The 116568-nt window shown below is 33.2% G+C and overlaps 8 protein-coding genes and 2 pseudogenes across 19 annotated transcripts; 5 read left to right on the top strand and 5 right to left on the bottom strand.

Moving 5' to 3' along the window:
* Positions 1 to 360: 360 nt before the first annotated feature.
* LOC124825629 (RNA-binding (RRM/RBD/RNP motifs) family protein) lies at positions 361 to 2392 on the bottom strand. 3 transcript variants are annotated; one of them, XM_047298287.2, is made up of 2 exons: positions 2144 to 2392; positions 361 to 1300 (listed from the first exon to the last, which is right to left on the bottom strand). In XM_047298287.2, exons 1-2 carry the CDS (start codon positions 2158 to 2160, stop codon positions 523 to 525), a joined length of 795 nt encoding a protein of 264 aa, XP_047154243.1. In that variant the 5' UTR covers positions 2161 to 2392; the 3' UTR covers positions 361 to 522. The 3 variants fall into 3 exon arrangements, with proteins under 3 accessions (XP_047154243.1, XP_047154244.1, XP_047154245.1); XM_047298288.2 differs by having other exon boundaries at positions 361 to 1211; positions 2144 to 2391; XM_047298289.2 differs by having other exon boundaries at positions 361 to 1172; positions 2144 to 2391.
* A 2335-nt stretch (positions 2393 to 4727) lies between these two features.
* Positions 4728 to 35608, bottom strand: LOC124825628 (protein GET1-like). 6 transcript variants are annotated; one of them, XM_088104560.1, is made up of 9 exons: positions 35421 to 35608; positions 33026 to 33062; positions 32326 to 32544; positions 25611 to 25690; positions 24721 to 24791; positions 10098 to 10156; positions 9930 to 10011; positions 7488 to 7537; positions 4728 to 5181 (listed from the first exon to the last, which is right to left on the bottom strand). In XM_088104560.1, exons 3-9 carry the CDS (start codon positions 32434 to 32436, stop codon positions 5107 to 5109), a joined length of 528 nt encoding a protein of 175 aa, XP_087960686.1. In that variant the 5' UTR covers positions 32437 to 32544; positions 33026 to 33062; positions 35421 to 35608; the 3' UTR covers positions 4728 to 5106. The 6 variants fall into 6 exon arrangements, with proteins under 6 accessions (XP_087960686.1, XP_087960687.1, XP_087960689.1 ...); XM_088104561.1 differs by having other exon boundaries at positions 35436 to 35608; XM_088104563.1 differs by lacking the exon at positions 33026 to 33062 and adding an exon at positions 8324 to 8378 and having other exon boundaries at positions 35436 to 35608.
* LOC148206666 (uncharacterized) lies at positions 17007 to 18129 on the bottom strand (annotated as a pseudogene).
* A 5175-nt stretch (positions 35609 to 40783) lies between the features above and the next one.
* Positions 40784 to 42205, top strand: LOC124845115 (HMG1/2-like protein). Of its 2 annotated transcripts, none has more exons than XM_088104557.1 (7): positions 40784 to 40990; positions 41092 to 41193; positions 41304 to 41361; positions 41457 to 41501; positions 41618 to 41661; positions 41770 to 41841; positions 41917 to 42205. In XM_088104557.1, exons 1-7 carry the CDS (start codon positions 40950 to 40952, stop codon positions 41954 to 41956), a joined length of 402 nt encoding a protein of 133 aa, XP_087960683.1. In that variant the 5' UTR covers positions 40784 to 40949; the 3' UTR covers positions 41957 to 42205. The 2 variants fall into 2 exon arrangements, with proteins under 2 accessions (XP_087960683.1, XP_047178117.1); XM_047322161.2 differs by having other exon boundaries at positions 40789 to 40990; positions 41618 to 41698.
* Positions 42206 to 42485: 280 nt separating this feature from the next.
* On the bottom strand, positions 42486 to 52699 carry LOC124845114 (exocytosis protein SRO77). Of its 3 annotated transcripts, none has more exons than XM_088104554.1 (24): positions 52469 to 52699; positions 50726 to 50859; positions 50399 to 50483; positions 50209 to 50262; positions 49945 to 50036; positions 49755 to 49861; positions 49268 to 49337; positions 48760 to 49147; positions 48060 to 48386; positions 47749 to 47952; positions 47147 to 47242; positions 47000 to 47060; positions 46765 to 46892; positions 45941 to 46187; positions 45623 to 45777; positions 45415 to 45539; positions 44789 to 44912; positions 44655 to 44725; positions 44384 to 44480; positions 44086 to 44275; positions 43801 to 43902; positions 43033 to 43148; positions 42892 to 42951; positions 42486 to 42783 (listed from the first exon to the last, which is right to left on the bottom strand). In XM_088104554.1, exons 1-24 carry the CDS (start codon positions 52508 to 52510, stop codon positions 42682 to 42684), a joined length of 3177 nt encoding a protein of 1058 aa, XP_087960680.1. In that variant the 5' UTR covers positions 52511 to 52699; the 3' UTR covers positions 42486 to 42681. The 3 variants fall into 3 exon arrangements, with proteins under 3 accessions (XP_087960680.1, XP_087960682.1, XP_047178116.1); XM_088104556.1 differs by having other exon boundaries at positions 49268 to 49325; XM_047322160.2 differs by having other exon boundaries at positions 44655 to 44713; positions 52469 to 52698.
* An 11067-nt stretch (positions 52700 to 63766) lies between these two features.
* On the top strand, positions 63767 to 69093 carry LOC124836474 (uncharacterized). Its single transcript, XM_088104553.1, has 6 exons — positions 63767 to 64325; positions 65094 to 65304; positions 65639 to 65715; positions 65853 to 67424; positions 67523 to 67691; positions 68189 to 69093. Exons 2-6 carry the CDS (start codon positions 65223 to 65225, stop codon positions 68791 to 68793), a joined length of 2505 nt encoding a protein of 834 aa, XP_087960679.1. The 5' UTR covers positions 63767 to 64325; positions 65094 to 65222; the 3' UTR covers positions 68794 to 69093.
* Positions 69094 to 71124: 2031 nt separating this feature from the next.
* Positions 71125 to 76663, bottom strand: LOC124823102 (uncharacterized). The gene is made up of 6 exons (XM_088108448.1): positions 76600 to 76663; positions 73148 to 73836; positions 72701 to 73067; positions 72519 to 72598; positions 72202 to 72413; positions 71125 to 71404 (listed from the first exon to the last, which is right to left on the bottom strand). The coding sequence occupies exons 1-6, from the start codon at positions 76661 to 76663 to the stop codon at positions 71125 to 71127; spliced, it is 1692 nt and encodes a 563-aa protein (XP_087964574.1).
* An 18411-nt stretch (positions 76664 to 95074) lies between these two features.
* Positions 95075 to 97230, top strand: LOC124836477 (uncharacterized). 2 transcript variants are annotated; one of them, XM_047311639.2, is made up of 3 exons: positions 95075 to 95197; positions 95622 to 95657; positions 95753 to 97230. In XM_047311639.2, the coding sequence occupies exon 3, from the start codon at positions 95927 to 95929 to the stop codon at positions 97055 to 97057; it is 1131 nt and encodes a 376-aa protein (XP_047167595.1). In that variant the 5' UTR covers positions 95075 to 95197; positions 95622 to 95657; positions 95753 to 95926; the 3' UTR covers positions 97058 to 97230. The 2 variants fall into 2 exon arrangements, with proteins under 2 accessions (XP_047167595.1, XP_047167596.1); XM_047311640.2 differs by lacking the exon at positions 95622 to 95657 and having other exon boundaries at positions 95109 to 95197.
* Positions 97231 to 99351: 2121 nt separating this feature from the next.
* LOC124836480 (uncharacterized) lies at positions 99352 to 100442 on the top strand. Its single transcript, XM_088108442.1, has 4 exons — positions 99352 to 99369; positions 99461 to 99684; positions 99761 to 100018; positions 100199 to 100442. The coding sequence occupies exons 1-4, from the start codon at positions 99352 to 99354 to the stop codon at positions 100440 to 100442; spliced, it is 744 nt and encodes a 247-aa protein (XP_087964568.1).
* Positions 100443 to 108888: 8446 nt separating this feature from the next.
* On the top strand, positions 108889 to 110392 carry LOC124836481 (amino acid transporter AVT3B pseudogene; annotated as a pseudogene).
* The last annotated feature ends 6176 nt before the right edge of the window (positions 110393 to 116568 follow it).

Here is a 116568-nt window from a genome sequence, read left to right as displayed (position 1 = left end):
AATTTGCTCAATCACCAAAAACACCATCTACTACAATTAATGGCAACCATCTACTCCAATTAATGGCAAGACAATTATACACAATGATGTCCAAAATGATTAAACCAAAAATATTTAAAGTCTAAGAAAAAAATAGCTTCCACATTGCACAAAAGTGCCTTTTGACTTTAAGATTGCACAATCCCAAAGGCGGAAAAACAATTTTTTATTTTATTTTTGGGTGAGGAGAAAATTCATGGACGTGCAGGAAGAAACTGCCCCTGATGTAATAACTATACGAATTTATTGAACTTTGGAAATGACACTTTTTCATTCAAGCCCAACCCAGTATTAATTACCTTCACATCCCAGAGCCATATATTATTCCAAGGCCCTTTCTATTAATCAATTAATGCATCCATTTAAGACAGGCAAATATAACAGGTTTAACTACTAATAATAAAGTACATCTAAAATTTAAAACATTATAGTAGCATAAGAAGGAACAGGTTAGAAGTCCTAAAACAAGATAAAATACCACGATCACTGCCTTGATCTTGACTCTGCCCGTCTAGCTTCGTCTGGAGTAGAAGGGAACAGCTCCACATACCTTGATCCTATGGTCATTTTATCCTTGGACATTGCCCTCTTGGCCTCCTCAGCTGAAACAAACTCCACATATGCCTCTCCAGTAGCTTTCCCATCAGGGCGACATGCAATGTGTACCCTGTCTTCTATCAGGTTGAAATCTTTAAAGAATTCAACAATTTGAGATTTTGTCACTTGGAAGGGAAGGCCACGCATCTTCAATATCTCAGTGTACTCCATTTGATCTTTATCACTGAACCTCTTTGATCGGGAGGGTGGAGGACTACTACCATGGTAATCGTTATCATATATTCCTTCGTAATTGATCTCAGCAGCAACAGCATTATAATAATCCTGTTTCTTACACCTGAACACTTCTACATACCGGCGACCCATGTTCTGGCGATCTCTCTGTAAAGCAAACTCAACCTGCATTGCTCCTGCAAATACCACGAAGGCCTCTCCTGAGAAGCGTCCACTCTTATTGACCAGCAACACATCGACAATGGTCAGTCCAGCAAAAAACTTCAAGATGTCAATGTCAGTACAGTTGAATGGAAGCCCCCTGAGACGAACCACAGGAAAGGGAGGGGGCTGAAAGCCACCTGCATATCCATAAGGTAAGTTGCCTGTCCCGCTGCTCACTGCGAAGTATGGATTTGATTCCATCATTCTTTGTCTCTTTGAGCCAACCTCGTACCCGTCCGAAACCCCCCCGCTTCCCAACATTGCCCTTCAAATTTCCATACCCAAAAAAAAACAATCCCCCACTCAACATGTTAATAAAGCCAAACCCAACCCTCTTTTCCCTGACACTTAATTTTAATTCCTATTACTCATAATATTCATCACAACACCCACAGCCAAACATCATAGAAAAAAAAAATAACAACAGATCAATCAGACCACCTATGGAAATAGAGAGAACCACACAAAGACCATAGAAATATATTTCTATCCAACACACTCATTATGCAGGACATATATAAAAGAAAAATCAAAGATAGATAAGTTTGCACAAATTACAATCATAAGGTCTGCAAGATTAATACTTAATAGTGAAGTAATATACCAAATGTTACAGTAACACGGCTTAAAAGGCTAATTAATTTAAAAAATCATGTAAACACAAAATAAGCACAATGTGATTGATTGCAACAACACATTATTGATCCTGATCAGGTTGAAAGAAAATTAGACATGCTCACAGAGACTCCATATCATATCAGGCATATTATAGGATATTAAATTATTAAAAATAAAAACACAAAAATTTGAGAGAAAAGAAAGCAAATACGTGGCCTGAGACCTGATAGATATGTTGTTTGGCGAAGCTAACCCAGCAAAGCCCACACATAAGAAGTCAATACAATTACATGCAACAAACAACCTCAATCACCCTATAACCAAAGCACATAGCTATATAAACAATAAAATCAAAGAAAATTAAATGCAAACACGATTTCTAATCATAAGCAACACCACACAGAAATAAAACCCCAGCAATTACAAAAGAACAAAGAAATTGGAAGGAAATGGCACGCAGAATAAAAAAGATGAAGTTAGGTTGACATACCCTCGAGGACCGTACATGTTACCAAGATCGCCGAAAGATCGAGCGAAAGGCGCTTCTGTGGACGGAGGAAGACGATACGGATCCAGCGCTACAATCGCACGAGAGAGGAATCCCAAATTGAACTGCAAACCCTAACTAGGGTTACACGCTTCTACTTCTTCCCCCAACACACTGCGCACCCCGTTCAAGGTTTTCGCTTTTAGTGTTTTTCCCCCTTTACCTTGTGTCTAATTTATTCAAGTTTTTTTAACCCTGTGCTGCTACACAATATATTATATATTGCCGAATTCGACTTCAATGACAAATTTGTTCTCCTATGTGGATCCTGACCGTTCGATGAAAGGGTAATATATAGGAAATGTGTATAAATAAATTATATTTTGGTTAACCAGTAATAGCTAAATTTCCGAAAGAATAAACTATTTTATTAGTGAAAGCATGATTTTCTGGTTTAATCACCACTTTATTTTTTTTAACATGTCTCTTAAACTAGATATTTAATATCAATTTATTCACTTCTGTTTATCATAAATATTGCAACAAAGTGTTTAAATTTAACTTAAATGGTCTGACAATTGAGTGTACATCTTTAAAATCATATACAAAACTTTTTAATCATACACATGTTCGGTAGCCTCAAAATAAAATACAAACTCAACTAGCAATTAAGATTTCCTTTTTACTGCTAAAATATACAAATCCGCAAGTTAGCATAAAAATATAACTAAATGTATATTTCATGATATTGATGTAACCAATAAAGTTTTAAACTAGAATAATCTATCACCTCTAAATTACCAGTTGTTTCTATATGAGCATAAAATTATTCATTCCTTAAAATATCTCATTATCATCTTTTTTTTCAACTTTTCAATTATAACCACCTAAATTACTTTATTATCTTCCAAAACTCTAATTGCACACGAAGATGTTAGATATGATTCAAACTTAAGTATACATAAGACTTTTAACAAATTAAGCACTAGTTTTCATGTGCTCTCACTTAAGATCATGTTTTTTTACACTAACTTAATTCAAATTTATCGTTTTCCAAAATTAGACTCATGTTGGATGAATAATATTTAACGTTTATAGCTCTCAAAAATTTTGTCAATATAAATCTATTGAGATAAATCAAAAATATCTTGAGATATTTATGGAAGGATTTTAGTATATATAACATAAGATACATTTTTCATATTTTTTATACCAAAGTTATTTGAGACAAATTATTTCACCTCATATAACACACATTTATTATTTGCTACAAGGAAAATATTACCCACACCTTAGACAAAAAAAAACAAGATTTACTCCCACTAACTTTTATGTTTCTTTCAAAACTAAATGAAATAATATTTCCTTGAAAATTTTAAATACTATTGTTGTAAAAAAAAAATTTAATCCATATATGAATTTAATAATCCTCCAAAATAAATATTCATCATTACTAGAAAAGTATCCTTCAACATGGTTTATACAAACCTCTTATTCTAAATCAGCAATACGGATGTTCTTTTCACTTCCATGTAATATAACAAAATTATAATGAATTATTAATGTCATAATTACTTAAATAGAATCTTTCATTAACAACAATGTCTTTCAACCTTATCTTGTAAATATTTATTAATTACATTCAATGAATTGTGCACCATTGTGAACAGGAATGACAAAAAAATCTGCACCTGCGGATATCCGTGGATAAAATTCGCGACAGATAGTTGATACCCACAGATATTTACTACCCACAACCCGTGGGTAGCAGATATTTTAATATCCACTTATAAACGGGTCGGATGCGGGTACTATACTATTCGTATCCACGGATACCTGCTACCCGCAAAAAATAAAAATAAAAATTTAATTTATATTTTATTAAGTTAAATTTAATTAAAATTAACATTAATTTATATTTTACAAGATTAAATTTAATTAAAATTGAATTTAAATTTAAATTTATATTATATTTTATATATTTTTTGTAATTTTATTTTAATAATTTATTAAAAAATATTTTTTTAATATTTGCAGGAATCCGCGAATATCCACGGGTATCCGCGGATTTTAAAATATTTGCGGATATTTTTTAAGCGGGTATCCATAAGGTAGTGGATCGGGTAGCAAGTGGATTTTTTTTTTGTCGGATCGGATTGCGGATAGACATTATCCGTGCCCGACCCGTTGTCATCCCTAATTGTGAAACTCAATAAGATTCAAGACTTAATCAGATGCCACAAAGCCCATCTCATCCTTTATACCATCATACCACAAATTCAATTGCTTATGAGTTGTGAAACTATTTAACTTAATTCTTCAATAGGTTGTCCAGCATTTACTTATTATTCCTTATAAACAATTTGATATACCTCATCATGCTTAGGAACTTATGGAACTCAAAGTATAGTGTACTTTTAATTTCTCATTAATGTTTATGGGCATAAAAGTACATAATTCTACATCTGTTAACAACTAAAAGCGAATAAAATTTAAAAACGAAAATTGCAATGGACTTATTAGTCAACTGAAAATTGCACCAAACTTTCATCTTTCAGTTGCAATGGAAGCAGATCACAAAAAGCTCTAATCCAAACTGCAAATAACAGTTCTTCAAATTTACAAACCCATTAATTCAACACTAAATACTATTGAACAAATGAATATAATTAATCCAGAAGAATTTGAAGACAAAATTCCTTAAAAGAGACCAAACTAGGGGTAGTGTGGGGGCTGCAACTCTATCATATTACAGGCATATGAAAATTTTGCTTGCATATGCAGAATGAAGTTTACACGTCGTCTGTACTAAAATAAACTGGTTATGAACCGGACAAGGTTCGAAGGAACAAATTTCAAGTTGTACAAATCTAGAAAAGCATTGTTCATTCCATTTTAAATGCAGGACACAAACCAGTCCAAGCAGCTAGCAATGTTATGTCATTCTAGATGAAGAACATAACGATCTATTTGCCATAGGTGAGTCTACAAATGAATCTGCTAACCCTTGTAGACACTATCAACCAAGGTATTATCCCAACCTGAAATAGCATAAAACAGTTGGAACGCCACTCAAACTATTAAAAGCTTCACATGAATGTCTTCTTTTATCTGCACTACATTATTTAATAGGTAAAAAACAGTGGATTGCAATGTATATAGTATGATGCATAATAGTACGAAAAATTTTCCAACTTCCGTAAAGATGAAAAGTAAACAGTACATAGTTCATCTTTAGGACAAGAAGAAAAAGCTTATAATCTTGGTAAAAAAACTTTAATTTTGTTTTAGTTCAGTTAATGGTTAAGCTAATTGAACAAATGTTTAGTCTCTAGTAATTGCCACCTGATTTTATTAAATAAAAAAATTAATATTAATATGTAATTAACATCGAAGAAGACTTTGCTTTTAACTTTGTAAATTATAAATCCTTAATGCTACTTCAAAGTTAATTGCATCTTAACAATAATTTTCATTTTAATAAACACGTGACAAATACTAAAGACCAAATACATTTTCAATTATCTTAATCATTAACATAATTCAAACAAAATTAATGAAATTAAAATTTCTATACTAAGACTATAATTTTTTGTCTAGTATTAAAAGTTAAATATGTCAATATGTAAATATTTATTGTACTAATCTGACTATTTACTGAAAAGTATAACTAAGGGGTGGAGGAGCTAAACTTACTGTAGTCTGATTACAAGCTAAACTCACTTCCAGTGCTTTGGATAGGCACATTTCATCCACAAGTTGTTTAAATACTCAAGTGAAAACACCAACTCAAGTGAAAACACCAACTCATGATTACATTTCAATATCGGGAGATTGAGTTCTTTTGAGGAGTTCACATTTTCTAAACATAATCCTTCTAGCATACTCTACTAGTGAAAATTTATTGAATACAACAGTCTCGAGTTGGAATACATCAAGGGTATGTTTGGATAACCGTATGGGTTCCTCCAACATACTTTTGGACTGCTAAACTCTATTTTCCATTATGCTTGTTGCCTCTCAAAGTCACATTTCCATCATCGGTTCACCCAAAACAAAGTTAGAATAAGAAGCAACAAAATGGTTGCTTATGAAAATTATTTTCCATTGTCAGTACTTATTCAAACAACAAAGTTTAGTAAAATGCTTTATTCATATTATACAATAAATTTCATTTTATCAACATACTTTGAACCAAAAATATTAAAACAATAATTGCACTGCAGTAAACTCATTTCAAGACATTCTTTTGATTCAAATTTATGTCTGCAAACTTTAATCCAAATATGAACTAAATGGAACCAGGTCTATGCACTTTTGTTATTCCGTATAAATTTCAGCTAAGAATGAAGTGTATATTAGATACTGAGACACTAGCATCCTTTTCTAATTCCGGCTTGTTTTCTTATTTCATTTTCCACAGTAGTTCACCCCCCGCTGCACACTTTTCCGACAACAAGTTGTCGCTGGTGATTTTTTAGTAGTCATTGTTCACCAATAATGACTTTTTTGGTAATTTTCAGTAACTAATTAGTAGTGATTTCATTCCAACCTATGATTATTCCAGTGGTGACTCTTTTATCGTGTATTTGGCGGTGGCTTCTTTCCCATCGAAGGTTTTAGCTACCAAAATAATTAGTTTAAAAATTGGTAACCAATTAATGAGATATCAATTTAGAAACTTATTACTTTGATAACCAAAACCTCGATAGCTAATCTTAGAGAGAACTTACAAACCAATTATAACTTTTATTCGTAATAATAACTATTTTAGTAACTAATAATTTTTAGTTTGTAAATTGATATCTAAATTGATCAGTGTAGTGACTAATTACTTTTTGTGACTAAAATTAGTTTTCATAGAGATTTTCTTGTAGTGATTGACGAAGGTCATATTTTGTTTGTTTCGTTGGGAAATGAATATTTTCTTGTAATAAGCTTTGGCTTAAGGAGTCTTAGAAATATGAGAAATATCTAATGATATCATAAAATAGTTCAGAGCATCTCTCAGTATTTATTCTTCTTTTATATTTTGTGATTGATTTCCTTATTTAATTAGAATTTTAATAATTATAAGAATACTTAATTAGAAACATATATATATATATATATATATATATATATATATATATATATATCACGTCATGTATATGCACATACAATTTCCTATAACTATTTATATAATAAACTTATATAAATGATCTTCACTGTGTATCCCAGACACAATTTTCAGCAGTTCTTGCATCAAAAATTTTCTCTTAAATCAAAACCTAAATAGGACTTCTTTGGATATGTCTTTTTATTCAAAGTTCAAATATAAGAAGGAAAGATACTAGAAATTGCTTACCATAATATTGTTATTTTCAATACCTTCAGTCCTCCAAGATAATAATCTCCCTGCAAAAATATGTAAAATAATTTTCAAATCATAACTATTATAAAAAGGCAACGAGAAATGCAGCGTCTTCTATGCCACATTTTCCGTGCAGCAAATGGCTTTAACTTTAAACAAATTTAACTTAAATAAAATTACATTCTCGAAAATTAAAATTTATGTTAAAATGGCATCAAATTTAGATTAAAATAATCGTTATATAAAAAAACAAGGGGTTTTCATTAAGAGTGTTCTCATGGCATTCAATTCAGACTTTAAATGATTGAAAAAAGTTATGGCACTCAATTAGAATTAACAAAGATTTTTTACGGATGGCAACGAAATTCAATAGTATTCAGTTAATATTTTTTATAACTTAGAAAAGTTCGTTGATATTCAAAAGTATATAAACTTTAATGGACTTTTCCAACTCTTTCTTTTTCTACCGGTTGCTAGATTTTTCTTTCTTCCTATACACATTATGAATTCTCTCTTTTGTGCAAGACAATATAAATGTTTATGTGCAAAACTTGATAGTTTTTCTTCACAAAAGAATGTTGATACGATGAATTTATAATATAACCGATTAAGAAATGAACTTTAAGTTTTACTCAATCTTATAAAACCGGTTTGTAAGATAAGGTTTGTACCCACTTATATACTCTAAATTGGCCTCATTACTAATCGATGTGAAACTTTTAACACATCCCCTCACGCCAAGGTATATACATCACATGCATGAGACTAGACAGTAATGAATAATCCGAAGATGGATAATCCGAAGACAATGTATGCAAACTTCAACTAACATGTGGAAGCATGTTTGGACTTCGACGGTGACAATCTCGACGATGTTGGGATCACCTGGTCGAGACAAGCAGAATCGTGTGGTTGTTGGTCAAAATGAAACTCTGGCAATGACAGCAGAATGACAGTAGCGACAAAATTTTTCCAAAAGAACTTTAAACTCTAAATACCATGTTAAGAAGTGAATTCTAAACCTAACTCAACCTAAAATGAGGTTTGCATCCAGTTCTTTACTCTAAACTAGCCTTATCACTAATTGAAGTGGGACTTCTAATATAATAAATAGACATCTTCATCTATAGTATTTTCAGATAACAAAGATCATAGTTTGGAACAATTGGTTCAAATCCAAGAACATAGATGCATAAAGGACCATAATCTGGAACGTATTGTTCAAATCCAAGAACATGGATGTAAAAAATGTCAATGCATAGTGTAGGACAAAAATTTAGAACACATTAACTAAAGAAAGATTGAAAAATTGTACTGAGTTTACTTTTTTATCCAAAACTTATTATTTTATTATTACTTTTTTCACTGACTTTGGTAGTTTTGAATGCTTTCTAAATATGGATAAAATTCTTTCAAATTTTATAAATTCATTCAATCTTTTAGATTGTTAAAATATAAATTAGTTAGAATCCAAAAAGACTTCTAAATAATACTAAAGTCATAAGGCTCCTACATTGGCTTGTAAAATCCACAAGATATTTTGTCAAAATAGTTTTAAAATTTCAATCCAATACACCCCTAAATACATACATCTATTCTCTTGAATAATTACTCAGTTAGAAAAATGTTTACAGTATGCGTAACTTTTCTTCTTATTCATATTTCCAAAATTATAAGATAATAATGCGTCCAAAAATTAGATATGACAACCAAATATAGTAAGGCTCTTGAAAATTTTGACTCACTTCTTCATAGACATTTTTAGAAATAAAAATAAGAAGAAAAATTGAAATTAACTTGTCCATAAACTAAAAGTTAGCTTATACACAAGCTAATTTGCAGAAACTGATACAATTTCTCTAAATTTTTGTTTTAAACTTGTGTATATGCTAGATTTAACTTATAAGAAAGCTAATTTCATTTTTTCTTCTTATTGTTCTCCCCTACAAATGTTTATGAAGAAGTTCATCCAATCCAAACAAACCCTAATACTTCAATTATATCAATTACTATACCTATAAATGTCACAATCTTAGCACTACGAAGCGTTTTGTAGTAAATGGAAAAGAGTTTGCAACTAAACTTGTTTTATTGGAAAAACCTTAAAAAAATTAATACAAGTATTTTTTTTATTCAACCAAGAGTTCAATAAATATTTTATAACTACAATTCATTTTTCGCCTATATCAAAACCAAAAGTTAAACTAATATCCATAATCATAGCCAACAAATATACATATAACTATAGCCTATACCTAATATGAAATGTAACTAAATAGTACAAGTAAATATTTTCAATCAGCAAGTCCACAGATATCAGAATCCAAAAAAGAAACACATTTTCTTATTTTAAGCAACCCAACAGTTTAATACAAATGAGTGAGAGTTTGCAGCATAATCTAGTAAAACTTTATGTATTAATCATAATTGCATTACCAAAAGGTTGGACAAGTTGTTGAGATATGCTAGCCACAGGAACACTCCAAAACCACATGAGGAAAATGAGATATGTTAAAACCTGCATCACTCAACCATGTTAGTATCATATCGGCCTTTGCAAAGAAAATAAGTAAACCTGAAAACAATTTCTAGATTAGGAAATACCTTTGAGATAAGCAGAAATTTTGAGTACAAAGCAGTATCCTTGTCGTGTAAATTTCGAACTGCATGTTAGTTTAAAGCATAACTTTTCCGGTAATGCTACTTTCACCATGATCTCAGCACAAATAGCATATAAATTCTGACGTGGCTACATCTAGTTCCACCTACTTAAGGATCCAACTTAAAAAAGTAGCTAACTCAGTAGCAATCTCATCTAATCTGTTCTGAAATGGGTTAAGTGGAATATTTTGATAAACAATCATTCAGTCTTGTAATTGTATAGATGAGATTTATATTCATAAAAATCTTTTATAAACACTTTTGTTATCTAATTTTTATATGCATAAAATTTAGGCAACAAAATTATTTATCTACAAGTGGTTGCCTCAACCTATTCATTCCATGATCCTTTAGTGAGCGTAAAAGTGTGTTACTCTAACCAATACTTCGTTTGATGCCAAGCACAATAATTTTGCAAATTCCATGCATAAGATAATGCCTAATACTTTGAATTTGATATAGGAAATTAAATCCTAAATCAACATTTAGAAAGCTGACACGTGTTTAAACTTAGCGAGCATAAAATATGGAAACTTAATTGTTCTAAAAGACATATTTCATATTTAAAACCTCTTTTTGATGTCTTTTACAAGTACTCTTCATATGTTTTAACTAAGCAAAGGAGGGTCCTCTATGGTCACTTTTTCTTTCCAGCAACCACCAAGTCCTCTTGGCATTTTTTGCTATTTAGGCACACTATTAAATAGAAAATTTCAGCTGAAACTCTCTCATAGTTGTAACAACTCTCACAGAGAATACTCTGTTCAAAGAACTTCAAAATACGCTCGTCTGCCCACTTTTATTTTCTATACGAACTTTACATAACTGTTCCAAAAAAAAAAAAACTAAATAGCTGTCTATCATCAGACCTTATACAAAATAACTGCTCCGGAACTACATAACTGAACCCACTTAAACAGTATACACAATTGATATTAAGTAACCACTCCTATTTTCTGTCAATAACTGTCATATCTGCCCCTAATCCCATTAATTGATAATTAAGTTAATATGTACATGATTAGTAAACATTTTCATATAGGAGAGATTAATTGACAAACATAAGAAGAATTTATAGGAAAGATGGATTGGAAATACAAAGTGATGGTGACCAGGATAAGAATACTTGAAGAAGTGATATTTAAGGATAAAGATTACAGGAGAAGTATATCTAATCAGCAGCAAAATTATTATTAACTGGAATTTTAGTGTTTCATCGTTCTCACCTTTATTAAATATCTTAAAAATTCTAGAAATGTAAGTTGTTTGGTTACCTAGTTGGCTTGGTCTATATAAGAATTGTTACTGTTATTTTCGTACAATTGTAGCTTCTTCAGAATTTTGATTTGCCCTAGCTTGAGTTCAGTTTAAAAAACCCTCTATTCTCCTTTCTATAACTTGAATAAATGTAATGAAGTAAAACAGTGTATATTTCTTACACTGTTATAGTTTTACTACTGTATTTATAGAATACAAAGGGCAGAATACAAGGAGGCAAGGCGCTTGCCTTAAACCCTAACCCTAAGTTGGGTTCCCATACATGAATAATAAAACAAAATAAAATATTACATTTCAACACTCCCCTCAAGCTAGATCATATGCACCACGCTTGGAACATATAAATTGAATTCGAGACCCCTTTAGAGATTTAGTCAGAATGTATGCAAGTTGTTCCTTAGAGTTGACAAGCTCAATAATAAGATCCTCGGACAGTAGCTTCTCTCTAACAAAATGACAATCGACTATATTTTGTTCTCTTATGAAACATTGGATTAGAGGCAATATGAAGAGCTGTCTGGTTGTCACAATACAACTTCATTTGCTCATTTTCACAAAATTTCAACTCTTGAAGGAGTTGTTTAATCCACACAAGTTCACATGTAGCTAGAGTCATAGCTCTATATTCAACTTCTGTACTAGATCGAGCAATGGCACTTTTTTTCTTAATTTTCCAAGATACAAGGTTCTCTCCAAGGAATACAGAATATCTTGTGATAGATCTTGTCAATTGGACAACCAGCTCAATCTACACCACAATCCCCTTCGATTTAAGTATTTCCCTTGTTCTCATACAATAATCCTTGTCCAAGTTCCCTTTTACTGAGAATGCAAATCACAACATTCCAATGATCAATGTGGGGATTTTGCATAAATTGACTCACAATTCCCAATGGATAAGAAAGATCATGTCTTGTTATAGTAAGATAAATGAGTTTTCCAACCAACCTTTTGTGTTTCTCAAGGTCTGAAAAAAATTCACCTAGGTCTTTCGTTAACTTTTGATTGAAGTCCATAGGAATATCAATGGGCTTGCAATTTGTCATATCTATTTCCTCCAAAATATCAAGAGCATATTTTCTTTGTGAAATGATGACACCTTCTTTTGATTGTGCCACTTCAATACCAAGAAAATATTTTTGAAGACCCAGATCTTTGGTCTAAAAGTGGCTGAAAAAAGGGTTCTTTAATTAAGCAATTCCATTGACATCATTTTCTGTAATAACAATATCAACATAAACCATAACATAAACACAGGAGAAGTATGACCATAAAACATTGAACGATCTGTCTCACATCGTTTCAATCCAAAATTTTGTACAACACGACTAAATTTACCAAACCAAGCTCGAGGTGATTGCTCAAGCCATAGAGTGAACGATGTAGTTTACAAACTAACTTAGACTCCCCCTGTGCAACAAACCCAGGAGGTTGCTCGATGAATATCTCCTCTTCTAGATCATCGTGAAGAAAGACATTTTTAATGTCCAATAAGTAAAAAGGCCATTTGCAAATGGCAGCCATAGCAAGGAAAAGACAAACAATATAGGTTTTAGCCACAAGAGAAAAAGCATCACAATAGTCAAGGCCATAAACCTGAGTATATTCCTTAGCTAGACAAGCTTTGAGACGATCCACCTCACCAATAGGACCAACCTTAATAGCATAGACCCATCGAAAACCCACAAGCTTCTTATCAAGAGGAAGAGGGACAAGTTCCCAAGTACTATTGTGTTCAAGTGCCTATATTTTATCATTAATGGCTTGTTGCCATATAGGATGACCAAGTGCCTCATGAACTGTTGTAATTAGAGAAGATATCTTTAGAATCTTCTTAATAATTAGAGAAAATAGATGTATAATCTTTTATTTTGTTTCCCTAGTTTCCTTATTTCCCTTTTTAGGAGAATTAGATTGTTACAAATAGAGGATATGAGAATGTATTTTTTAATAATTCAGAATAATAAAATCAGTTCTATTTTCTACTTGGTGTCAGAGCTCCTGATCTTGGGGCTTCGTTCCGCTGCACAGTTGCGCCGCCGCTGCTGTTCGACCACCACCGTTGCCGGTTGAGGTCGTTGATAGGGCAGAAAGGTGCGCCCAACACTGGCGACCACAACGCCAGAAGACGCTCCGGGAGAGAAGCTGCCACGTGCCGCCACTGTCGTCGGCGCGTGTAGTCCACACACCCACTCACCGCGCCGCCGCAGACAGAGTCGTTGAAGCTTCCTGAGTCTGTTCTTGGAGTCGGTGACGACCCGTTTGGCCTATATTTGAGTAGATCTGAGTTTTAAGTTCTGCTCATTTTCTCGGTGTGACCCACACGCCGTCATCGTCGTCTAGGAAAAGGTCATCGGAGACTCCTGATTGCGTTCTACAGGATGTCTGAAGTAAAAATTATTCCTTTGGGTCCTAATGACCTACCAATGAGTAAGTCCTCTGGATCATGTACTCAGTCCATAAAAGGTAAGATTTGTCTGAATATTGTTGGTCATGTGTCTCAAGGTATTTGGATCCTTGATTCGGGTGCAACTGATCATATGACACCTTTTAGTGTGTCCTTCGACTCATGGTAAAATAAAGAACAACTTATTACAGTTGCGAATGGTCAGGGTATACTTATATGCGGCTTTGGGAATATAATTCTGGACTCATCTATTGTATTAAAGGATGTTTTACATGTTCCTCAATTAGCTAATAGTCTTATCTTTGTGCAAAAACTCACAAAAGATTTAAATTGTTCAATAACATTTTTTCCAACTTATTGTGTTTTTCAAGGCCTTGCCATGGGGAAGACGATTTTAACTGCTAAGGAGCAGAGTGGGTTGTATTTTTTAGAGTTTGATGACCAAAGCAACACAAAAATCATGAGTCAACAAGCTACATCTAAGACGTGGGCAAATTCCCAAATATGGTTACATCATCAAAGGCTTCGGCATCCTTCATTTAGTCTTATCAAGTCTTTGTTTCCCCATTTGTTTACCAAAGAGTCTGTTGAGTCTTTTAATTGTGATATTTGTCAATTGTCAAAACACCATTGTGCATCTTATCCTATTAGTAATAAAAAGAGTATTTCTCCATTTGATTTAATTCACTCTGATGTTTGGGGTCCTGTCATAGATTCTATTTCTAGAGCCAAATGGTTCGTTACCTTTATTGACGATTGTACTCGTGTCACGTGGACATACCTTTAAAAAATAAATCCGAAGTTTTTCAAATATTTGTTAATTTTTTCCATCTTGTCAAAAATCAATTTGGAAAAAATATCAAGAGAATCAGGTTTGATAATGGTACTGAATATGTGAATCATGAATAACTAACCTGTGTTAACACCCCTCAACAAAATGGGGTTGCAGAAAGAAAGAATCGTCATCTTCTTGAAGTAACTAGAGCTCTTCTTTTTCAAATATCTGTTCCAAAAAATTACTGGGGAAAAGTTGTGTTAACTGCCACATATCTCATCCACAAGTTACTCACTCGTATCTTAAATGGCATTAGTCCTATAGAGTCTCTATCGTCCTTTGTTCCTTCTTCTCCCCTAATAACGAGTCTACCTAGTCGAGTCTTTGGATGTGTTGTTCTTGTTCACTCTCATCATCCTAACTGTGGTAAATTAGATCCAAGAGCTCTTAAATGTGTCTTTATTGGGTATCCTTGGGTACAAATGTTACCATCCTCAAAGTCATCGCATCTTTATCACCATGGATGTTACCTTTCATGAAACACAATCCTTTTATGTCAATCCACCACTTCAGGGGGAGAAAGCACTTGAAGTGGATGAACTCTCCTTCTTGTCTTTACCATGTTTGTCTTTGCAGGATGCCCAAGATCTGAGCAATGAAGCTACCATAGTCCACAGTGAGGAAGAAGACAATTTTTTTGGCAAAAAATATGAAAGAAGAAAACAACCCACTTTGACTCTCGAGCAAGAAAAATTGTCTAATCCGGAGGTGAGGATCCCTAAAGATATCAATGAGGAGGAGGTAAGTATTACTGAGGATTTACCCATTGCATTGAGAAAGGAAAGAAGCTCATGTGCTAAATATCCTATTTCTCAGTATCTTTGCACTAACAATCTCTCTGATAAGCACAAGTTTTATTGCTGCCATTGATGTCGCATAAATTCCTACCTCAATCCAGGAGACCATGAAATTTGAACATTGGAATCCAGCCATGAAAGAAGAGATGAATGCATTAGAAAGAAATTCAGCTTGGGAGATTGTTGATAAGCCAAGAGACAAGAAGGCAGTAGGGTGTAGATGGATATTCACAGTGAAACATAAGGCAAATGGAACAATGGAAAGATATAAAGCTAGATTGGTGGCAAAAGGATATACCCAAACATATGGGATTGACTATGAGGAGACATTTGCCCCAGTGGCAAAGATGAATACAGTTCGAGTTATTCTCGCTTTGGCAATCCCCTGGAGCATGGTTTGGAAGATTTACAAAAGCAATGGTTTCCTTGGGATACTGTTAGGTTCCTGGGTTGAAAACCTAACTATCAACGCTCACAGTAAGCAAAAGAACAAAGAAAGAATGGATTTCTGTATTGAAATTGAGAACGATGTACACTGATAGCACTAATGGAGGCCTAATCCCCCTCTTCTGGTCAAAGTCCAAATCTACAAAATAATACTCAATGATCCCCTTGACAACATCACAGGGTCTTATTTACACAATTTCTCCCTTTAATAGGCTAACAAACTTTCCCGCTCTTTACTTCTATCCTAAACACATTACCCATTATACCCTTACCACCCTATATCCTAACATTTTACACCCCGCTGCAGAACAACCTTGTCCTCAAGGTTGGAACCGAAAAGCTTGGTCTCTTGGCTCCTCTTCATCTTGTTATCTCTCGCTCCCCCTAGCAACCTAACAAACTTCCCCGTCCTTTTAATTCATCATCTACTGTTCGGTATTAGCAACCTTATACCGTTTGGCCCTTCACTCCATCCCCCCTTGTAGCTACCGTTCGGTATTAGTAAAGACACCGTTCGGTGCTTCACTCTTATTCCCCTACCGTTCGGACTCCATTCCCTTTGGTACTCTTCTTCCCATTTCTTTACCGTTCGGTACTCTTCGGGGTCAGGAGACTTGGGTGGTGGTCGAATGAGAGATCGAATTTATGGGACCATTTTCGTGTCTTCATTATTTCCTTGAAGCTGAGGAGCATCTTTTTTTTCCCTAGAAAATAACTTCTTTTACTGTTCGGTTCTCTTCTCCCTATCTTTATACCACTCGGCTTGCTTTCCAATGCTTTTCTACCGTTCGGTTCCTTCCTCCTGCCTTCAACCGTTCGGTTCGTGTTGGTTTTCTTCCTCTGCTCATCCCCCAATCTCACCTGGTACGGTTGGGTATCCTCCATGGGTAAGCCCAGTTCCTCTACCAGACCCTTGCCTATGAAATTAATCAAACCCGTTCGGCCCTCTATCAAATCGTGCGGCTTCATCGTTTTTGGTTGAATGAGGTCTTCTGCCGAGAAAGCGGACAACTCCATCTGCTTCCGGTCTAATTCTGTCTCAACTCCCTCAGTCTCCACCTCTTCATCCTCCCCCAAAATAACCATCCCTAGACTCCTTTCTGGGCATTGGCCTTGAACGAACGGTCCCCCAAACCTGACACACCTTCCCTCCTCTCTCTCCGTTTTTGGAATTCTGAGTATGGCAGATTCAGGGTGTTCCATATTGACCCCACCTTCTCGACGGCTTCCGCTTGACCTGGGTGATTGGCAGATGTTATTGCTCGTCTTCTCCTGTTGATACCGTTCAGTTGAACCCTGTTACCGTGGTGATTGTCCTCGGACCGCTCGACCACTCCCAATCGGCCTGGACTATATCGATCGGCCTCGGACCGTGTCACCTCACCGCTTGTTAGTCCCCAAGACAACTAGTCTTCTATCGCCTCAGACTGATCGGCAACTACCGATCGGCATGGGCTATAGCACTTGTCCTCGGACCGTTCGGCGACTCTCGGAACTCCTCAACATCCCTTGTGATCCGCATGGCCACCATCCATTCCTGCGGCTCATGCTGTCGGACTTGATTCTGGATGTCCTCTTTCAATCCCGCAAAAAAATATCCTCACAGTTGCTCATCCGACACCCTCTTCGTTCGACCCGCCAATATCTTGAAGTATTAAACATACTCGTCCACCGTCGCCGTCTGTTTCAATGCCGTCAACCGCTCAACAATGGTTCCAAACCTTATCACCAGGGCTTCCTTCAAACGATCCCATGAATGATTCTTGGCTTTCTCCTTCCAAGCTCTGACCCAGTAGCCAACACTCCCCTCCATGCTCACATACGCCAATTGTACCTTCTCCTCTTTCGTTACTCCATATAATTCGAAGAATCGCTCTGCCCACTTGATCCAGTTCAATGGATCTAATCCTTCGAACACAGGCAACTCCACCCTCTTCCGCCCATTGAATCGCTCACCTTCTTCGCCCCCAATTTCGTCCTCGCGCTCGTACTCCTATTGGCGGTCACAGGCGCCTGACTGTCGTCGGATTGTTCCCCTTGAGTGCGGTGTCGTCCCCCCAATAGTCGCATCACTTCTTGAAGATCTTGGCGGATGGCCGCCCGATCTTGTCTCAATGTCGCAGTTTCGACCTTCAATTAGTCTATTGCAACCTCCACCGCGTCTAGCCGGCTCTCCACCACGTTCAGGCGTCCCTCATTTCTCCCCTCCATCTCACCGTTCTCTATCAAAAGGATCCGACAGCTTCTCGATCCAGCAATTCTCTTGTTGATACGGCAGCGCTCTGCTTCTCGATCTGGCAGCGCTCCCTTGATGATCCGGCAGGTCGGACCAATTTGTAGGTTCCTGGGTTGAAAACCTAACTATCAACGCTCACGGTAAGCAAAAGAACAAAGAAAGAATGGATTTATGTATTGAAATTAAGAACGATGTACACCGATAACACTAATGGAGGCCTAATCCCCCTCTTAGCCCTAACGGAGGCCTAATCCCCCTCTTCTGGTCAAAGTCCAGATCTACAAAATAATACTCAATGATCCCCTTGACAACATCACAGGGTCTTATTTATACAATTTCTCCCTCTAATAGCCTAACAAACTTTCCCGCTCTTTACTTCTATCCTAAACACATTACCCATTATACCCTTACCACCCTATATCCTAACATTCTAACAGATACAAACAAAGCCAAGCAGATCACATTATTCACAAAGCACTCTTCTACAAGTAAACTCACTCTATTGCTTGTCTATGTGGATGATATGATTATTGCAGGAGATGATGAAATAGAAAAATTGGCATTAAAAGATAAATTGGCTGCCCAATTTGAAATGAAAGACCTAGGAAAACTCAAGTATTTTCTTAGAATAGAGGTTGCTTACTCCAAGAACGGAGTTTTCATCTCCCAAAGGAAATATGTACTAGATCTTCTCAAAGAAACATGAAAGTTGGGATGTAGAACCTCAACAGTTCCTATTGAACAGAATCACAAAATTGGAAGTGAGGAAAGTGCTCTTGTAAAGAAGGCCCAATATCAGAGATTGGTGGGAAAATTGATCTATCTATCACACACAAGACTAGACATTGCTTATGCAGTAAGTGTAGTGAGCCAATTTATGCATGATCCAAGAGAGAGACACATGCAAGCAGTTGACAAAATTCTCCGATACTTGAAGTCAAGTCCAGGAAAGGGGCTATTATTCAAAAGGGAAGACACATTGACTATGAAGATTGTTAGATGTTAAGTTGTGTGTTTCTGTTAATTGGGCTTAGCCCATTCTGTATTTAGGGTTTAACCCTTATCTTACATTATAAATAAACTACCCTATGTGTATGCTAAACATATAAGGGAGATTTCTCCTAATCTTCTTCACTATATTTAACATGGTATCAGAGCCATGGTTAGAGCCTATCGTAGCGAGTTCTAAGTGGGCATTCTATTCTTCTATTCCACCCGCTATCGGGCCATTATCGGACCACCCAATTTCTACTATCACGCACGAGATGTCTATACCTCGGCGTGAAGGGGGTGTGTTGGAAGTTCCACATCGACTAGAGATAAGGCCAAATTATAATATATAAATGAGGTGCAAACCTCACCTTACAAGCCGGTTTTGTGGGGTTGAGTTAGGCTTAAAAACCCACTTTCTAATATGGTATCAAAGCACAGGAATAGTTCCAGTCAACTCCACGGTCTCCGGCACCCATCACTGCCGCTGTTGTCGCAATCGCCGCCGCTGCCGTCGCCACCGTCGCCGCCGTCGCCGGAGTTCCAGAATCGACCGGCGACCACACCATCGGAAGCGTCTCGGCCGGGCGACCACCGTCGTACGAAGATCGCGGCGAACGGACCTCTCACGCGCCTCAACGCGCCGCCGCAAGAGTCGCCGCTGTCGCCGCGCGTGCCGGCGCGTCGCCGGAGCTTTCCGCCGGCGATCAGCACCGCCGTGATCGCCTCCTCGCCCTCTTTCTGGATCTGTGGTCGTTGCGTCAATCGGAGCATTTTGAATTTTTAGGGTTTCTCCCTCTCCATGGCTGTCCAACTTGATGATCGGAGTCGGTCTCGCCAACCAGGTAAAGGACGTCCAAAATGTGACCACTGTGGCAAGCTAAGCCACAAAATTGATAGATGTTATGCACTTCATGGACGTCCTCTTCGAACTATAGCAATGGCTAATTCTGATCCACCTCCCCAATCACCGTCTGCAGACCATCCTACGTCATCAAATACCATGAATAACCCTTTACTCTTTCAGGAATTTCTCAGATGGTATGAGGATCGTCAGCACTCTAGTTCCACTACATCTGCTTCTGTTACACGCACAGGTACTCCTTTTGTCGGTCTGACTCACTCTCTCGGATCTTGGGTCCTTGACTCAGGTGCCACCGATCATATCACTGGTAACAAGTCCTTGTTTTCTTCCTTGTCATGTCCGGTTAATCTACCCTCGGTAACGATGGCTGATGGGTCTCGAGTCTCATCTCATGGTATTGGTACTGTTCATATTTTTCCGTCCATATCCATTGATAATGTACTTTATCTCCCTGGGTCTCCTTTTAACTTATTGTCCGTGTTAGATATATTATATCTTTTATCTTTTAGTTAGTTTGTTATTATTTCTCATTTGTATTTTGGGCTTAGCCCATATTTCTTTTATTATAAATAGAGAACCCTATGTGTGTATTTTACACAAGGGAGATTAATCTAAATATAGTTTTTCACTATATTCAACATGGTATCAGAGCAAGTTCTCTGATCCTCTTCGGGTGGTCTCTGCTGTCTGCCGGCGACCGGCCGCCATGGTCGCCGGCAGCCCCTAAAATTTCAGTGGGCAACCCTTCTCTCTTTCTTTTTCTCTTAAATCTGTGCCACAGTCAGCACCGTGCAGTCAGATCTCTCCACCGTCGCCGCCGCTTCTTTCCGGCCAGTCCGTCGCCGCCTCCGGCCACCGCCGCCGCCGCCGGAGTTCCAGAATCGACCGGCGACCACACCATCGGAATCGTCTCGACCGGGCGACCACCGTGGTATGAAGATCGCGGCGAACGGACCTCTCACGCGCCTTCACGCGCCGCCGCAAGAGTCACCGTTGCCGCCGCTGCCGGCGCGCGTGCCGGCGCGTCGCCGGAGCTTTCCGCCGCCGATCAGCACTGCCGTGATCGCCTCTTCGCCCTCTTTCTGGATCTGTGGTCGTTGCATCAATCGGAGTACTTTGAATTTTTAGGGTCAGTCCGTAAGTCGTCTAACTCGTTCCCTTAATTGTGTTATTTCATTTACCAAAGATTCTGTTTGGTTGCAGGACCAGAGTTCGAAACACATGATTGGCACAGGATGTGAGTCTCATGGCCTATATCATCTCAGCCCTTCTCCACATGCTGGCGTAATCATGGAGTCACCATCCCTTCTTCATGCTCAGTTAGGTCATCCCAGTCTTGCCAAACTGCAGCAACTTGTTCCGAGTCTGTCCAAATTATCAAGTTTGTCGTGTGAGTCTTGTCAATTAGGTAAACATACTTGTAGTTCCTTTCCTCGTAGTGTTTCACAACGAGCGTCATCCCCCTTTTCATTGGTTCATTCTGATATTTGGGGACCTAGTCGTGTTAAGTCAACTTTAGGATTTCAGTATTTTGTTACCTTCATTGATGACTATTCCAGATGTACTTGGTTGTTTCTCATGAAGAATCGTTCTGCGTTGTTTTCTATTTTTCAAACTTTTTTCAACGAAATAAAAACTCAGTTTGGGGTTTCTATTCGCACTTTACTTAGTGATAATGGCCGTGAATACCTTTCTCAACAGTTTAAACATTTTATGGCTTCTCATGGCATTCTTCACCAAACCTCATGTGCTTATACCCCTCAACAAAATGGGGTGGCTGAGCGCAAGAATAGACACCTTATTGAAACAACTCGTACCCTTCTCATTCATGGTCAAGTACCCTCACGTTTTTGGGGTGATGCTGTTCTCACGGCATGTTATCTTATCAACCGCATGCCATCTTCCGTCCTAGCAAACAAAATCCCTCATTCTATATTATTTCCTCAAGACCCTCTACATCCATTACCTCTTAGAGTTTTTGGGTCTACATGTTTTGTTCATGATTTTAGTCCTGGTCTTGATAAGTTATCTCCTAGGTCTCACAAATGTGTCTTCTTAGGATTTCCACGGTCACAAAAGGGCTATAAGTGTTTTTCCCCTTCCCTCAATCGTCATTTTATCTCTGCTGATGTCACTTTTGATGAATCTTCTTTTTACTTTACACATTTATCTTCTAGTTCTGTACCTCTCCCTATTACTGTTGATATTCCTCTTATCTGTGATCCTCCTGGTGATGCTCCACCCATTTTGTCTCCTTCTTTAGACTCTCCTTCACCACAGGATCATCCTTCACCACCACCCCTTCAGGTTTATAGTCGCCGCAATTGTCTCCCTCATGACTCACTTCCAGTGCCACCTCCTGTGTCTCCTCCGGCTCCAGCAAATGAGTCTGACTTGCCTATTGCCCTCCGTAAAGGTATACGCTCTACCCGTAACCCTTCCCCCCATTATACTGTTCTTAGTTACCACAGATTATCTCCATCTTTTTACACTTGTCTCTCATCCATTTCTTCTGTGTCAATTCCTAAATCTGTGGGTGATGCCTTAAGTCATCCTGGCTGGCGTCAAGCTATGCTGGATGAATTAAGTGCTTTACAGAAAAGTGGAACTTGGGAGCTTGTCCAATTACCATCTGGAAAGTCTGTTGTTGGTTGCAGGTGGGTGTATGCTATCAAGGTTGGCCCTGATGGCACAATTGATCGTCTGAAAGCTCGACTGGTTGCCAAAGGCTACACACAGATTTTTGGTTTGGATTATGGTGATACTTTTTCTCCAGTGGCAAAAATGACCTCTGTTCGCCTATTCATTGCCATGGCCGCTCTTCGACAATGGCCTCTTTACCAACTTGATGTCAAAAATGCTTTCCTAAATGGTGATTTGCATGAAGAAATTTATATGGAGCAACCGCCTGGCTTTGTTGCTCAGGGGGAGTCATCTGGATTGGTATGTCGTCTTCGCAAATCCTTATATGGCCTAAAACAATCTCCTCGGGCCTGGTTTGGTAAATTCAGCTGTGTTGTTCAACAATTTGGTATGTCTCGCAGTGAAGCGGATCATTCAGTGTTCTATCGCCACTCAAGTGCGGGATGTATTTACTTAATAGTGTATGTTGATGATATTGTTCTCACAGGAAGTGACTATCTCGGCATCTCTCAGATGAAACACACCTTTGTCATCATTTTCAAACCAAAGATCTTGGCAAACTCCGGTATTTTTTGGGTATTGAAGTAGCACAATCCAATGATGGTATTGTCATATCTCAGAGGAAGTATGCGTTAGACATCTTGGAGGAAACAGGGTTAATGAACTGTAAATCTGTTGAGACACCTATGGACCCTAACATCAAACTCTTACCAAATCAGGGGGAGCCTTTCTCAGATCCTGAACGGTACAGAAGATTAGTTGGTAAATTAAACTATCTTACTATTACGCGTCCTGACATTTCCTTCGCAGTTAGTGTGGTGAGTCAATTTCTAAACTCCCCATGTGAAGACCATTGGGATGCAGTTGTTCGCATACTGAAGTATATTAAAAGATCACCTGGAAAAGGTTTGCTATATGGTCCTAACAACGATACAAAAATCGTTTGCTATTCAGATGCTGATTGGGCTGGTTCCCCTTCTGATAGGAGGTCTACTTCTGGATATTGTGTCTCTATTGGTGGCAACCTGATATCTTGGAAAAGTAAGAAGCAAAGTGTTGTCGCAAGGTCCAGCGCAGAAGCAGAATATAGAGCTATGGCATCTGCTACTTGCGAGCTTGTGTGGCTTAAACAATTACTTAATGAATTGAAATTTGGAGATGCCACTCACATGACACTTATATGTGATAATCAAGCTGCTCTTCATATTAGCTCTAACCCTGTCTTCCATGAGAGAACCAAGCACATTGAAGTTGATTGTCATTTTATTAGAGAAAAAATCATATCCGGAGATATCAAGACTGAGTTCGTTAACTCAAGCAACCAGTTGGCAGACATATTCACCAAGTCCTTACGAGGACCTAGAATTGACTATCTTTGTAACAAGCTTGGAACATATGATTTATATGCTCCAGCTTGAGGGGGAGTGTTAGATGTTAAGTTGTGTGTTTCTGTTAATTGGGCTTAGCCCATTCTGTATTTAGGGTTTAACCCTTATCTTACATTATAAATAAACTACCCTATGTGTATGCTAAACACATAAGGGAGATTTCTCCTAATCTTCTTCACTATATTTAACAAAGATATATATTGATGTTGACTATGCAGGTTCTATTACTGACAAAAAATCTACTTCTGGGTATTGTGTGTTTCTTGGAGATAGTATGGTAACATGGAGAAGCAAAAAGCAAGATAGAGTATCCGTTCTAGTGCAGAAGCTAAATTTCGAGCTCTTGCTCAAGGAATGTGTGAAGGACTCTGGATGAAACATTCCAGACAATTCCAGGAAGAATATCAGCTTGAAAGAGCTTCTATTCCCTAGGATTTTCAATATTACTTACTCTGGCACAAAATTATGTAATACTGGGAAAAACACAGATGTGTATAAAATCAGTTTTCTGTTCAAAATACAGTTGAAAAGAGCATATGTACCACCTACCTACACTTTCAAATGTAGCCAGGCAAAAAAATTATACTCGAAGCAAACTAAAAAATGTAGATTTGAAATGTCCCACTAAATTTATATAGAATGCAATAAGCAACAAGAAACGACTCCCGTAAATAGCTTACACTTTGCAAGTTCCTTCTCCTTTGCAGCAGCCTTCCTCTTGAGTTTTGCACCTTGTGCAAAGGTTGATGGCCTGAGAGAATGATGAAGTCACTAATGTACACTCTCACAAACATAAGCATATAACATTCAAAGTTTATATTATATTTAAATGTAAGATATTTCCATGTCATTTTAAAATTTCCTTAAAGCTTCACATTTACTCTGAAACTTTAGTTAGAAAATACAAACGGGAAGTAAACACAAAATCATAGAAAAAACAAACAAATAGCCTTTCGGGTTATTTTGATTTAAGATAAAATAAATGAGAAGGCAGAGGAACCCACAGTTGGCTCGAACATGAAAATTTACATGTTTTCTTTGTTGTGTCAATTGAAAACATACTGTCCATTCAAGTTATGGGATTTCAGATATAGAACAAGAAAGAGAGATAAAAGAGAATAAAATACTAAATTGGTATTAACTGAGGTGGATTATTACAATGTATTGATGTGTTGGTATGTTCAAAAACCTAGAGTATAAACCATTGTCAGGGAAACCAATCATGATAATAAAATATAATAACTAATCCTAAGATAGGATATAAGAATACTAATCCAAGAGGATAAACTTAGACATAACAAGATATTTCATAAATTCTAACAATTACCTATGTAATATATCTATAATCTTTTTATCATAAATCTAACCAAGAGTACAGAAAAAAAAATTGATAGAAGGGGTGTGGCTACTATCTTTCGTGCTCATGTAGAGTGTAGGCGCACCCCGGTAAATAGTAATAGAGATGAAAATAGGAAAGACAAAGATGATTCTGATCATTAACAGTTGGAATCCTATATAAGACCCATTTGTTTCCATGGGAGGAAATATGGCCAAAGCATGAGTAGCTTACTGTGACAATGAGCTTGCCTCCTTCAAAAGTTCTTTTATTTCTCTATGTAACTTAGCTTTTTCTTCTTTATCAGATCCACCCTGAAGCAAAAACATAAAACTAAACGAAATTAATATCATAATATAATAGTCAATATGTTAGATATGTTTCTTGTAAATCAAAAGAAAGCTAATAAACATAAAATTTATGGTAGAAACAAATTGCAAGATCACCGGAGCACCATGCAAAGGGTCTCTCTTGCACATGAAAAGTTCACAATCTTTTAACAGAAATATTAGTGGGCACTTGGCTCAAGTGTGCTTGTCCCTACTATCTTAAGATTTGGTAACAGAACAAAATGATGAAACTGTAAACGGTAGATAGATAGATATATATATATATATATATATATATATATATATATATATATATATGGATGAAAACTAGCAATTCAAATCGGAGCCTTTACAAACTTACCATTAAATGCCTTAGTCTATAAGCACAACAACCAATCCCTTGGATATAGCATTTTTTTCAAATAAGACAACAATCCTACAACAGCATAAAAATTGTCTTACTGGAGTTTCATGACAGCTTCCTTCGTTCTCAACCATGGGAAATCAAGAAGAAAATTCAAATTGAAAATTTCCTATGCTTGATAAAAAAAGTCAAAAAACTACACGGTCTTCCTGATCCACTACAGGTTTCATTAGCAAATGCTGGACCAAAATCTGTTAGGCCTTGGAGGGTTTATGAGAGGAGAAGGGTGAGGAATAATACCTAACTGTTATCTAACAGAATAACAGTTAAGAGGGCGGGAACAGGGTCTATATAAGGACCCTGTATTTGTTTCTGAAAGTTAGTTAGTGACTTGTTTGTAGTTGACCGGTCTAAGGACCAGGTGAAGGAGGTTAAGCTCCTGTGAACATTGTATTCTTGATTTGTTGGTGTGAATGCAATTCCATTCTTTCTCATTCTATTTTGCTCCGTGTTGGTGTAAGTAAGTGAGAGTTAGAGAGCTCGTTAGGGATTTCATCTTGAATACCTAACAAAGTGGTCCGACCTGCCGGATCAGATCGGAGGAAAGCGCGAGTGATGGAGGGAAGAATGGTCAAGGTTGAGGGGAAGATGGAGCACCTGGAGTTGGCGGTCGACGGTTTGAAGGCAGAGACGGCAGCGAATCGCCAAGAATCGATCGCGATGCGCAAAGACATTCAAGAATTGTTACGGTTGATGGGGAAACGTAACAGCCAAGGGGAATCAGGCTCGGATGAAAGTCAGGATTCAGTGAACCATAATGGAGGGAACCGGCGCGAGAACGAAGGAGGGGGAAGAGAGGGAGAGCGATCAGACAACGGCTTTAATTGGAGACGACGGGTGGAGTTACCCATATTCGAAGGACCTGATCCTCTGTATTGGATTAACAGAGCGGAGAAGTTCTTTGAGATTCAGAAGGTAGCGGAAGCGGAGAAAGTCGAATTGGCTCATATCAGCATGGAGGGAAGCGCGGCTTACTGGTTCAAGTTCTGGAAAGACAAGGCAACTGATCGAACCTGGGAGGGGTTGAAGGAAGCATTGCTGATCCGATTCGAGAGTCGCCACCGTGGGGGAATTTACGAAAGAATAGCGGCGATTAGGCAGACCACTACCGTGGAGGAGTACGTGAAAGAATTCGAAGCATTGGCGGGGCAGACAAAGGAATTTTCCGATAACCAATTGTTAGGTTATTTCATTGCGGGGTTACGTGAGGAGCTGCGGTGTCAGATGAGACCACATGATCCCCGCGATTTGATGACGGCGATGAAGATTGCGCGGGACGTAGAGGAAGCTCTTCGCGGCCTAGGGTTGATGGGATGGACGGCAGCGAAGACTACCCCCGCGTGGGGACGATCGTCAGGAGGAGGAGCGGTGGTGACGAGGACGGAGCAACCAAGGGGTAGCATGGTTCGAGCGACACCGATAGAGAGTGTGGGATCGGTGAAGCGCGACACGGCGCCAGGGAGTGAACCCGTGAGGAGCGGAGGTTACGGCGGCGGGGACAGTCGGAATCGGAGCTCAAGAAATTTGCCGTATCCTGAGTACTTGAAGCGCCGGGAGGAGGGTAGATGTTTTCGCTGTGGGGGGCCCTTTAGTCCCGGGCACCAATGTCCTGAGAAGAACTTGAGGGTGGTGCTGTTGGCCGAGGACGAAGAAGGAGATGAAGGAGAGACAGGGGCGGAGACAGAACCGCCATGCATGGAGTTGTCGGCTTTCTCAGCCGGAGGGCTGACTCAACCAAAAACCTTGAAGCTGCAGGGGAGAGTGGGAGAGAGAAAGGTGCTGATACTAGTGGACAGTGGCGCGAGCCACAACTTCGTTAGTCAAGAATTGGTAAGGGAGTTGAAACTCGAGCAGGAAGACACATCCCCATATCACGTCAGTTTGGGGGATGGTCAACGAAAGAAGACGCGGGGGTGTTGTCCGAGAGTGGTGGTTTGCATGGGGGACGTCGAGATCAGGGAGAGATTTTATTTGTTCGAACTGGGGGGCGTAGACATGATTCTCGGAGTGGAGTGGTTGGCTAAGTTGGGTGAGATCACGGTAGACTGGGGAAAATCCACCATGTCGTTCTGGCAAGGGGAGCAGAAACGCACCATAACCGGAGACCCGAGGTTGGAGAGGAGGGTGATAGAACCCGAACAACTGCTGAAACTTAGCGAGGTAGAGTCGTGTGCGTTGGTTTGGAGTCTGGAGGGCAAAGAGGCAAGTTGGGAGACTGAGGAAGAAAGTGAGTTGACGAGAGAACAAAAGGAGGATATGAAGAAACTTTTGGAACAGTATGCGGGGGTATTCCAGGAATTTCCAGGACTGCCACCTAATAAAATGGCGAAACATCAGATTGTTTTAAAAGAAGGGGCCGATCCTGTAAATGTGCACCCTTATCGTTACCCACATGTCATGAAATCGGAGATCGAGCGACAGGTGGCGGAGATGTTACATGCAGGGGTTATCCAACCCAGTATAAGTCCATTTTCCAGTCCGGTGATCCTCGTTAAGAAGAAGGACGGAAGTTGGAGATTTTGCATCGACTACCGGGCTCTCAACAGGGTGACTGTTCCAAACAAGTTTCCCATCCCGGTGATTGAAGAGCTTCTGGATGAACTAGGGGGAGCGACGTATTTTTCGAAAATGGACCTCAAATCCGGGTACCATCAAATAAGGATGGAAGAAGAGGATGTTCCGAAAACAGCGTTCAGAACGCACTTGGGCCACTACGAATTCCTGGTGATGCCCTTCGGCCTCACAAATGCTCCGGCCACCTTCCAAAGTGCCATGAACGAGCTGTTCCGACCCTACCTGCGGAAGTTCGTTCTCGTCTTTTTTGACGATATACTCGTGTACAGTCCGACTTGGACTGAGCATATGCAGCAGGTGAATCTCGTGATGGGGCGACTACAGGAACAGCAATGGGTTGTCAACCGAAAGAAGAGTGAGTTTGGAAGAACATCGATAAGATATTTGGGCCATGTAATAACAGGGGGAGGTGTCGAAATGGACAAGGAGAAAGTGGAGGCGGTTCTAGCCTGGGAAGAACCGAGAACGATAAAAGCGCTGAGGGGATTTTTGGGACTCACCGGGTATTACCGGAGATTCGTCCGAGATTACGGCAAGATAGCGCGACCATTAACGGAGATGCTAAAAAGGGGGAGCTTTGTCTGGACTGAAGCTGCTAGAGGAGCAATGGGTCGATTAAAGGAGGCGGTGACGACGGCCCCAGTGCTTGCGCTACCAGATTTCACACGACAGTTTCAAGTGGAGTGTGACGCCTCGGGGGTGGGTATCGGGGCTGTATTGACACAGAGAAAAAGACCCATAGCTTACTTTAGTAAGGCGTTGTCGGCGGGGACGTTGGGGAAGTCGATCTACGAGAAGGAGCTCATGGCGGTGGCGTTGGCGGTTCAGCACTGGCGGCCCTATCTGATGGGTCAGAAATTCGTAGTGCACACTGATCAGAAAAGCTTGCGGTTTTTGCTGGAACAGAGAATAACCACCCCAGCTCAACAACACTGGATAGCCAAGCTACTGGGCTACGATTTCGAAATCGTTTACAAGACGGGGCAAACTAATAAGGTGGCTGACGCTTTATCGAGAAAGGAAAGAGATGAATCGGAGGAGGAAACCGAGGAGGGTATTCCAGGAAGGGAGAAGGAGCTGAATATGGTAGTAAGACCATACTGGAAAGACTTCCAGGAAGTGGTAAAGGAAGTTGATGAGGACGAAGAGCTTAGAAAAATTATAACCGCCCTAAACCAAGATCCTGACAAACATCCAGCACTCACGATGGAGAATGGGAGGTTGCATTACAAGGGGAGACTGGTTCTCTCAGCCAAGTCAAGTTGGATTCCGAAGCTGCTGGTTGAGCATCATACTACACCGACGGGAGGTCATTCGGGAGTATACCGCACCTACCGCCGGATCGCACAGTCCTTGTACTGGATCGGAATGAAGAAGGCTGTAACAGAATTTGTAACTCAGTGCCTGGTATGTCAGCAACACAAATATTTAGCAGCCTCTCCCCAAGGATTGTTGCAACCCCTACCAATACCCCAGGCTGTGTGGGAAGATATCAGCATGGATTTCATAGTAAGGTTGCCGAAATCCAAGGGGTACGACGCGATACTTGTAGTTGTGGATCGTCTGAGCAAGTACGCACATTTCATTCCTCTCAAACATCCTTATACCGCAAAGACAGTGGCTGAAGCGTTTGTAAAGGAGATTGTGAAGTTGCACGGGATACCCAAAACTATAGTCAGTGACCGAGACCCACTCTTTCTCAGTTTGTTTTGGAGGGAATTATTCAAGTTACAGGGTACTCAGCTTCAGATGAGCACCTCCTACCATCCAGAGACTGATGGACAAACGGAAGTGCTCAACAGAATTTTAGAAGGGTATCTCAGATGTTTTTGCTCTGAACAGCCTAAAAGCTGGAACATGATTCTCCCTTGGGCCGAATACTGGTATAATACCAGCTATCAGGGAGCAGCGAAGAGTACCCCTTTTGAAGTTGTCTATGGAAGATCACCCCCTACTTTGACCAGGTTTGTACCGGGAGAAACGATGGTAGAAGCTGTAGCCCAGGAATTGCAGACGCGTGATGAGGCACTGCAGCAACTTCGTTTCCATTTGGCAAGGGCTCAGGATGCGATGGTCAAACAAGCTAACCGAGGGAGGAAGCCAGTTACGATTAAGGTGGATGACTGGGTATTTCTCAAAATCAGACCGCACCGACAAGTTACGATGCCTGTGAGGTTGCACCCGAAATTAGCAGCTAGGTATTATGGACCGTTTAAGGTGATTCAGCAGATAGGGGAAGTAGCATTCAAGTTGCAGTTACCTGAGAACGCAAGGATTCATCCAGTTTTCCATGCGTCCCAGTTGAAGTTAGCTATTGGAACGAAGCAGGTAGAGAAGGAGCTGCCAAAAGATCTGCAGGAAAGTGGCCCAACCTGTTTGCCTAGCAGAGTGTTAGATAGAAGGGTCCAGCAGCAAGGAGGGGACCAAAGAGAGCAATTACTCATTGAATGGCAAAACAGTGGGGAGGAAAGCGCCACTTGGGAAGATCGGGTGATGATGCAAGAACAGTTCCCAGAATTCAACCTTGGGGACAAGGTTGATTTTCAAGGGGGGAGTAATGTTAGGCCTTGGAGGGTTTATGAGAGGAGAAGGGTGAGGAATAATACCTAACTGTTATCTAACAGAATAACAGTTAAGAGGGCGGGAACAGGGTCTATATAAGGACCCTGTATTTGTTTCTGAAAGTTAGTTAGTGACTTGTTTGTAGTTGACCGGTCTAAGGACCAGGTGAAGGAGGTTAAGCTCCTGTGAACATTGTATTCTTGATTTGTTGGTGTGAATGCAATTCCATTCTTTCTCATTCTATTTTGCTCCGTGTTGGTGTAAGTAAGTGAGAGTTAGAGAGCTCGTTAGGGATTTCATCTTGAATACCTAACAAAATCACAATGGCCCAACCCAGAGAGTTTGGTGTGTTTCCTCTAAAAGAGGGTAGGGGATGTGACAGCAAGTCAATGGAGAAGACAGTTAAATACACTGCGGCATTTGTTAATAGGAAGTAAATCAATGATTAATGGGAGCATGAGATAGACAAGGTTAGCAGAGGCAACTGTGTATATTACATCACTAAACTTGGGACCAAGAGCTCTGGGGGCTGAAGGTATTTCTGTTCACTGTTTCTGACACCGTCTTATTCATCTTCTGCATCCATTGTGTGAGTATTCTGGCTTTGTGCCTTGTGCCATTATTTTGAGTTATTTTGGTTTCGTAACATACTATTCATTTTCACTAAACAAGATAAATCAGTAACCAAACATGAAAATTCAGAACCTAGTTACCTATCCTATACATTTTTTTCAAGGAAACAACTGCATAAAAGCATGGAATTAAACAAGTTTTGAAATGTGAAACTATTCTTCTTAAAATGTTAAATTTAAACATAATGCGTGCATATAAACAAACTGTTTCCCAGAATCCTATTATAAGTGGGAAAAGGATATCAATTACCATATCATGAAATAGCATAAAAATAAAATAACCAAAGCTCCAATCAAGCAAATGTAAGCCAAATCAGATATATCCCAAACCAAACGTCCAAAAGCAAACAATATTACCATCACTAACTGAATCCCTTTAAATTGTTAGAATAATGAAAAAAAAAAAAGAGATGAAAGAGGGAGATAACCTTCTTGAATTGATCAATCCGCTGAGAAGCAAAGTGAAAAGCTAGAACAACAAAAAATATGAAAGGAGCTGCTAGTGACCTCTGATATTCTTCACTAGCTTGGTCTCCCATCCTCACTTCAATTTAATGGCTCAGAAAACTCTATTCTACAGGTAACTTTTGTTTCGTTTCTTCCCTCTGGTCCGGAATGCTTGGAAAACAGACCAAACCAACACAAACCTGTAAAGTTTCAGATCAAGGTTCAACCAATTAATCCAAGTGGTCGAACCAGATGGGGCCTGAATATATACACACACACATAAAAACTTAGACAAAAGAAATCAAATTAAGTACCTATCAATCACAAATTTTCGTCAAAAAGTCACAAGACTCATAAGGAATGACTAAAACTACATTGAAGGGGAGGGCATAAAAGGGAATTTACAAAATGATATAGTAACACGGTGAATGTAAATACAGCAAAAATATGTAACAATCAAATCAAAACCAAGAATCAAGCACTGACGAAAATAATAAGCATCCGATTCACACCAAAAAGATGCAGAAAAAAAAATGCAAGACAATAAATCTAAAATAAAAAAAATTGCCGCTAGTGAACAAAAATTCCAAATATGAGTTACAAATACAAAACTGAAAATAAAAATTTAAGGGAGAAAATAGTACTTGAGAGAATTGGAGAAATAAAACGGATAGATCATACCTAGGAACAGCAGTACCAAAGAGCATTGGGATTAGGGCTGTAGTAAATGCAAGTGTTTATGTTAGAATGAAGAAAAAGTCATTAAAAATGACAAATGTTAGTTGCAGACCAATTTCATAGAACAATTTGCTCAATAATTTGTGTTTATCACCCTTGGACATTATTTATACATGTCATAACGGTAGAAGAAGATAAACAGAAAAAATATTATATAAATTAGTATATGTGTATGACATATCATATAAGACCCTAATTTAATAGTTAACAAAAATTTATATCATATTATAAAACCACGAAATTATCGTTCTTAAAAGTTGCATAAACAATAGCTTGAATAAATTTTAATCAATAAAATAGGAACAATAACATTTTATTATTAATTTTAATAGAAAATGTGTTATTAATATCATTGTCAATGAAAATGGAGCCATGGATAAACTTAGTATTCTTTTTGGCAAACTAACAAAATTAGTTCTTCTCACTGCATCTAAGGATATAAACTTTATAGTTTAAATTAATTTACATTGGCATCCCAATCATATCTAATGGCTTCAAATTAAATTTATCAAAATTAATTTAAATAAATTTTAAAATAAACTCTTAACTTTTGACTGATTAGTATGGTGAAACCATGGAAATGGTTTTACTTTCTTAGATATGAAGGAAAATTAAAAAATAAAATAAATAAATAAACTGGTGGAGCATGAACAATCTGTCTTTAATTGAAGAGGAAGGAAGTTCAATGAGTAGAAAGAGGAGGTCAACAAAGTAACTTATTTTGCTTGTGGGAGATAGGGTGAGATTGTACATATCAAGACTCAGAGAAATTTTGGGTGCAAGTTCCTAAAGTGTCTTAGCTGTAGGGTATTGCGGTTCCTATTTGAAGAATTATATTTCAAGTGCATTTTGATTTTGGTTAATAGTTCAATTTGAGGTGTTATATTAGAAGCGTCTCTTAAGTACATTGCTCTCCACAAAGATTCCAAATGACTCGTTTGTGAACCATCCCTTCTTTGACCAACAACACATTGACAATGGTGAGTCCAGCAAAAAAAATTAATGATGTCAATGCTGATGCAGTTGAGTCAAAGTCCCCTAGACAAACCGCCAGAAAGGGAGGGGCCTAGAAGCCACTAGCATAAATCCATAAGGGCTATCTGTCCCACTGCTCAATATGAAGAATGATTGGATTCCATCGTCCTTTATCTATTTGAGCCAACCTCACCCATCTAAAACTACGCTCTTCTAAACAGAGATTGTGATTTAGACATCTACCTTAATTAGTGTTTTAGTTTTAGTCTGGTTTATTTATTTAGTTAAAGTAATAGCCTATAACCTACTGCTTCCAAATGTTATATTATCTTCAATTATTGTTTAATCTTGTATATTGTATTGATCTCTAAATTTGGTTGTGTTGAGAATAAATAAGTAATCTAAAGTCTTCTGCATTTCATTTTAGAAAATATAATTCACTGGTAGTAGCCATGAGCTTGACTATAGCCTTTTTCAAGTATAATTGAATCGCAATAATAACACAGCTAATTAAAAACAGTAGCAATGGGATGTCTTTCCTTTTCTTTCTTCTTCGTTCATAGATGAAATAAACTGTGACAGTAGCATTGGCAACAATATTAACTAAAAAGCCCCAAAGGTAAGCAGGCTCTATGCCTTTAAAGAATATCTTCAACACCAACACGAATTATAGGAAAGTTATCATTATGAGTTTAATCTCGAGTATTTGGAACTTTAAATTTAGTGGGTGGAATTATTTTTTGGAGTCTTTTTGGCAAAATACTTGGATAATTTTCCTATAGAAACACCATATATTCTTATCCAGCACCAACTCAATTAAGTTGGGCATGTATAAACAACATCAAAGCTATAAAAGTCATACAAATTACAATCGAAAGTACTTCAAGGGTAACAGGTAATACTAGTGGATCAATATACCTAATGCTACACTAAGAAACTAACAACTGAAAAAAGAATCATGTAACCGAAATATAATAAAAAGGCTTCAGGGGTGTAACAATACATAATTGACCATAGCCACGAGGTTGAAAGAAAATCAGGCATGCTATACACCCAAAGAAGAGAGAGAAATCAGAAAGCATTTTGGTGGCTGGCCGACCTGGTAATATGTTGTTTGGCAAACCCAACCTAGCCAAGCGCACACGTTGAAATCAAATATAACTCCATACAGTGATCAACCCCAACCACCATATAATCATGGCAAATATCTCCAATAAACTCTAAAATAAAATAAAAACACACCAGCACACACGAATTTATAATCATAAGCACACCCCCACAAAAATAAGACCCCAGAAATTAACAAAAGGGGAAAGAAATTGGAAGAACAAGTATTGAGAAAGATGAAGGCAGGTTCAAATACCCTAAAGGACTATACATGTTTTCGAGATCGCTGAATGTGCTTCAATGGCGAGAGGAAGACTACGGTTTCCTTCGTAGTAGTCACCCAAAATCTGAATACTATATCAGCCTGCAAATCTTCTCGAACAATGGGTACCTCTTTCAAGATTTAACTTTGGTTTTTTCTTTTTCTTTCCTTACTTGGATGAGAAATAAATAGATAGAGAACAATAAAAGTTTTTACATACTTATATTTAAAAAAAAAATGGTTTGTGAGAAGAGAAGGCCGTACATGAAATACTTTTTTACAATAAAAATACATATAGGTTTTTTCTAAATACAATATTTTCAAAATAATTATTATAAAAAAGTATTTTAGAATTTAAACAGTAGTTTATAGAACACGAAAACTAATATTTAAAAGAATTTCAAGGAATTAAAAAAAACATACCCTTTAGTTATCTCACATATTAAATGATGAGATGATTCTTACTATATTCTTCATAATCAGAAGTATGAGTAGAGTGTTTATTTTAAACAAATTTTCTCACTTTCTTATTTGATACTTGATTGGATATTACTATACTTAAATTAGTTTAGTATTTAATGGATTCAATAATTAGCGTTATAATAAATGTATTAGTTTAAGTAAATAACTAGCTAAATTTAATTGACATCGATTTTCTCTAACTTAGACAATTAGTTTAGGATAATTCGGTAAGTACATATAAATACATAGTTCCTAAGCCTTGAGTTTGGACTTAAGTCAATAAAGGGTTTGTTTGTATAAACACTAGTGATGAAATATTGTGTCACTATGTAAATTGTGCTTAAGCCTTGTTTATTGTTGTATCCATTCGATTTATCTTTTAAAAAATATGACTCTTGGGTTAGAAGTATGATAATTGGTGATGAAAGCTACAAGCGTCACTTTATCATTTATCCTCGAGTGATGCTAGATACATTGGTTACAAGAGCATAATGTGTCCTTGAGAATTTCTATAAATCTAGGTGATCCATATTTTCACCATTTCTACTTTTATGCTCATATTTGCACAGTTAAACATCTAATTCTTTCCACTTAAGATAATAAAATGTCTATCATTGACATCTTTTTAAAAAGTTATTTTGGTAAGGAGTATAAAGGGTATACTAATCCTATGTTTGCATCTTTGTCGTCGTTCAAATCATCAAGTGATCAAAGATTGTATTAGAAAAGTTTGGCGTTTGTCATTAGTGTTACCACACTAATTCAACCAGTTAATAAAAGGATTGATTGGGAAAGAGTATTCGTTGAAGAAGATGATCTAGTCAAAGAACAAGGTCCGCACGAGAAGGTTGTGAGGAAGGGGAGTGGTGACACTATTCCAAAGATCCAAGTAGACACAACTGTTAAGGGAGACAAATAGAATATGCTTTAAGTCCTCAGATATGCGTGGGTCACACGCATGAGTATGCTACTATATGGAGCAATGACTTGGTGGAGTTTTGCGGTCAAGACTACTTTTTATAGAAGGATGCGATAGACAACTCTTTACATTTCCGCGTCTATCAGAGAACAATCGAGTATGTCATGATAAGGGAAATTCAAAGCTATACTAATTCAAAGCTATACTTATTCTTTGTCTATTCTTATTTCTTTATTGACTTGTTCGTGTATAAGGTCCTATAGGAGTTGATCCATGCTCCTGTGTAACTCCATTGAGCAACTATACATGTGTTTGATGTCTTATGTAAATCATTAGGTATTAATCCTAGTTCTGTTTTGTTCCTTCACTTCATCCAAATGCTTAGAAAAAATGAATGTTATTAATAAGTGAGACGGTCGAAACCTACAGTTATTTCAAGAATTAGGTTTTCAACATTACCATTACTATTAAAAGGCGCAAGTTATTCTTTGATGAGACAATTGACATACAATTTTCCTATATTCGATGCAAAATTCCGCTCATATTGGCTTGTAAGAGTACTCCATGATAACTCCCAAGAAATTTGCTACTCAGAGTCTTGAAGCAATTATCCCTATAATCTCCCTAGCCTAAGAAAATTTCTCAAGTATCATGATCCTGACATCTCAATCGGATGTTTATAGTAATCTATCTTCCTTTTTTATTTTCTTTTTGATCGGTTTTTAACAGTTAATTTTTTTTTCTGCTTCAGATATCATGATCTGCATCAACCTGGACAACTTCATTTACATCAATAAATTATTCCATAAACTTCTGATAGTACTGTGCTGGAACTATTTAAATTCGAACATGACTAAAAAAAAGACTTGGGACAACCTTATTGATGCAAAGCAGGTTTCTCTTGACCAAATCTTTAATTTCCTAAATTAAAAAGAGACATAACATTTGTTAGTAAATATTTTGCTGAATACAGGGTTTGATAGTTGTTTGGGGTGAAACAGCGTGCTTGAAGAATCTCTTACTTAGACTTTCATCCTACTCCTTTTGCTTCAATTTCATGTGATACTCATTCATATTGTTTCAAATCCTATTTATCACGAGATAATTAAACTTATAATGACTTGCACTTCATTATAGATGAAGTTACTAAAAGAATTTTGAAACTCATTCATGTAAATAATTTTCATGAGTTTGTAGATGTTTTCGTCCTGTAAACATATTTTCAAGATAGTTGTTGATAATATGTTTTTGCCATATTGCAGTCTATTGTACTGTGTTCGTGTTAGTTCAATTTAATTTAATCTTCAACAACATGTTGTCTATAAAGATAATATAAGTTATTATACTTTTACCTAGAAGGAATTAAATATAAAGTTAGTTAGAATTTAAAAAAAAAAATATATTTTAGCATGATAATAGGAAGTTGACAAACATGATTAAATCTAAAAAGAAGATTAGAGATTTTCTTTTTCTGAAAAACTACAATTTAGTACTTTGTAATCTTACATTTGTATGATATTAGATTATATTAGATTTATAGATAACTTGCAACCAATAATATAATTGCATTTTTATCATGCGAGTTTTATACACTTTTGAAAAAAACATATGTATTATACTTTTTCTATAAATAAAATATATTATAACTATTATTAATTTTATTTATGTAATTTTATTTATGATATAAAATAAGACAATTAGATATATTATTTGCTACATACTGTATTGAAATTATCTCGCACTAACAAGTTTTAATTATATAAAATAAAATATAAAATATTTTAAACATTTATAAGTTTTTTTTACAAAATGTGGCTAGTTACTTTTTTAATGTTGATATTAGTTTGTTTTTCCCCTTTTTGTTATATTTTTTTTCATAATTATTAAATTTTCATTAAAATAAAAATAAAATAATTTGTTGATGACATATTGATTTTAAATTCTTCAATTTTTTTTATTAATTTTAAATATATGACAAGTTATTTATTATTTTTAATATCTTATAAAAACATTAATATGCAATATTTTAGTATATGATATTTTTGTAAATTTATTAATGCTCAGATCCGTTATAATATGAAGTTATTAATAAAAATATTTGTTGCATCTTATATACTAAATTAATTATTTGTGTGATTGGTATTTAATAAAAATATAGTTGCAACTTTAAATATATCAAGATCATATCAAAATATATAACGTTTCCATAATTAAAAACTAACTAAGAAAATTAAATTTATCATTGTTATCTCTATTTGTTGGATATACTCATATTGTTTTCATTTGATCTTATCTAAAATAATAAATATGATTCTGAGAGAAAAAATAATAATTTTTTAATGGTATATAAAATATTTTAGACCGGTAAAAAATAATAAGACATTTTAAAAAAAATTAAATAAGAAAATTTGCTGTTCTCATGACATTGTTAAGATTTTATATGGTTAAGATTTAACTTACAAAATATTTCAAAGAAACTTTCTCCACAAGTTTTTTGAAAAGTATTTTAAACTTTAAATTAATCAAAATAAAAAAATATCATTAGAAAAACAACTCATTCTGTATAAAAGAATATAATATAACTTATTTATCCCCGGCACAAAAAAAACTGTGTACAGTTAATTATATATATACATTAACTTTCCTAAAAATAAAACTTACCAAGAATATTTTTATAACTAATTATCGTTTAAAGAAATTCTTTAAAACAAATTGCACATTTTTTTAAATATTCCATGAATCCAAACAGACATATTTATATAAGTCACACATATTATGGATTGTATTTTAATATACTTTTTTTTTGCAGTTTTCTTAATTCATGACTTATTTTGCACTAATACTTCTTCAAGAAAATATTTTCAGATATTTTGTCATGTTTATTTAATCTAATCTATCATTTTAATATATTTAATTTTAAAACTTAATTTTATTTTTTTTAAGAAATGAATGATCAGTAATTAACCTTAAATGAGAGTATAAATTATTCATCATAAAATTAAAAAATATAATTAAAAATTTATAATTGAAAATATTTATTTATAATTTATTACAATAAACTAATAAAATATAATTAAATTTCAGTGCTCATGTTCGTTCATCAATTTACCTTATCTAAAGATAAAAGATCATTAAAATATAATGCTTCCCTCACACACAAATGGATAAGCTACATCTACCTATAACTATTCCCTCTTCCAATAATTATTTTATTATATATTAAAGAGGTGAATATACATGCATTGTGCATGTATTTCTATTAATTTGTTATGAATTTAATTTTTATAAAATAAATAAATTTATTTTTGTAAAAGTTTCATTTTAAGACCCTGATTAGTGTAAAGAATAATAACATAATAATTCATACATTAAATTAAATAAATATATATATATATATTATTTTATGTGATTATTTTCTTTAAATAATTCAAAAGTTCTGACACCAAATCATTAATTTAAAATAATAACGATGGATTTTGAATTTAATCATTACTTATTTTAAATATTTTGATATATATTTTTTCATTTAAAAGTGCGAAAATTTATTCAGAACATGCAAATCATTAGCCATTAACCACCAAATAATTAATTATCAAGTATTTCTTATTTAAATAAGAAACACGATTTTACCAACATACCCCTATGAAGCTCAAAATATCTCATCCAAAACTTCACGTGGCCTGATACTTGTATTCCCGTGGCATCTTGGTAATATTGCAGACCCATAAAAGGATAAAACAGTCATCGTAATAATCAGTGACGCGTGCCAATAAATTCTCAAAACACAGTGCACAGTGCTAAAACTACAAAGCAACCCTTCTCATCTCCAAATTACACACACAAAGGAAACACATTGATTTGAAGGTGTTGCTAAGAGCGAATGAATTTGTAGCACACGGATCGTTGACGTGGCAAAAGATCGTCGAAATCCCGCGTAAAACCCCAACTTCAATTTTTTCGCGATTCGATTTTCACTTGCGTTTTCTCTACACTGCCCTTCCCCACAACCCTTCTTATCCCCTCCCATCGCGCCCAAACCTCACAGCACAACGTGCACTCTCACTTTTTCCTTTCTCTCTTGGAAACCCTTACTCTCCCCGCTAATTCCACACAGAGTCTATCTGTTTTCATCTATTCTTGTCATGCCGAAGGTTAAAGCTGATGCTAAAGCTGCCGATAACAGGTATCGCGTTGTTGATTATTCCTTGTTTTGCTTGAGATCTGGTTTTTTTGGTCTCGTTTTGGTTTTTGTCCATGGTTTAATGTTTGTTGCTATGCAATTAGGTTGAAGCGCAAGGGCGCTGGTGCTGGTAGGAAGCAATCAAAGAAAGCTGCTAAGGATCCTAATAAGCCGAAAAGACCTCCAAGTGCTTTCTTCGTTTTCATGTGAGGATCTCTTTGAATCTTCTTTTATAGATAATTTTTTATCCGGTTTTGATTTGTGGTGTGTTGGATTTTTTTGGTGACGCTAAACTGAGGTTTTCTGATTGTTTTAGGTCTGAGTTCAGAGAGCAGTTCAAGAAGGAACATCCAACCAACAAATCTGTTGCTGTTGTGAGTTTCCTTGTTTTTTGTTTTTTAACTAGAAGCTGGCTGATTTTTCCTTGATTTCTAAATTCTTATATGCATCTTATTTAATAACTGTTTAGGTTGGCAAAGCTGGTGGTGACAAATGGAAATCTCTGTCTGAGGCGGTGAGTATTAATTTCTGAAAAGAATTTTGTTGATTGTTTGCCTGCAATTTTTGGGACCGCCGTGTAACAATTACGGGAAGTTGTATCTGACATATTGTGGTGGTTTAATTTTTAAGGAAAAAGCACCCTTCATTGCTAGGGCTGAGAAGAAAAAAGAAGAGTATGAGAAGAGTATCTTGGCTTATAATAAGAAATTGGTAAATGCGTTATCTTGGATTTATTGTTGTTTTTATTGTACTCTAATTGATATTTGATTTTTGATGTTTAGGAAGGAAAAAATTCAGAGGAAGAAGAGTCTGACAAGTCGAAATCTGAAGTTAACGACGAGGAGGAAGACGAGGTAAAATAATTTAATCATTGGATGTAATTTGTGCTATGATTAGTTAATTACTTATTTGTTTGTTTTCTTTTGTAGGAGGATGATGAAGATGATGAGTGAAATTTGCTACATGTGATGGAGCCTGGGAAGATGTGGGGAAAAATATTTTGAATAGATGTTGGGTTTAGTATTTGATAGGACGGTTCCCAGCCCATATCACTTTGATAATTAGTTTCGGAATTTTTATTTGTTATCTTTAGTTTTAGGTTAGTGCAAAATTGATATTAGGGTCCAGTATCAAGATTATGTACTTAAAGTCAATGCTATGATATGATACGTTTCCAGTTAATTTTCGAAGAAATTCCATTCTGCCTTTTATTTTGTCTTTTTGTTGTCTTTGTTGCGTGACCTTTCTGTGTTGATGCTACTATTTTATTTTTGGTTAATATAGAAGAATTTATTCTTCATTTGACTTTAAGAAATCACACTTGTGTAAGTTAATGCCAGTAACCTTCCTCCGGTGGGATTCATCCTGAGCTCCAAATTAATAGTCGATTCCTTTAACGTTACTTTATGAGTGATTGTGGTGAAAAAATTGTTGCTTAATGTTCATTTTTTAACTTGAGCTCTCATGTTATGCTTTTAGTTCATTCTTGGCCGAGTCATATAACAAATCGTTTCATTATTTAAGAGGAAAAATTGTAGGTATTGTTCTTTACATACATCACTCAATATATAAATCTAAAACTTCAATAATTTGATCTTCCCTCGTTAGACAAAATATAAATACAAGACTAAGCTAAACAAATTACAAATGCATAACGCTTAGAAATTTCTGGTTCAATCGGTGAGTAGACGCTCTTAATTCTTTTTTTCCCGTTCAGCAGTCTGCAGTACATTGTTTGCCAATAATGAAAAAGATTTTGCTTCATCTTGCATTTCTGTTGTTCGGAGGTTGATTCCCTGCCAAATACAAAAAATAACATATACCAACCAAATTTGACTAGTGTACTGAATAGCTGTTTATGCTTAAAATGTTACACAAATGATATTATTTATCAACAACGATACCTGTAACTTTTTCATGTTCTCCTGCAACTTGCTTTGTGCCAATTTAGCTGCGCTTGTTTCCTGTAGTGTCAGATTGAAAGATTGAAGCATGGTTCAAATGAATAAATAAAGTTTCTGCAATGCAAGATTAAATGTGCTTACATTGGAGTAGGAAAACCCATATTTCTTCTTAATTTGATCGACTGCACCAGCTTGCTCATCTTGTTCTTCTTTACCCGATGTTTTCTGGATTTTGCCCTTCATCTCTTTTAACCTTCCTGTATATTCAACTTCAACTAATTTAACTAGCAGCATATAAGGTAGCACTTTGATAATCTTTAGCCTATAAAAAACTAAAATGCAGTCTTTGCTTGCCCGAGTTAATTGGTTGTAAAAAGGAAATCTAGAAAAGACTGGAACAGAAGCAGTATCTAACATAAGATAACTACTTTGTCCGGTTAGTTAGAAGCTTGTTACTAGAATAGTTAATATGTTCCTATGTAAAGGCCATATGTAATCCTTTCATAATATACTCTTCTCATCATTAATACACATCTTATTTTGAGTTTTACCCTACGCAAAGATTTTATTATGAAGTTTTCTGTCATGATTTTAGGTATGCCACCTACTTCCAACTTTGAAGTTCAGCCACTGTTATGTTATTCGTTTATGCAGGTCAATAGGTTTGGGTGGTTGGCAGAAAGTTATAAGTTCAAGTCTCAGCACTGACATTTGTACTAAGCAGATCATTTTTCCTTTTATGCAGGAAAATGCAGTGTCCTATGCTTAAAAAGGGCTAGAACAGCCTAGAAGACAAACTATACGGTAAATTATTGCAGTTTTTTCACTGTTGTCCCAAATCAAATGACAAAACGAGTGATCATATGAGCAAATATTTCATCCCAATCCCTGTAGTTCAAGTTCACTAACCTTTTAGAGCCTGAAACTTTGCAGGCAATTTCTTCTTGTTAAAACCTCCCAATATACCTTGATCTTTGCGTTTTTCTTCATGATCATCTAGGTCAATGTCATCTGTACAGAAGGACACCAAAACGAGATCTTCCTTAGGGATCAGTCGATTTATATACCATTTGTATTTTCTGATCAGCAGAGTCAATGGAAAGGCCATATATTCATTAATATAAATAGACAATTCTGTTTCGTCGTTGTAGGCTATATAATATTCAGTAGATCATATCTAAGGGACTTCCCTACCTATATTTAATTCAAGGTTATCTTCATCAACAGTCAGATTATCATTATTATCAGCATCGCATGGAAAATTTTCCGTTGAAAAGATAGCTGAGAGTTTCTGGATACTTTCTTTAGAATCTTCAGTTTCCAAGATGGGAGCATGTTTTTCTTTACTGCCAGTAAAATCTTTGATGACAGAGCTGAATATACCCTGAGAAGACCAAAATGAAGATTAAACACCTTTTATCACAAAAATTACGAATATCTCTGTCTATATATCTATATATTTTAAAATATACTGTTTATTTATACTATTTACCCTTTTCTTTTCCTTATTCATGACTAGACTAGGGACCAGCTCTTCTTGTGAAAGCATCATTCCTTTTCTGTAGATGCAGCTAACAGAGTCCAAAAGCCTAGAAGTCAACAAAATGTAAAAATGAGGGTACTAATATTACACTTTTCATCTTCTGTGAGGAATATTATTCCAATATCCATAACCACGTATTTCTCTGTACTATGTATAGGAGCAAGAGATAGATAAGAAGATTTACTATGCCGTTGAGCCATATATTGTATATAGTTATTACCTGAAAATATTCCTTTGGACCATCAATGTGACAACAAATATTTCCTGGTCACCATTCACCTGTAAAGGGACCTAATACTTATTTAATATAAAACTTCTAAAGAAAATTGTACTGGTAAAAAACAATGCTCATACCAAAACAAGATCTCCTTTGGATGAAGAACATATCTGGCTCTCAGAAAATGACTTTGATTTTGGAGGAGAGTAACTGAAACCTCTAATTGAAGTCTCCATAACCAGGGATAACTCTGGCAAAGACCTATCATATAAAATATGTCTATGAATTAAATTCTTTTTAGCGAAAGAGAGAAAAGAGAGAGTACGTTACAGCAGTTAAAACTTGGAATAACTGAAGTTCTTTATATCTCCCGGAAAAAAATACAGAAATAGTCCAAATTCCAACCAATACAATATAAAGCCCTTGAATATTGAAATAATTGGCCTCATGCTGGTTTTTGGACTACTAGAAAACCAATTGCCGTTTTAATCATTATCGAAAGAAAAATAGCAGTAATTAAAAATTTCAAATAAAATTATGCAATTTTGCTTGTCTGACTTGAAAAGCACACTGGGGTTATACCAGAAAATGATGGGAGATCAACGATACATTACAAACAATGATATATTTTTCTTAACTTTGTCTGTGAAAAACTATCCTCAAAATCGGTGGAGTTGTTACTTTAACAAATGATGTCTTTTCTTATGTTCTATACCATCAAAATATGTTCTCATAAAGTTCAGACTGAGAAAAAGCACACCACCTTAATTCTACTTTTCCAGTAGTGAAAATAAGTACAAGGCCAACATCAGAATGGCTGTCAAATGTTGATGCCCAGCAACATGAAGAGGAATTGAACTTTTTCTTGTATAGCACCTTTTTAACTCCCTGGAATACATCATGGCAAACATTAGCTTATATTTTTGTTCTTCATGACTCCTGATTATGGATGTATAGAATTCATGCATCACCTGAATCGCATGCACCAATGAATAGACATACAAAGCTTTCTCAGAACAAAGCAGAATATACTTCTGTTTCGTTGTTGCATCATCAATATGGTTCCTTTCGCTCAAGTCTAATCCATCTTTTGTAATTGATCCTGTGACCTGTTCACCTTGTCCATCTATGTATCACAACAACATTTCTTTTACCATTTTCAGTAATTTCTTTCAGATCAATCAAGAACAGTGTTGAAATTTGATCCTTAACAGAACGAGCATCTGTACACCTATATTATATCAATGAGTTTTTGATAATTGATAATTATGCTAACCACACACTCTTACCCAAAACTTTCATAAATAGAGCTTTCGAGGGCTTCTTGGGACAAATAGTTCCTGTGCCTAGTGTGTTTCCATTTTCTTTATCTAGTGCCATAACAGATGAATCTTTTGTTCCAACGGCCAAAATGTTTTTTTCAAAACCATGTAAACTGCAGGTTAAGAACTGCAGAGAGATGATACCAGCAGAAATTTCACTTGCAATATGTTTCTGGTATAACAAAGTTGGCCCATCTATGTTAAAAACTGAAACCTGCAGCAAATTGGACCAATAAACGTTACTGCATAAAAGTTATTTCGCAAAGTTATAAACAACTATAATGTCAAAACACAAGGAACACAAAAATATGTAGTCCTATGCAATATCTGTTGACCATTTGTCAAAGTTCAAGCAACAAAACATTTAGCAATTACCACCCAAACATATGATCAAGGAACAGAAATCTACTAGAAACTTGCACAAAGGAGAGACACAATATGCTCCTTTTTGGTGCTGCTAAATGGTCCTCAGTATTTGTATATTTGTTTAATGAGGTTGTTTATGCAGTCCTATGATCCTTGGTATGTGTAGTGGCCCTTATAGTTGCATTAATGCTGGAGTGGTTAATCTGGCAATTATGCTTGTGGGAATATCGTTGCTGAAGACCAATATGTTCATCTACTGACCTATAAATTGAGGATTTCTATTTCTTTTCATATAATTGGAAAAGCCTTTTCTTTTAAAATATGCTTTTGGAATTTGTACCTTAAATTAATTTCTTTGAATACTTGGACTAGCAAACTGAGACCACATTTCCAAAACCCAAAAGAAAAGTAGAAAATTATCTCACATGTCCTTGATCAGAACCAACAGCAAGATGCATTGAACTGGGGTCTATGTTCATTGAAATAATGGCACCAGTACTCTTTACATGTTTCACACTTTGGATTATATGATCAGTCCCTTTCTTTGTACCCCCTGTAAAAAAAAGAATGAAAAAGGGAACTAAGTATTGATTAATATATGAATCATGCAAGCCTTCTGAGAAATCAAAAGCAAGCAAAAGGTGTTGTGATACCACGTACCAGTAAGAGACATGAAGCTGTTAGTGGCATATGGTTCAGGTTTGAATCTAAAGATGCAAATCTGTAAATCATGTTTATGACAGACATATTAAAGGCAGGTGGGAATGATGCGAGAGAGAAGGAAATTATCATATCGAGGAACCTCACCATTCCACTCTGGTCACCAGAAGCAAGAAGTGGAGTGTTGCTATCAAAGTATAATGCTGTCAACGGTATCCCACTTAATGAACAGTCATTTTCACTCTGGATTGAGATGGAGGAAACAAATAATAAACACACAGAAAATAAATAAGTAAAATTTTTAAATACATGGAAAAGAATAAATCGCCTTTAGCCTAGAGCTTGCTTGAGCTTAAAGTTGATAATATGTTGATGTGTAACATACTTGGCTATTCAGCATTTACTTGGTTATAGGGATTTATAAGAGCATTCAAAAATTTCCTTATCAATCCAATACTTCAACACAAAACATTGGCATGATTAGCCAATGAAATCAATAACTCTAACTATCTAGACAAATAAGTTGGCTGATGGTTTGCATTCATGAAAGTAGCTTCTTTTGGAAAGAGCGAAATGTATCCCACAAGAAGACAAAAAGAGCATTTTGCATATTATGCAGGAAATTTGTTTATAACAAACGGGAGGCTGTTAGTAAAGCTAACATTTTTGTATGGAAAATTTTGTTGTACAAACTAATTATTTTCCACTGAATGCAACTTGAGAGTGGATGTGACTGATAAAAGTATTACCTGTTGCTTCAATTGCAAAATCGGAGTGAAGATGGGGCATGAAGCATCCCATAAGGTTACGGCTCCATTGCTGTGTCCAGTTATGTATAAGTTTTGAACTTTGGAAAATCCAGTAAATTTGGCCGAACTTAGGCTAATGCCATCTTTCTGATTTGTTTCAACAGGAACAAACAATGGATAGCTTTTGAACAGCTGTGTGTAGTACTATGTGGCAAAGACAAAAAGGTCCAAATCAATGGATTTACAAAAAGGTGGACTGCAAACAGAATGAGCATGGTAAATAAAAAATTATAGTTTCGGAACCCTATTACCTCATCTTCAGAATTAAACACATTAGAATTGTTGGAGATGAATTTTGCTGTTGTGATGCTTGATTCTATCAGTGGTAACTTCACACTTACTTCCCTTGGAAGTGAAGGCGTGGACTTAGATTGGCATTGTAGCAGATACTTCTCAATCAAACTATCGTCATACAAATATAGATGGCCTGACTTCCCAAGCAAAATGAAAGAATCTTGTTTATGCTTGCTTTGCTCAGTTGAAGTTAATGATATGATCTCCATGTCAGTACAGCATTCAGACATATGAAGTCCAAGTTTAATTGTCCGAGATTCTGTATTCTCATTCAGCAAAACTACCTGACTCATATAATCACATACGTTGGTATGATGTAACTGGTATCAAGATCTAAAATATACCTAGAGGGAGTGGAAAGAATGAGGCAAATTCCGTATACATCTCATTTAGCTATATGAGAAAACTTTATAGTGAAAAGTGGTGCGTGTTAATTTAGAAAATTATACCTAGTTCGAGTTCTTTTAACAAAGGGTACATTATGCTTTCTGAAAATCAAAGTTCCTGTGGCTTGTAAGGGTAAACTCTAGTTTTTTTATGTTTCAGAAAAGGACCATCAATAACTCATTATAAAGAAAGAGAGACAGAAAAGTTCAAATAATTTGTACTAGGACAAGATATTTTCTTATAAATGCTTTGAGCAAAGCATTCAAATACCTGCACCAAGTTTGAAGTTGCATAGTCAGCAGCTCCCATAACATATATTCGACTAGCCTTTCCTCCAGCATAAACCCATTTTATTGATCTAATGGAGATTTTGTCTGACTTATATCCTAAGTTAAGTTTGAGAAATGGAGTGTTTTGATAACTAGATTCAGATGCTGAGGCATTTCCAATATTTACAGAAGGGATGCTCCAAATGAAGAGCTCTCCGTTGTTGTACCCTACAGCTACTTTACTTCCAAATGGACACACCCAACATGCCGAAGTCACTCTTTTTGTTTCATTATGCAGCTGCAACATATTTCCACCAGTTCTTAAAATAAACCTACTTTCCTGAACATCCCATAATATCATTTGACCATTTCTAAAGATTATGAGAACCCTGCAATGGAACACATAAGAGAACATAAGTTTGAGTGTACAAATAAATGATCAATTAAAAACATGAACAAAAATATTTATATAAAAACATTCTAAGGATGGCTGTGTTTGTGAAGATCACCTCTTACTTTCAGCTGCTGGTTGAGGCAGTATGTGCGTCACAACAGTATCATCAGACACTTCAGAGTTACCTAAACAAAAATAATTAAGGAATTTAAATTGACAATCAGATGCTTTAAGAGAGAAATAAGGGACCAGGGAAGAGGGTGGGTGTTGAAATCTCAAGGACAGCCATGACTATTATAAGCTTGCATAGATATACAATGCAATTAGCATACACAAGATAACTACACTTCTTGGTTTCTATTTTTGAGTAATGAGATGCAAATTCAAAATTGTTTAAAATTCCTTAAGATCATGTCAAGAGTTAATATTCCTCAAGAAATCCTAAACAGAGCTGATGAATTTTGCTTGATCAGTGCTCACATTGAGAACCAACAAAATGTATAATCATCATCGCGTACTCTTTTCTTCAAATCCAAATTGAGTTTAAGATTTACATGTAACATGTGAAGGAAAAAGAAAAAAGGGTACAACATGTTTCTCACCATAGGAAGCCGAGAGAGGTATGACGTATTTCATCTTAACTAAATGCCATGATGGTTCTTGATCAAGCATCAAAACTGAAATATCACCATTAGAATGTCCGATGTACCTGCCAACACAGATACATGAAAGCTCATAACTTACGCAACTTTGTTCATATATAGCTTGTTCTGGATTACACTTACTACTTACATATAGAGGGTATGTTGAATGACTGCAAAGCAAGTGATTTCTTCTTTAGCAATATACACATCAGACAGCGATTTCTTGTCTATGTCCCAAACCTAAATGTAAATTTTTCAGGAGAATCAATTTGCCGAACATACTGAGATATCAAACATGATAATAAAAGTATATTGACACATTACACTGAATTATATTAGTAGAACAAGCTTAAATTCATAGGTAACATGAAAAATACAACATATGTGAGCAAGTTCCCGTATGTCTACTCACCTCAATATGGTTATTTGAAGTAACATTTATAAGGACACCTTGGTTCTGGATGAACTGCATGCATTAAATATAATAGCATTGTTAGTACACAACAATATAATGCATTAAATGTTTGGCATTCCTAAAGAAAGGAACATTTTCCACAACAATATGAGGGAATTGTCCCATTTGCATGGATAAGGCACATGACCTGCAGAAACTTGCTAGATTGGGCTTCACCAGATTCAAGCATGGCTTGAGCATTATCTTTTCCATAGAGTTTAATCTGTCCATTCCTTTTTGAAAAACTCAACAAAATCAGTTTCAAGCATGAAAAGTCACCCATTTCAACAACCTTGTAAGTTTACATAGTATGTCCCCTTCCTAGGAATTTTACACTTGTAGATGGTTACAGAGGAAGGAGTGCAACACAAAATAGATTAGAAGGTAATAACAGCTATGGGAGTATATATTCATGATATGCACTATCATGGCACCTTAGTTTGAATGATTATGCATGTAGTTGAGGGGAACATACTTTGTAGAAAGAGCCAGTATCCCCTGAATGGTGTCATAGGCGAACATGGCACCCCCAGATGGCACCCCATGATGAAATACCAACCGTGGATCTACATCACTAGCCTTTAACCCATCCGATGAATTTCCACCAGTCTGCATAGAAATTCACAAAGTTCAATGCCTATGTCTTAGTTCTGCCTTCTAAGGTTGTGGCTGGTTTTCATACAAACAAGACTGTTATCTGCATATTATTTTACTACAATATGATAAAAACAGCTCAGAGTTTGAATTATTGTATTTGTTCGTGACTTCGTGTCAGCTTCTAAAAGTAAGTACCATGCATGTTTATTTATCTTTTTATGTAATATTGAAATTTTACATTCAGAGTCAAACTCAGAACAAAGAACATCTACTGCTATTTCATCATATTCACAACTAACAGTATCTTAGGCCTGATTATTTCTATTTTCAGAAGAAACCTTTAAAAACGCAATGACTTTTATACCTAAACTCAGAAAATTCTAGTTCTTGGAAATTTTCTAGTTCTACAACTAATAACATAGCATAAATAAATAAATAAAACAACTTACTAAAATGACAGTAACTAATTAAGTTCACATACTAAAATGACTTTTTAATAGTTTTAAAACAATTATTGTTTGAATTTTTTTTTTCGATTTTTAATATTTTGAGTCATCCTTTCATGGGGCCTTGGATTCTAGTGGCAGTGGGTTAACAGATCTTGACCAACATTAACGCATTCAAAAATGGGCCCACTCATCAATTTCCACCGACCACAATCCTATCCATTCTTTCAAACTACATACGTTTAATCTTTTTCTTTTCTTTTCTTTTATTTTCTGTTCCCTCTCTTTTGTGTCACCATTAAAATACTCATTTCCCTCTCTGTTTTTTGTAGTTATTATTACTGTGGAGGATCCTAATTATCACATTAATACGATCTGGACAGTAAAACGAACTTATTGTTTTGAAACGTAATGCGCAGAAAACATTTACATTTACACACTAATAAACGTTTGTGTCTGTTTCCATAAATATCGTTTAATTTAAAATCAATTTTCAAGTATGAACAAGTTTTGAAACTCACAACTCAACCGACCCAAAACGTTTTTCTTTTCTTGATATTCTGCAAGACTTTCTTAAAACCAGAAATCGAATATGGTGAAACGTAAAATAAATTTGGACAAGAAAGAACTTATCACGTAATAAAAAAAAAATTATGTAAAATATTTAAGAAACCCAGTTTTCGAATACCATATGCTCATCATATATCCCCCATTTTTCTTAATCTCTGAGCAACGAATTAAAAAACGCCATAGAGTAAGGATAAAAACGAAATTTAGCAGCAATATCCAGGGTGGAAAAGTGTATAAAATATATTACTTACGACAACCATAGTATCCACGAAATTTTGTTTAAATTATATTGGTATAATCGAAGTCTTCGTTTTTTAAAATTCGAAATATAATATATACCGAATATCTAAGTTCAAAAGCAAAAGAAAGAAAAGGAAATCTAGATATGAAAGAAAAGTGATGATGATGATGAGTGATGGTTCAAAACTTTGAGTGAAGAACACATAGCTTATATTGGCAGAAAGAAATGAAGGGTGTTTCAGTTTGAAGCAATATCTGAAGAATTTCGATGGTGATGATGATGATAGGAAGGAAGTAATGGTGGAAGAGAAAAAAAGAAGAATATGAAAGGAAAGAAAGAAAAGAGAGAAGGGAAAAGGAGTTACCTTCTTGATGGAAGCTTTCTCCACTAGTTTCTTCACAAACATTTCTTATTTTGAAGGATGTGATGATCAGAATCACAGATTGAGTTTGCAAAATTAGAATGAAGAATGAAGAAAAGTTGGGAATGTGATAACTGATATTTTCCGAAAGAATTCTCTCTTGCTTTTGAAAGGAGCAGTTGATTGCACTTTCCACTCGCTTCAGTGTTTCATCGTTTCCTTCTCAGAACAGACAACACCAACTAAGTCACTTTTATTTATATTCAAAAACAAAATCAAAGTTTTTTATTATTAAATATATTTGAAACAGTTCAAAAGAACATCTTGGATATTATTATTATTATCGAAGGTTACCCAGATCTTTGGACAAGTTGTATAATAACACGTGTCAGGAGTAAATTAGAGTGTAAGACCCGACAGTTGGGCCCGGGTATTATTGAAAGATGGGTGTTGCTCCCTCCACCACCACACCCTTCTTCCTCCACCTCCCCTTTACTATTTTGCCCTTAAATAAAATTTTATTTTTAGGGTTAATTTTTTTAATTTTACCCATTCACAACCTATTCCACTAATAACCTATTTTAGTTCCTCCTACATGAGTAAAATATTTTTCTTTTATTTTAACATTATTTTTCTTCATCTCTTTCTTTTGTCGCGGTGAGATACTACAAGTTGTAAAGGTTGGTGGTAGTGGAAAGAATTATCAAGTAGTCTCCCTCTCGTGGTGCAGTGTCGCTCTCGTGATGCAGTGTCGCTCTCGTGGTGCAGTGTGTGGAGTGGTGCAGTGCGTGTGTTGCTTCCTTAAGGTGTGTTTTCGAATAAACCTTCAAATAAAACCCTTAAATAAAAAACGTAACTTTTAAACGGTGACATCCTTCCTTCAACGGATGTCAACATCCGTTTAAGGAAAGAACGGATGTCAACATCCGTTTAAGGAAAAAAACGAATGTCAACATCCGTTTAAGGAAAAAACGGATGTCGACATCCGTTTTTTCCTTAAACGGATGTTGACATCCGTTTTCTTCCTTAAACGGATGTTGACATCCGTTCTTTCCTTAAACGGATGTTGACATCCGTTCTTTCCACAAACGGATGTTGACATCAGTTCTTTCCTTAAACGGACTCCGAGTTACGTTTTTAATTTTAGGATTTATTTTATTAGTTTATTCTTTATTTTGGAAATATTTTAATAATTTAATTTAAATGTTTTGATTTATTATTTTTTAATATATTTTTAATGTATTTTAATAATGTAAGGAAAATGAAGAAGAAAGAATCGTATGAGGAGAAGTGAAACGGAAAAGACAAATGGAATTGTAAAGTAAAACAGAAGACAAATTGTTAAACGAAATTGAGAGATGGAAAGATTGAGTGCAGGGAGTAAAGTAGGAGAACTAGGTTTGGAATAAATTAAAATAATAAAAATAAAAAATTTTAATTTGAGGATATAATTGGAATTAAAAAAAATTGGGGAGGTGGAGGGAGAAAGGTGTGGTGGTGGAGGGAGCAACACCCTTGAAAGATACGTGGCACCACAAAAACCACTTTGCTTATGGGCTTCAATTTTCTCACACTTTAAATTTTAGGAACTTTATTTTCTTTAAATTATTACTTTTTATTTCTTTAAATTTTTCTTTTTATTTTATATGAACTACCACTCACTTGACTGATAGCAAATTACCAAAGTTAAGGAGAATATATATAAATAAACTCCATGCAAGGCTCTACTAAACAACATGTCTCACCGTCCCAAAAGCATTCCTACTATCTTCCCATTTTTTTCTTATCTAACAATAACAAAATTAAAATTCTCATTCTACACCTCCATTGTAATTTGTTTGCATCATCCGAATTCATATCCTTTTATTGTATTTTTTTAAATTATATTTTACTTATTTAATTCATAATTAGTAAGAAATAGTTAAATAGATTTATTTAGTTTAAATCTGTAAATATTAAGTTATCAAATTATAATTAATTAATAATAAATATTAATTGATAAATAATACTAATTTTACCAAATATTTAACTACTAAAACATTTTATAGTTGATAAAATTTAATGATTAAATTAGTTTTATTTAATCATATAATCAATACGTTTAATAATTTATTAAATTTAGTCAAGCTATACTAATTTTAATAATGATTAACTATTACATATTTTACTTATATTATTATAATTAAAATTTACAATTGAAATAGATACTTTTAGTTTTTAAATAATTTTAATTTAACAAATAGTATTAATTTGTAATTATTTAATAAGTAATATTTTAAAAAATTTAATTAAGTGAAAGTTTGAGATTTATTCCCAATGAACTTTGTGCCTGTCTTTAGTTAGGACGAAAACAAATACAATACAAGAACCATAATTTTTCAGTCAATGTGATAATAATATTCAAAGTAATATATATAAAATAACATGAATTAAAAGAGATAACAATAATTATATTAAAATAATTTTAAATTGATAATTATATATATATATATATATATATATATATATATATATATATATATATATATATATATATATATATATATATATATATATATATATATATATATAACGAGAATGATAGTTGTTAGAGATTGAGATTTCTTTTAAGTAAAATTTTGAATTATTGGAGATAAAAAAAAATTGAGACTTCTCACACTTCTTAACTTTTGTATTTTTTTGTCATAAAATTTAATTCAACTAAAATTGTTACAATCATTTATGAAGTTTTAAAACAAATCTCTGGATTTTTTTTATAAAAGTTTGATTGCATAAATGAGAAACCACTATGCTACTTTGTGACGAAAAAATGATAGCTAGATGAAAAAGCACATGTTACGAAATTTGGAGAGCAGAAGTGATTTTATGACGATTTTATTAGTATTGTTGCATGTTGCTTAAGAAAGTGTTCTCAATACAAATTTTCAATACATAGATAATACTCACATGATCATTAGGGTGCACTATTTATCATGTTATATTCTATAGACAATAATTTTTTATTTTATTTTTAAGCCATTGTACTTATATTCAGAGACTTCAAATACAATTAGCTGACTATTTAAGTATATGCCACTTTTTCTAACAAGAAAACATCATGCAAATTTTAGGAATACAATGGCACAAAGATGAAAATTGTAATTACTTTCTTTTAACATTTGAAATGGTTGAAAATGAGATAAATAACACTTTGATATGACTTTTTTAAGCTTTTAAGACAATGTACATCTCAATAAAACTTATGTTTGACCAATTAAAATTTGTTCTCATCTTCATCGTCGTACTTAATAGATATATAATTTTTGTTTCATCTTTATCTCTATTGGATAACAAGCACAATCGTATCTCGACATGTATTTACTTTTTTATTGTTCTAAACATCAATTAACAAAGGTTCCAAATATCTTGAAAGGAAGTTGATTGTTGTGAAGATTTTGGAATGGTAATTAACAAATGTTAATGCTACATTCTTAACATCAATAGTAAAAAAAAAGGTTATTATTGGTTGAGAATAGTTTTTCAATTAACTAATGACCCACCAATTATGAATGCATAACTTGTTATGTATCATCTAACTTCCAAGTTCACAATAAGAACTACAAACTTCACCTTATAATGCAACTACTTTCTTTTGAAATTACTAACAACATTTCACATTCAACAAGAACAACGCAAGAACTTGTTTTATGAAATGAGTTTCGTGAAGACATTTACAGAGTTCTCTATGGTGTCAATTTTCTCCATTTCAATCTTCTTCAATATGCAAATGAAGTTATATTTGACATCAATATTCTTTGTCTTATCATGATGAGAAATTATAGTTAACTCGAACTATCACAATAGATTATCATATTTTCCTAAGCTTACCCCAAATAACTCATTTGACCCTTAACCATCTTATCTACTTTTGATAAAATCATACACTCTGCATATGTGGTCTATAAGGTCACTATTGGCTAGAGAGCTACTTTCTAACTAACCATTGACCAACCAAGAGTGAACTTGTAGTCAATAATAATATCTAAATATACAATAAATTCATACTCGTGGAACCCTTCAAGAGTATATTGTGAATCACCATTGAAATTAATTTTAGTGTCTTCAATTTATTTTAGACAACTTAGGATTTGCTTCACAACTTATCAATGATCCTTTATAGGTTTTCTCATATACCTGGTCATCAAATTGATTGCTTGGGCAAGGTTCTTTTTCATCTCTATAATATACCTAATGTGGTTCAATGAATGAATGATTCCATACTATATTCTTATTCATATAGAATATATAGCAATTGGCTTAGAAGAAACATCATTGTCCATCTCTTCCAACTTATAAAATGTAGTAAATAAATTCTTTTGAGGACTCATGTAAAAGTAACAAGCAAAATCTAACACCTATCTAGTAGACAATTGTTGTCCTTTATCAAACCACAACAAAAATCTTCAATTGGTTATTGAAAAAGGCTAAGAAAGATAATCAAGAACATATTCTTACATTCAAACTAGTTTTTGCAAGCCACCAACTCTCCAAGAATTTCACCTATAAACTATCAAAACTTTCCAAATACTTCTAAGAACCTTCCTAAGCTATGCTTGAACCTTTCCTTATCCTCTTTAAGCCTTTTTGAGACCATACCTAGCCAAAAAACAAACAAGAACAAGCCAAGAAACCTAATACTGGAAGCATAGCTTGTTTGATCATGTAACATCTTGAAACTGGAGTGGACTTTCCTTAACACTCTTTGTTAGTCTTGTTAAGATAAGACAATCCAACATTGTTAAGAATAGATAATATAATATTGTTGAGATTAGACAATTTAATACATCCCTATCGAATGATCTAATCCATAAACACCACTTAATGATTTTGATGATAATAAACACTCTAAGTAATGTGAATTAATATTACATATATTTTCTTTAACATGTGTATTCATGCAGTTAAAGGACACTTTAGAACAAAATCGTTTTTGTCTCAAACTAAACTATCTATAGAACCTTACTGACGTGTTATTAGACAATGTGTAATACTTCAAATTCAATTTATGTTTAGTTTTGATTAATTTTAATCAAGTTGTAACAGTCATAATATTTTTAGATAATGAAATATACTTGAAATATTTCATAATTGAATAACATATTTGTGATTTGAAGAGCTTTAAATAATCAACTATTTTTTTATATCTAAATATGAAAACATGTTATATGTAATCAAATAATCTTATGCGTATTTGATTTCGCTTAATTGCAAATATTTGCATATATTATTTGAATTGTTTCCTTTAGAGAAAACAAAGGTGAAATCATTACAATGAGTGCATTGAATATCTTATCAAAATTTTCTTTTTAGAGAGTCTATTATGAAAAAAGATGAATACATGTTTTAAAAGTTGATATTTAGATTCGAAAAATTAAGAGATATTTGATATATACTATATAGAGTTAACCTTTTTGAGTGTAATACCTAACAGGGAGGCTAATGACATTGATTGGATTCCAAGATAGTCTTAGTATATTGAGATATTCTCACTTATCTGATTTCATAACGAGTAATGTTGTTTCAAGATGATTTCTAGAAATTACCTTCATGAGAGTGAGATGGTTAGGTGTGTTTAGATCAATATCTATTCAGTCCTATATGATTCTAGGCCAATATCTGTTTATTTTCTAAATGACATTTTTGGATGCCTGAGCAAATGATTTGCCATGTGTAGTTACCACTTTTGTGTAGAAATATTTGTAGAAAATTATCACTGTAGGGTGATATGGACTGAAGGTGATTTGACAACTTTGAATTACCCTAATAGATCAAGAATCTTTCATGACAAAGGTGTTAGTTTTGTTATATTTTTGTGGAGTGTGGACTTAGAGATTGAAAAGAAGTGGAACATCTTTCACATGCACCAAAGAGTATGACTGTTAGAAGAATGAAGGAACTTGTCACATCTTTCAACCATGGTTAAAGCACACATGGTTGGTAAGTTTGCTAAAATGATTTGAAGTACATGGAGAATTGTGGATGCGAATTCAAAATCAGAAAAATTCACATATTTGATTGGGTGCAGGAAAAACAAATGACGGGAGTGCAGAAAGAAATAGCCCGATGATAATTTGAACAATGAGACTTAGATAGTTGTTCCCTACACCATCACGGACTACTTCCTCCACCTTCCTCGTTCCTCTTTTTCCCTTCAGTAATATTTAATTACTGAAATTAATTTTCACCAACATTCCAATACACCTCCACACCCCACCCCACATCCGTCAACGGATGTTAAAAACCCATGATCTTCTCCTTAACCACATACAACCATACATTTTCTCCCTTGAACAAATACACATAAATCGAGGTCTTCTCTTTATCTAACATCCATGGCCCCGTACAAGGAACACACACCTACTAATTCACAAATTCAATATTCATATTGTTTACTACAAACACACTATACGTACAACACAACTGACCTCGTTAGTGTTTAAATCCTCTAACAATTCGATTAATGCATTCTTATATAAAATTTTAATAACCCTTGGGTCCTATGCTTTCATCCCTGACACACATTTCAACCCTTCAACGAGAATGAGAGGAAGGAAGAGTGGGGGAAAGAGAGGGGGGGGGGGGGGTTTTAAGAGAGAAAGGAAGGGAGAGTGGAGGAGTTAAAAAGGTAAATAGTAAATGTAAAAAAAATTGAGGAGGTGCAAGGAGTACTAGGGTGGTGGAAGAGATAAAAAACATTGTGTAAAAGAAATTGGAGAAGACAAATTATTTTCTGTAGGAAGAAGGCTAGAACCAAGCTTTTAGGAGAGCCTAGAATATCTAGAAATCTTTGCTGGATTAAAGGTCAGGAGAGCTATTGAGTGTTTTGATATAGTTTTGAATCTCTTATATTTCTGCGACGCAATAGTGCTAAATCATGTAATCGTCAAGTTTAAAAGTCAACTTTTCTTCATTTGTATATTTCGTTGATATATATATATATGTGTATATATATATATATATATATATATATATATATATATATATATATATATATATATATATATATATATATATATATATATATATATATATATATATATATATGTGGTGCAGCCATTATAGTTTAAAACTTTTCATGCAATTGTTTAATATTTTGTTAATTAGCTCTTTGAATGGGTGTTATGAACGGTATGGTGCTGTTCGTGTGGTTTGTGTTATTGTTGCTATGTTTCTTTAGGTTCTTTACTATGTATTATAACCAATATTGTTGAAAGAAAAATAAGCGCATATGGTAGGAAAGCTAATGGTGGGTTCAAGGATTAAAAATATTTTTTTCTCTCTAACGCATGAAGCTTTAGGAGAATAAATCTTGCAATATATGTTATTGCAGTGTCTTTTGTGGTTTGACAATGATTTTAGCATAATTATTGTTTTATGGAAATATGGTTAATTTATGGAGAATTTTATAGTTAATATTAGATTAGGTGCAGTGCTTAAATTCTTCAAAATTGTATGCCATATATATTGTTATTTAGCATTAGGGTATTGAGGTGGGTAGCTTTGAAAGTGCATGCTATAAAAGTTACGTGTATATTATGTATTTATAAATAATATACAATATATATTAGGTGTTATATATATATATGTATGTATAAAACATGCAGGGGTTCATTAAGATTTGAGATAAATTCCAAAAGGTGTGGTTTTGGCAAGAGAATATGTTTTATGATATTAAAGTGTATTTGACTTTGTTTATTGGAAAGAGGTGAATGTATGGGAATTCATAGTAAATGATCTGTGACCCTACGTGAGAGTGACTCAATTCCATGTTTGGGGTTCAAAGGTTCTGCTATTTATAACCTTGGTAATGGGTTAGTAATTGTTCAGAGGGAAAATAGGGTGTTACAGGTTTATTAGTATTTTATGTATAATGTGGTTTTTATCTATGTTTATGCTTGATAAATGGCAAGGCAGGAAAATTGTGACGTAATGTCTAGGCAATGTTTTATAAAGTGTTGATTGAAATCTGTATGGTAGTGATTTAAATTGTAATGCACATATAATTGTGGAGGACTTACAACTGTGTATTTGCGTGTTCTTTACGTTGGTACGTTGGTTAGGAGAAGGATTTTGGTGATGGGTTTAATAATCATATTGTTAACATGATAAATTGTTGTTTTGGTAATTAGGCCATGTTTTAGTAAATAGGATAGTGGAAGTTCTGTTTTGGTAAGTAGGTCCTGTTTTGATAAATAAGATTGTACAAGTCTTGCTTTGGTAAGTAGGTCCTGTTTTGGTAAACAGGATCATGAAAGTCTTACTTTGGTAAGTAAGCTATGTTTTGGTAAACAGGTTGAGGGACTAGAGTACATAGGAAATATAGTGGTTAGTGTGATATCCGTAGTATTTTATATATTGTTGTGACATTTTATAGAAAGTTCTAGTATTTTTATATGAAGTTTTGATGTTGTATATGAAGTCGTAGTATTTTATATGGTGTTGTCATGTTTTTACAGAAAGTCATGATATTTTTTATATGATGTTTTAATGTTGTATATAAAGCCATAGTGTTTTATATGGTGTCATGGTGTTTTATAGAAAACGGTAGTATTTTCCATGATGTTATGATGTTTCTCGAATGTATGGTGGTGTTACATATTTGGTGTGCATTTTGGAAATGTTCCTAGGAAATAAGTGATGATTGAAATGTTGTGAGTTTGATTTAGATAGGAGTGTTATGAGCTTATGTCTTAATTGATAATTGTATTATTATATTATATATTATCTCTGAGTTAGATGTTGATTCACTTAGCTCACCCTTGTATCTGTGGTGATGGTTTCCACCTTCGATAATCATATTTATACGTGAGCAGACAAATGTTATTGCCGATGATGTTGAAGTGGCGAAGAAGAGAGACGAGTGGGGAATTATTTTTAGGGTTTTCAAAAGGTTGTTTGTTTCTTTTTATTTAAACAAATTATAAAGAGATTAATATGTTATTCAAGTTGTAATTGGATTAATTATTATTCTCCCATGTTTTTATTTATTTTCACGATAACTTATTAAAGTTTAAAATTTTACTATATCGTGACGATATCAGAGTTTTATTTTCTTAAATAATGGATGTTTTTTTACTCACACGTGACATCCTAGACAAGGATGTTAGGAAGCAACTCTCCTAGACTTAAATTTGGACAAGCCCAACTAGAAAATGATTTGTTGGTGACCCAAAAGATTAGGAGAGAAACTATTCAACGTTTTGGATGATTGAAAAAAATGTTTAAACTGTTTTTTATTTTAATTTTTAAGTGATGTTAGATAATTAGGTGTATCAAATCTATAAAAATTATTTTTATTGTGAATTAGGGTGACAAGATGACAATACACGATGCAAACAAGTTTTACTGTAAATGAAACCCTCATATAATCATAATCAAGTTTCTATCTGTTCATGATTACAAAAAAAAAATACTTCTATTATATATTTTGAATTCAACTAAAGAACAAGACCTAATAGGAAAAAAAGTCGTATTCAAAATATGTATTGTAATTACTTTAGATTAAGATAAAAATATTTAAGCTGTGATCAAACAAATGAAGAATTGAAATCTGCAGTCTAAAAATTGATTTATCCACAAACTAAACTCCCCTTGATATTATTTCTCCTATTGCAAATTCAATGTAAAGGAAATAAGATACCTTCCTTAACGATCAAAAGAAAAAAAGTGATTGACATATCATCAAAATAGTACAAAAATTAATTATGTTATACTCGCACAGAATAATATTAGTTGTTAACAAAACCAATGGCAATAACACAAGAATGACCATTGGATAAATCTAACGAACACCAATTTATAATGGAGAACAATTACATCATTAACCTATGTTTAAAATGATCTTCAACTCCTAATATTTATGCACATATATAAAATGCACAATCAATAGTTCTCCGCTTTAAGATATATGTGATGTGATGAGGGTGAAGTTCAAATAATTAAACATGTATACACTAAGTTTCGTATAATTGGAATTCACTTAAATTTAAATTTATTGGACTAAGAAAAGTATATTGGAAGATTCAATTTTTTTCCGCAAGTTTATACAAATAAAAAAATACCCTAATTTAAGCTAACGTATTTTTTTTAGTTAAGTATTTTTTAGTTGCTAATTTTTTTAATGTAAAATTAAAATTTGCTTATGTTCAAAATTTTAATATATTTTGTTTTCAAATTTTTAAAATTAATTAATATAATCATTTTAATTTAATTACATTAAAATATTTTGACATTCTATATTAGTATTTGAGTTTTTTATATTCCGTGGCACATTTCCATTTTAATACTTACTCTTTAACACGTCAAAACAATTTATTATAATTAAGTTAAAAATATTATATTAATTTATTTTTAAAGTCTGTGAATAAAATTATATTAAAAATTAAGATGATAACAAATTTTAATTTTACATTAAAATTGAGAGACAAACTTCGTTATTTTTTTTAATTAAGAATATTTATATAACCTTTTATACATATTCAATATTTTCTTTGACTTTCTTTCCTACAGTTTTTCATAGTACCATCTTACTTGATTTTTTCTCTTACGTTTTCTCTTGTTTTGTATTATTATTCTAAACTTAACATACGACAAAGGAAAGAGAACTAAGATGAGGAGAAGACAAATAAATAAAACCAAAATTCCAAAGTGGCATGATATCTAGCGCCAAATGGAGGCGTCGTGCGCGTACAACTGCAAAACCACAGACCTCTGAGCTGGTTGCTACGTGATCTCAAAATGCAATCATTTTTATTCCATAATAATATAATACTATAACTCATGTGAATTTTTCTCCTTTGACTTTCAACTCATCAACCTCTCGTTAAGCAATCCCTGCTACGAACACACTTTACTTGGCTAATAAGGATTAAACTATTACATTCCCTCTAAGATTATGCAGAGTTATATGATCCTGAACTTGGCTTCTATTACCATCTAACCGTCCTATATCATAGGCATTGAAGACATTACCATCCATTTTGCAGGAAATAGAATTTAATAATGTACGAATTTGGTATGTTACCAAGTCCTTCGCCTTCATTTGTTTCCTGATTTCACTCCCTCAATCAACGACTTTCTAAGACTTCATTTTCATCCTAATAATAGCATTATTTATTCTATCTAACTGTTAAATTCAATTGGTTCACTTACATGACTTGGTAAAAGATTTCACTCACATGGAAATCGCAACATTCACAAGAAAAGTGATACTGATTAAGAAAAACACAAACCCATGAGTCTAATCACTAGACCAAAACAAAAAAAAAGGTGTTCTATGGTACAGCAAGAGTGACAGCAGATTTATGGAAAAAAGAAAGAAAAAGAATGAAAATATGAGAATGATTAACCAATTAACTAAATAAATGGCAGAGAGGGAACCTTCGCTTTCATTCATTCACTTCCAGCAATGGAATTAGAGGCCTTGTTCCCTTTTCCTACACTATGAATATTGTAGCTTTTTCCTTTGTCGTCATCATTATTAACTCATTATCAATATTTTTCCCATGAAGTTTTCATCGTTGGCTCTCTTTCTTTCTTAATACAAAATCCCAGTTCACAATTTTCCACTTTTCCATGACACACCTACGTACACACTTCTCTCTCTGTCTCTGTCTGTCTGTCTCTCTCTCTCTCTTTCTCTCCCTCCCTCCCTTCCTCCAGGATTTTCCAGTTTTGTTCCATCTTTTACAATTTTGATATCAAGTTTGAAGCTTTGATGCTTTTCAAGAATACCCACTTTCTTGTTTTTGTAAGGCGAGAATTGATATCAGGCTGAAGTTTCAGTTGGTGGATACGGGGTTTCTTTTGGTTCTGCTCATTGGTATGTTTATTTTGATGCAACATGTTTTCTGTTTCTCACTTTTTTTCCAAACGTGCATTCGAGTGTTTCGTAAAGGAATCACTTGTACTGTACGATGTTTATGGCTCTGATACAAAAAGACGGGACAATCTTATTTTGTTCACTGTAAGTTCTTAACTGATGCCGGAATTTTGAGGTTCAGAGTTGCTTTTCCTACATTTTCTCAGAAACCTGTTGTTTGGTTTTCTCTTTGCTCTGATTTGCTTTTCCATCAATGGATTCTGAAGTTTTTGATATATGGGGTCCTTAGAAGACCAAGGTTCTTCTTTCTCTTCAGTGTGTGAATGAATGTCAAAGTTTTCTAATTTTTCTTATAGGTCAATTCATAATTTTATATCAAAATTCAAATTCTATCGTTCACCTAAAACTGGAAAAAATTGGTCAGTTTTCTTTTCCTTTCGCTATTACAATGTTATTATCAATTATATTTCAGTATTATGTTCTACATAGGATGCAATACAATACTATGTAATAAGCTTCTTGCCTCATGTTAGCAAGGTTAGTCATTCAATTATAACATCATTCACAAAAATGGAAAAAGTGCAGTTTTTTGGTGTATGCTTTACTATGAAGGAACTCATTGGTTATCTCTGTGAAAAAGCAGAAACTTGTTTGCGCCAAATGTAACTTGGATCTTACAGCTTAACGATTTTATTTTGTCTTAAGATCTGATTTTTCTACCATACACTGCTCTTCAATTGATGCCCCCATTAACTTTTGGCAATCCAGGGTGTGCAAGGGAGTGCTGGTTCATTTCACATCGTATAGAGGGAGAGGAAAGGACCTGACTTTTTATTGTTTGAGATACGAACCCTGAAATTGATGACATGAGAGTGTTCTGGTTGAGCCTTTGACCATATGGGAGGCTTATTGCACATGTTTGAGTTCAATCAGGGCAGGATGGCCAAGAAAATTCATGCTCATAAGAACAATAACGATGGTAAGTACTATTTATAAATTGAACAGAGACTTCACTCTTGCTACGATATACCTTTTCTGGTTACATGAGCTTCAAGGAAACTAAATTGAGCATTTGTTCCCTAATCTCGAAGGATCCCTCTCCCAAAATGGAAATCATCATCTGGATATTTCCTTGTCATGTTTTAAAGGTTACTGTGTTAGTCTAAATATCAGGGCTCATTAGTTTCTTGCATTATGTAAGATATGTTGCCGAGACTCGGTTTGTTGTATTGTTATCATTATTAAGTTTTATTTTATCCCTCGTCAGATAGTTATTTAAATTCTGACTTGTTATCATACTGTGTGTCATGAAGATATGGAAACATCTGGAAATGGCATGAAGCTGCAAGTAGAAACCTCTCAGGTCCACTGTGCAGAAGGAGAATTACAAGTATGTTTCATTTCACATAGCTTTATATGCTAAGGGTTTCAAGACGCCACCATCATTTCATAACGTGTTTCATTCACCATGCATAAATCAGATTTTTCTTACAATTCTTAAATAGAATGAACTCTGGTGAATTTCAGTACTCCTGTCAAGTAGAAGATGGGTGGTCAAAGAAAATTAGTCACTCAAATGTGGATTCAGTGAAAAAAGCGAACAAAGAGGGTTTTTCCAAACAATCAGGCGCCAGAAGTAATGCCCCTAGCCTTGTGGCAAGGTTGATGGGGATAGACACCATGCCTTTACCATTAGACACTAAATCTGTCGTTCCATTGGACGAAAGCACACATGAAAATATGGAGAGGAAGTTTTCAAAGAAGAAAATGAATGGAAAAGGTTGGTTTGGTAGGGGTTCTTCAAACTTGAATTCTTTTAGCCATATGGAATTTGATTCATTTTATCAGCACATCGATGATGATGATGAAGATGATGAAGGTGGACATAGTTTTGGAGAACCGGAGCCAAGGGAACATCCTCAAGAAGAGGAACTCCAAAAATTCAAGAAAGAATTTGAAGAGTATCAATCAACAAGGTTTAAGGAGTGGCCGAAGGCTGTTGACATCGGAAGTGGTTCTAGGAGAATGCTTTCGCTTTCTCAAGAGAACCTGAGCAAGGAGAGCATGCAACATATTTCGAGTTCAAAGACAGATAGCCACTCATTTAAGAAAAAAGAATCCTTTCCATCAAGAAGTAAAACACAAAGTAGGGACTTTGAGGAGTCTTTAATGATGAAATCCAAAAGCAGATTATTAGATATATGCACTTCTCCCACTCAGATAGTTATCTTGAAGCCTGGTTCTGAAAGGATTTGCAATTGCAACCATGAAGAGAACTTCACAAGTTTACATAGGAGAAAAGGTATAGAAGATTTTCTTGAGGAAGTGAGAGAGCGCTTGAAGTGTGAACTCCAAGGGATTAGAGCCAGTGGAATCGAGACACCTTTCAATGATAAATCTGTTGCTAAAGAGGTCAGAGAAAGTATGACTAGAGATGCTGAACCTAATTTACTGCGCTCAGAATCAACGAGATCATACAAAAGTAAAATGCAGCTCAACGGACAAAGTTCCCCAGAATTTTTCAACATAGATACTAGGAGGTTCTTGTCAGAGAGGCTAAGAAATACTGTAAAAAATGAATTGCATTTGGACATTCCTGAAGTGGCTTGTTATTTAGAGAATGACAGAGTTAGACTAAAGCAAGATACTATAAAGGGTACAGATGACAAGAGCCAGTGGGGAGTTCTAAAAGAGAAAAAAGAATTACAAACATGTTCCAATAGACATAAATTAGATGACAACGTATTGCTCCACAAGGAGTTGTCACCTAGGAACCTTGAAAGATCCTTGTCTGCTCCTGCATCAGGAGCATTATTTGGAAGGCTTCTTTTGGAGGACCGCCACATTTTAACGGGTGCCCTTATTCAGAGGAAGCTTGAAGCGGTTGAAGCAAGGCCTGTGGGTGCTAAAAAACAGAAGAAAGATGGATTTAATATTAAAGAAAAACTTTCCAATTTTAAATATACTCTTGGTCTAAGAGGGAAGCTGTTTGGCAAAAGGATTAAGTCAAAAGTAGAATCACATGGCACCGAATATGGTGAAATTTTGAGAGATGCCAGGAGTGGACCAACTATTCTCATGAAACATGGTGACAGACATGTAAGTTTGCTTTCATTATTCTCCTCAATGACCTCTGTTTTCAATTATGTTGCATAAATGGTCGTTATCTAACAGTTTGTTTCATATGTGATTCTTAGGAGAACTCCACCGAGGTACCTCCTAGTCCTGCATCTGTGAGCAGCTGTGCTGATGAAGAACATTGGAGACAGATTGGGTATTCAAGTTTAACATCAACTCCAGATGCATCTTCATTAGATGATATTTTTGTTCCCAAGGTTTTTAGAGATATCAGCTCTGGTTTGAACGGTAAGAAACAATTTTATATTTCAATTTGATGAAATGATACCACAGACATTTCATAAATAGAATGTCAATGCATTCTCCTTGTTTTGTTGCATGTGCACGTATAGTTAAATGTACAAACAGCATTTACTCTGTTCTTCAAATCGATAGTGACCCTGCTTGCAAGATATTTCCATGTTAAAGTCATGTGTTAGTATTTCTACAAATTTTGGCCTCTTTATTATCCTCCTTTAACATGCATTCTTTGTTTATATCAATTTTGATATAGCTCCAGAAATTTTGTAAAACACAATAATTTCGATTTATTCATTAAGTTGGTATTTTAGAGAATGCGATTAACATGAAGTGCAAATCCTTCGCTTACTAAAACGTTGTTCATATTAATTATACAAACTTGTAAACCATTGAAATATGTATATATATAGTTCCATGTATCTTAGAATCTAATTGCTTTTTCAGATGTCAAATTCTTGTTGACAATTCTGTCTTTTATTTGACAGACCTAAAGAGGCAACTCAGTGAGCTTGATTCCGATGGCTATGATGATTTCACTACAAAGCAGGAACCGATTGAGTCTTCATTAGTTGAATTGGATGATCCAGCAGAATCTTATGTAAGAGATCTGCTTGTTGCCTCTGGTTTGTACTTTGGTTCATGGGATAAATATATTGGCAACTCAGTTTTTGAAGAAGTGGAAGAATCTCATAGGAAATTGGTGAAGGAGGATGAAAGATCCAGAAAATATCATAACAAGAATAAGTTAGAGCACAAGGTTTTGCTTGATTTGTTAAATGAGGCACTTTCTATTGTTCTTGGACCACCTTTGACATTGTCTAGATTCAGAAGGAAACTAAGCAAATCCTCCTTGCAGCCTCCACCATGTGGAAAGGAACTGCTAAAGTTAGTATGGGACATTGTCCGTGTTTCTTTACATCCAACCTCTAACACATCTCTTTATTCAGTTGACAGTTTTTTGGCACAAGATCTAGGATCTATTTCCTGGTCTGGGCTAACAAACGATGAGATTGATACATTGGAAAGAGAGACTGCATGTACAATCGCCGATGATTTGGTTGAAGAATTCACAAAGGATATGCTCTTGTAGGTGTTGTGTGAAATATCATTTTTCCCTTTGTTGAGATAACTTTTCACATCGGAGCAAGGCAAGTGCATGATTTTCCCATAGTAACCACGGTGAAAGATTACTTTCTACTGAGATAGTTGGGAAATAATACTGCTAGAATGTGATGGTCGCAGGTTATTGTTTCAAAACATAAAGTCAATTGATTTCAGCTAAGGTGGTTACTTTATGACATTCTTATAATTTAGTTGTGCTGTATATAATGTTACAATCGAGAATGCTATTATGTGCAAAATGAAAATGGATATGAATTACATTTATACACGTCGTGTCGTCGTACATCACTGTTCTATTATAATAATGTAGCAATGCACTTATGATAGAGATTTCAGTGGGGTCTGACTCGATTATCAATACACAGTGACTTTATAAAGACTCTTTGGGTTCCATTCCGATATAGCAGATATTGAGTTTAAGTTTTGTAACTAAAACCATGATACCTTAGTCACATTAGGAACCAAAAATGGCAATTATGATTGTTATGAGAAAAGAAAGGATAGGAATTGTATTTCTTATTTCATAAGAAGAGAATACAATTTTACATATATATAATTGTTTGAAACAATATATAAACGGAATATAAATATAAAAATAGAATATAAATATATGAAGATAAATGCACAGATATGAACGGAAAATAAATTAAATCCAATATCCCCCTCAAGCTGCAGCATATATATCCTTAATGCTCAGCTTGGACAACAAAGATTGAAATTGTGCTGGATGCAAAACTTTAGTATGAATGTCTGCAAGTTGTGCTGAAGTAGGAATGGACAGGAGCTTAATTACACCAGTTTGAACTTTATCTCTTATGAGATGACAATCAATTTCAATATGCTTTGTTCTTTCATGCATGGCTGGATTTTGTGCAATTTGTATAGCAGATTGATTGTCACAAAACAGAGAAACTGGTTGTGGTAGAGGTTGTTTCAAATCATGGAGCAAATACAGAAGCCATTGAATTTCACATGTTGTGGAAGCTAAAGCTCTATATTCTGCTTCGGTTGATGATCTAGATATAGTACCTTGCTTCTTGGATTTCCAGCTAATTAATGATGCACCATAGAACACATTAAAACCAGTCACAGACCTTCTAGTGTCAGGGCAAGCAGCCCAATCAGAATCACTAAAAGCCTTGAGAGCATGTTCTGTGTTGGAGGGAAAGAATAATCCTTGTCCTGGATTGTTCTTGATATATCTCAGGATTCTTATTGCTGCTGCATAGTGATCTTCCAAAGGATTGGAAAGAAATTGACTGAGAGTACTAACAGTGAAACATAAATCTGGTCTTGTGTTGGTTAGATATAGTAACCTGCCAAGAAGTCTTCTATAGGCCTGCACATCTGAATAAGGTTTCCCTTCTGTCTTGGAAAATTTTGTGCCTGGCTGTATAGGAGTAGAAACAGGTTGACACCCCAACAATCCTGCATCTTCTAGTAACTCTAGAGCATACTTCCTTTGTGACAAATTAATGCCCTATTGAGATCTTGCAATTTCTAAGCCCAGAAAATACTTGAGTTGGCCTAAGTCTTTAATCTTGAACTTTGCATTCAATAGAGCCTTCACAGTTTGGATTTCCTGGATGTCATCACCTGCCAAAACTATATCATCTACATAAACAAGTAAGATGGTAATATGAGCAGAATCACTTTTGACAAAAAGTGAATAATCTGATTTTGATTGTGTGTAGCCCAAAGAAAGTAAAGTAGTTGTCAACTTGTAATTCCATTGTCTAGAGGCTTGTTTGAGTCCATATAAAGACTTCAACAACTTGCAAACTTGTCCTGGTTTTTCAGATTTATAACCAAGAGGAAGAGACATGTATACTTCTTCATCTAGATCCCCATGTAAAAAGGCATTAGTTACATCTAGTTGATGTAAATACCAATGTTTGGAAGCTGCTAAAGCTAGAACCAATCTTACTGTTGTGAGTTTGACAACAGGTGAAAAAGTCTCAAAGTAATCTAAACCTTGTTGTTGTGTGTAGCCTTTGGCTACAAGCCTTGCCTTGTATCGTTCAATACTCCCATCAACATGCCTCTTTATTTTGTATACCCATTTACATCCGATAGGTTGCTTTCCATTAGGTAGATCAGTCAAAACCCAAGTTTTGGTATTTTCTAAAGCTGCAATTTCTTGATCCATGGCATTTCTCCAACAATCATGTTTGATGGCTTGGTTATAGGTTTTAGGTTCACTAACTTGGGAAAGATTAAGGACATATGATTTATGAAGAGATGATAATGCATCATATGATAGATATGAAGAGATAGGATATAAGGTACCTGTGGATGACTATGTGGCGGAAGAAGTAGATGACATGTTGCAATGATAGTCCTGCAGATAAGATGGTGTATGTTTTGGCCTAATTGATTTCCTTTGTGGAGTAGCAGTGACAGGTTCAACAGAAACAGGCTGAGAAGAGAAAATAACAGGGTCGGAAACAATAGAAGGAGGAGATGTAAGTGGTAAAGAGGGTTGATCAGTAACTTCTGAGAAAAGAGGTGATGGAGGTGAAATAATTTTGGTGACAAAATCCAAGGAATTTTGTGTATTAATAGGTGAGTGCTTGTCACTAGTAAGAAAAGGAAATATATTTTCATAAAATACTACATTCCTTGATAGAAAAATTTCCCTAGAATTGAAATCTAACAAAAGGTAGCCTTTCACTCCTGTTTTAAAACCCAGTAAAACACATTTTCTTGCACGAGGTTGAAATTTTGTTCTATGAGTTTGAAGAGTTGAAGCATAGCAAAGTGAGACAAAAACTCGTAAGTAAGTAATGTCAGGTTTAACATTGTGTAACAACTGAGATGGAGAAAAATATGTCAAAACTTTGGAAGGTAAAATATTAATGAGTTGCACAGCATAACGAACAGCAAAAGACCAGAAAATTATGGGCAAATGGGATTGAAACATTAAAGATCTAGCAACATTGAGAATGTGTTGATGTTTTCTCTCAACGACTCCATTTTGTTGAGGTGTTTCAACACATGATAATTGATGTTGTATCCCTTTTTGTCTATAAAAATCTGTCATTGCAAACTCATTACCATTATCTGATCTAACAGCTTTACATCAATGCCAAATTGTGTTTTTATATAAGAAACAAAGCCAATAAGTTGTGATCTTGTATCTGATTTACTTGTCATTAATTTAATCCATGTGTATCTAGACATATCATCCACTATAGTTAAGAAATATTTGAAACCATCAACAGAAGAAGTACTATAGGGCCCCCAAATATCAACATGAATTAAATCAAAAGGAGCTTTTGAAACAGTAGTACTTAATTGAAAAGGTAATTTTCTTTGCTTAGAATAATGACAAGCATCACAATGCGTGTATTTTGTATTGGGTAAAGTGGCATACATGTTGCGTAATTTGGTATAACAAGAAAAAGAAGGATGCCCTAGTCTATAGTGCCAAATATCTATAGAGTTATGTCTTATTGTAGAACAAGCAATAGAATTCTCAGAAGTAATAGTAGCTGGTGAACCAAGGGGTGTGGGTGTAGGAACTATCATGACATACAAGCCATCTCTTTCTTCAGCTTTGCCAATCATCTGCAGGGTTGACTTGTCCTGTATTTCACAGGAAAATTCAGAAATGTTAAGTTTACAAGATAGAGATTTAGTTAACTTTGTGACCGAAATAAGATTGACAGAAAAATTAGGAATAAACAAGACATTATGTAAAGTAAGGTGTGGGCTAAGTGAAACAGTGCCAGAAAAATGAGCAAATGAAGAGTTCTTGTTGGGTAGTGATACTGTAATTGGTGAGATTCTATGATAAGAAATAAAATGAGACAAAGAATTGGATATATGATCAGTAGCACCTGTGTCTAGAATCCATTTGGAATAGATATTACCTTGAGCTTGGGAAGAAGTGGAAGCATTATGAGAGCTCACTAGATTAGTAGAATGTGGGATTGTGGGATTAGATTGAGGAAGAAGTGCCAATAAACCATGAATTTGCTCTTGAGAAAGTCCCAAAATTGCGGAATGTGACTGTGCCGGAGAATTATTATAAGAAGGAACTACTGTAGAAGAATCTGTTGTAACATTGTGGACTCTTTTGGATTTGAGATCAGGTGGTAATCCATGTATTAGAAAGCAAGTATCAATGGTGTGGTTTGTCCTGCCACAGTGAGTGCATTGTCGAGGTGCACAAACCTTCCCCCTGAGGAACGAGCCTGAGAACCTTGATAACGAGCCTGAGAACCTTGATATGAAGATCTTCCCCGGCCATAATCATTGGCAGGAGAGGGTTTACCTCTGCCATTGAAGGTAGAAAAAGAAGGTTTAGATTGAGAAACTTGTGACGCCATGACTAGAGGTTGAGAAAGAATTCCTGATTGTAATTGTCGCTCATGTTGAATTATCATCGAAAAAATTTTGGGTAAAGAAGGCAAGGGATCCATGAGAAGGATCTGAGAGCGAACAACAGAGTAATTATCATTCAAGCCTCTAAGAAAACAAAGAACACAATCATTTTCACGATATTCCTTCATTGTCTTAGAAACAACACAACAAGAAGCAGAAGATTGGCATTCAGGAATAGGGCGAAAATTGCAAAGTTCATCCCAGAGAATCTTCATTTTAGTGTAATATGCAGTAACACTTAGATCAGACTGATGCATTGAATAAAGATCTTGATGCAATTGTGAAATTCGAACAGAATCACCTTGGGAGAAACGATCTTTGAGATCCTTCCATGCCGTAGCAGCAGAGTCAATCCAAATAATACTTGTAGCAATCTCATGAGAAACAGAATGATTGATCCAAGATAAAACTAGATTATTGCAACGCTTCCATGCTTGAACCATTAGATCTGTACCAGCTGGACAAGGAATGGAACCATCAACAAAGCCAAATTTATTCTTCATTTGTAGTGCCATAGACATCGAGCGAGCCCATCCATGATAATTGTGACCTTCAAGAATCGGGGAAACAAGCACCAATGAAGGATTCTCATTAGGATGAATGTAATAGTCATGTGTTGTATCTTGCAACGATGCGAGAGTAACAGAGGGAGTATACCATGTTATGAGAAAAGAAAGGATAGGAATTGTATTTCTTATTCCATAAGAAGAGAGTACAATTTTACATATATATAATTGTTTGAAACAATATATAAACGGAATATAAATATAAAAATAGAATATAAATATAGGTTTAATTGCTTGCATTGTCCCTAGTTTGGCTGCAACGTGTCAAAGTAGTCCATCTTTTTAAAAAAATTTCAATTACGTACAAACTTCGTTTAAAAGTGTCAATTTCGTCCAAACATATGTAAAATTTGCTTCAATCAAGTCCCTTCCGTTAAATTCACCAAAACGGACGTTAATTTTTTAGTTCTCTCTCCTCTGCTCCTCTGCTTCTCTGCTCTGCTCCTCTGGACATTATAAAATAATATAATGATAATATAAAATATAAAATAATACATTAAGCAATTATTAGAAAATTTGAAAATATTATGCATATATATTAAATGAAAAAAACAGTATACGTGGACTAAGTTATACAGAACTTCTGCAGAGAGTAATGATTGTGGATGAAACTCTCATTTCTCATATATTTATACTTGGTTTTAGTTTATCTTACAAAAACATGAAAACTAAATCTAAACAAAAAGTATTCTTTTCACACCCATTTTCTGCTTCATTCGATAATTGCTTTTCGTAGTAAAATATTATATTAAAATAATAACAATAAATATAATTAAAATATTATAATTCGTAGTAAAATATTATCTAAAAATCAAATAATTCATTTTTCTGTTCTTTAACTAAAAAGGTATTTACAAAATTATTTATTTTGGTATAATATTGGTTGAACTGTTTCTACATATTTTCATTTTCTTTAAAAAAGAATTATACGTTTTGTGTTAATTATATATATATAATTTATCGTCATTAAAAGTATATTAAAAATATATATAAGATAATAGGATAAATCATATATATTTAAAATAATTTATTAATTAATTTATTTACTAAAATAGTTTTAAGATAATAAAATATAAGATAGATATTTATATTTGAGATTAATAAAATTATTTTACTTTAAAATACACACATATTTTAATTAATAGATACTGTATAACTTTAATTTTTTCTTTCAATTAACAGGCACAATTCTCTATTAATAAATCATATGTAGCATATTGGTAAAAAAAAGTGGAATAATAATTTAGATAAAATCATTTAGTTACATCATGATCATGATTTAATTTATGTAAATATTAAATATAAGTGAAAAACATTTTACTAAAGGAGCAGCAGAGCATAGCAGCAGAGCAGTAGAGCAGAGAAGCAGAGGAGAGAGAAAAAAAAATTAACGTCCGTTTATGCGATTTAACGGAAGGGACTTGATTGAAGCAAATTTTACATACGTTTGGACAAAATTGACACTTTTAAACCAAGTTTGGACGTGATTGAAACTTTTTTAAAAAGATGGACTAACTTGACACGTTGCAGCCAAACTGTGGACAATGCAAGCAATTAAACCTATAAATATATGAAGATAAATGCACAGATATGAACGGAAAATAAATTAAATCCAATAATGATACTTAATAAAATTGTTAGAGTTAATGACATTTTGATTTTTTATTTAACTGATAAGTTAAGAATGATCTAACTAAAATTAAGGTACAATTCATGTTAAAATCGACTTAAGGAAATAATATTAAAAGGAAAAATAGATTTGAGAGAGACATAATTACCACAAATTTTAAATCCCTATGAGATGAAATTTAAAATCATATAATTATAATTGACCAAATTACATTTATAAAATTTTAATTTCTTGTAAAATTATGAATACAAAAAACATATTTTATAAAGTTTCAAATTCTTCATAAAAAAATTAGTCTCTATAAATTCTTTATTTAGACATAATATTATAGTAAAATGGGAAATACTTATTTCCAATGTTGACACTAAATATTGGTTGAAAGTAAACATTTTTGACACCCATGTGTACGTAAGTGTGTGATGGTGATTGGAAATGTCTAAGTTAAAATTGAATAGTGGATCTAAAACACAAAAATTGACGGAAGACCGGTGAGTTTCTTCATTTAGGTTCTTAAGCATGTGTAGGAATGAAGAAGGGGAAAATGGTGTGAGACAATTTCAAAAGATGACTTAATATGTGTTCAAAGCATGAAACACAAAGTGTTGCATGTGCGTGTGTGGAAGTTGATTGCAAACTCTATAGCCACTGATTTGTAGGTGACATGTTGTGAGGTAAGAGTTGATGTGTGAAACTATTGACCGGACTGTGTTGTGGTGGAAATAGACTTCTGAATCAACTAATGTCCGAGATCTGTACTCTATCACAACGTGGAGGAGATGGGTGCTTCTATGTAAAAGCCACTTCACTATTAAATGTACATGTCTTGCTACAATAATGTTGCCATTTTATATGATATTATAAAACAAAAATATTAAATAAAATATTTTTCTCTAAAATTAAGTTTGTTTTATAAATAGTTTAAATATATTTTTAGTTCTTGAATTTTTATATATATGAAATTGTAATTCGTTATTCTCTTAGTCTTTAATATATTTTGATTTTAATCGAATTTCAGTTGGGATCGACTAGGTCAAATTCAAAAAAATTTCAGTTATGACCAACTCAGTCGAATTCAATCAAATTTTGATAGTTGTCGACTTTGTCAAATTCAACCAATTTTCGATCGTGATCGAATTCAGGCAAATTTTGATCGTGGCTTGGCTTGACTTTTCTTAACCTTCGGTCTGACCTTGTCTATCATAACCTTTGATCCAAGTTGACCCGTCACAACCTTTGACGTAGGCTGAACCCATCTTGACATTTGTTTCTAGCCGACTTATCTCAACATTCGACCTATAAATGCCTATGTACTATTATGTGTTTCATTGTCAAAATAGTTTTAAGTTAATTAATAATAATTGAATTACAATTTTAGAAGTTTAATTTTTTAAAATTGAATTATAAAATAGTTAGTTGTAAATAACTCAATATTTTTAATATAAATATACAATTATTTGACAATTTAATTTAATTTAGTTAATTTTACCCCCCTTACATAAAATTCAAAAAAAAAAAAGTCGTGACTCCTTTAAGTAAGATACAAATAAAAGAGTATCATTAAGCACTATACCCTTAATTTTTCATGTCATTTGATTTTAGATTGACCACCCATATTAAATCCTTCACACAAAAAAAAAATGTTTCTATTATTATAAGAGATCATTAAGCACTACCCTTAATTCTTACTAAAACTTTAAATTTCGATTGAATCCTATTGTTATTTTTTTTTTAACTTTAGCCTTTTATATACTTTTTAAAGGTTTAATTAATTGGTATTTTAAACTTAATTTTTATTAAAAAATTTGTTTCATTCATTGATTGATTACTATATTTAAGTATTATTTTCAATTGAGTTTTTATTAAAAAAAATTGTTCATATTATTGAGTGTTAAAAAATCTTTATATTTTTTCAGAACACCATAAAACTTTGACAATAATACACATGATGTTTATAAATATAATTAGGTTTTCTAAACTTTATTCTTTTTTGTGTCGATGGTGTTTTACTTTATATTAGAAAATCAAATGGTCCAATTGGTAACTAGAAATCGATCGAAAATTATACATATTTTCAATAAAACAATTTTTTAATAAATACTTGAAAATATTCAAATTTATAAAAAATTTAAAATTTAATTAAGTCATTTTTTATTTATTTTTCAAGTAAAAATATTCTAGAAATGACTATACAAAGTAACAGTTATTCAACCAATAACAAAATTTGATGACAAAAATTCAATTAAAAATATAAAAAATTTAAAACTGGATAAAATAAAATTTTTAATATAAATTCAAAATAAAATTACTCAAATTTATAAGTACTTTAAAATTAAATAACAGAACTTTATTTAAGGATTTTTTTAAATCTAACTCGTGTTTTTTTTATGGAATTGTTAGAAAAAACAAATGTAGACAATCTAATTTCAAAAGTATAATATAATGATTTAGAACAGGTTTTCACTACTAATAATTTTAAAAGTCATAACAAACAATCTAAATACTTGAACATACATAATTTGAGTAATAACAAATTATTTCCTAATTTATTTAGAGAATATGATAAGACTATAGTTTTGGGTATGCTATATTAGTTGTTAACTTGAAAAGAGTTATTGAATTCTATTTCCATTAATTATAAATTAAAATTCTAAATCCATATTGTAAATGTATGTGACCCTAACCAATGCTAAAAGGAAATATCTTATCAATATCACCCTTTTATCAGATTTTTTTTTACATTTATCCTAAACTGGAAACAATCCTATTTCTAAAGCTAATTCTCCAATAGAATGTTTTTTTATTTTATTTAAATGGAATATGTAAAACCTATTTATTATGTGCACAAATGTTCACTTAAAATGTTTCGGTATGGAGTGTGGAGAACTACACCTTTACAATTTGATCCAATCACATCTCTTAACTTTGTTTTATTTTTCTTTATGTTTTATCGAGTCTTCTTCTTTAGCATAGTCGATGGGTTATCACACTTAAATTTTAAACGTCTAATAAATGCAATCACTTATCTTTTTATCTTAGTTCTATGTTTATAGGTGTCAAAACAAGCTTTTGATTAAGCTTGACCCAATTGCAGCCCAATATCATAAGTATGTTTTTCACCTAATTAATCAAAACATGAAATCTTTAGATCAAATAGTAATCAAGTTGGTCCATCACATTTATCTTGCTCTCGAATTTCTTAGAGTTGACCTTTCCTGTAATTGACCGACTGGTCAACATTAACTGATCGGTTTGTATAGTACATAAAATAAAAAGGAAATTAGAATACTTTACATTTATAAATCTTAACAAAGTATGACACTATTAACAATTTTTTTTACACGTAGAATAAAAGAAAACATAAGACTCTTTTTAATTTTGTGCATACTAATTTGAAAAGTATTTTATTTGAAACTACCTTTGTTGGGATATGAGTAGAATGATGAATGATTTCAATATTTTTTTCTATCTGACTTTTTCTAAATAAAAAATCTATCTAGTATAACATGGTTTGTTCTACCATGTTATATTCAATTGTGGACAATATCACAGATAACTTTGTTGTTATAATATATTGATAAACTTCTAAATTTACTTAAGTAATAAACGGTTGTCTGTTGCTTCTTCATCTAATAAGGTTATCATATATATTGGTTTGTGTGTACGAACTATATCAATCTTATACCAGTCTTTAACATCTTAGTTTATAATTTAGGACTTGGTATGATGAAACAAATAACTTCAAACCTTCTATCATTAATATAAAAAAGAAGTCGATATATATATATATTGTACTAATTAAGAAAGAAAAGGAAATAAATATCGAGAAAATATAAAACATGTCTTAAAATAACATATAACATGATGTTACTTGTGATATAGTTTTTTTTGGTAAAGTATAGATTCCATTTATTCATTTATCAGTGTATTGGGTCATACATTGACTTAGGATATGTTAGTTTAAACTTATAACCAAAGTTAGGAATACTTACAGTGATAGCATTTCATAATTTTTAAAAAAAAATTCTAAAACATTGGTAACATTTTCATTAAGAGGTTTATGTGGTGCTTCATGTTATCTTCACTAAGAGAGCAGTGTGCTTGAATGTTATACTTTTAAATTTTGCAATTGGTGAACTCAAAATCCTAAAGTGATTCCTTCTTCATAAATGGATGACATGAAAGTTTTATCACTTCCATATTATTACATATTATAACCTATAACTTTATAATAAGTTTGGAGTTTTTTTTTGGTTCCCATCCTGAAATTCAAACATAGAGGCAAAATATATTGTGTCTTCATGGAAAACATTATCCATTGTTAAAAAAAATAAGATGAATAGGAAGTGTGTGTGTGTTTTTATATTTTACTTAAGATAACAAAAATCAATGGGGTCACATGATCAATTGATTAATAAACTCTATGAACTTCAATGATAAAACAACATGTTTATAAAGGTAATTATGATTCTTAAACTTTATTTTTTTATGTCAAAGTTTTGATACAATAAAATCAAACTGTCATGTAACCCTAACAAAAACTTGATTGAAAAATATAAAAATTTTAAACATTCAATAAAATATTTTTTTTAATGGAAACTAAATTAAAAAAGTTCAAATTTATAAGAGACTTAAAATTTAATTAAGTTGTTTTTTTATTTATTTTTCGTATGAAAACACACAAGGATGACAATGTAAAGTATAAGTCACATAACCTACGATCAAATTTAACGACAAATATTCGATTAAAGAATATAAACCATTTGAATACTTATTATAGCATAAATTTTTAATATAAATTTCATTAAAATTACCCAACTTTAAGAGTAACTTAAAATTTAATTAAGTTCTTCTTAAATAACAAAAAATATATATTTTGTAATATTTCAATCTAACTCTGATATTTTTTAGGATTTGTAGGAAAAGAAAATCATTACTTATGATTCTAGAGAAAGAATTTAAATTCCTAATTTCAAAAGTAATAATAATTAAAACAAGGTTTCACTACTAATATAGTTAAAAGTGACAGTAAACAATCTCAACATTGCACATAAATAATTTGAGTAATAAAAATTCTTTCCTAATTTATTTAAAAAATTATGATAAGACTAGTTTTGTGTATTAACTTGTAAAGAGTTATTGAATTCCATTTCCATTAACTATAAATAAAAGGTATAAATCCAAAAATGAGGCAAAGTTGTTATCATCAAGAAATTCATAAAATAGGAAAAACTCAATATAATGCTGATATTGAAATTTTTAATAAGCATAAGAATGTTGATATCCTAGGGTTAGCTATCAATGAACCAGTCATATATCCCATCCCATCATTTCTCTTAGGCTGTGTTCGCATGAACCGAATTTACTGTTCATGCGAATTACAGAGCGAAGAATTGAAGGTTACGTCGTGTTCGTATGAGAGGATTGGCGAGGAAAAGCACGGACGGATTTGCGGGATTCATCCAGTTTTCATCACCCGCGGATGTGAGAAGATTTGCACTGATTTTAAGTGAAATGTCGAGTGTGCCCCGAGCTTTATATTAAATTCCACGTACGTAAATGGTATCAAGATAGCACAGTGCACCGAATAACCGATTACACGAAGGGTAACCGATTACATGGTGAAGGGTACATATCAATAACCGATTCCAAAGCTCAAAAAAAAGTTAAAACATGCACTGTGGTTTCACGAGAAAGAAGCAATGCACAGAGTAAAGTGGATGTAGCTTGGTGAAAGAACAAGCTTGGTGAAAGAAGAACAGGGTCAGCAGCACGCGTACTCGGTTACAAGATAGCGTAACCGGTTACGGTTGGCGTAACCGATTACAGCAGCCATAACCGGTTACAAGGTGATTCAGGTTTTTCGAAGAAACCCGTATTCGGTTACAGAGGCTTGTAACCGGTTACAGTTTTCCAGAACGTGTTACAGACCGGCTCCGGTTGCAGGCGTGGTGTGCATGAGTTGGTCCCTTTTGGCAGGTTGTGGTGTGTGAGTTGGTTACACATTCATTCGTGCATGGCTTCCTCCGTCGTTGGTTAGGTCCAGGGTGTTAAGGTTGATGCATGGAGGTGGTGGCACCGTTGGGGTTGTAGAGAAGACAGCACATGATGGAGGGTGATGGAGGGTGGTTTGGTAGCACTACCCTTGGAGGTAGAGACTGAGTTACGGATGACATGAAGAAGGGGATGCGTGAGGGGAGGGACATGTGTTCCATGGAGAAGAAGATGTTGATGGGGATGGAGTTGGAGAGGAGGAGGAGTACGGTGGTGTGGAGGTTTTAAAAAACTGTTTTTTAACGTGTTAAAGCAGGCAGAGTTGGAGTTCAAGGATTTTGTTTATTTCTGAAGCAACATGCTAACCATGTCTTGCAGGTTTATGTTTTGGACTGAGAGGTGCATTGGTAAGGTGGTGGTAAGCTTTCCTCTCTAATCATAGTTGTTTGCAATCAGGTTGGAAATTTTCCGATGTTTGTTACATCTTCAGCTGTTCATTTCTTTTCTTCTATTCTTTAATACATACGTAATAATAATGCTTAAATTGCTTTCATTATTTCATTCATCATTATTTATTTTGCAGATGGATATTACTGTTATATCATTATTCTTTTAGTATACAATTTTGGCTTTAAAATAATACCAGGCTTGTTAATATTTTAAAGCAAACAAAGTATTATATGGTTATTTTTTACGCAGGTAACAACAATTTTTATGTGCAAATCTTCTAAATTAATATGTCATTGTGATATGTGAAATTTATATATATTTGTAAAAATATATGCTTTTGACACATTTTTTTCTAAAATGGCAATGAGTTGGATTACAAATACTTTACCTACAACTCGATTTATATAAAAAAATCTGTCTTGTTATAGGTTGAATATTCATTTAGAAAATATTTATAAATGTTTTAAAGTCTACACTGCATGTAAATAATCACAAATATTTTAAAACATATATATTTTATAAATTTTTAAAATAAAATTACAAAATAAAATATAAAATATAATATATAATATAATATAAATTTACTTTAAAATTCTGAAGCAACATGCTATTCTTTCAACTTTTTTTTAGGTCGTGTAATATTATAACTTAGTACTTAATTGTGATTGTTTGATTAATATTAATCATTCTCACATGCGTGACAAATAAATTGATATCACTTCGTACTTAATAATGTTATAATTTAATTCTACAATTTAAAATACATTCATTTTACTACAATTTAATTTTTATAATTTTTAAAACTTAATTTTTACAATTTTTCATAATTTTTTTTCTCTTTTTAAACATTTATACAATTAAATATAACATTACAAAATAACATTTTATAATACTTTTATAAGTAGGGGCAATTTGGTAATCTTAATTTTCTACCAATTAAACAAATTTTTAAAATCTATCACATCAATCAAATCCTACACTAATTCTCAGAAACTTTACTTCCAAATCCACTCTCAATTACCCTCAAATCCACTCAAAAAAACAATAAAAAAATTACCCTCAAATCCACTCAAATCTATTCAAATCATCTCCCCCAAATCATCTCCCCCAAATATCCCCAAAAGAACACACCCTTAGGAAAAAAATTCTAATTATACATAAATAATCTTTAGTATTAAATTTAAAAGTAAAAGGACTATCAACACATGAGATAAAAATCTATAAAAGTAACTCATAATTATGTACAATTAATTAAAAGTAAGAGTATTATTGAGTTCTTTGGCTGTTATGTCCATCGAGTGTTTTTCGGAGACAGTGATCGAAGTAAGGTACACAAGCACGTGCACGCATGACTAGGCTACACTCTCAGCTCTGTTCTGTGATTGATGCTTATTTCTGTCCACTCGTTAAACAGAATCAATTAACCAACCATCACGTGCCCATAAAAGTAAAAATAAAAACATTTTTTATCATGAAAATTTTATATTTATGTCTTTTTTATCATGATTTTTTTATTGGCAGCAATAAGAGAAACAGAAAAAAGTGTTGTATTATGAGAGGGAAAATTAAGTCATTAGCTAAATAAATTCCAAATAAAAAAAAATTCAAGCACAACCATATGGTTTCATGCTTACGTGGAATTTCCTTCAAAAATTGTAAAAATAGAAATAATATTTTGACCCATACAATTTTTTTATATTTATTTGATACTATTATTTTTATTTTGTATTATTTTTTATTTTAAAAATATAAAAGTTTATTATTTTCTAATCAAATTATATATATATATATATATATATATATATATATATATTAAATGAATATAAATACATGTCATCTTATTTTTTTAAGAAATAAAGTGTTTTTGATAAATCAGTAGGTGATATGAGTCGTCTTCTTCTGGCTCCTTAATTCTCATTTTTGCTTCTGTTTGATTCATATCCTTAAAACCCTCTGACTTTCGATGAGATTTGTTAATAACACCTCCTATTCTGCGAACTATACCTCCCCATCTTTATTAAGCAATGCTGTGTACTCGGAATCAAATCAAACTTCAATATAACAAAGTATATTTAATAATCATATTAGTAATAATTACACTGATTCTCTGTGTACTAAACCAATTAAGGCTGAAGGGCAAAAATAAAAAATAAAATTGCATGTTTTCTTTGACAGAAGAGCTAAATCCTTTTATTTTCTCTGCGCACCTCTGGTAATGCTTCATTAATCTATTTTCAAGGTTTTTTTATTATTAACTATTTGTATACCACAATTTACAAAATAATTATGCATGTCAGTTCAAAACTAAAACATAATAAATCTGTAAAAGAGAAGACCCCAAACATGATAAAACAATACGGATAAATATTTTCTAAGATCCTTTTGTATATATGATAAAGGATGAAGCATATATCATTAATAAAGTCCCAAATTGTATGTTTAATTTCGTACTTCTATATTAAAATGTACAGATTTCCCAATAACTGAATCCATTTACTCCAACCACTCGCTGTTATTTTATTTATATTCTGTTGTAAATTTTTTAAGTGAATTATTTGGTTTACAATGAAACAAAATAACTAATTTCAACCTTTTTTGTTATTTTTACAAATTAAATTTGTTTAAACAAAACAAGTTCGTAAATTCTTAATGTTTGCAATATATAATGTCTTCATCATTTTTTTCAAAACAAAACAAATTACTTTAAGCTAAAACATATACTCAGATTTTATTCTTAAAAAACGACTTTTGCAAATGAAGAAATTTACTTTATAATACTTGTTTTGATAAAAAATTTACATCTTTTTTCAATTCATTATATATATAAAACACACACATAAACACATTGTTAATATATATTAATTATTGAAATACAACTTGTACTCATCAACCAGATCTATGTGGACATTTTTCTGTTCCAATATGTTGTCAGACTGTTATCGGACCACCCATTAATTTCTAATCTCACCCATTATAATATATAAGTGAGGTGCAAACCAGATCTATGTGGGCATTATTCTGTTCTAATATCACCCATTATAATATATATGTGGGGTGCAAACTAGATCTATGTGGACATTATTCTGTTCCACACCGTTGTCGGGCCGTTATCAGACCACTCATTAATTTCTACTCTCACGCTCGATATGTCTATACCTCGGCGTGAATGAGTGTGTTGGAAGTCACACATCGACTAGAAATAAAACCAAATTATAATATATAAGTGGGATGCAGTCCAATATGGTTGACAACCTTCTAATTCCTAAGCTTTGGCTACTACCACTATTATTATTATTAATTATAAAAAACAACTGTTTACGAGGTCTGTATATAGCAAGAAAGTTATACGATTTTATTTTGTGAAAAAGAATTATAGGTCGAATTTGTTTGGTAAGTGTAAGGGAAAAAGTGAAGTTAGGAGAAAGCTGGTAAGTGCTTATGCATTTATATATAGCGGTTGAGTATTTTATCCGCAAAAAAAAGGATAGATTCTAATTTCCTATTGTTGTGCATTTAAGCTTAACATGGCAATAAGATTAGGTATATTAGAGTCACAAAAACATCATTTTCAAGTTGAACATGGAAAATAAATATATCTTGTGCTTGGGAGGATATTGTAAACTTCTCCAGTGGCAAACACAACCAAATTCATCTTTTTGCAAATGTGCTATTAAATCAAATTTTATTTGAGTATTAGTTTGACAAAAATAAGAGCAAAATCAGTCAACAAGAGCTAATAGAGTCAGCACTAAAAGCCTACGATATCATTAAATACAAAGAAAAGGATGACCATAATTCAAAAAAATTACTTAATCTTGCTTTCAAGATGAAAAACGACAACCTTAGTCACTCTCTACAAACTATCATAAAACCAAAAATAAAGAAGAAATTCGTACATAAGAAGAGGAGAAACAAATTTTGGTGAAGAGAAACAAAGTGATTATATGTAATTGGTTGACAATTAAATATATTATTTCTTCTCATCCAAACCTTTTTTTTTTCTCATGTAACATGTACTTGAGAAATTGTTGTTATAGTTGTTTTAAATTATATATATAAAATTATATTTTGACTCCAAATATTATTTCAAGCTGTTGGTTCTTTTAAACTTTTCAATTAGGCCTTATTGCAATTGTTATTTGAAATTACACCTATCATTTTACGTCAAATTACAATTAAAATCGGAAAATGCTTCCTATTTACTATACTCTCGTATAATATTTATTATAGGGTTGTGATTGGTAGATACAATGTGTAAATATTTAAACTTACACCAAAATTTATATTTATACGATATTTTCGTTCATATAACTATTGAAACAATAATGCTTAAAAGAAAGTACATGAATGAAAGGTTACCTTATTAAATATCTTGAATTTTATTTCTTTCTTGGTCAATATGAGTATATTTGAAAGGTTCTTGACTGTTTTAAAATGAGTGTTAACATAGTCTTTTCATCCATTTGTTATTAATTCCACTTTTTTAATTTGAAAATGAATATATGCATTGTGTTCCTTATGTTAATATAGTAGAAAATTTGATATTTCTTAATAATTAATCCATGAAGAAAGACATGCTATTGATTTGCACGTCTTTCTTCAAGAATTACGATGTGAAAAGATAATACAAAACTATGAACTAACAAATTTAAAAAAAAATGTTATAGTTAGATAAAATAATTCAATTAAGTGATTAAATTTGGGTACCAGCTACCATTACACATTGCATGTTCCTTGTCAAGGTTTATGTTTCATTGATTAGTTAACATCATTGTTGACATGAACAATAAAATACTGAGAACTCCAATGAAGCTAACCTAGGTTGAATAGTTAAGAAAAATAACAGAAGGATCAAACTTTATAATTAATTCTAAAGCTAATAGTTTCACATATTAAATATAACAATGCTTCTCTAACTTAATTTATACAAAATAATTTATTTAATTGATTAATTGTTGTGCCTTTTTAAAATTTGTTCACTTTAATATCTAATTAAAATATGTATGAATTCATACTTTGAAACCTCGCTACATGATTATAAGTTTATTTATTTTTAAATAAGTTTGTCAGATTAACACTTTCGATTTTAATTTTTTTATTGTAACGTCATAATTAATTTTTCATTCTTTATTAGAGAAAATTACAACACCTTTATTAATTTTTAAAATATTTCATAATTTTTCATTTATATTTATGTTGATATTTTACATAAATGTACATAGAACTTATATGTATATTTACAGTCGATGATGAGTCAGATTGATATAGGAGCCAATTAAATAAACCCTTGACCCTTATTATGTATATTTACAGTCGATAGCATTCCGAGAAATGCTGTTTGGATTATTGTATTAAATTAACCAATATATGGAGATGTCATTGATCCATATGCTATATGCACATTTATTTTGTTACAATCAGAAAGAAAAGAAACACAACCCAGAGAAAGTTGAGAACAAATATTGAAAAAATGATACGAAAAATATATTTACTTATAAAATTTTCTTTTAATTTTTCTCATTTTTTGAATAAAGCAAGTTTAAATTATTTTTATAGTGACTAGTAAAAATAAATAAGTTTCACCATAACCAACAATAGTAATTCAATAATATTTTATCTTCAATAAAACTTACTCATTGAAACTTTTAAGATAAAACCTTCAACTATAAATTAATTTAAACTTGAATAATTACTATTACCAATATTATTATTATTATATTTACAATTTTTTGAGAGAAAATAAAAAAAGTAAACAATTAGTATTTTTTTTTCTATTTCAACATATAAATAAACCGACCAAATTCATAAATTGATATTGTAATTCTATTCGGTAAAACACACATACTTTAAGTATTTAATAATTAAAAGGAAACATAAAATTATATATCTGCTAAGATTATTAATGTATGAGTAGAATATACGTAACATCCCAAGATAGTATAAATATTATAATAGAGTCATCACAAAATTAATAAAACTAAAACGGTCGACAAATGAAGAGTATAAAATTAATATAAGCATCAAAATAACTATAAAATAAACTTTATACACAATCCAACTTTTATCAAAATTATATACATCTACCATTAGTGTAGCATATAATGTCACCTATTTAATGTTTAACGCAAGAAAATCAAACGTAAAAAATATCAGTGTCAAATATGTAAATAAAATGCAATTATAGACGTCGGCTAGGGATCTCCCAAACGTCATATGAGCCTTAGACGTTCTGTACCAGAGGAACAAACGTGTTATGGTCTACACACAAAACTGAAAGGTCATTGTTTCATTAACTTTGGACGTCGAGTACAAGGACCCCGACGTCTAATTCAAATATGATGTTAGGTCCCCACCACGAACGTCATAAAGTTTCGAAAATACCTCAAATTAAGCGCCAAAATTAATTCTTTTAATGACTTAAACGTCGGCTGGAGGGGACTCGACGTCTTTAAAGCAATTAGACGTGGCTGGATAGGGGGCTGACGTCAAATCCCCTGCATTTTCACCCACCACAGGACACAAGCATCAATTATGCGTACACTGTTCATCTTCTTCCTTCGCGATTTCTATCCTTTGCCATTGAAGTTCAGGTAAGGTTTTCGCATATTTGCACCATTTAAAATCAATTTTACATCGATTACATCACATTTTGATTAATTGTATTTCATTTAAGCCGATTAAAATTCAGTTTCATGGGCTTTTGGTGCAATTTTTCTTCGTATTCTAGGACATCTACGACGATAATTTTCGGACCATTATTGTGCGCGTTCCTTGTGTTTTCTCCTCAGGGGCAGCCTATAAAATGCTTTCCCACTCCTCCATTTCCCTCCACTCCATTTTCAACCCTTAAAGAAGGTTAGTTTTTTGGTTGGTTATTGGTTATTAGTTATTATAGAGATGAATTTTAGTTTTGAGATGTGATTGGTTATTGGAGATATGATTATTTGAGATGTGATTTTTAGTCTGTTATGCATGATTGATTAAGTTTCTTGTGTTATTATGATTGTCATGTTATGTAAACTTTTTAGATTGAATATGCGCAATATATTGTTAATTAAATTTTTAATATATTTGTAGTATGAAATCATTGAGTGAAACTTAGTTCCTGTTTGAGATTTAACAAACGATTAATCTTTTAATCGTTTGTATTTAATTTTGAATTGTCTTATCAGACAGTTTGGAAAAATTATTTTTCATAATTTGCTATAACATGTACGTTGGAGTTTATGGATAAGTTTGATAAAATTTAGGTTCAGATTATTTATATTGCTCTCCGGATGCATATTTGATTGTGGTCATTCATGACCACTTTCATTTTGTGTATTTCAGAGACCAATGTGAAATGCTGCCAAAATCTTATCAAATTTAACTTGTTAGACTTCTTTGCTTGTGTGTTAGCAAATTGTGAAAAATAATTTTTCGAATGGCTGAAACCAAGCTACCATACAAGGTTAGTCTATTTCAGTTGCTTATGGCCATGATCAAAGCCTATAGACAATAACCTCCTTCTACTCTCACCACATGACTCACCCCTCTCTACTTAAGAATGAATGATCATTAAGTGTCAGAATAGACCCCTAGTCCAAAGCTCCATACATTCGTACAACAATAATACAGACACCACCATGTAACCTCTCCACGAGTCATGGAATTACGTCCATTAACCATCCAATTCATTCACAAACTACTCATCACAATATTCATATGCATCATTTTCATTCTCATATACATCATATACATATCCATTCACTTTCGCATTGCATAACATCATAAGACATCACTGATCATACCTCAAAGAACTAGAAACAGTCAAACAAATCACCATAGAACACATAAAACATATATATGAAAGTCTACAAGGTGGTGCTCAGCCCATAACTAGTGCTAAAAACTCTTAAAATTAATTAATTATTTTAAATTAGAAAAGGTATATGACCTTAGCTATTCCCGTAACCAAAACAGAAAAATGATTCGGTCTCGATTATGTGCATAACCGAGGTCATATACCTTTTTCGATTTAAAATAATTATTTAATTTTAAGGATCTTTTTCATCAGAACTCATGGAACCAAAGCCAAATACCCTTAAAATTAAATAATTATTTTAAATCATAAATGATATATGGTATTGATTATGTACAGAACTGATGCTAAATATTTTTTTTTTTTATATTTTTGGTTTAGTGTTTCAGTGTTTTTTAACCAAAGAAAAATGTTGAACTTTTTACTCTGATTCATTACCGATGTCAAAAACCCTCCTTTTTTTTTTACCTTGTTAATATGCTTCGATTGTACAATTGATACCCATTGTCGAAAACAACCATTGTCGTATCTCTTCCCTACACTAATAAGTTAACCCATGATAGGTCAAACCAGACTCAAATTTCTTGAACTCTCACTAATAAGTAAGTCAAATTGGGTGAACAACTATACTTCAACATCTCCATTCCATGTTGTGGTTGGTATTTACTAATACTAAATTCATTACTTAGTTATTGTTGTTCATAAGTTACACAAAGAAATAAAAGATTTAACATTGGTCAAAAGCTTATTCTATAGATAGAATTTTGATATCTATTGGTAAAAAAAATTAGGACCACTCATATTTATAGTGGAAGATTTAGGATTTAGAATTTTAAAAATATTTCAAATTCATGCAAAAGGAATAAATAAATATCAATGCTCTCAAAACCCTACCTATGAAAGAGACATAGGAAAAGTATGACAAATTATATAAAGAATTACAAACAGATGAAAAAAATTGCAACTCAATTACAACTACCAGGCATATTCCCAACTCGAGATTGGATCCTTAACATGAACTAACTAATCATTAACGTTTAACCTCAACAACATTAGAATTATTAATATTTTAAGATACAAACCTCATGTTATCTCTAATTCAAAATATTAAATTTACAGTGAGCTTCTCTACACATTACAAACTCCTATGTCATCTTAGAATAATTCTACCTACAAGTCTCTTACTTATATAATATTTTTTTATAATAATCATAATACACCACTGCAAAAAAGCTTTTTTGACGTCTATTATTTTCAATATTCAACATCTAATCTAGATTTAACATTTTATTAGGAGACATCAATTTGACATGGGATTCCAAATGAGACGTCGATTTGACATGTCGACTGCCACATGGACAAACGTGAATTTGGACGTGGAAAGACTGAAAATCAATATCATTGAAAGAGTGAAGGGAGAGCGTTTTCAAACAATAAAGATTGGGCATAAGCAATGGAGAGGAAAAGCGTTTTCTATGTCGCCGCAGAGGTCTATCAATTCACACATAAAACTGCACCATTAGAAAAAATTAATCAGTGAAAACTAAATTTAATCGGTCAAAACTACATTTTATCGGTGGAAACTAAGTTGAATAGAAGAAAATCAATGAAAAACTTACTTTTGCACCTTCTCAAAGTCGTGAACGAGCAATAATGGCGAAAACCCAAAACGAAAATACAAAAAAAGTGATGTTTGCATTATGACGAAAACTAATAGCTATAATCTATAAAAATGTTTTATTTACATAACTACTACCAATCACTCTTTACCTTGATTAATTTGTCATGAAACATTGTACGCGTGATATTAAAGGTTGTTTTTTTTGTATTAGTGATAATACACACTCCTTCCAACACTCTCTCTATATATATATATATAAACATGACCTTTTCATGTTCTCAACAAATAGGTTTTTCATGATCAATGTATATATCTATAACTAAGATTTTGTTGAAATAATATGTAAGTTTTTTTTTAAGAAAAGACATAATTGTAACTTCAAATTATTAATTATACTTTTTTGAAAATAAAATTTAATTTGAATTTTTTAATATAATTATCAATTTTTTTTCATATCTATTTATTCTTAAATTATAATAAACAAATAATTTTAATTATTTTTCACACAAATTAATTTGAAAAGATTAACATAATATTTTTATAAATTAATTTATACAGAATTAATGTTCAAATACTTATTTTCTTTATGTAGAAAGGCTAGTTAAACTAGTTCTGTAACCTATTAGGTACATATGCACAATAATTAAAAAAAAGCTAGAAGTACAATTAAAATAGTCTTCTTAACTTATATATAAACAAAATTAACCAATTTTATACTCATTCTAACAATGTTCCGGAATCTTATGAGTTAATTATGCTTTTATTTATTTGTTTGTTAATTGATATTAATGTAAATTATTCAATATAACTCTCTATAATAGCACTCATAATGGAAATAGTTTTCTTTAGCATGATTTTTATTTTATAAATATCATTGACAGTACCAACATGAAGTATTTAGAGTGAATTCAATTTTGCTTTCTTAACTAATTTGAAAAAGTTGTTTTAATGTTTCAAGTTTAAACAAAGCACAGTTTTTTGTTTCAAACATTAATGTGAAAAACTAAAATATGACTAATTTGTTTTAGTTCTAGACATTTGAAATAATAAACTTACAAATTATAAAATTTGAGAAATCAAAATATTTTTTAAATTAAAAACAACTAATCTGAAATTAAAAATAAATTCATTTTCATCTACGAAATCACATAGAGTGAAACATACACATTTGCTTTCATCTGCATGGTATTGTAGCGTGAGGTTTCTAGATTTCTGCATTGATATATCTATGTAGGGTAGAAATAAAAGGAGTTTTAGAGAGACATAACGGTGTGCTGTGATGCTACCATTACAATAAAATAACACAAAAATAAAGAGTTAAAAATATAATATAATAAATTAATTACTTTGTTTATTTTTCTATTTATTACAAAATTTAAATTTGATTATTTATTTTATCTCTCAGTTTTCTTTTAAGTCAATATTTTCTAATATACGTTAGATAAGGATTATGAACAATGTCAAAGGTATTTTTTAATTAAAACAATATTTGTTAACTATTTTATTTTCATTAGCTAGACCATATTATTTATTATTTATTTATTTTGCATTTGGTCGACAAAAGGAAAAATAGCGTGGTGTTTCAATAAAGTATTCACTTAGTAAAAAAGGAAAATCATTAATGTGAAGCGGTTGAAAGATGCAAATTCCAATAACTTTGTAACATGGAAAAGCTGACGCGCAACTTGTAGTATTTGTTCAGTATGATTGTTACAACTCTTGTCAGATTTGTTTTCTTTAAATAAATAAAATACAGTTATTGGTTTGTCTGAATATATTTGTTTAAATTAATTTAGTTTAAAAATATTGGATTAATATCCTATTTTGTCCTCATTCGTTTAAAAATGTCAAATTAATTCATCTTTTAAAAAATGTGTCAACTACGTCATCACTTAATAAAATTTGCATCAATGAAATCTCTTCCGTTAAATTCGTACAAACGACGTTAATTATTTTTCTCTTTCTTTAGTTAACACCGTTTGTACGGATTTAACGGAAGGGATTTCATTGATGCAAATTTTATTAAGTGAGGACGTAATTGACGCATTTTTTAAAAGATGAACTAATTTAACATTTTCGAGCGAAACTGTGAACAAAATAAGGTATTAAGTCAAAAATATTCCACTAAAAAAATCTGTCGCCACACATTTTTTAACTTACTAAGTGTAAAAATAATTTATACTTAATGATTAAGTAAAAATAAAATAAAATAAAATAATAAATAAAAATATTTTTAAATTATCATTAAATATCTCCTCTATTATTTCTTTTGTAGTGTATATAGAGTATAAATTATTTTTAAAACTAGAGCACAAAACATCTTTTTCACTCAGTTTAGTTATATCTTTGTGATTTTTTATTTTGTCATTATTATCAATTGATGATACATTATTGTAATTTATATATATCTCAGAAGAATAATCAAACTATTTATTATACATCAAAAAAATAAATATACATTATTTTTTTTTTATTAAAATTGGTGGTGCATTAAATATAATAAGTCACTCTCTACATTAAATTAATAATTATTACCATGTCTACATAATCAAATTATTTATTATACATGAATGAAATAGATAATAAAATTTGTTAACTTTCTAACACTGGATCTAACATGGTGCATTTAAATGTAATAAGTCACTCTTTACATTAAATAAATAACTATTACCATGAGATGTCTAAATTATAACACATTATCAATAAATACTAATTATAAGTACCATTCAAAATATTATGATTACAATTATGAATTCATAAAACCACACACTACTTCTTCTTTTGTTAATATTTATTTATTTTTATACTATTGCATGTATAACATTTTATACAATCGCATAATTTATGAAGAAATTATTATTATTATTATTATTATTATTATTATCTGATAAATAACTAAGAGAGAAATAATTTAAATAGAAAAAAAAGCAAAGATAAGAGATTTATTAAACATAATTGAGAGAATATAACTTTTCAAATATGATCTATTAAATTCTGTGTTACAATATAATTTTGGACAATTAACCCACAAAGACTCTGACAAAAAAAAAACTAGTGTTCATGGGCTTTGTAATAATCATTGTGTTATTATTCTCCGTGTTATATATTCAAGGCTAAGGTCAAATATAGTTTTTATACACTTTTTTTTCATATAAAAGAATCAATATTGACTTCTCATATAATTTTTTTTAATGTTTTAATTTTTAAAGTTAATTTTAATACAGTTCTAAAATTAAGGTGAACTTTTAAAAATATTTACATAAAATTAGGTTGGATTTAACATTATAAAAAACACTATAAATTATTATTTAATCACTTCTTTAATAAATTTTGTGAAGTAAATAGACTATATTGGAAGTTAAATTTGTTGAGAATATATAATATATTATTAAAAATCCATTTAATCTATACCAAAAACACAATAGAAATAAATGAATAGAATAATTGTTTAAAATACTACTATTATTTAGCGGCAGAGTCTAAATTACTAACAAAAGTATTAATGAATGTGAGATCTTAGATAAATTTATTACGGTTTTTTTTTAGCACACCATGTCTCAATTGATTTAAAAAAACAATTATATGTTGTCATTGATACAACTTGACAACTATAAATGAGAAGAAATACGAGATTACTTGAAAAGCAGTGAACTTAACAGATGTTTTTGTTGGATCTCCCATCATAACCAAATTTTTTTTACTTTCATTTCTTTCTTACATACAAAAATATTATTTATTATTATTATTATTATTATTGTTATAAAAGTTATTATATTATTATAAATAGAAAGATCTTGGGTTTTATACTTGGATTTTTCTTCTTCACCATCACAACCTCTTCTTCTCCTCTCTCTCAAACCCTAATCTTGGATCTTCCTTTGTCCCTCTTTCTCTGTTTGTCTTTAACTTCGGCAACAGGATCAGGTACACGTCTCTATATTCTCAATGGTCTAAACTGTATTTTGATTTCTTTCATCTTATTTGTGTTGTTGAATTTGACTCATGGGATATGAAAATTCCATTGATTTTGCATGATTACGCTGAATCCAGATTTGAATTGCTTTTTGTTCTTGATTCATTGCTTTGTGGATTGATTCAAATCTATTAGCAATTGGGATGCTGAAAATATTGTCTTCTGCTGCATGCCTGGATATAATTCAGGTCCTGGATCTTATGATTATGTTACTGAATTATGCTTCGTTCTCGACTTTCTCCGTTGCTAGCTGGGATTGCTGATTTTTGAAAATTGAGTTTTGCTGTTGTTGTATTTGACGTTTTTAATGAATGAAATTGTTTGTAGTACTTTTAGTTTTGAGTTTGATTTGTTGTTTCCTTTCTTTCTATTTAGGAATCAAAGTGTTGAAATGGAAGAATTTGATGTTGGGTATGAGTCCAATTTCTTCTTCTCATGGAAGGTTCTTAACAATAAATATTGGTACAAGTTTGGATAGTCTTTGAATTGTTTCACGTTTTATGTAGGTTTCATTAGGAATCTTGTAGGGTTGTTAAAATCCTGATATCATGTGGGATTTGGAATTGGAAAAGATTTGATCAATTGTTGCAATGATGTGATTGTCAGTGGAGTAGGTATTTAATTCATTTAAGATATATTCATTGTTTTCTGAGTCCTAAATTTGAATTTACTGGGGGAGCATGGAGAAATCATCTGATGTTAGCCAGTTGGATGCTGATGTTCTTTTACCACCTCGGAAGCGTCTTCTAGCTGGATTGAAGAAACAGGGTTCGGATAGTGATGCTACTGCCTCACCATCTCCAGTTGCTGCTTCTTGTGTAACCGATGTTGCTTCCCCCTCATCCTCATCCTTTTCAACTGAATTTGAGGCCCGGCTGAAGCATTTGTTAAGTTGTCATTCAGATAACCCTAACCTTTCACCCGAGGAGGTTGTGGAGGCCTCAAAAGCTGCAGCAATTGCTGCGACTAAAGCTGCAGAGGCTGCCAGAGCAGCAGCTGAAGAAAAGGCTGCAATAGCTGCGACGGCAGTAGCTGCAGCCAAGAGGGCTTTAGATTTGGTTGCATCTTTCTCCGAGGAGGCGGCAAACAAGGAAAGAAATTTGAAGAAAAACAAGTCAAAGAAGCATCTCCCAGTTCAGCTGTTGTACAAAAAAAACCAGCCAGTTGAAAATTGTAGGACAGACGAAGAATTAGCTCGTAAGTTACATCGAGCCATGAACAGTTCTCCAAGAATCTCTAAGAATTCTCCAAACTCAGATTCAAAAGGTAGTAAACATAAGAAGCCTAGAAGCTCCTCAAGTTTTGAAATTACAGAGGGATCTGAATCTGGTGTGGCACTTGGACATGATTGCTTATCTTTGAACAACGAGCTTGCAGTAGCTGGGAAAATTGATTCCGAAGGATCCATCCAAGAGGTAAGCTCAAGTAAGAAAGATAAGAGAGGGCTGAAATATTATAGACCAAGCCAATTAGAGATAGACAATGGTGAAGCAGAGTCGAGTCAATCAAAAGGGAAGAACTGTGAAGAGTCATCTCCCATAGGTAAGAAGAGAGGAAGGGTGAAGCTAAAAAAGTTACCCTTAAGCATTTGCACCTCGAAAGATAAGGCACTGCCAAAAGAAGAAATAAGAGCCAGAAGTTCTCCATTGACTGGAATGAACACAGGCAATAATGCTGTTGATAGTATGCATTTGTTTACAGTTGAGTCATCCACTGACAGAGCGTTGCCTATTGAGGCTACGTCAATGTGGAAATGCCAAGATTTCAAGGCACCGGCTTGTATCAAACAAAATAAAGCTGTGCAGTCATAAAATTCATATATTACAATGGAATGGCCATGTGCTGCTGTTATAGATGTTGATAGCTGAGGTAGGAATCATGATGCTTCTTTTTTACAATATGGAATTTATCTTTTTTGTTCATTTTGGTTTTGTAATGGATTTGTACTGATTAAATGTAAATTTAGATTTAGTTGCTTGCTATACATCTTTCAGTTCAAAGTTGTGCTACTTTAACTGGCAGGAAATCTTGAATTTAGAAAAAGGAGGATCCAATGAATTGATCAGCTTTTTCGTTGTGCTGCTTATTTCTGCTCCTCATTTCTGTTTTAGAATAAAAAGTGAAGACCTGGTGGTTTTTTATTTATACTGTCTATTATGCTGTTATTTTTTTCTTTTTCTATATTCAAATTATGTAGAATGAAATGCTGACATTTTTTTATCCCCCATTTGCTGCTTTAATATTGAAATATGGATTATCTTGGCATTAAAAGTTTAGAAGTTACGTACTGAATTGGTAGATTATTACTTTCCTAGCATTAAATGACGTAAGTTATGACTAAGTTGTTACAAATGCTATTATCTTCATTTCAAATAACTATCTGTTTTTTAAGAGGATGATGTACATATTTTAAGAAAATAATTAATTGTATCAAAGAAAATGATAAAATAGTCTTCTTTAACTGAAATACTGTTATTCTTATCTTAGTGTTTCGAAGCTATCTAAAAAGTGTATAAAGAAACGTAGGATGACTGCCTTTAATGATCAAGTCCTTTATTCTGAGTAACAGATACATGAACAGATACATTTCTTGACAAAGAATATTACACAGAACAAGAGTGTCAATTCTTCTCTTAATTGGTTGAGCATTATAACTTTGACCACACAACAACCTATTATTTTTCTTCATCAATCAGTATGTGTTATAAGCATGCATATGGGTTGATCCTGGAATACAATTCTTTCAGCATACCTTTAATATATATATATATATATATATATATATATATATATATATATATATATATATATATATATATATATATATATATAAGGTTAATATGAGTATGCATCTCAATTTATATTTAGCCATTTAAATCTAACCTTGCCCCAAAAACAAAAGGGGATTAAATAAATAAAATGTAATTTTATCTATATAGTCTATTGTTGCTATAGTAACATGATGAGCTTAACTTGAGTAATACATTGATTTATTCTTCTAAAATTAAAATGGATTAATTTCCTATTGAAAAAAGTGTTACTCGAACTCTCAACATTATCATCTACCATAATTGATTGTAGTTTCTAATATCAAATTTTGATCCTAGAAGTTAGTGTATTTTTCAGTTGAAACAGTTATGCGTGGATTGAATTTGAAGCTAAAATCACCCTTAGCTGTACGATAAACAATTAATGTTTAAATATTGTGTTGGTTGACACAGATGGAAAATTAGTTAGGCTTTATTTAGATCCAATCTCAGTATATTTTTTAGATATTTTATATTAAAATATAATTTTTTGAATATAACATTGAAGACTAAGATAAATTATCATTAAGGATCTTGAGTTAAGATTTGTTAAATATTAGATATCTTATTGTTTCTACTAATCAAAATAGTTTTCTAAAAGGTAGTCAGATTAAGTACTACATATGTTTAATTTCAAAGACTATAAATTTGTTGTCAAAAAAGGTGAAAAGAGGTAATATAGTGTTTAAAATTGAAATTTCCAAAGCATTTGATACTCTCAGTTGGGATTTTCTGATTAAATGTTTGAACTGTTTTTCGATTTTCATAAAATGTTGCTTTAGTGGAAGAGGTGTCAGATAAGGAGATCTGTTTTCTTATTTTTTGTTTGGCTGAGGAGGTTTTTAGTTGAGGGATTACTCAATTGGTTCAGTCTAATCAGATTTTTGCTATGACTGGTCCAAGAGGTCTGAAGCTCCTTTTCCATGTTTTTTTATGCATATGACGTCTTTGTTTTTTTTGGGTGAACACATTTTTAGGAGGTTTTATCCAAGATCCACAGTGAAGGTCAAAGTTGAAGAGAACGTGGGTGAACACATTTTTAGGAGGTTTTATACATGTCTAAAGGTCTGCAAGGATAGTTTTGTGTCCTGCAAGCCAATTATTGGACTGGATGGTGCTTTTCTGAAAGGAAAATATGGTGGTGAAATGTTAACTGTTGTTGGTAGAGATGCAAATGACCAAATGCTACCTCTTGCGTATGCTGTGGTGGAAGTAGAGAACAAGGATACTTGGAGATGGTTCCTTGAACTTTTGGTTGAAGATCTCGATGGGAGGAAGTAAGTTCATCATTTACATTCATGTCGGACCAGCAAAAGGTAATGCACATGACCTATCCCCCGATTGTGTTAATTAACATTCATATTGAAATCATATCTCTAACAACACTGTCATAATTTCATTCAATAGGGACTACTGCAAGCTGTACAAGAAGTGGTCCCTGGAGTTGATCAACGTTTCTGTGTTAGACACTTATACGCTAATTTCAGAAAGAAATTCCCTGAAAAACAACTAAAGCGTTTGATATGGAAGACAGCTACAACAACCCATCCACAAGCATGGGAAGTAGAAATGAGAAATACAAAACAGCTTAATGATGAGGCTTTCAAATACTTGTTAAAAATCCCTCCCAAGTTTGTATTTAAATTTCTATTGTTAAAAATCTGCCAGCTTTGAACACTAATATTGATCAACGTATATTTGTTGTAGGTACTGGTCAAGATCAAGATTTAGCAGCAACCCTCAGTGTGATACTTTGGTTAACAACATGTCAGAGGCTTTCAATAGTGTAACGGTGCATACAAGGTCTAAGCCAATCGTAGGCATGTTGGAGGAAATCTGTCTTTACTTGATGAAGAGATGGGCAACTAACAGGACAAAAAGTCAATCACTGTTTGGGGAGATTTGTCCAAAAATCAAGACTAGACTAAATAAGGAGTCTCAGTTAACTAAATATTGGATACCGTGGTAAGAATGTGGAAGTTGTTTTATGATTTGTTTTAAAATGTGTCAGTGGTTTATGATTAAATTGTGTTTATTGTTTTGACTTTACAGTTGGTCAGCCAACAAGATTTTTTAAGTTCGCCATGTGTCCCAAGCTGGTGACAAGTTTGTAGTAAATTTAGATGAAAATTTGTGTACATGCAGGAAGTGGGATATCACTGGCATACCATGTTGCCACTCCTTGGCTGCTATGAAATTCCTAAATCTAGATGCAAAGGAATTCATTCCATGTTGCTTTAGGAAGTCAACATATGAAGAAACATACTCTTCAATTGTCTATCCAATAAATGGTAATATGTGGGAGATTACCACATATGCTGATGTCCTCCGTCCACCAAAAAGAATATTGCCTGGGAGACCAAAGAAGAAGCAAAGGTTGGAGCAATAGGAGTTGGTCAAGGGTGACAAAAGAATGAGGAAGGGTGGTTTAAAGAAAAGATGTGGCATTTGTAAGGAACTCGACCACAACAGGACTTCTTGCACCAAAGCAAAATAGACACTTGATTTCAACTCTCACCAAACACAACAAACTAACCCATCAACTCAACTAATGATGCCATCATCAAATCAGGATGAAGCTATAGTTCAAGGGGATAAATGAACAATTTTAATGTATCTTTTTATATCGTTTTGTATAAGACAACATGAGAACAATTGTATCTTTTTGTAATGCCTGCCATTTGAACAATTGTAATACTTGTTAGGTATTTTTGTCTCTTTTTGTATTAGACAACAGTTTGGTAATCTCCAAACAATGTCATCACTAGTACAAAAATCGCATACAACATTGAATATTTTGGGCTTTTAATGGCGAATTCACGAACGATGTCACACGTTAAATTTATATCTAATTTTTTAAATTCGACGTTAAATTAACGTGGAATTTAGTTAATATACAACGTTAACTTAACGTCGAATTTTGTCAATATTCGACGTTAATCAATTTTTTTTGTTTTTTTTAATTAATTCTGATCATTTTTTACAACTCTACGAGACTTGAAAAGCAAAAAAATAACAAATTTTAGTGTTTGGTATTTTATAAAGCATGAACTATGAACGTGTAGTGTAGTATCAACAACAAACAATAATAGCAAACAACAAACAAGTTCAATCAAACAACAACAACAAACAAGTTCAACTAAACAACAACAACAAACAAGTTCAACAAAAATAACAACAAACAAGTTCAACAAATAAGTTCTTCAAAACGAAAAAGAAAACTAACCTTCAAAAGATGTATTCGTCGGAATAAAGTTTCGTTACAATGAGAAAGAAAGCAGAATGCACCTATGAAGGACAAGAACACAAAAATAATCGGTTAAAACAAACAAAAATCATACATAAAGTAATTAATTAACTTGCATTTGTATCAAATGAAAGAAAAATTACATGTGATGCTCGTCAAACTTTGTTCGAAAAAAGTTTGAGAAGAGAAGAGGATATCGCACGCTAAGATAAAGTGAATGAATTTTCAATCTCCCGCTCAAATTTTTATTGAATTCACTAACCTTTTGACGTCGAATTTAAAAGTCATTCGAAGTTTTATATCCTTTTACGTCGAATTACAATTGTAAAAGACGTTTAATAATTGCATTTATTTACAAAAATGTCACCGCTCATTCTTAACGTTGGTTATTCAGTGGTTGGACGTTGAGCGCGTGACGTTATATGTTGTTTTTGTACTAGTGCATTCTGGTTTTGAGTCTATATTTTGATGTTTTATATTGGTTTTGTCAGCACTGGTTATCAATGAAATGAACATACAACAATTATATTTGTTGTACACCTCGGTCCAGATATATTTGTTGTGCATCACGTATATTTGTTTATCTAGATATTTGGGCATCAAAACAATATATGTCTTATTATTGGGTGATGGAGATTTTTTGAAAAAGTTGTGGAATTTGGCATCTTTAGTGTGGAGCTAATTCCTTTTTGTTTTGGTAGTGCAACAACAGATAGACAATGACTGATAGACAATGTCATCCTGGTGAAGTGACCCTGAGCAATGCAACACAACTACATTAATTGAACCACCTTCGTATAACATATGAACACTGTTTTTCGTGCCAAGACTAAAGAACATAAAGAAAATCAAACTGATGCAGGTGTATGACAGTTTCGTGTGCCAGGTTTAAGTCTTGAATATGTAGTTGCATTAATGCTAAAATTAGTTGGTATGTGATGCAGGTGTATGATAGTTTTGTGTGCCAGGTTTCACCATCTGAGATATGCATGACACAGGTGTATGCCCTGGTTGAGCTACAAGATTTCACTGATATGATACCAATATATAGACTCATAAAAACATAACAAATTCAAGATAATAACATTCTTTACTCATCACATTCCATAACAACAATTGAATTTGTCACTCATAACAAGTCTGACTTTCATTGAAATGGAAGAAAGCTACAACACAGTTACAAGACATCAGTCCATTGTCATCAACATTGACACTAAAATTGTGTTTATTACACATAAAAGACAAACCAAAAATATCAAGACCTTCATCCACTTTTGAACAACCAACAAAGATTTCTCTAACTTAACTAACATTTTCCTATTACTATCCGTTTCTTCATTGTGCACCAAACTTTCTTTGTTTCCTTCACACTTCAAGCATGTGCCCCTTTCCTCTTCCGCAACATCATTGCACCATTTGAAGTAGTTGCAACCACCCTCTTCGGCACCACTCTGTATAAACAACAATCTCTTCTTAGAAACACTTCCACATAATACAAACGTGAAATAAATCATACCTTATACTTCGAGCATCCCCAAAATTGCTTGTCACGATTCTTCAAAGTTTTAGCCTTTCTCATCGCACATCTCAGCCCACAGTGGCAAATCGGTGAACACAAATTACAGTTCTCCTTCCGCCACACATTGCATGTCGACGAACAACAAGAATGCTCCTTCAACATCGTCTTCGAACAACTACGTTCACCACCTACCCACCTGCGTCGAACCAAAACACCCTCCAATAACAAGCTCAACAAGCTCGAAGACGAACCTTGCTCTCATTAGGCATTTAGGGATTTCTTCAAATTTAGGGATTCCTTCAAATCCCAATTATTCTCTCAATTATCCCAAATTCCACACCCTGACAACAATGAAATTAAATAAAACTAACTACTAATATGTTATTCTAAAATAAAAACGTTGCGTTTTGATTTAAAAAGTTAACTTTTTTAAATATATAAATAAAACAAAGTCAGGTCAACAATAGTAGTGTGCCACATCAGTACCATTTGGTCATCTCAGCAACCCACGCATCAATTTTTTTAACGTCGTTCAGCCAACTTAACGGGAAGGTCTCAATTGATTTAAATTTTCACAATTAAGGACCAATTTGAGAGACTTTAGAATACGAGGACCTATATGAGACGATCCTGCACAAATAGGGATGTTGGAAATGATTAAACCTTAAAATTATCATTTTTATCTTCATATACTATACTAATGTAAGAAAAGATATGACAATAGTAATTTCAAATATTAAATTTTGATTCTAGAATTGAAGCATATTAATAAAAAAAAAGTGGATTTTTTATTTCAATTATGAATCGAAACATAAAGGTTAGTATTTTGCTTTGATTCAACAAGAACCGAAACACTAAACAATAAATAAATACTAAAAAATATAAGGCAAAATACCCTTTCTGATTTAAAAATATTATTTAATTTTGAGGGTATTTGACTTCATTAATCTTTAAATGAATAATCATCTCAATCGTTTTTGTATTTAAGGTTTGTTCCTATCCCATTAAGGAAGATTAACTTTGTGTAGTTTAGTGATACATGTCAATTTTAAACAATAAATTTCACAATTTTTCCAGCATTTTGCAGTAGTTTTTAGGATATTAAATGAAAGTGATTATCAACCACGGTAAAATATGCACTCGAAGATCAATATAAAACACAATTGACAAATATTAATGAATTTTAAGATATGTATATTAAAATATATATATACACTAATAAACTATGAAAAAATGATTAATCTTCTCAAATTGTTTGACTAGACAATTCAAGAGTCAATAAATAATTAATACGGTTTCTTCTTATATTAATTTTAAAAAAATTCAATTTTGTCATAAAACTTGAAGATAATACATAATTTTGTATTAAATCTCAAATGAGATACTATAAGGCCAACTTAATAGCAATTCTCATATAAAAAAAATATAAGCACATATAATTACATTATAAAAAAACAAATAATGCAACATGTAACATCCCAAAAATACAGCTTGAGACTATGTAATAGAATAATCACATTTAATGATATACAGATCAGTCTTACACTAAGAAGAGTGTACGGTTATGGCCGAACGGCCTTACAAAGCAGTACGAGAAAATAAAATTGAACAGGGGTACAATTCTGACCGAACGGTTTACAAAAACCAATACCGAACGGTCATACTAAAAAAAAAAGGGAAGGTGATCGAACAACCACCTTACTATAAACTAAACTACTGACCGAACGTTCAATCTTAACTCAGAACCACAACGAACGCTTGGAGCGAGACAAAGAGGTCTCCAGTTCCAGAATAGATTAAGATCGAGAGGGTTACTATTGGTTTAAGAAAGAAACCGAATACAACTATATATATATATATATATATATATATATATATATATATATATATATATATATCACAAGAACGACTAGAACAAACGTTACTTACAAAGTGAGCCAATTAGATGAACTGACTCTTGAGAGCCCCAACCGAACGCTGAAAAGACCATGCCAAGTACTAAGACTATAGGCCGGAACCAATCGATACAGACACTTCAAGACATTTCAATAATAATACTTAGGAGAATTCACATGAAGAAACCGAACGCTGATAAATACTTAGTTTATTTGAATTTGCATCAAGAAATCCGAATGTCAATCAATGACCGAGCACGGTAAAGAGAAAAACTCTATTGAAGTTGGACGAACGCTATTTTCATCGAAATAGATTATAAAAGAAACGAGTACGAGCACTTGGTGTAAGACCGAGCACTACTCAGTATGAGCGCTTGGTGTGAGACCGATCACTACTCAGTACGAGCGCTTGGTGTAAGACCGAGCACTACTCAGTACGAACGCTGGGTGTAAGACCGAGCACTACTAAACTTATAATAGAAGGCCTTGATAAAAATAAATATAATAAGATACTATTGTAGTAGTGTTTACGAACAAGGAAAATATACAATTACATATATATATATATATATATATATATATATATATATATATATATATATATATATATATATACACTTAAGTTTATAACCGAACATCAATAACCAACTGTGCTTGGCCGAACGCTCATGCACAGTATTTCGAAGTGAAGACGCTCGTTCTCAAATAGGATTCTTCCCAAATGAAAGAATCCAATTCTAACCAAGTTTACTATGAAAATCGAACGGTCAAGGATCGTCTAGTTACGAACGTACACTCTCATAGGGGAATTTCATACTTAGAAGTCATTTCTCTCAATTCAATTTCTCAACATTTATCTACGTAAGTTCATACATCCATATCATATAAATTTCATATATTTCATACATCAGAACATAGCATAATCATATTTCATTTCCAATCATCAAATCAACGAACGTTCATGCAGCACAGTAAACATACAAATTAAATTAAATAAGCTTCCCTTACCTCTGAGCGTGAACGAACGTTCCTAGAGACAGAATACGGTTCGCCTGACTACAATTTCCTTCTACCCTCAACGCTCAACAACTCTTCAAACCAAACTCAAACAACAGACCAAAATGGTTTAGAATGAGACTATGAACTCATGCAACCAGAACTTGGTTTGCATGTGCCAGAGAACGAACGACTAAGGACAAGAAGAACTTACCAGTTCATAATTCGAAACCGATCGGTTCAAACTGAAGCTCTGGAAGCCGGAAGTGCTTCTACGGTGCCTGAACGGTGATCGGAGAAGAGAAAATGTGAGATTTGGTAGAGAGAAGGGAGAGGTTTTTAGACAGAAGAAGGAGAAATGAAAATTTTCAGAGTTTGAGGAAGAAGGTGCACAGAGAGTGTGACGTGAATTTTTCCAAAAATCAGTTTTGCTTCCCACTTCAAAACAAACGTCCGCTCATCTGCCGACACCTGCATTCCACTATCTGATTTTCGGATCCCCTTCGCTTGACACCCGACGTCCGTTCAGAGGGTTTTTGGGTGCGTTTTTAATGATTTTGACACAAGATATATCAAACATGAAAAAAATTATATTAAACAAAAAAAAACTTTAATACAAATATAAAAAAATATTAAAAACATATATAAAATTTAGGAAAAAGTTATTATTTTAAACTTTTATGAATCTAACAATACAATACTAGTTATAATTAGACTTTCAAATAGTATGAAGTGAGGAACTAAAATCCAAAAAAATACAAAAACATTAGATAACCAAATTAAAAAAATTTAGGAAAAAGTTATTACACAAACCTTTCACTTTCGAAATGGAAAGAAAAGGCAGGAACAAGAGTGATGGGTGACAGTAACTCTTGGTGGCAAGGAGATTGAAGGAAGGAAAGATAAGTTGTAATGTAACAACAGATAGTGGTATCACTAACAATGGACAATGGTGGTGGAATGCAGAATGAAAAAAGGGTTTCAGACAATGGTGAATGAAAAATGGGAAATGAGGGAGTGGAATGAAAAAAGAAAGGAAAAAAAGATGATAACAATTACAAATAGTGGTAAACAGGACAGAGGATGTTCGAAAACGGTGTTTCAAAAAATTGAAGTCATAGAAGTATATGATCTTAGTTCTCTTACAATGGAATGTCAAATCTCATTTTATAGAAAAAAGATTTAAATAAAAATAATAATAATTTTAAAATTTTATTCAATTTTTATTTTGATTATGGAAAAATCGAAGTCATAGATACATATGACCTCGATAACCAAATCTTTTTTCTTATATAAAATATTTAAATAAAAAAAATGAAAATTTTGAAATTTTATTTCATTTTTTTGCCTGGGTCATAAAAACTAGAATCATATATTTGGTTCTTTAACAATTAAGATTAAATATCTTTTCTCAAATAATATATTTGAATAAATAATGAGGTTTTTTAAAATTTTAATATATATATATATATATATATATATATATATATATTCTTTTATTTTAAAACTGAACTCAAATCCTTTCTCAGATTAAATAATTAAAAAAATAATCTTAATTTTAAATTTTTTAAAAAGTTTGTGTACCTTTCAGTTTTTAATAATCGAAATAATATATATATATATATATATATATATATATATATATATATATATATATAATTTTGTTTCCTTTGAAAACAAGATCTATATATTCGTAAAAATTTTAAAACTATCACCATGTATTTTTGTTTTTTTTTTATTTAAATTGAAACATATCACCGTAGTTAACAAACCAAATCTGTAATAGTGTCACGTTGAATCATCATGTTTTTTATTTAAATTGAATCATATCTTATATGTTATAGAAATATAGAATTACTATATTGATTTAAATACGATTTGATCTTCACATGTAATTATATCTATTATAATGTTAATTTTATCCTAAATAAATTTATACGGATATTTAATTTAATTTCAATTGAAATTTAAAGTATATTAACAAGGTTCAATTAATTTGATCTAATTAAAGGATCTTGGGTCACAAATCCGATCTATAAATTCAATTCATACCCACTGCCAACACCAAAACGTAGGACCACAATGCAAGTTTATGAGAACCGTATACATCCATTAATTTTTAGACATCACATTTACACCTATCAATTCTTATCACTCATTAATTATATCACATCATAATATTTATAATTTTTTCTCCTTTTAAATAACGAATCAATTATAAACTACCACATAAATAAATAATATTTATAATTTTTTCTCCTTTTAAATAACCAACAAATTATAAACTATTACATAAATTATGATAAAACAATTATAAAAAATAACTGATAAAAGAACATTTTTCTAAATAACACATACTTATAAATTTTTTTCTCATTTTTAAATAACACGTGTTATTTAATAAGAAACACTTTACAATTTCTTCGCACCTTTCTCACATTTAATGAGAAAAATAATATTTTATATTTTAGTTAATTTATTTCAAATTATTTTACATTTTAAAATAAAAATATTATTGTAATTGTGTTGAACGACATCAAGTTAAAAACAAGACGTGTATCATTACTTATTTAATAAATACCCATGTATTGATATTATATTTTTGAACAAAGGATAACATGATACATCGACGTTTATTTCACATGCTTAATAAAAATAAAATAATTTTAAAATATGAATTTTTGTAATATTTTGAAAAAAAATAAAAATAAAAAGGATAGTGTTAAATAAATATAAAATACGTGCATCTAACATTTTTTACATTTTCAATGAATCAGTTCAGTAAAAATATTATTATTTTTGTTTTATTAAAGGTTACAAGGAACTAGGAAAACAGAAGGCTACATGTATAATTTTGTTTCTTAAAAAATAGATATTTTGATACAGATTTTTACACAATATTTTTTTAATATAATAGATATATAATTTTTTATTGGTTCTTTATTTATTTATAAATTATAATTGTAGTGATGTAACTTAAATTCAATAAAAAAATGTTTGTTATAAGCTAAACGGAGAGTGATGCTTGTTTTGTGTTCTTTCACCCAACAAATCTGAAGCTCACAATAAGACACCAGAGAATGGCCATTTTCCCACCTTAGTATTCCAAAATTCAATTTATATATTTACTATATTAGCATTTGCAAACCTTGGCCTAAGGTCACAACCACACCTCATATCCCTACAAAACATTTCTCATTCTTCCACCTTCTCCTTCTTCTGCATGCTTTTGCTTCTTCCGCACCCATCACCCTCCATTTGCAGAAGAACCGCCACCTTCATTCGTTGTCCAAATGGGGTTTCACAGTGTTGAAACCCCACGAGAGGACGTGCCTCTTCTCTCCGATGCACCCCGTCTCTCCTCAACATTCAAGACCTTCGCCAACATCTTCATATCCATTGTGGGTTCTGGCGTGCTTGGTCTCCCTTACAGCTTCAAGAAAACGGGTTGGGTCACGGGTTTGCTCATGCTCTTCCTCGTCGCCTTCCTCACTTACCACTGCATGATGCTCCTCGTGCGCACTCGCCGCAAGCTTGAATCCAAGGAGCAGTTCCCCCATCTCAACTCTTTTGGTGATATGGGGTATGCCATTGGGGGCCCTCCTGGCAAATTTTTCGTTGATGTCATGATAGGGTTTTCTCATTGCGGTTTCTGTGTCGGCTACCTTATTTTCATTTCCACCACGTTGGCCAATCTCGCCGGTGACGCGTCAACATGGTATCCTTTTCTGGGTTTGACGCCAAAGGTCTTGTTTCTGTGGGGTTGCTTTCCCTTTCAGTTGGGCCTTAATGCTATCCCAAGTCTGACCCTTTTGGCTCCCTTGAGCATTTTCGCCGATGTTGTTGATATTGCAGCGAAGAGTGTGGTGATGGTGGACGAAGTGTTCGCGTTCATGAAGAATAGCCCTCCTTTGGAGGCCTTTGGGGGTTGGTCCGTGTTTTTCTACGGTTTAGGGGTGGCAGTGTATGCGTTTGAAGGGATAGGAATGATTTTGCCGCTGGAATCAGAGGCGAAGGATAAGGAGAAATTTGGTGGGGTTTTGGGTGCGGCAATGTTTCTCATTTCTCTGTTGTTTGCAGCGTTTGCTGCTTTAGGTTACTTTGCTTTTGGTGAAGAAACTCAAGGGGTTATCACTACCAATCTTGGACCAGGCGTAGTAAGCGCTTTGGTGCAGTTGGGTCTTTGCATCAACCTGTTCTTTACTTTCCCATTGATGATGAATCCAGTGTACGAGTTGGTGGAGAGACGGTTGTGGGATTCTAAGTACTGTTTGTGGTTGAGGTGGTTGTTGGTGTTGGGGGTGAGTTTGGTGGCAATTTTTGTGCCTAACTTTGCAGATTTTTTATCACTTGTTGGTAGTAGCGTCTGTGTTATTCTTAGCTTTGTCTTGCCAGCTACGTTTCACTATTTGGTTTTCAAAGAAGAGATAGATTGGAGGTGTCTGGTTTGTGATGGGGCAATTGTAGTTTTTGGGTTGGTTATTGCAGTTACAGGAACCTGGTCTTCCTTATTGAACATGCTTCGCCACAGTGCTTGATCAAACAACACAAAAAGTCTCGTCTTGTTACTAAGTACTTAGTCAAGAGTTTGATAAAACAGAGGGATTTTTATTTTTCATTTTTGGATGGAGAAATTTTTAAGTTGCTGAGAGCATTTTTAATGGAAATGTTTTTTAAGGGTTTCTTTATTAATAAAAATATTATTTTAACATAACATTCTAATTTTTTTTTTTAAATTAAAGCGAGTTGGTTATATAGATTTCTTTTAGAAACCCTACCATTATGAGGTTTCTAGGTGAAATGTCAATGAGATCATTTTGGTTCGTAAAATTACTGATAATAGTAAAACAGCCTTTTAAAAGATTTAACTTTTCTTTCAAAGGGTAAACATGACCTGTATCTATTTCTATATATCATAATAATGGTTCTAGTTGAACTGTGACACTATTTTTTTTTAGAGGAGTAGTATCTTGACATGCTGACACTCATTTGACATGGTTCAGGTTATTATTTAGAAAAAAAAGATACACAATATTGAGGGTAAATTGTGAAATTCTTCTCTTTAAACATGTTTAAAAGCATAAACAACTCCATAAATTCAATATAATACATGTTTCTAACTCTAAAAAATAGAAAAAACTATCCATATATTCACCTTGCCCTTTTATAAAATTACAAACCAAAACAACCCTTGATTACACCATTAATATTGATCTTAAGTCAATTAAAAGATACAATTTGTCATATTACATCCATAATAGAAATCACCTACCCTCCATAGTTTGAATATTGACAAATTTCAGCATAAAAAAATCAAAGACAATATTACTCATCTGCTTCTTAGATTTATTCCTTATCATACTCACCAACTATTTAATTTATGAAATAACATAAGAAAATTCAAATGGATCCTAAAATTTACTATGATTTCAAATCCTCCAAATCATCCATATAACTTTAGTAATGACATCCTTTAGTCACTTTAAGCAAAGGACTACAAGGAAACTCTATAAACTAAACAACCAAATTCAAAGAAGAAAACTACAAATACTAAAACCATTAAGCATATCTACAAATTTAAATCCATATGTATGATGATTTACATACAAATTAAAATCAATAAGTAAATATCCATATGTAATGCTAAAGTTACCTATCGATTAAAAATCTGTATGTAATTGTCAGTAGGTAAATCAATAATTTCTTATATGTCTCACAATCGTTTAGTAACAAAATAATAAAAGAAAAAAATGAGAGAAAGATTCAATTATTACCACCATACAAAGAAAAGAAAAAAATGAGAGAAAGATTCAATTATATATTACCACCACACAAAGAAACTATAGAGCATAAAATCACTCCTTTCTTTTAACCTCCAAATCAATAGGTAAACAATCATACAACAACTTTCAAAAAAACCAAAGTTTTAGCTCAAGCCACCTTATTCAACCAAATCAAGTTCCACAAATCCACATGTTTCATATCAGAAAAGCAAACTTTTTTTGCAAATCTTATAGAAAACACACTAGTAAATCCAAAGTCTAATTAGACACATCTTCATCCTCATTAACCATTAAAGAAGAAAAATAATATAACAAAATAAGAAAAGTTATAATGAGTACCTGTCTAGACTGAACTAACAATAGAGTATAATCTTACTTTGTAAAAATAAGAAATTTTATCCCGTTTAGATATGCAATTATCAGAACACCAACAATCATTCCAAAAATTTAAATACAATCACCCTTACCTAGTGTCCAAAAACTATTTTTCATAACAACATCATATGCATCCTTAATACCATACAAAATTGATGATGATTTAAAGAACATATATTTCTGATAATTAGACTAAAGAAATTGAATACACATGAGTTTAGTATAAGTCATTTTGTCATAAGCAAACTTTCAAACTAAATATACCATATAACCTTTAATCTTTAACCGAACATTAGTAACATGCAAACCACCATTCACCTTGGAACCAAATTATTTAAGCATAAGCAGTAATTCTTATAATTTTTTTCTCTACATTAAAATATATTTTTCTCATTACTTAATGTATTCTATTTTAATAAAGAAAAAAAATTACTTGTATTAATGAAAATATATACTACTGTAATTTATTAATAATTTCATTACGGTTGAATAATAACTATATCTTTTAATTTTAAAATTATTAAAACATATGAATATCCATATTTTTAAAGACGATGCAAATATTCATTTAATTCTTAATCAATTGCTTTTTATACACATTTATAATTAAGAGAATACATTAATTGTATTTCTAAAACAAAATTCAACAAATAATTATTTTCTAGTACTCTTTTTTGTTTTTTTCCCATCTATCCACTTTTTCTTTTGTTGAATCTATTTAATTCATCATTTATATTTCATTTAAAATTTTGATGTAATATTAATTAAAGTTAAAGATTTTGTTGGTCCCTTAACTTTAAGTGAAAATTAGTAGGATCTTCGAGACTTTAAACTAATTTAGTTTATCTTCTTTAGAACTATGTGGAATTAATTCTTTTAATCAAATTTTGTTAAGTTTACTGAAAGTTTCAAATGCATTTTTAAACTAATGTTGAAGAAAAAATGTATCAAATAGTGTAAACAATTTAAATCTTATCATGACCTATGTTTGAAACGTCAAATAAACTTAACAAAATTTGGTTAAAATGACTAAATCTACACAATTTTAAAGTTGAGGGACTAAACTGAGTCAAAGTTTTGAAAATGGACTAATTATAATTTTTCACTTAAAATTAAAAAACAAAAAACATATTTAACCCTACTAATTACTGCCACTTTTTCATTTGTATTACCATTTCTACTTATAATTTATAATAGTTTATATGCTAGCATAAATGAAAAAGAAATAATAGTAGAGAATATGTTAAAAAATTAACAATGTTGTTTTAAATAAATAAATATAATAATTAATATTTAATATTTGTATCATCCACCCAAGTGGATGGAAAACAAAAAAATAAATATCATATGTGGTAATGGAGAACTCGATTAACCCTTATTGGAAAATTTCCTCCCCGTAAGATTTGTAATCTTTTTGAAAAAAATAAAATAAACATATATATATATATATATATATATATATATATATATATATATATATATATATATATATATATATGTTTCGGTGGATACTTTTGGGGACCGAGAGACTAACCTGCTGACACGTCTGGGCCGCTCGCTCGCTTCCAAACTCCTCCTGTTGGCCGATCGGTGTTGGCGCAAACCGATCGGTCTCCTTCTTGACGAGGGGGATGTACCTGCAAAAGGTACTCCGACGCCCAAGTTAGGCGTGTGATTTGAAGAGCCTCGGCTCTTGGTTGAATATTTAGTGAATGATTATCACTCTTGAGTATTTGAGAGTCATGTAGAGTAAGTGGAATGTACCTGGCTCTTGGCCCTAGCTTTGTATTTATTATTTTCCTCATGGATCTTGAACTAATATAAGCCCAATAAAATATAAACAGAATAAGATATAAACAGATTACCTAAATATCCGGTTGGTTGTTTGTAACCGCTCGGTTAATATTTCATACTATACATTATGCCCCCCAAGTTCGAGTTAAGCGTTTGGCTTTAGCCGTGGTTAACTATAGGACTTATGAGTTTGAGGGAGGGTGTGTTTGTTGTATTGGTGAGCTTCTGCCGCTCTTGTCGGTGGTTGAAGAGAGTTCTTTTTAGAACTTTTTCCATGTAAAGACAGACCGTTGGCGTTTTACCGCTCGACGATCGACACTAACCGAGCTGGATTTACAACTCGTCCTTCAACAGGTACCGAGAGGAGTTTACCTCTCGGTCTTCGACAATAAGCGAGCGGGTTTTACCGCTCGACGATCGACGCTCGACGATCAACGATCGACACTAACCGAGCTGGATTTACAGCTCGTCCTTCAACAGGAACCGAGAGGAGTTTACCTCTCGGTCTTCGACATTAACCGAGAGGGCTTTACCTCTCGACCTTCTACTTTAACCGAGAGGGATTTACCTCTCGACCTTCGACTTTAATCGAGAGGGGTTTACCTCTCGACCTTCGTCTTTACCCGAGAGGGGTTTACCTCTCGACCTTCGACATTAACCGAGAGGGCTTTACCTCTCGACCTTCTACTTTAACCGAGAGGGATTTACCTCTCGACCTTCGACTTTAATCGAGAGGGGTTTACCTCTCGACCTTCGACTTTAACCGAGAGGGGTTTACCTCTCGACCTTCGACATTAACCGAGAGGGATTTACCTCTCGACCTTCCACATTAACCGAGAGGGATTTACCTCTCGACCTTCAACATCAACCGAGAGGGATTTACCTCTCGACCTTCGACTTTAACCGAGAGGGGTTTACCTCTCGACCTTCGACTTTAACCGAGAGGGGTTTACCTCTCGACCTTCGACTTTAACCGAGAGGGATTTACCTCTGCTTTTAGCTAGGAGTGCTTCCTAGTGAACGGAATTTACCGTTCGTCGTTGAGAGGGCTTTACCTCTCTCCCGAGGGGGATTTACCGCTCGGTCTTCGACCTAGGAGTGCTTCCTAGGGAACGGGCTTTACCGTTCGGCTTTGAGAGGGTTTTACCTTTGCTTTGAGCTAGGAGTGCTTCCTAGTGAACGGAATTTACCGTTCATCGTTGAGAGGGCTTTACCTCTCTCCCGAGGGGGATTTACCGCTCGGTCTTCGACCTAGGAGTGCTTCCTAGGGAACGGGCTTTACCGTTCGGCTTGGAGAGGGTTTTACCTCTGCTTTGAGCTAGGAGTGCTTCCTAGTGAACGGAATTTACCGTTCGTCGTTGAGAGGGCTTTACCTCTCTCCCGAGGGGGATTTACCGCTCGGTCTTCGACCTAGGAGTGCTTCCTAGGGAACGGGCTTTACCGTTCGGCTTTGAGAGGGTTTTACCTCTGCTTTGAGCTAGGAGTGCTTCCTAGTGAACGGAATTTACCGTTCATCGTTGAGAGGGCTTTACCTCTCTCCCGAGGGGGATTTACCGCTCGGTCTTCGACCTAGGAGTGCTTCCTAGGGAACGGGCTGTACCGTTCGGCTTTGAGAGGGTTTTATCTCTGTTGGCTGAAATTCTTGATCGACATTGGTAACCGATGATCGAGCGTGAAGTGCTCGGTTTTATTCATTGCACAACGAAAGTTTAATAACAAAAGTCTAAATCAAAAATTTAAAGATGACATTAAATAGAGATTTGGATTGCTATCTTCAGTTTATAACTCCGCGAACCGATCGTTCACGATGACGAGCAGGACTGCGACTATAGTCTCGCCTGCGTTCGTTCTTCCGATACGCTCGTTCGGGACTTCTTCTTGTTTCTTGTATGTAATTACGGAGGTGTCCTGCCCGAATGAGACGTTCTATTTCGTTTTTCAGCGTAATGCATTCTTCTGTGGTATGCCCCCGATTCTGATGGAAATGACAACTCTTCCTTTCATCTGCGTATCTTGGAGATGGCTTCGTTTTGAGTGTGAGAAGTTCAGCGTTTAGAGCTTCTTCAAGAACTTTTGCCCTAGGTGTGTTGAGGGGTGTATAATGATTAAATTTAAATGTTCGGGAAAGCTCCCCGCTTTTACCATTATTGCCGAACGGTCGTTTACCGTCCTTTCTCCCTCCACTTGCCTCAGTTTCTTGCTGTCGCTTTCGTTGTGAGATTCGCATATCCTCCATGCGGATGAATTCCGCTACTCGTTCTTGGAGCTCCTCCATTGTTTTTGGCGGTCGTGCATACAATTTTTCAGCAAAATACCCTGGTTTTAGACAGGAAGGCAAATTGGTGATGATAAAAGATTAACTTACCTCTTTAACTCGTCGTGCGGTTTCCATATACCTTTTCATAAAGGCCTTCAAAGTTTCTTCCTTTTCCTGTTTGGTATTTACCAATTCCGCTGGCGTTACTTCCTGATTACGATTGGAGGCGTATTGCCTTTTAAAAAGGTTTTCCACAGTGGCGAAGCAATCCACTGTGTTTGGGGGAAGAGTGTTATACCACTCTAATGCTTCGTCCTTGAGTGATAAGGAGAAGGCTCTGCACATAACCGGATCACTGTCCGTGTAGAACACCATTGCATTGGTGAAGATTCTGAGATGATTGTCAGGATCCGTCGAGTCATCATACTTATCCAATACAGGAGGGTTCTTTTCTGGCATTGGAGTTTGCATGATGATCGCAGTGAAAGGGATCAGACTGGAGGGCCGATCGGTTCGTAAGGGGGATGGTTCCCTTCTTCCCCGATCGTTCGGGTCAGTATGCCGAGATGGCTGCTGAGTACGACTTCCAGCGTTATCATTGTGTTGGTTGTTGCCCCGATCGGCTGTAGACTCCGAGTGCTGCGCGGAC

The sequence above is a fragment of the Vigna umbellata genome, chromosome 1 (genome assembly GCF_029865625.1).
Source record: "Vigna umbellata cultivar VRB3 chromosome 1, Vumbellata_1.0, whole genome shotgun sequence".
NCBI classification, from domain to species: Eukaryota; Viridiplantae; Streptophyta; class Magnoliopsida; order Fabales; family Fabaceae; genus Vigna; species Vigna umbellata.
This window is presented reverse-complemented; position numbering and strand designations above follow the sequence as displayed.

Excerpts from the sequence above, each read along its gene's own strand:
- LOC124825628 (XM_088104560.1), bottom strand. The coding sequence starts at position 32,436 with ATGGGAGACCAAGCTAGTGAAGAATATCAGAGGTCACTAGCAGCTCCT. Across the intron at positions 24,792-25,610 it reads GAGGCAAGCTCATTGTCACA|GCCATCAACCTTTGCACAAG; the intron begins GTAAGCTACTCA and ends TCATTCTCTCAG. Across the intron at positions 10,157-24,720 it reads GGAGAAGGAACTTGCAAAGT|TTCGAAATTTACACGACAAG; the intron begins GTAAGCTATTTA and ends ACTAACATGCAG.
- LOC124845115 (XM_047322161.2), top strand. The coding sequence starts at position 40,950 with ATGCCGAAGGTTAAAGCTGATGCTAAAGCTGCCGATAACAG. Across the intron at positions 41,194-41,303 it reads AGTGCTTTCTTCGTTTTCAT|GTCTGAGTTCAGAGAGCAGT; the intron begins GTGAGGATCTCT and ends TGATTGTTTTAG. Across the intron at positions 41,699-41,769 it reads TGGCTTATAATAAGAAATTG|GAAGGAAAAAATTCAGAGGA; the intron begins GTAAATGCGTTA and ends TTTGATGTTTAG.
- LOC124845114 (XM_088104554.1), bottom strand. The coding sequence starts at position 52,510 with ATGTTTGTGAAGAAACTAGTGGAGAAAGCTTCCATCAAGAAG. Across the intron at positions 50,037-50,208 it reads CTTCAAATAACCATATTGAG|GTTTGGGACATAGACAAGAA; the intron begins GTGAGTAGACAT and ends ATTTACATTTAG. Across the intron at positions 46,893-46,999 it reads CAGCTTCATGTCTCTTACTG|GGGGTACAAAGAAAGGGACT; the intron begins GTACGTGGTATC and ends TTTTTTTTACAG.
- LOC124836474 (XM_088104553.1), top strand. The coding sequence starts at position 65,223 with ATGGGAGGCTTATTGCACATGTTTGAGTTCAATCAGGGCAGGATGGCC. Across the intron at positions 65,305-65,638 it reads TCATAAGAACAATAACGATG|ATATGGAAACATCTGGAAAT; the intron begins GTAAGTACTATT and ends TGTGTCATGAAG. Across the intron at positions 67,425-67,522 it reads TGAAACATGGTGACAGACAT|GAGAACTCCACCGAGGTACC; the intron begins GTAAGTTTGCTT and ends TGTGATTCTTAG.
- LOC124823102 (XM_088108448.1), bottom strand. The coding sequence starts at position 76,663 with ATGGGTTCAGCCTACGTCAAAGGTTGTGACGGGTCAACTTGGATCAAA. Across the intron at positions 73,068-73,147 it reads CTCTAGTCATGGCGTCACAA|ATCTTCATATCAAGGTTCTC; the intron begins GTTTCTCAATCT and ends TGGCCGGGGAAG. Across the intron at positions 71,405-72,201 it reads TATACCAAATTACGCAACAT|TGACAAGCACTCACCTATTA; the intron begins GTATGCCACTTT and ends TTTTCTTACTAG.
- LOC124836477 (XM_047311639.2), top strand. The coding sequence starts at position 95,927 with ATGGAGAAATCATCTGATGTTAGCCAGTTGGATGCTGATGTTCTTTTA.
- LOC124836480 (XM_088108442.1), top strand. Across the intron at positions 99,685-99,760 it reads TTGTTAAAAATCCCTCCCAA|GTACTGGTCAAGATCAAGAT; the intron begins GTTTGTATTTAA and ends TATTTGTTGTAG. Across the intron at positions 100,019-100,198 it reads ACTAAATATTGGATACCGTG|GAAGTGGGATATCACTGGCA; the intron begins GTAAGAATGTGG and ends GTGTACATGCAG.